The following is a 144,179-nucleotide window of genomic DNA, read 5'->3' as shown; positions in this document are numbered from 1 at the left end:
ATTTCCAGGAACAAAGCATGTAAAGCTCAGTTATGTCCTTGGACTTGTACAGTATCATCTATCATTTGCCATGGTGGTTTCACAGTCATGACAGGGATGTCTGGAAATGGTTCAAGCAAAGTATTTAACCTCAGACTTCTACTAGCAAAACTGCTGGGCTTAAGGTATTTGCCCATTTGATTACATAGTCTTGAGTTGCTTATGCCCAGAAAATTATGAATCATTATGGGTCACTTTGCACTCTGCACATTAACTTTTAGAATAGACTATTAATTTTTTAAGACTAGAGGTGTAGAGCAACATCCTCCTGATGGGTTCTATGGGAAGAGAACCACACCAACAGATGTATTCCTCAAGCAGTAAGAAAATTCGCCTGTCTGAACAACATTTTCCTATACAAAGTTCCCACTGCTGCTGTAATTTCCAAATAATCATCAGCATTTGGAGGACTATGAAAAAATCTTCAGGGTTAAGGGAGTCATTACTTTGCATGTGAAACTGAAACTGAAAACTGCAGAATTCTACTTGAAAATCAGAGAGTTACAGTGTCTTGAATCCACATCTTTCCCACATATATGGGAAAAGCAATGCAGGTATCCCAAGATATTCCCTGGTTTATTCTGACACGTTCTGCTGATGTTGGTTCTGAAAAGCTTAAATCTGATGTCTGCCATATAGATAGATATGTTTTAAATGAAATTATTACGAAAATACATTATGGAGAAATGTGTTGGTATTCCCTTGAAGGAAAATGGAGGAATTGCAAGGACAGTTTAGAACAACCCTATGCCCATGCAACACTGATGTTTGAAGATGAGAACAGAGAGGTAATGAAAGCAGGACATGGTGCAAAGGACAGATGTGGGATGTGGTGGGAGCTACTGGATCAAAGCTGCAGTGTTGTCATGCTTAAAGTGAAGGCCTTGACATCTGGATCTGCCTGCTTAGTCCATAGCATTTACCATTGGCTTTTCTGTCTGCAATCACACATTCCAGGTAAATCCTGGATTGACAATCCTCTGAAAACATTACACTGGGAGCTTTAACTATGAGATAAAAGTGATCCTCATACAAAAAATATGCCATTATACTAATAGAGTTGCCTAGAAGAGAAAGAGTTAAATATGGTGGCTGGTAGCACTAACACTGACACTATCAGTGTGCAGAAATCCAGATCTGGTACTAGGAGGAGGAGATCTATGTCTCAGCACAAATGGCTTTGGGGATATGTGTTATCCGGGGTATTTTCATTTACAGTGAGTGAGAGTTTACTTAAGAGACTAACAGTCTCTTACTGCAAGCTCCATGTCCACCTTCTTCCACTGTGGCACTCACGGTCATTGCTCAGCAAATCAGAAGATCTTCCTTCCTGTTTTCAGTCCAACTTTTTATAGTTCTGGGCAATTTCTAAATTCTCAGTTACGGCACTGTAATTTTCTTGACATTCACTATAAATATGTGTGCATGACAGAGAAATGGGAAGAGAACAGGGAATATTTCTCTTCTGGCAGCACTGCTAAATGCCACTCTCCTTAAAAAAAAAGTGGAAAATACATGATGTTTATAAGTCATGGCTGTTGCAAATATCCTATTTTATGTACCATGTAAAAAAAAATCTTTATTTATGTTATTTAAATAATAACATTCCTACTAAATTCAAAGGTGCAGACTCATGTCCTAAGCAGGAAAATGTCTTGCAGGTTTTGCGGATAAATGAAAAGAAAAACTGTTCAGGATAGCACATTAACTTGTATTGGAAAAATATTAGTCTTTAGAGAATTGCTTCAATAATTTCAGGATGAGCGTTTGGACAAGCTGCTGATGTTCAGAAAATCTCTCTTTAGAACAAGACTGTGTGTTGGTGGGGAACATGCTCCACTCCTACAGGGACAAGGCAAACATATGTTCATCCAGAGCAATGACTGTACCCATTTCAGAGATGTTTGCTTCAAGTGACTCTCATGACTCTCAGTGAATTGTGCTTTTCAAATCCTACCAGACTCTTCTACCAGCTTTAATTTCAGATACAGCTTCTGTAAGGATTTCATAAAATATTTGAAGATACAGCAAACTTCAGCAGACAGCTGTTTTCAGGAGATCTGTACAGTAGCAACACTGTTGGACTCTGGAAAGTCTCCTGGAAGGATGGCTACAGTGAGGAGTATCACCATCTCTGTATGTGACCCTCAAGGTCAAGAGAGCATTACCTGAATCCCAAGGAAGAGATAAATGCTTGTCCATGAAAGCTGATTATCTTGAACACAAACCAGACACTTACTGCATTAAGAGATGCCTGTAGCTGCAACTAAAGAGCGTATCTCTGGTTCAAATAGTCCATGCAAGTAGGTAGAGGATCTGAGTTCAGTTCTTACAACACAGATGAAACACTGGTAGATGCAAAAGGCTATGGAGCTCAGTGGTGTGTTATGATGCCATCCAAAAAAGCCATTTTAGGCTCTTATAATTCAGGCAATACTTTAAAATAAGGTATTTGGGACTAGGAACCATGAGTTAGATCTAGCCTGCTTACAGGCTTGAGATTGTGTGGGAGGATTAGGTGCTCAGAAAACCCTGTCTGCTTCTGAGGGAGCTACCTTGAGCAAGGTAAGAGAAAAAAGCAGAGGTTCCACTGATCTCTAGGAGCTAGAGCTGGCTCAGAGCTTCATGTCACTAGTCTCTGCCCAGCCATTGTCCAGAGGTGGGAGCCTTCTCCTGAGGCTCAGCACCCATCTGGGCAGGGCTTGAGAAACAGGTGGCCATGGTGCCCCATGACATCTGGTTTTATCTGGTGTTTTAGTGGTGGGAGGACCTTCCAGGAAGGAGAAATCTGGTTTCAGATGCTGTCATTGCCTGAAGGGGTTCTGGCCATCATCTCCTGCTTTGAAGTGTACCCAGTTGACTAACTTGGGGTGGCAGGTGGCAGGGAGTATCTGGGATGCTGTGGAGTAGAAGTGGGGTGCAGAGCATCGTGGTGGTCATACTCTGCTGTGGATTTACCCCTCAATCAGAAGGGATCAGAGCCTTGGTTTGGGGAAGGTTATTGAAAATATTTTTCTCTCAAACCTGTCAGAAATTAGCAGAATTATTCCTCTAGCTGTACAGGTTTGAACAACGTGGGACTCTGACCTTGTGGCAGTGAGAGATTGTTCCCTGCAGGATACACTTTGTAACTAATGCAATTTTCCTGCATGTTTGAATGGAACACTATTAATATGTATTGACTGTTCACTTAACAATAATTGGACCTACTTCATTACAATGACAGTAATATTTCCATTTAGAAATTTTATTGAAAATTTGCAGCTTAGAAGGGATCCCAGTTTAAATATTGGATTCCCATTTAACAGAACTTAGATCAGAGACAATATCTTCAATGGTCCTTGAATGAAATGGAGAAAGTTGTATGCTCACAAATCATTAACATTCAAAAATCTCATCCAAGATGTTTTAATGATTGATTCATGGAGCAATTAGAAGAGCTAGAGTAAAGGTGAAACTCTTTGTGCAATCCTGTGCATTGGCTTTGCTGCTCCACAGAGCTCCATCTAAATTACAGGATCAAGGGCACTTCCTACCTCTCACATCTAGCTACACAGCCTGTTGAAATCCTAAAACCATATGGGGGCAAGACATAGATGCACTCTTTGCCTGCTGTGGTTTCTAAAGAAAGGCAAAGGTAAAAGAAAACTGGATCTCAGTGCTCTGGATGATAGTTTATGAGTGCACCAAGGAGCACACCTATCTAGTCTAGATGTAGTTGGCCAAGCCTCCAGCTGCTGAGCTCTTCAGGTGTGGCTCCGACCTTCTAAGTGAGAGATCAAACTGTTAGTCTGCTAGTCCTCATACTTCTCCAGAGCTACATGGTCAAGTGTGTCTTGCAGGTGTGACCACAAGAAGTAAAACACCTCAAACCCTCTCAGAATATTCTTTGGAAATTAAGATATCTTCTCTTATCTGGTTCTTTTGTTGATGAGTTTTGCTACAGAGGTCATTGGCCAAAGCAACAGAAAGGTGCTGTCCACTGTCTGCATGGCCCTTCTCACAAACGGTGGCCAGTCTCACCTTAATCTTTGTGGTCTCCACCCTTCAAATAGCATCTATCCTACTGCTAATAATAGATTTCCTCTAACTGACAGAGCCTCACAATGTGCTCTGAAATTTTAACTAACATCTCACATGCCTATTAATCTCTTGACAAATCAAATAAATTAATGGTGAAATGAAATCTTGTATCATAAGTGGATGGGCATTGTAAGGTTTAACTCAGCAAAAATACATTGAGATGTCACTCAGGCAGGCATTGCCAGGATAATAGGGGACTTTCTAAAAGGATTTCTCTCCCTCTTCAGAGTTTTCTCCAACACTGGAGTAAGCATTTTATTGGTCCTGCTGACTCACACCTTTAATTAGGAAAGAGCAATGTTTTCTGTTGTCTGAATAATATGCTTAAATAAAATGTTACAAGTACTCAAACATATTAAAATATTTAACAAAATATTCTATAATTTAATGTCATATATATTTCTTGGCAGCAGTGAACTCCAAGAGCCTGAAGCTGTAATTGAACAATAAATTTAAACCATGATTTTAGCTCATGTATTATAGATGTGTTTGGGGTCTTTACCAAGCTCCTTGCTGATACCATGTCATCAGAATTCATATTCTTCAGACAAATTCTTTCTGTGCATTTTTTATAGACAAGTCCTGGTATTTCAGCAGCAATTCCTGCAAAGTCATATTTGACTATAATTTTGAGGTCCTATCACGTGGAAATTGGATAAAGCTATGACACTCTTTCCTTCAAAGTGAAAACTGGCCACTAAATTTATTTTTCTGATCTGAGAGATTTTGGATAGGTTATTTTCTGGATTTTTACAAATACCTTAATAGTTTATTCACATACAGAACTGGCCCTCTGAACAGCTTGCTAGAACTTGATATTTAGAATATTTGCCTTTTCAATCCTTCAGAGATCTTTATCCACTGCTTATAAAATTAGATTTAATCGTTACAGATGCTATGTAAAGATGATTGAAAACTCTATTCAGTAGCTATTCAGCAAGCTAAAAGAAGTCTCCTTTTCCTCTAGCCTACTGTGTGTGAAGACCCACATTCTGGGTCTATGCTGGATTTATGGCCACGTTAATCCAAACTGCATCTACTCAGTTTATGCAAAGTACCTCTAGCTCTGGGAAATGCATTTGTTATTTTGCAAACAGATATGCTTAGATCTGGATTCAACGGCTTGCCTCTGTAGTGCCAGAGCGATATGACAATGGAACAAATTCAGTCTGCTTCTGCTTGTGCTTTGGCTAGTGCTTCTCCTTGAGGCATTGCAGGGCCTCAAGAGAAACTGCTCTGCAAAAAGTCATCTGTTCCCATGCCCTCCAAGGCACATGAAAACTGACAAAAATGAAGTGGCAAGCAATGAAGGTTGCCATGTCCACGTTAGGGGAAAACAACAGCTACTGCTATTTCTTACTGAGGGATTTGGGAGTCCTCTTCTTCAAAACCTGTCTCTTGAGGTTGACCATCTGTTGTTACTGAACCTGCTCCAAACCCCCCGTTCCTGAGTATGACTGTCGAGAAACTTGTGGTAAGACAGTCCTTGCAGTTGAGATACCCTCAAGTCGCCCATGACCCCACGCTGCCTGGCACCCAGCCGGTGAGTGGTGACAGGCTGTCCTATTTGGACAGTCAGTAACCAGTAGCAGGATACCTGCCAGCACAGGGAGCTCCAGTGGCCATACCAGTCCTGTGTTTGAGGCTGTGAGTCACAGGAAATTTTTTATGAAGGTGCTGCTGATGGGGCACTCATTCACCCTAGAGCAGAGTGTCAAATGTTACCTCTTCTTGCTTTGCCCATGCACTGTGAATTTTGCCCAGGAAAAGGACTGATAATTGATATCTGTGTGCTTTATGCTCCATAATTTAGGTGTGTTTTGGATACTTCTTCCCACTCCAGTCGATGAGAATTAGATAACTCTTGTGTTAGGCTGCATGACTGAGCAAATTCCTTAGTTTGAAGCTAGCACCAGGTCTGTATGAAGACCTTTTGTTCCCAAGTGCATGAGCTCATTTTTGGTACTATAGGATTTCATCTCTTTCCTCTTCTCTAGCCCGAGGGTCATTTACTTCTTTTTTTTTGTGTAGTATTCTGCTATTCCTCTGTACTCATAATGTTCCTTAACATTAGATCACCAGCTAATTTATCAGCACAGTTCTAATGGTTTTGACAAGGTCATTATCAAAATATTAAGACTTTGGAGTCTCGCCTAGTAACCTCACTTCAGCCACATACTACTTGCAGGATTACTCATTGCCTCCTTTTCCTTTCACACTCCTATCTCCAATCTGGCTTCTTACTCACCTTTCACTTTCCCAGTTGACTCCAGCTTTTCCAGTTTAAAGAAAGGATTTCCATGTGACCTATAGCAAAATATCCTACTAAAGTCCAAAGACTTTGACTGGAACATTTTCTTTATTAGATAGATTTAACATCTTTATCAAAGTCAATCTGGCAGAAGCTATCTTAAAATCACTCCTGTTGTGCTTTATCACATTTTCCTTTCACATTCATGTCTTTAATTACGATTTTATTCAGAATCTGTTTTAGACCCTGAATACTGCTGAGACAGACTAATGAGTCTAGACTTGATCTGAGCACTTTGTTTTCCTTCTGAAGCACCCGTCTTGCCACTTTTTGTGCCAGTTTTTTTCAGAACGCAGGGATGAGATCATCCAGTTTCTCTGAACCAAGTGCATTGAACTCCTTGAGTTTTGTTTCCACCATGATTTCTAGCTCTTGTTCCCATCGTCTGTCTTTTCCTCTCATGATTGAGCTCATCAACCTTGCAGGAAACTGAGGCAAAGTCTGGATCCATAGTATCTCACATATTTTCCTTGTGTTTTTTGCTGCTGAAGAACTTTCGCTCTTTTGCCTCAAGCTTTGTGAGATCAATCTCAGTTTTCCTTTGGCAGCAACTAAGATTAGCTCTGTTCCTTTCTTTTTGCGCATCTGTCCTCTTTCCAATCTTACAGATTTATTCTCTTTCTCATGACTCTCCCTCCAGTCTGGAGTGGAAATCTGTCTTCTCGCATTTTACCCTGTTTGGGATATAGATTTCTGATCCAATTTGTGACATGCTTGTCCTGAAAGTATTTCCTTCACCTGCATGTTCAGGACTCAAACTTAAAACCCAGCCCACCAGACTGCTGGAGGATGTGGGATGCAGCTGGAGCAGACAGTGGTGTGTGTTTCAGTTCTGCTGAGTACAGAGACTTCTCTGTTGGGATTGCAAGCTGCAGGCTGGAGGATCATGGGCAGTAGCTGGAGGACAAGGCAATTGTTGCACGTGCCTACTGGAGGGCTCAGCCCTTGCTGTGATCCTGCCACGCTCCCAGGTGCATACACACTATCCCAGTCAGTCCTTTGCTTTGAAATGAAGGCATAAGCCCTGGCAGAATATTTTCTCAGTCATTGGTGCTCTGTGTTTGAACAAAATAGAAAATGAGAACTTGGGAGAGAACCCAAGGTTCATCTATCTGTGAGGTAGAGACGAGACACAGAATAGTCATGAACCTGGCTTTTAACCCACAGTGTCCGCAAGGATTATCACACATGATCACCTCAAGCTTCCTGACAGGGAACACAGCAGGAGTTCATGCCAAACCAGCACTCCATAGGCTGTAGACCAAAGCTCAGAAATGGCCAATGTGCATCCAGTGTCACTCAGGATGAGGAGGAAAATAATGGACTGGTGCTATCCTTGATGTATGTAAAAAGTAATCCTGAGACTGTCTTACTGCTGCTTTGAGTGTCCCAAAACCTGTGGCAGGGGCAGGACATTAGAGCGATTATAAATACATTCTCAAGACCTTTTTTCCTTAATCATCATCCCTGTTTTGGGACTGAGAATGGGCATGGTAAAAAGCAGCTTTTACTACTAAGTAACTCCCCTACTGAAAGGAGTCCTGGGGAGACTGAAGAAAGGTTTCCCCCAGTAAATTAGCACAAAGTAGCCCATCAGTGTGATGTATCTGATCATTTCCTGGATTTTTGTTCCAGCATTTGAGTCATTTATGCCACAGCTGAGGGCTGGGATGACTTTAATTCTGGGGTTTTGGTCGGTCTGGATGTCTAGCACTGTAAGGTAAACGAACGGAGGCAGGAGGCAGGCTGTGCTGTGGTGGTGGCAGGCACCCGGCACTGTGCTGGGCTCAGACGCTCTACACTCAGCACCTGCCATTCCCTCAATGCAGTCCTTGTTAGTTTAAAAATGAAAAATAGTTTCCCGTTGAAGGAGTGACACTTGAGCACTCAGGAGCTTCTGCAGAATCACTGGTTGTGTCACTTGGTGTAAGCACGGCTTTAGTAGGTCTTACATGTGTTGTCAGGTCATTCTTGTGCTATGGATAGGGTTGCTGTAGATGTTGGCCAGTGTGTCCTGGTCCTGCACGCTCACAGAAGAGCTACACCTGAAAATGCATATGCAGGGAGCAAGGCAGGCAGTGCCCAAGCCTCAAGTATGAGGCTTAAATACTCTCAATAAGCAAGTCTTGAGAAAGCAAAACTACTCTGTCCATGCAGCCCTGCGGTGGTCAGTCAGTGGTCACTGCAGTGGCCAAACAGCGGGAAATGTGTCTGTAGGCAACACACTTGTGTTTCAACGCCAGGCACTTTGGAAACATTCATGTACTCAGTAAACTAAAAGTATTTCTAATCTGTAACCTACGGTACAATACAGAGACTTCATTAAAGTCCTGAAAGCTGAAGTCCCAACTGATATGAACTGGCACTGAAGTCAGTGGGGCTATGCTGACCTATACCAGGTAAGGGTCTGACCCTAAATTCTTTAAAACATGTGATAGTGTCTATATCTGGGAGCCTTGCAGCACTGAGCACTTCTTTATTTGTATCTATTTTTTTGCAAAAAGGCATCTTCCTACAAAGCCACTATTGCCAAAAGAAATAAAGAAGTACAGCATGCCATTCTTCACCAGGAAAATCTTACACTGAGCCCTTAAAATGTTTCCATATCTTCTGTGATCTTTGAATGCATATTTACTGATAGAGTAATTCCCAGACCATTGCTGCTCTGATGGAAAGTGGATTTTTTTTATTAAAGCATCTGTGTTTCTATTTCAGCAAATGAAACTTCCTGTGTGTCATTGGTATGTTTTGATCACAGGATCATTTTTGTAACACGGTGGAAAGTCTGAGATTTTTTAACAAGTAAAAAATATCAAAGAAGAATGAATGATAAAATGATAAAAAGAAGTCCTTTATATACCAGAGAAAACACACAGCAGTGTCTTATATAAAGTAGCAGCAGGAAATTCCATGACAGTTTCTCTGTGAGGTAGAATTGAAAAAAATCCAGTTGCATAAAACTGTTTTGCTGTTTATTAGGTTATTATTTCTTTGTCTAATGCAATACCAGGTCCGGTTTGATAACTAACACAGACTGAGAGCTGTGAAGATGACAGAGTTTAAATTCTCTGAAATAAAAACCAAATAAAATTCTTTAGTCATTCAGAGCCATTGAACTAGAACATCATAGTACAGAATATTACATTCTATCACAATTTATCTACCTTTTAAGCAAATTTATTGTTCTGTTTATAAAAAACCCCAAGTCCTCTATTTGTCATATTTGATCATGCACTGTATTCTTTAATGACAAGTGCATCGCTGTGAGTGCCTGTAATTTGCCATCATCCCTGAAGATGTTCTTGAAAATGAGATGTTTCATATCAGTGGTCATACCCTGCTGACATTTAAAAAATAAATAAATTATCAGTTCTGTAGTATTGTTGTCAAGGTTTAAGAGGAATTTACATAGAATACTGTGCTTCTGTGGGAATTCTCAAATCTTAATCTTCCAGTAAGCTACAAAACTATTATTAACATAACTCTAGGTAATGTTGTTTAGTGTTAATACTCAGTGGAATATACTTTTCATTAAATATGAAAGCAGTCCAAATGTGTTTTACCCTCAGGCATAATATTACCTGTGCTGTTTCTTGGAATGACTGCAATATAGAAATTAATCTGGTCTTACTTCAAATTACTTTTGTGTCACTGTACAAACTCTGAATTCTTTTCTGCGTGGCAAGATGAGTTGAGTTGGGAGAAAAAAAAAAAGCCTGGTAAGTGAAGCCAATAAAAATGTATATTAAAGCCAGAAGTTTCAAAGCAATGAGGTCTTTCCAGTGATGTGCAACGCAGCTCCTCTGCTCTCTGTGGCACGTTTCATCTGATCTAGAGCTGCTCTCTAACACATCCCGTTTGGTGAATGTTTATCTGAGCCTCATCTCATGAATGAGCTATGAGAGTGTAAATATGAAGCTCAAGTTGGCCCCGGGACACGCCAGGGTGATTCCCACTGCGAGAAGAGCAGGCACTGTATTTGGCAGCTTATGAGCACACAGTCCAGGGCTGGATCCCTGCAGCTCCCTCTGCCAGATGGCTAAGCAGAAAGACTGAACAGGTTGTTGGAGCCATCCATGTATCCTTTACAAAATCGAAACCCCTCCTTCATGTGTCCACAAGAAGAAATATAAACAGTCTCATATTAAAAAATACAATAAATATGATATGATTGTAGGGTGTGTTTGCAGCAAAAGTAGCCCTATAAATAATAATAATTTAAAACCAAACCAAAACAAAACAAAACAACAACATCGAAAAAATAAGTCTTTTTTTTCAATGTGTTGTCAACAGGCTGCCTTCAAGGGATTCAGTAAATTCATTGGGAAGTGAACAGGATAGCTTATTACCATGTGGATAGGGAAGGAATAAATTACAGTATAATGCCACTTGAAGTTAGGATAAGTTTCTTCCTAGCTGACAGTTTTATCAGTGCAAAACTGGTGTGCGTGAATTCAGCTTAATAAAAAATAAGAAATGGGAGTAAATGGTTAATTTTCACCTAGGTAAAAAATTAACTGTGAGTTAAACCAAAATACTGTTCTAGAAAAAGGAATGATTAAAACATGCATGAATGACATGATCAGAGAAATGGCAAAAGGTAAAAGGCAGGCAGGGTGCAAATGAGATTGCAAGGATCTTGAAATATCTCAGGATAGTTCATGGGCAGTCATACAGAGGAGGAAAGTTGTTCCAATAAATCCAAGGCTGAGCAGTGTTAACAGTGGACTCATTGCTGCACTCTAAACGCACCATAACCAGTCAGAATATAGAACCTGAAGCAAGGGAGAAACTGATGAAATCTTTGTTGTGAAAGTAAATTTACACAGAAATGTGGTTTTGAATGTCCTGAAACAATTTGTGCGTTCAGCTTGAGGCATTCAAATAGTTTCACTTTGTTTCTTCTTTTTTTTTTTTTGGCAAGAAAGTAGGGAGAAGGAAGGAAGGAAGAAGTCAGAAGGGGAGGTGTCATTTAATTCTCCTTTGTCTTCTACCTCACCTTGTCCTTTGTCTGGGACATGAGAGACCCAGCTCTAAATCCTTTCTCCTTCTGAAAGGGCCAGGCCTCACAGAAATTCCCAAAGAGATGGCCATAAAGTACTCAAGGGGACTATCACCTTCTTGCATTGAAAGATCAATGGGACTGAGGTCTCAGGAAGGTCTCTGACCAGAGGGCTGGTGGATCCTCCTCACACTGTCTCCATGATGATTTAGAACTTTTGCACAAAGCAGAACTGTTTCATCAGCAGAGAAGCCCTGGAGAAAGTTACAGGCCACAAGGCCACAAGGTAGGAGACCTCCTTCATGTTCCTCCTGTAGATCAGGCTGTGACATGAGGTGATGCAGGTCTTCCTCTTCTCCTGTGACCCCTCTGCTCCCAGGCAAATGCTGAGGTAGTGTGCTCTTGCCCCCCTGGGCTAGTACTCTCACTGCACAAAACACACAAACAACCATGTCACCTGGTGGGAGGACACACCAGTGTCCATCACCTTCCAGAAAAACCTTATTTATGCATGCTGGAAAACTACATTGCCCCTCTTTTGTAAACTGCACAGGGAGGAGTTCATGGGACTAAATAATAAATACAGCCTTTGAGCAGCTCCACAAAGAGAACTAGGATGGCCAGGGTGATCACTCTGAGGAAAGTGCAACCAGAAGTGACGGGACATGGCCTGGAGGGACTACCTGAGGCTTGGGGTCAGGATAACTCTGGGTCCTCTGTACCATTTGCTCTGCCCAGACCACTGTGGTGCTGCTGGGCACCCTTCTAGGCAGTGGGAACCCAGAGCCCAGCTGGGGATCAGGACTGCCAGCAATTGCTTTGGTACTGCCCAATGACTGTGGCATTCCTGTAGGTTTGATAAGAGAATGCTTTGTGTTGTTTTGCATGAAAGTGAGGGAGGAGGAAGAAGGTCCATTTCTACAGGAAATAAAAAGTTTTGTGTCTGAGGGCTAATTTATATTCCAGCCTCTCAAAGGTGTAGTTTCTCACGCGAACTGGTTTTCATCATACCCTTTGGGACGAAGATCATGATCCTCGGATGTTGATCAATATCTCCCTGAAACTAACCTAAAAAGACAAATTAAATATTTGACAAAAGAAAACGCCAGACTTCCTTTCTCCTTATTTTTCCTCCACTGCTCTGAGTGAACACTTTCAGCTTTTCTTTTTAAATCTCACAGCCTAGAGCATGCCGTAATAGCTCATTCATTATTCAAGTAACTGTTTCTGTAACTGGGTTAATAATAGTCCTCATAGCTATGTACAGTAGTCTAGCTGGTAGAGTTAAAGTTCCCACAGAGCTTTTGTTTTCCTCAGTTTGCAATAATATTCCCAATAAAGCCATTCACAAAAAAAGACTGTGCCACAGCAGCTTGTGCATAACACCCAGTGAATTATTATAACAAGATTTGTTAAAACTGTGGAGGACATTTGTTGTAAGATAGTTATCTGTAAATTATCTTTAAAAAAAAAAAATATTGAAAGCTCTCATTTCAAGCTATGTTGATTTCTCTGCAGCAGTCAATTCCAAGAGCTGACCAGGTTACAGTCATATCTGAAAGTAGGTTGTGATTAAAAAGCTTAGAGAATTTTCCTTCACAAAGCAGAAGCTGAGGCACAAATACAAGTAGAAGTGCTCAATATGGAGCCCACATTTAAAAGAGGAACTAAGGATAATTTTTGAATCAAATACTTCAGTGCATAGAAAATTGAGAAAATCATTAGAGTAATAAAGCACAAGAATCTTTATAATTTGATAAGGACACATCAATGCGACATACATAGAAGTAAATTATGCTTCTCCTAAACTCCTAGAATTCTCTGAGTTAAAAAAAATAGTACATTAAGGCAAGATGATGGATATAATTTATTTAGAGTCTTGAAAAGCTTTCAATAGAATTCTGCCCATGAGACTATGAAAGAAGTCCAGTAACAAGAAGGTGAGGTAAAATCTTGTCCTGGATTAACAACTGCTGAAGAGACAAACTGGCAGTGGGAATGTCTGAAGCCTGAGTTTGAAAAATATTAATAGTGAAGTGCCCTAAGGATGTCTATAAGGACTATTTTTTATCTATCCATGTGCAGGTGACTATGTTTTACATATATTACACTGATTTTCTTCAGTTCCTATAAGGATCTGTTCACAACAGACAGGAGACAAATACAGACTTTCAGATAAAGAATGGACCTATTAGGTTTTTTAGAGATGTTTAGAAGTATTTCCTTTCTTAAGACTGTGATTATAGTTTGAGTGCATTTTCTAAGTACTACATTGCCTAATAACACTAAGAATTAGATGAAAAATGAAATGTCAAAATATCCTGCTGATAAAAGCTTGATCAGAAAGGAAAAGCTGCAAAGGATTGTTTGAAACAGCAGACAACTCTAATACCACCAGTGGTTGCCCTAACATGATGGCAGATGAACTTGAACTAAAAGGTAATGCATTCGAAAGAAATAATTTAAAGTATTCTGACACACTGATGGCTTCTGAATTAACTGTAATCTCCAGGGAAAAGAACTGAGCATTACTGCGAACAGCTCAGTGAAACTACTAAGCAGCAGAAGCAAAAAAAATGTGCCTGAGATGCTCAAGTGGGGGGATGCATTAAGAAGAGAATAAGAACATACCTACCCTGGTGAGCAGGTGTGGCTGCACATGTAGCCACATGTGCACACAGAGGGTGTCTCATCAGCATCATTACTGCATGCGACTTTAGATGCCACATGTAAAATGTGAATATGATAAAAGAATATTTGAATAATTTGCATTTCTCAAGTGAGTAGTTGGGCTGAGGATGATGAAGATGGTCACTTGCATCTATGAGCTGGTCAGTCCCTCTGGCAATGCACTGAAATATGGGAGCCTGGAAAGATTTGGGTTGGCACTCAAACTCCTCATTACCATTGGCCCTGCTGCTCCTTTTTGGATTTCCAAGTGCTTCTGCCAAAGTTTCCCCCTCTGTTATTTTCCAACTAGGATCATAGCCTATCTTACCTCTCATTTTTATTAATTATTGTCTTAATTATGGTCTGGGTTCATAAACACATGAAGAAACCATGCAAGGAAGGGCTGATGGATGAAGCTGGAGGAGAGTGATGCTAGTGAGCAATAAGGAGTGAAGAGGAGGCAGGAGATGGAAGAATCACACGGGAATCCCCATCCAGGCTGGACCAGGATCTCAGATGGCCTCTCTTCAACAAAGTTTTCTGTCTCTCCAGGTCTATGTTGCACCAACACCCCTGATGCATCGTCTTACAGTTATCTCCCTTTTAAGACAAATAGCAGAAGCTCATAACTCCATGATTTAGTTGCAGTTTCTCTGGCTTTGACTCAACAAGATAACCTCTGCAAAATGCAAACTGAAGCATGGTTATCTTTACAACCAGAAGGGCTACACACTTCATTAGCTTTTTAAATGAAAGCTTAGGTTTTGGAGAACGCAGTCAAATGTGCAAGAAGGACCTAATTCCTCCCACATTTTCATGAGTGCACAGGATCAACATCTCAGATGCTCTTCTTCTGCCTGTCCCAGAAAACAAGGAGAAGGGGATGCTTGCATTTACAAGGTGACATGTTTAAAGCAGATAAAGAGAACCATAAATAAGTAGGGTAAAACAAACCTGTAGAATTCACCAAGGAAAGTTTTTACTGGATTCTGCAGGATTAAAAACCACAAGACTTTTATACAACTAATGTTTGCAGCTGTACTAGTTACAGTGGCTACAAATGATGTTAAGAGCAAAAATTATTTCCCTTTGAGGCAGCACAGGCCTGGCCTGGAATAGTGGGTTGTGTTCAGTTCAAGTCAGGGGGACACTAAGAGATATACTTTGCTGTGTGACCCCCTCATTTATTATGAACCTCATCCCAGTGTTGTTTGTTGTGACCTTTCCCAGTGGTGGTAATACTGTGGGAAAAACAAAGTTTTCATTAAAAGAAGTAAATTGTTTGCTTTCATACCTGTAGAAACAAACTTGAAAATCTAACTCCTGAAGTTTTGGTTTAATAGGTCATGATATATGAGTAATTGGTGTCAGCAATACTGAGAATAACTCCTGGAGCTGACAGGAGTTGTGAGGAGTGTTTCAACAGGCATGAGGAGGTACAAATAGCCACTCATGCCAAGGAGAGACTGAGAAAATTGAGGGAAGTGCTAGGAAAGAGAAAGTATCTCTATATCTCCCTATTCTAAAATTCTCTGAAGAAGGCAGTGAAAAGGCTCTGGAAGAAGCTCAAATAGCCCAGCAAACAAAGGGGGATGAATTTCAAAGTGTTGCTGAGAATGAAGATCAATAGTCCTAAGAAGGAGGGCTCAGTCCTGCAGAAGGCTTCACCACGCTTCATGTTTTGGTTGTGTGTTGACTTGGATGACATGGAGTTTCTGATTTAGTGGGACAACTAAATTATCCAAACTGTGGGAAGAAAGTAGTTATTGTCCAAGTTATCATGATAAGAACATTCTTGTGTAAATGTTATGAGCTCTTCTCTTCCAGAATTGCCACATAGGAACCAGTAATATATGTTTTTTCATTACTGGTGTAAGTGACAGGAGAATGCTGGAGACAATGTATTAGATTAGGGGCACCCATGTCCCCATGGATCATAACAAGGATACCTGAGGCATCTGAAATCTGAAACATTATAACTCAGGAGCTGGATATGTCCTTTCCTATTAAAGCAAGTGAAGACCAAGGGGAAAATGCTTGCTTTCTCCTTTAAGTTCTTCAGCAAAAAGCTAATGAGGAATTGACATAGGACCCCATTTATCTGAGCATAACTCAGATAAAACCCTGTAATTGAAGCTGACTCAATGGGAAACGTCATGCTGGCTTTCCTAATGCAAACCATGCACCTGTCTCTATAATGCCATACCCCATCAGAAGATACAGTGGTGGGGTCTGATAATGAGCCAACATCACACAGCCACACTGCTGCTGGATGTACTGCACAAGGTGTCAGCATCCTGCCAGACTTATTTTCTCAATAGGCATGGCTGATGTTTCCAGAAGCTGTAAGACATCTAGGAGAATCGCCAACAGGGAACAAAACCAATGCTGCCAGTAGCAGGATGGGATAGTGCCAAATTAGTCAGAAGTTCCTGTATGTGCCAAATAGCTTTCTAATTACATTGCGATCAGCAAGACAAAACTGTGTCTCTTTAAAAACATATGTCTGTATTCACAGCAGGTCTTCAATGCAAAAGGGGAACTTAGACTCAAAATGGAAGATAAGAAAGGCTTGCTTGTTTTCAGATGTGTCCAGTCTTCCAGGATCCCAGTACATAGGACTGAACCCCTCCACTCCAGTGAGAGGAAACAAGAGGAGGTGAATCTAAGAGATTAGAAAGTGAAGGCACTAAGTCAGTGTATGGGCACACCTTGAAACACACATGACTCCGGCAGGTACCTTCTCACTTAACATCAAACAAAAACATTTAGGGTTCTGTTTGGCTGGTTTTAGGCTGAATAACACCATATTCCAAACACAGCACTGGATCACTGGGCTCAGTTCTTTTTGTGTTTTTGATTTCAGTGTCATATTCTTCCCAAATGAATGTAGAACATATTTCTAAGAGTTGGTTGCAGCAGCCTGAACTTGAATAAGCTGGTCCAAATTACAAAGATGCATCTGATACTCATTAGAAAGAGGATACAACAGCTTTTGGAACAGTGGACTCCTAGGAGTACATCATGGAGGAATTTATGAAGAATGAAAAGTGAATCATGTTGCTGTAGAAATAATTACTCAGATATGTGGTAAGTAAAATTTCATCTGGATCCTTTGTACTCTCTCAGACCTTTCTTGAGCTCCTTTAACTAGTAATGTAGCCACCATGCAACAGAGTGATGATGGGGTTGACGTGCACATGGGCTTAAGCATCTGCCTCTTCTCCAGGACATTACTCTTGGGGGCCAAGTACATTTTGTATCTAGCACAAAAAAGATTAAAAGAGGAGAACATGTGACAACATTGACTGCTCTGTTGCTTTGATGGGTGGCTGTATAGCTTTCAACTCGGGGAGGTTAAGGCACAGCGAATTGTGGCGTAGATCTATGCTACAGTAGCTACACTAGCTCCCTTTCCAGACTCCCAGAAGTTACACTAAGGCAGAACAGCTTTCTCCACTTTCAGTGCCCCACAAATTCATATCGAACAGGCCTAACTAGAGCTGTGATATGGTCAGGGATGCACAGCTGGGTAGCTGCCTCTGCCCCACACACTTCTGTGGGGTTTTGGGCAGTACTCGCCAGATGGGTTGCAGCACTGGGGCACCTCCTGAGAAGGTCATGCAGGTTCCCTCTGTGAATATGAGTCTTTTGAGAATCAGCGGTACCTCACCATCCCAGAGCTTCAGCCCTTTCCCACTTCTCCCCACACCCTTGGTTGAAGTGGTCTGTCCCACTCTGTCATGTGAAATGACTACACTACTGCCTCCCCATAACCTCATTCAGAGCAGGGCTGTGTTTGCCCTGAAATGCAGAGACATAGTCCTTATGGGCAGAGGTATCAAACACCCAACTGTGGAATGCACAACAGTGGGTTTTGTTAAGATAAAAAAATAACTGCATTTAGAAATAACATTAATAAATATATTCAGTATAGTTATTGCTATCTCTGGGCACATAGGGTTTATGCAGGACTGCTGGTATGTAGGTATCTTTACCACACCCAAAGCAACAGCTCTCCGGTTCCCAGTGCACCCTTTATTTCTGCAAGACATCTGTGCAGATCCAGCACTTTACAGCAGAGCCATGCATACAAAATTGCAGACAGTTTATTTAATTTTATTTAATTTTTGTGGGTTTTGTCAAATTTATCACTAACACTATGAACCTGCAGCACAAAGTTCTGGGTCCTCCATAATTAGGGAGGGCTAATTCAGCAGGCCACCACTCCCCAGATCCAAGGCGTAGTGCTCTGACAATCTGTTTTTTTTCGAGATTTCAGGCATCCCAATACTTCAGGCCATTTATTGTAAAAGTCTCCTGGCTTCTGTTTGAGAAAAAAAACAATTTACTTCAATAGGAGGTAGTCCCGTATGAGATACATCCAGCTGGCCACAGCGGGGGCCAGTCTTGTCGTCTTTACAAGCTGGATATGTTCACATGCCAAAGTCAGCAGAAACAGAATAGATGACACATCCACAGTCTGAAGGTTTGTATTCCCAGCAAACCCAAGCAGAAATAAGACAGGATGAGGAGCCAGGTCCAAATCAAGCTTTTAGTTCAAACATTTACATGCCTGAGATCAAATTCTTGGATTATGGATTAAATCCACAAAATGTGTATGAAGTAGGGAGCTGCCTGTGAATTGCCTCTTAGACATGTCTGGGGACATTTTGTGACATCTGTTGTGCAAGCTTAGGTTTGTAAAACCCACATGCAAAACAGTGGGTTTAGACCAAACTGCTGATGTCTGAAATTTGCACTCTGCTTGATATAAGACACTGCCAAATCCCCAGCAGTATCTGTGTCTGAGGCTCTTTTTCCTCTCATCCCATACACCTTGATCTGATTGTTACTTGTGCAACCTCTTGCTCTCAATATGTTGGGAGCCATATATCAAGGAGTGATCTGTTTGGGAGGAGAGAATAAGAATTCTGACTGTTCTCTGATCCTTAATGCAGTTTTAAGTTGAGGTGATTTAAGTCTTTCTGTTCAAAAAATCTGCCATCAGTCATGCACTCTCAGCCATGTGAAATTACTCAAGATTTACAGCTTTCTGTTGTGTGACCATTCAATTAGGAGTAGTTGTGTTGTGATTTGGGGACATTTTTGGATCACCCTTGTTCTTAGGATTTGGTGTCCCTGTACTCCCGCACAGAAAGAAGAGCAATGTAGATCAACAGCACTTTGCAGAACATGCTCCCAGGACCTGTTGGTGAAATTGCTACAGAGCCCCAAGCCACCTTCTGTCTTCTCTTGGATATTTTTATTTAGGAGTGCGCTCCTCAAGGATAGTTTCAGAATTTCTACTGAAGTTTCTTGCAACTTTGTGGAGTGAAGCCTGGAGCACTGACCAGAGAAAGCCCTCATGATGATCACGCCTATGGATAGGTGCCTGACTGTAGGGCATGTCCCAGTTCTTCCTCTGACCCCCCCCCACAGCTCCAGAGTGACAGCCCTGAGGGTACAAAACTGCATAGTGCTGGAAGGAGAGAGCTGCTTTCAGTAGCACCTGGAGGAGCCAAAGGAGTCTACAGATCACTCCTAAGGGCACTTTCCTCTTTCTATTTTGAACTAACCGGAGCAGACTTTCTCTTTAACTACAGAGTTCAGTTTGAGAAGGAGCCAGTGTCAGCAGCAGTCCTTCACCGAGGGACAGAAAGTGCCAGATCAGGCCCTAAAATGGACCTCTGTGCAGACCTGGCATGTCAGCTCTTAATTTAGTAGGGAACAATTCAGGGCTTCTGTATGCTCAGTGAAACACAGCATGAGAGAAGGTGTCCTAGCCTAGGCAACTTCATGTGTCTGTCTCATTTGAAAACTGGCTAGCAGGGGTTTGATATCTTTTAGAGCAGTTACTCACCTTTGGGAAATCTTGTGTAATATAAAAGTCCAGAAGGAGGAAAATACTGTATTGTTACTGTTGAGGGACTGGGGTAAGGCTGCTTGTGACAGTCATGAAAGATAAGTCTATGCTGTGCTGCTACAAAGAGCTCCCTTACCACACAAACTCTCTGAAAACAAGGGGACTTGAAGCTAGGAGGTGCAGAAGTCCACAAACATCACTTTCATTATTTGTAAATAAAAAGATAGTTGATTAAAGCGACCTATTTTATATATTTTTGGCAGGTTGAGCTCTTTTTCCATGCTTGCTATTTTTTTAATCTTCACTACATACACTCCAAGTATTTGTTAACACCCTTTCCTTTGGATTAGTTAACAACAAAACCTCTTCTTTGCATTTCCCCCAAAATCTATGTAGTTGCATTCTTCACTGACTTGATACAGCTCCAATACACCATCTCACAGACTTGCTGTGCAACATGTGGCTGTGTGTATATAAATATACATACGTAGTGTATGTGGAATCCTCTATAAAGGCAGGACTGTATATATTAGAACAGTTTAGCACCAGCATGAACTTGGGCAACATGTTTTTTGCATTTCATTTTCTCGCTCCCCTCTTCACCAGAAAGAGACTAAGTAGAAATTGTTCTCTTGATCACAGTTCATCCCTGTTGTATCAGTTCTTTACTCTGAGGGTGCCTGAACTGCAAGTGATAGCTCAGACCTGAGATTACTGTGTTTGTATAAATTAAGCAACATGTGCAAGACAGCCAAAATCCCAGGCCAGCAGCTCTGGGTGGTGAGCTCTGGTAGAAGTAGAGAAAGTTGGCTGAGGGTGTACATGGAGCTGTACTGGCACTATCAGCGGCTGAACACTGCCTGGAAGAGTGAGCTGCAGGCAAGGGCCACGAAGGAGTGGAATCTGTGGCTGCACCCTGCCAGCACCCAGCAATGGGTGGAGGAGTGGTGCAATGTCTGCCTACGGGCACGAGGTCAGGCAGCATCCTCCCCCCGGTGAGATGAGGCTGGCTGGTTCCCACAGTGAGCTACAGCTCTGCAACACCTCCCCTGTGCCTTGGGGCTCACAAGCACCAAGAACTATTTGTACCTGAGTTCTTTTTGTTCCAGTTATAAAATGCAGCCAATAGTGAATTGAGTGAAGAGTGAATTCTCAACATACTCATCTCATATCTGTTTTTCAAAGGTTTATAACTATTTGTTACCAGCCCTGTTACTTCTTTCTGTCACCTTCCCTTCCTCCTTGACAACCCTCTGAAAATTTCTCCCGACTTCACAGCAGAGTGAAGCAGCCAGCTCCAGCATCTGCTCTGTGGTTACCCAGAGGTGTGTGGGCCAGGGCTGAAGTAAGGGCCCTGGCTCATCTTAGCTGCACAGAGCTGGCTCAGCTGGCTCGGGCCCAGGATGCAGCTTATCTGCTAAGGGAGAAGCCACCCATGGATAATGGAAAGTGACTGTAGAAATGGAATGTGTTACAAAACTCCTATTGACTTCATGGGAGCTGCCCGGCAGAAATCACTGCGTACTTAGACTAGGGAAGTAATTTGGGACAGTAAATTAATCTCAGCAGTCCTAGCTTCAGGGGTTCTTGAAGCTATTTTGTGCAGTTTTGGTTTGCATGGATTTGTTCCCTATTAAATTGCCAAAATGGTGAAGAGGGCTTTAAACTAAAGTTGCTGCGGGAGGGGAACCTCAATCCCACTCCTACCAGCTTGGTGCCAGTACCAGCAATAGATGCCCAGAGCCTGGAGAGGAATCACAGGTCAGCAGGAGAGCACCTGAAGAGCAGCACAAAGGAATTCCAGCCAGTAAGTCATCTTCACTGGGGGACCAACTTAAATGCCTCTATGTCAACACATGCAGCATGGGGAAAAAAACAAGAGGAGCTAGAGATGTGAACACTCTTGCAGGGCTAAGACCTTACAGCCATCATGGAGGCACAGTGGGATGGTTCCTGAAACTGGAATGTTGAAATGGAAGGATACGGGCTCTTTAGGACGGACAGTCAGGGGAGATGAGGAGGGGGTGTCACCCCCCATGTCAACGACCAGCTGCAGTGCATGGAACTCTGCCTGGGGATGGATGAGGAGTCAGCCGAGAGTTTATGAGTCAGGATTAAAGGGAGGGCGGGGACAGGTGATGTTATAGCAGGGATCTGCTACAGGGAACCAGACCAGGAAGACTGAGTAGATGAGGCCCTCTATAGACAGATAGGAGCAGCCTCATGTTCACAAGCCCTGGTCCTCATGGGGGGACATCAACCACCCCAATATCTGTTGGAGGGACAACACAGCAGAGCATAAGCAATCCAGGAGGTTCCTGGAATGCGTTGATGATAACTTCCTTCTCCAAGTGATAGAGAAGCCAGCAAGAAGAGGTGCTGTGCTGGACCTTGTTCTCACCAACAAGGAGGGGCTGGTGGGGACTGTGAAGCTCAAGGACAGCTGTGGCTGCAGTGACAATGAAATGGTGGAGTTCAAGATCCTTAGAGCAGTGAGGAGGGTGCACAGCAAGCTTGCTACTGTAGACTTCAGGAGAGCAGACTTTGGCCTGTTCAGGGATCTGCTTGGCAGAGTAGCATGGGATAAAGCCCTGGAGGAAAGAGGGGCCCAAGAAAGCTCGTTAATAGTCAAGGATTGCCTCCTCCAACCTCAGGACCCCTGCATCCCAACAAAGAAGTAGTCAGGCAAAAATGCCAGGAGTCCGGAATAGATGAACAAGAAGCTCCTGGAAAAACTCAAACAGGAAAAGGAAGCCTACAGAGGTTGGCAGCCAGGACAGGTAGCCTAGGAGGAATACAGAAAAATTGTCTGAGCAGCCAAGGATCAGGTTAGGAAACCTAAAGGCCTAATAGAATTAATTTTGGCCAGGTACATCACAGGCAACAAGAAAAGCTTCTACAGGACATCAGTGATAAAAGGACGATTAGGGAAAAGGTGGGTCCTCTCTGGAAGGAAACAGGAGACCTGGTTACCTGGGACATGGAGAAGGCTGAGCTACTCAATGACTTTTTTGCCTCAGTCTTCACCAGCCAGTGCTTCAGCCACACCACCCAAGTCACAGAAGGCAGAGGTGGGGACTGGGAGAATAAAGAACTACTTACTGTAGAATAAGATCAGTTTCAAGACCATCTAAGGAACCTGAAGGTGCACAAGTCCATGAGACCTGATGAGATGCATCTGCGGGTCCTAAGGGACTTGGCGGATGAAGTGGCTAAGCCACTATCCATCGTATTTGAGAAGCCATGGCAGTCCAGTGAAGTTTCCACTGGAATCATAACCTCCATTTATAAAAAGGGAAAAAAGGAAGATCTGGGGAACTACAGGCCAGTCAGTATCACCTCTGTGACCAGCAAGACCATGAAGCAGGTCCTCTTGGAAACTATGCTAGGGTACATGGACAGTAAGGAGGTGATTGGTGATAGCCAACATGGCTTCACTAAAGGCAAGTTGTGCCTTACAAATTTAGTGGCCTGCTACAATGGGGTTACGGCACTGGCGGATAGGGGATGAACAACTAATGTCATTTACCTGGACTTGTGCAAAGCATTTGACACTGTCCTGCACAACATCCTTGTCTCTGAATTGGAGAGACATGGATCTGATGGATGGACCACTTGGTGGATAAGGAATTGGCTCGATGGTTGCACTCAGAGTTGAGGCCAGTGACTCGATGTCCAAGTGGACACCAGTGATGAGTGGCATTCCTCAGGTGTCGGTATTGAGACTGGCGCTGTTCAACAACCTTTTCGAGATATGGACAGTGGGATTGAGTGCACCCTCAGCAAGTCTGATGATGACAGCAAGCTGTGTGGTGCAGCCGACACTCTGGAGGAAAGGGATGCCATCCAGAGGGACCCTGACAGGCTTGAGAGATGGGCCCGTGAGAACCTCATGGTGTTCAACAAGGCCAGGTGCAAGGTCCTGCACATGGGTTGAGGCAATCCCAAGCACAAATACAGGCTGGGAGATGAGTGGATTGAGAGCAGCCCTCTGGAGAAGGACTTGAGGGTGTTGGATGACAAGAAGTTCAACATGATCTGGCCATGTGCATTTGCAGCCCAGAAAGCCAACTGTATCCTGGGCTGCATCAAGAGAAGCATGACCAGGGATGTGGTTCTCCCCCTCTACTCCACTCTTGTGAGACCTCACCTGGAGTACTGTGTCCAGCTCTTGGGCCCCCAGTATAAGAAGGACATTGACCTGTTGGAGCAGGTCCAGAGGAGGCGACGAAGATGATCAGGGGGCTGGAGCACCTCTGTTCCTCTGTTATGAGAACAGGCTGAGAGAGTTGGTGTTGTTCATTTTAGCATAGAGGAGACCTTAAAGCAGCCTTCCAGTACTTAAAGAGGGCCTACAGGAGAGATGTGGAGGGGCTCTTTATCAGGGAGTGTAGTGATAGAATGAGGGGTAATGGCCTTAAACTGTCAGAGGGGGTATTTAGATTAGATGTAAGGAAGAAGTTCTTCACTGTGAGGGTGGTGAGACACTGGCACAGGGTGCCCAGAGAGGTTGTGGCTGCCACCTCCCTGGCAGTGTTCAAGGCCACGTTGGACAGGGCTTTGAGCAACCTGGTCTAGTGGAAGGTGTCCCTCATGGCAGGGGGTTTGGAGCTAGATGTTCTCTAAGATCCCTTCTAACCCAAACCATTCTATGATTCTATGATGAAATTCATAAAGATGGAGCCAAACTCCTCTCAAACTGCTGAGCTGTGCTTTGCTTTGGGATTTTCAGGAAAACAAAGACAGAGTTTTGTCTGACTCCCACCTGGAAGGAGAAATTGGTCTATGTCTGCTGAAAAGTTTCTGACTCTCTAAACTTGAGTCAAACTTGGCCTGGGATCTATATCTGTGTCCACCTGGCTTCACGTCTTGTAATAGAGGATCCACCCAGCTGTAGCTCAGAGGTAGAACAAGTCAAGCTTTGTGTATGAGCTGGACCACCCATGATATTGGTTGAGACAAAACGCAAAATTAATAGCCTTAGCACAGCAAATAATGGAACTTCTGTTTTCCTCTTTAATAAGAGATTCGTGAAATTCAGGGGGATAAAAGTAGTGTGTCAACATGATGTAGAGAACACATATTTACTCATTTTACTTTTGCAGTTAAAAATGGGCCCAGCCGAAGCATCTCCAGGGAAGATCAGATTTATGTCCAGACCCATGTTGGTATTCCATTTTTGAATGTCAGTGGAACAGAAAACAATGTTTTTCTTTTAAAGTTGAATTTCCAGCTGTGGTGCTGTGAGGAGCAACTCTGTGGTGAGCAAGAGAAGAGAGAGGAAATCTCTTGAGTTGCTGTGGATTATCATGCAACGCGGGGAGGAAGCAGATGAATGCTCTCTTTATAAAGGTGCCTGGGCACAGGGGAAATGGCTTCCCCCTCTGTGGGTGCAGGGGCTGTCTCGACTGCAGAATTAGCTGGGCTGCTTCTTAAGAGTTGCCCCTCACCTCCTTCCCGCCTACCCACACAAACATCTCACCTGGGGTGACCTCTAGGCTGACAGGGAATGTGGACTAAAGAAAAGATGCTGCTCTCCCTCTACCCTTCCTGCTGCACGGAGCAGCACAGCCCTTTGCATCGCAGTGACTGGTAGGAGATGCTCCTAGAAATGTGGGTGGCACAGGTGGGGAGCATGGCCATGGTAGGGGCACTGTTACCTAGGCGGGACACTGCTGGGGCTGTATCAGGTCACCTGAGATAATTCTGTTCTGGAGCCACAGCTTGGTAGACACAGCCCTACCTGGAAGAGCCACCAAACGCAACAGCACCACCACCACAGGCAACAGAATCCCCACCATTACCACTTGTGTGAGCACTTGAAAAGCAAGCCCATGCAGTCTTTCTTCTTCTACCCCAACTCACCCCTCTGCTCTTCCAGCCTGGGGACCACCCAGCTCCCTCGGGATGGCCAAGAGCCCTCCAGCTTTCAGGAGGGCAGCTGTTGAGTGACCTGACGAAGAAACAAAAGATTTGTTATGCCTGTTTTATACTTTTATTGGCACTAGAACTTCTGTGACAGGAGAAAGGGAAGGTCATACTTTCTAAGAGACTGAGAAGTGAAGGACATACTCATATGTTGTCACTGGTAATGGTGAAAGACAGCCACAAGAAAGGTCCTCACTTGCAATGTAGCACCCCTGTAACTTGTAGAGGAAACAAAATGCACTCTGCTGGAAACTCCTGTTTGCTTTCACTTGAGAACTAGCAGCAAGGCAAAGACCCCACTCTGACCGGTCTGCTTTTTCTTCAGCACAGACAAAAGTTTTATTGCCTGTAGAATTAAACAGGTTTCAGCTTTCTTTCCTTAAAGTAGTTTTTTCCCTTCATACTTTTTCAGCTGCTCTTAGAATGGTGCTGTTGGTCAGATGTGCACATTGCAATATGCATCAACCTTCTGTGAGCTGAGACACTTTCTTTTCCCTTCGAAGGTTCCCACAGATGATGCTCACTGGCTTTGCCTCTGTATTCCTGCACTAGTGAGTCATTTCCCCATCTACCTTCTGCCTACACAGAGTGCAGGTGCTGACGGATTCTCTGGGATGCTGAGCACGAAACCAAAGTGATTTGCTGAATCAAGACTACATTAAAGTACTTCCTTTTTGTTGAATTCTTCTCATTTCCTTTTTTTTTTTTTTTCATCTCTCTCTTATTATAATGCTTCATCACATTTACAAATTAGCTTGGTCTGCAGACTACGTTCATTTTCCATTGACGGCCAGGCCAAAGAGAGATGTTTCAAAATAGATTTTTTTCCGCCTCTCTGCAGTGAGAGGGAGTGGTGTCAGCTGGGGACCAAGAGGAGTAAACTTCTGCATGGAAGACAGGGAAGGAGCTCATTTAATCAGGGCTATGAAGAGGTTATCAAAAGATAAGATTTGGAAACATGCTGTTGTGAAGTCTGTGCACGTAAATGGAGGATCCAAAGGAACTGTGACAGCAAGGTCCAAACTTGAACACTGGTGCATCTACATCAGCAGCTCAGTTTGGACCAGAAGCCAACTTCCAAAGCCAGTCTCCCAGCTGTCCCCACTTCCTGCGCTTCCTTTTGACTTGTGGAGCAGAACTGGAAGAGATAAACCCAATGCCTTTCAGATGAAACACACGCTAGAAAACGTGCTCCAGGAGCCCACCTCGTGCACTCCATGTACAAACACATATTCAGTCCACGCCACGCTTCAGGTAGCATGTAATTCCCATGGGGCAGCAGCTGAGGGGACTGAATTTTAGCCTGAGCATAATTAAAAAATCAAACCTTCAACATGAACAAAGGAACAGTGGCCAGTGCTCTACTTTGCATCATACACAGAAAATCTAATGGTATTTGGGAATAAGACCATCCATGTTCAAAAACTGCGTTTAAAAAAGAGTTTGTGAAGTGACATATCACTCATGAGAGAGTTATCAGTACAAACAGAGCCATCTAAAAGATGCTACATATATTGCATATGAAACTCTTTTAGACATTTTAGAACCCTTTTAGTCTCCCTGAAAAAATATATATTAATAACTATGTAATATATAGATAATATGTATTTAGGTATATGTTGACATGAAATTGTCTCCCTGTGTATGTTGTGATTTTTAACACAATGGATCTATTCTTCACTCATGTTAATCTGTCTAAGGGTATACATAAGTTCTTTAATGTGCTGTTTTGTCCCAGTCCTACCTTTGTATACAAAACCTCTGTAAAATTACCGATGTATAATCTGAAAGCAAATAAAATTTGCTGCTGCTGCTGTTGCTGTATCTTGCTCTACAGGATACAAGAATCATGAAAAGCAGTTATAGTAGCAAAAGTTTAACTATTCTTTACTAATACTGGCTGAAATAAATTAAATGTCAAGGGCGTCTATAGTAAAAAATGACATCATGTATGATATAATTAAATACACAAAACTATGTTTAAATAGCTGTAAGTGTCTGGCTAAACCAAATCAACCAAAAAATTCAAATACAATATTGACAAAGGCTCTTACATCACACTGTTGTGAATAAAAGCTTGTCACATAAATCATTTCAGTTTTAATTATGAATTTTCTGGTAGGTTAAGGTTTATTTTATATTTTTATGATTATTCATTTTTATTTCTATGGTAATAAAATCCAATGAGAATGTTATAGTGAACAGTTGGCCTATTTGAGGAGAGGATAAAAAGTAGTTGATCAATGTATAATATCACTTTGTTATATAGATATAGATATTGATATAGATGTAGATATGTTACCTAAAGGCTCTGGGAAATACTATCTAAATCTGTAGTGTGGCTGCTACCAAATTTTCTGACTTCAGCAATTTTGACCTCATGTAATCACAACAAAATATCTTAAATTTTATGTTCTTGATGTCAGCATGGCTTGAAATTGTTCATGCAGTCTGACCAAGGTGTATGAAAACCCACGGCAGAGAAGAAATTCGCAGTGGCTCCAGGGACAAGTCTGATGATCAGCTGGAACTTCTCCCTTCCTGCAGCTCCAGAGAATCTCAGCATTGCTCTTGCCGAGAACTTTTATCCTAGGTTTCAGGATGAAGCAGACATTATCAACATTAAAAGAGGAACTTACATGGTGTAAATGCTGACAGAGACCAAACAGGAGCAGCATGAGCAGCTACTGTATGTAATGAAAACCCTTAAAAGAAGTGCTATAACTCCACATTATTTAATAACACAAACCTTGATTAACATATACTACCCATTGACACATTTAATATCAGGTGCTTTCATCTGATTTAAGATGAGGAAGCTCAGCCACCCCAGCTCTTTGGCCGAGGTTGCTGTGGCAGAAAGGCGGCGGTGCCGGCGTGCCCGGCGGTACTGGGCAGCAGGCTGGCTGCCGGCAATCTTTGTTCCTTTGTTCCCCCCGGCCCTGCTTCCCCATCCAGACCAACCTCCGCGCAGCCTGGTTGTGGCTTTGCTTCCCCCTCCCCCCTCCCTTGCTCACCTGCAGTCTCTGTTCATATTGTTTTATGGTACTTTAGACAACGGGTTTTAACAGCTAAACATAAAAGCCACGGAGAGCATAAACAGGAAACTTGTGTTTAGGTGGGAGTGCCTAGGAATTTTATACTGCTGACCACAGAGGCCATGGGAGAAAGGAAATAGGAAAAACACTGTAAATACCTGGGTGACTAATGACTTGTGCTGCTCATCTGGCTTTTCAGAACATGAAAAGTTCAGCCTCTTCCAGGCAAAACGGTGCAGGGCAGGCACAATTTCTTAGGTCGATACTCTACATGTCCATCCACTACCTGTTTCCCCACTCCACTCCCACCATGGAAAGCGCCTCATTCCTATAAAGTCAAATAAACCTGCAACAAATTGTCACCTGGCCCTCGAGGCTGTGTGCACTGATGGCAGAGGGAGGGAGTGCAACACGCGAGGGTGTGTGACCGCTCTCCACATTCGTGCCGCCTAAGAGGATTTAGATGAAAGAAACCAAATTTGCACCCCCCTGTTTTGTGCTGAGGCAGCAGCTGGAGTTTGGGGGCAGCGTGTGCCTTTGTCTGGCCTTCCATCGCTGGCTCCCAAAAGGATTGCCATTGTTCCTGAGGGGCCTCCACAGGGCCGCTCCCGCGCCCGCTCCCTTTTATCGCCAGCCGCACGGCTTGGGAGAGGTTTTGTCTGTCTCTGACGGCAGCAGATTTGGCCGATTGGCATCTCCCACGCGACAGCGCTGGGGTGGGATTTCCAAGTTGGCCATCTGCACGGGGGGGGGGGGTTGGGGGGGACGGACGACGACACTGACAGAGTGGGGTGTTTCAGTGGCCTGATGATTCCCCTCCCGGGGCCGGCGCTGCTGGTGAAACTGTGACATCTGGTCACCTTCAGCCGGAGCGCGGGGTCCGATTTCACTTGAAAGCTGGGGCAGTTTCTCACATTGAGATTGTGGCCCGGCAGACATGGGGTGAAAGCAGATAAGGACGCCCCCCGAGTGTCACGTTTCAGGGTGGGGGGAGCAGCAGCCCCGTGAGAAGGCACCGAGGGCAGGCCCTTCAGCTGAGGTGCAGGCCCCCGGGGACCGCAGGGGCCAACCTGTAGCTGTGGCCGATGCAGCCCCGGCTGCCGAGGGAGCACGGCCCGAAGGGCTGGTGCTGCAGGCAGGGCAGGGCAGGGCAGAGCACTGAGGGCTCCAGTGAAAGGATGGAGGGGAGCCCCTTTTGGGGTCCTTTATTCTGTCTTTGCTGCTTCTATCTCCCACAGCACAAAATCTGACACAGAATAACTAGTCCTCTTTTCATCAAGCTCCCATTAAAAAAAAAAAAAAACAAACCCACAATGACCTGAAAATAATACTGATGTGCCCAGGCTGCTTCAGAGAAGGACCAGCATGTCCAGGGATGCGAGTCCTGGTTCAGCAGCTGGGACTTGCCAGAAACAAGCATGTTACTAAATAGGGATGCAATTTCACTCATGGAAAGTTAAGCACATATATAAGCATTTCTCTGAATCCAGGCTGGGGTTTCATCCCTAATGAACTTGCTGTTTGATTGCTGAAGTTATACAATAAGCTATGGCAATGTTTGGCAGGGAGCTGGGGAGGACAGCTTTGTTAATATACAGGCATGATCATGTCCTCACTGTGCAAACAACAAAGTTCTTTTGGTACAGAGGTATGTATACACTTACATGTATATGCTACTTGTATGTATAACTGTATCTATAGGTTATATAAAGGTGTAGATACAAATTGACCCAGTCTGTAACAACACAGTTACCTTTTCCTATGCAGTTATAAAAAATACATATGGAAGATTGCTGTGATCACAAAATAGGAGGCCAAACATCTACAATTAAACTCCTCAATTTTTCCATGAACACTGTAGTAATGAAAGATGCTGAGCTCTCCAAAGTCTCCTCTTTTCCTAAGGACAAGCAGAGACCAAGAATACAGCAGCACAAGCTGACCAACACTATGTTTCCATCCCGATCTGAGACGACCCACTCAGACTCTGTCTTCTCAGCAGGCAGTGCCTCACGTGCAGCAAGCACTCAACCTCACCACTGTTGAAGGAAATAGCTAAATGATTGTCAGGCACGTGAAAAATGGCAGCGCAAAGTGATGGCCCCAATGCAGAAGACACAGAGAGACTTTAGAGCAGTAGCAGTATTGCAGCGGTGAAGTTCTCGCTCCCCGCTGCAGGCTGTGCAATGCGGGTGCCTTGCGATCCTTGCAGGTCGCCCGGGGGGGGCCGCCGTGCTCAGAGCCCAGCAAAGCAGCCATGGCACTGCCCTGCGGCAGACGGCTAATTCGGGGTGGGAAGGACATCGCTCCTTCCACTGAGCCGAGTACCTCAGCCAGCTCTCGCACACTGACCCTGAAGCTGTGTCCAGAAGACCGTAGTGGTCAAAGCACTTCTCAGGGTTTTACTTCTAAATCTCTTCTCCTGCATAATACTGAAAAGGGGCTCCGACCCAAGACTCTCCTCAGTTAAATACCCGAGCTGCCAAGCTATAGATTTCAGGGATTCCTTTTGAAACTCTTCTACTTGGTACAAAGCGATTAAATATTCATTGGCACAGGGACTAGGAGCCGGCCTCCTGGATGAGCACCCCCACCCCAAGCCGCAGAGCCCTTTTCACTCTCATCCTCTGAATATTTAATCAGCTCATACAAAGCAGAGCGGCTTCAGCAGTGGAGCCTGGGAGAGACCCGGGCAGTGAGACCCACTGAGCACGGTACGTAGCAGAGGGACCCGATCTCAGGCCCCTGCTCCAAAACAGGCAGATGAAGGATTTAAGCATTCAGCTCAGCATGGCTGCGAGCGTGTTAGCTATTCACAACGGAGGATGTGACACTTCCTTTCTCTTCTCTCCCCCACCCCGTCTTTTATGCCAGTTAGATGTGGTTTAACCACCTCAGAGTCCAGCAGGAAGACAGGATGAGGAATGTTCCGTTTGTGTCCTGAAAACTGTACAAAATGAATGGATGAAAATTTGATGAGGAGTTTTTCAGCCATTCAAGCACCTCTCTTAATAATTCAGATGTTTGATTTTCTTCTTCAGTATGCAGTAAGAATTAATACACTTTGGCGATGATATAGAAACTTTAGTTTTCAGAAAAGCAAAAAAGCCTCAGCTTTAAAAAGAAAATCCCATATAGGAGTATGACAGTATTGTGTGAGCTTCTACCCTCCTGATTCTCTTAACTGGTGACTGGCACAGGCTTTGTGCTGAAATTTCAGCATAGAGAGATCTTTTGCAGCCAGCCTCTAATAAACAAAGTTCACAGCGGAAATGGTGACAGGCTGTGATCAAAGCAGCACCCTCAGGTGTTGCTGTGATATACTGCTTGCTTGCTAAAACACAGCAGTTCAAACAGCCTGGCTGTATTTAATTGGGATATACAGTATTTCCAACTTGGAGAGCTCAACACCAAAGAAGGTTTCTCTTAGATTTTTCACTCTGGCATTGTTCTGCTATTTGCTCAGAAGAAAGACATTTAAGACACCAAGTTTTGGTGTTTCCACTGGAACAAGGACTATCCATGGCATCACTTTGAACTTTATAAGAGGCTGTCCGGTGAGCACTCATCTGCTGTGCTCTCCTCTTCACAGCTGTGTGGAGCAGCTCTTCCCCAGTGGTGGCTGAGCATCTTTACTTCAGTCACGTCCATTGTGTATGTAAAAAAGTGATACTAACAGTACACCATAATGCAGTTTTGGTGTCTTTAACATATTACAACAGAGAAGGAGAAAACCAGCCAGACAATGAATTCTTGGAATTACCAACACAGGCTCTACCAGTCACCATTCAGGACTTGCTGGAGTCTGGAGCAGTGCTTGGCTCCAGACTCAAGGTCCACAACTCATTCTCTGAAACTCAGATGCATGTCTAAAGCTTTGGTCTTGCCTGACAGTTGGAGATACAAGCTATGTCTCAAGGATGCCAGCTGGATCTGAAGTGCTTTAACCCTCAACCTGGGATTAGAGCTAAGAGTTTTCTTTAGGGACACTTCTTTAAGGAGACCTCTGCAGCAGCTAGAGAGAATGGAGGGGAAGTTTTTCAGGCAGTAGGCTCTGTTCCCATTTCAGGGAGAGCAGGAGAAACCTTGCCTCTGAAGTGCTACATAATAAATGTGGTGCATCCAGGTTTGGAGTGAAGCCAACTCATTTGAGGTAAGGTCTTCTCCACTCCCAACACCATGTCCTTGGATGTTGCATGTGGAGCAAAGTTCATAAGATGGGTAGGGCACAAGCCAAATGCAGGACCATGCATCAGCATGGTTCTCTACACACTTTCACCTTTTGAGTCAGGGCAGGGGACAGGCTTTGACATCTGAAAGAAAAGTCTTGGGGAAGATGACAGTGATGTTGCACGAGGGAAATGTCAGAGAGAACAAAGGACTTCTCAAGAAAGAATATTTGTTTCTTGCCCAGTTCTCTCACAACATCCACCATAGTCCTGGATCCTGGATCTCAGCCTCAGTCTTCTTAATCGAGCAATCCAGTCCCCACCACTGTCACCTCCATCCACCTTTGGTCATTGAATTCCAATTCCTAATCAGTTTCTACTTCTTGATCCCACCATCTGTGTTTTCCCTTTAGTCAAGTTTTTGCCTCCTTTCCAGCTGCTCTGAAGAATTTCTCATTTCCACTGACTTGATGCCAGCAAGGACATTTCTGAGAGCTCCCATCCCTGACTGTTACCTGGAGCACACAACCATTACTGGAGAAATCCCCTTTCTTTGACGTTGGATGGAGTCCATTCAGCCCAGGGTGAAGATGGTGCACACATTAGCTTGGTCCCAGGCAGGAGATGTGAGGGGACAGAACATGTGCAGTCACTCTGTGTGGACGAACAGCATCTTCTCTGCTCCACTCCAGCAGCCCTGAGAAACCTGCACGTGCACCTTAAAGATAGGAGTTATGCAGATATTAGTTTCTAAGATAGAAATGCCTCTACTTAGCATGGGCAAAGTAGGTTACTTTAAAAGTTTCTAACGGGACCTAAGTGAGAGACTTCTATAAAAACAGCAACAGGCATTTCACAACTGAAAAGACCACTTTGCCTCCATTCCTGCATTTTGACTCACTGCTACAAACACCCAAGAAATTAGGCCTTTTTGAAAAGCAGTTTGTTGGCATTTTTTGTAATACGAACAAAACAAAATGTTTTCTCAGTTCCTCTTCCCAGAATCAGTTAAACTGTTTTGACAAAAATCTTTCCAAAAATTCAGCCTTAGGCATACACCTGGAATATAAAATATCAGCCCAAATGGTTAAAGTTTGACATAGTCTTAAAATGTGGTTTTATAATAGGAAATATTGGGCAAACTTCATATTATGCACTATTAGCCCCGCCTATTAAAAATATTTCCTTACATGTCGCAAAGAGCTTTACACAAACTAGCATTTGCAGATGTAGTCACAATTTCCTAGTGTGCAATAGCTCAGTAATTTTGACTTTTTCAAAATTACCAAGTGCAACAAGACAACATTAATGGAATAATCCCTTGCTAAATTTATTCTTTCAAATAAAAGCTTGATTTGAATGATGATGAATAAAAATGCACCTTTAAATCAACTAATTTCCACTTAACTACATGGATACTATTTAAAAACAGCTGAATGGACTTTTTATTTTTTAATTGTGAAAATTCTCTCCCAGGCTGAACTATTCTATGCCAAGTTTCTGTGCTCTGCACACTTTTACGGTCTAGTTATAAACCCTAGAAAAACAACGTTTATAGGAAATGTTGACACAACCTTAACTAAAGTGGTGCTAGCTGACACCTCTATATTTTCAATTTGGGGATTTCTACTGGGAAAATATAAACGCTAATGCAGTAAAGGAAGCCAACTATAATAAAACCCTCATAGTCTTCCTGTTCACCCCATGAAGACCTACTTCAAAAAGCACCAACTCAGACTGGAGATGAGTTGAAGTTAACTGCATTCCTCTGAGAGTACTAAAAATTACCTGCAGGTAGTTCAGCCTTACAGTTACTTGCAAGACCAGTTTGGTCAAAGCCACATGAATATCCATTAAAAAATGCTGAAAAGAAAATGAGAACGTGCATAAGCTTAAAAAAGGGTGCTAGTCCATTTATATCCTTCCTAGCACAACATAAAAAGAGGAAAATAGACTCTATAGATTCTAGTGAAACAAATGTAAGTACACACAGGGGAAAAATACAAAGATGGAAAGTAAAAAGTGAAGTTAGCTTTCCTACCTGTATCTTTTAAGTCTGGCTTGCCTAAAATAAATTAATAAAGGAAAGGCTGGGGCCACTGCTTAGTCTTCTTTTTAAAGGTGTTTGCACGGATTCATGATCCAAGTAAGATCAGGATGATTGTCAGGACAGCTTCTGAGTCTTGGTGAAAGAGATCTGAAAGTTCTGGGTAGGTGATTTGGCCTCAAGAATAAAACCCGATCACGTTAATGATATACTGGAAGTGATATACAGTGAGATAGTGTTGGAGGGAGGATGTTGCAAAAGGTGGTAGAGTAAGCCCAGAACTTAAATATGAAATTCAGAATGAAAAAGAAATTATACTGTTTAAAGGCAAATTGTGCTGAACCAGACTGACTGCCTTCTGTGATGAGACGACTGGCTCTGTACATGAGGAGAGTACAATGGATGGCATTTACCTTGATTTTAGCAAGACTTTGAAGATTATCTCACACAGCATCCTTGTAGCCAAACTGGGGAGATATGGACTGGACAGCCAGTGGTTCAGTATAACTGGTAACCAGTTGAGTGGTTTTCTGGATTTAACAATGAGGCTGATACTGTTTAATGTCCTCCTTACTTACCTGAACAATAATCTATACTGGACTCCAAGCAAATCTGTATATGATATCAAACTGGGGAGAGTGGTCAGTATGCTGGAGGACAGAGATGCCATTCAGGAGGACCTTGACAAGCTGGAGAAATGGGGACCTTGACAAGCCAGGGCCATAAGGAAACCCTTGAAGCTCAACAAAGAGAAACATAAGTCCTGAACCTGGGCTGAATTAAGTCCATGCAGCAGAACAGGCTGGAGTCAGCTGGCTTGTGGGTGGCTCGCAAGGAAAAGAGCTGGCAGTCCTGGTGAACATGTTGAACGTCAGTAGTGTGCCCTGTGGTCCATCTGCATACCGGACTGTATTAGGAAGAGTAAAGCCAGCAGGTCAAAGGAAATTACTATTCTCCCCGCCTTGACACTCATGAGACCTTGTATGAAATAATGTGTCTGGTTTTGGGTTCCCTGGTACAAGAAAGACATTGATAAATGGTAGAGAGTCCAGAAGAAGGCCAGGAAGATGCTCAAGAGGATGAAGCACAATGCACATAAGGTGAGGGTGAGAGAACTGGCTTTGCTGAGCCTGGGGAAGAGAAGGATAAGGAGAAATCTTTCTGTTGTCTTCTATTACCTACAAAGTGGTTGGAAAGAAGATGGGACTGACTCTTCCTGAAGCTGCACAGCAGAAAGATAAGAGGTAAGACAAACATCAGAATGGGAAATTCAAATTGGAGATAGGGTAGAAAAAATCACGGTGAGAGTAGCTGAACAATGGCTAGGCTGCCCAGAGAGGTTGTGATAACCCTGTCCTTAGAGATACTCAAAACTCAGCTGGCCAAGTTAGCTCTGCTTTGCAGAGCAGTTGGGCAATGTGATCTCCAAAAGACCTTTTCAATCTGGATGGTTCTGTTTCTATTTGCTATTTAAAAACCATGCTGCAAGATCTGGGTGGGGAAACCAAAACTTTCCAATGTCATTTCTGGCACTTACTTGCTCAGCAGAAAAGGAGCAATTGGGACAGTGGCACTGAGCAGCAGCCTGCTGGGTTTCAGATGCCATTCAGATTCCTCCTTTAGACAAACTGGCTGATGAAGGAGCTGGATACTTGCCTGTTTCTGAGAGCTCAGCCTTCTCTGTTTTTAAAGAAAGGCATGTTGAACTCTCTAGCGACATTAGAAAGTATTGGCCTGGTTTTTCTTCAGTTGATATCATACCCAACCTTCACCTCTTCAGAGGCAAACACTAAAAAGTTATGTAAAAAAACATACTGAATCATCCGGATAAACAAATGCAAAACATATTGACCTTGTCTTAGACCTGCAATGACCTACCCTTATATAGCTGTAACCCACTCCATTTCATGCAGTTAACAAACTGTAGTTCTTTGATTCAGTGAGACACTTGCTGCTTTTACCATTACTTTTGTGTTAAGTCTAATTGTCTATTAAGAAGGTAATTTGGGTTACACCCCAATTAAAGTCAGACATATCTAACCTTCTGCAGCTCCCAAGAGACCTTTCACTAAGGTATGTCTATGAGCAGAAGAGCTTTGGATGATGTTTTTTTTAACCTTGCTAACATTTCAGCCGTGCTGGCAGCAATTTATACAGTTTCTGCCCGCTGCCTCCTTCTTCTTCTGTTTTCCCCAAAAGGTTTCACAAGATATCACAGTAACCTTGGCAAAAATGTGAAATCTACTTTAAGATTAATGCTAAACTTCTGTAGTACATTATTTTAAGGTTTAAAAGAAAGATAGTAAGTTCCAGTATGTACCTGTCACTACTAAATGATTGTTCATTTCCTGTGAATTGGGAATAAAGTAATAACATACATCTGGCAAGCTAAGACATGTTGCTTATTTCTTTTTCTTCTCTGAGCCATATCCTCTACCAGCTGTGAGACATCACCATGCAGAATCTCCAAATACCTTTGAGGAAAATTAAAACAAAGGAACAGAGGGCTGGAAGGGATCCCCTGTGTCTCTGAGCCCAGACCCCTGCTAGCCCCAGGCCACATCACACAATGCCTTTCATCAGCTGCTTGAGCTCCATCTCACAAACCCTCTTGTGCCCCCATACTTGCATTGGAACTCTGCTCTCTCCAGCGTTGATTGCTCAACTGGCTGGATAATGTTTTTCAGTTTCCAGTTAAAATGCATTCATGGGCAGTTTATGCCCATTTGTTCTTGTGCCAACACTGTACTTTATCTTCAAAAGATCTTTTCCTTCCTTGATGTTTAACCTCCTGGCGTATTTATAGAGAGCAATGACATTCCATATCAGCTTTTGTTTTGCTGCACTAAATAAGTCAAGCTCTTCTGGCCTCCTTATGCAAAGTAGGCTTTCCATTCCCTATCATCACAGTACCTCTTTCCTGCCCTTGTTCCCAAGTTATCTTTGGCCTAGGGGGCTATTGCAGGACACAGTGTTCCAGATGAGGTCTCACCAACTTATTAGTTGCTAGCCATTTTCTCATGCGAATCATGCCAGAGGATGACATGCTAAAAGGATATACATCACCAAGTGTACTAAATACATTGAGAAAAATCCAATTATAAACCTCCTTCCCTTCTTTAATGTAATATTTCTAAATGTTAGGTGCTTGTGGGCTTTGCAAGACAGTGGAGTTCTGATGATGGATCCTGAGGCACACATTAGAGCCTAGAAAAGGAGGTTGAGGTATGAAAACAACAGCCATGGAAATGCAGTGACCAGAATGAAAAGAGTCCAAGGGAGAGGTGAAGTAGGATTTATAACTGCACTGCAATGGATGATAAAGGAGGTGATTAGAAATTAACTGTCAAATTCAATTCTTTATACTCTCCTGGCATGAAAAACACTTGAAACATAACAATACATACTTACATGAATAAAAATCTCAGCCTGTGGCATTTTCAAAACATCTTCCATTCGAAAGCATAAAGGATGGCAAGTGAAATTTACTTTATGCTATAAATACTGTTTGCTTCCTGAATATCTCCAATATGAAAAATAGAAAAATGTAATCAGCATGATTAAGTGGAGAAAAGAAGATCCTTTCCATTTTTCTCCACAAGCCCTCAGTCTACTCAGCTCTTGAGTGACTTACTGTAAAAGTTTAATTTTTATGTTCTCATTGTTCATTTCTGAGGTGTGACCTGAATGAAATCATTGGGAAAAAAAACAAAGCAAAACAAAACAAAAGATCTTATTGATTGAATTTTAGTATACAGTCTTTTATGGAATAAAATTTAAAAGTATATATCATTTATTATGATACTAAGATAACAAATTTCTCCAGTCTTTCACAGCAGTTTCAGAAATTAAGAGTCTCTTTCATGATTTCTGCCAGCACTGAGCTATGCCTCAGTAGAGTAATTTACTTTACTGTCATACACCACATAAATATCATAGTTTTATCTGATGGTAATGAATTTTGGAGGCAAATAGTTCTTTTTCCAGCCCTTTCATATTATATTCATAAAGGTATGAGGGCAGCTTGAATCATTAAACATTAAGCTGGAGGCAGCATTCGGAAGAGATCTGAATGGGGACCTCCCTGATGGATTAAATGTAATGTTCTCCTTGCAGAAAATGGCTAACTCAGCTGCACGCAGGAGGTTAGCTCAACTGCTCTGTTACTTCCCAGAGAGAAGAAATTGTGGTTTGTGCAATTTTGCTTTATGTAAGAAGCAGATTCCCAGTCATTGTTCAGATGCAGTTGCATTAGGCTAAGTCTTCGTACTTCTTCTGCCCTTTGTGGTTCTCTAGACACATGAGCATTGTCTTTCTGCATGTAAATCTCTGTGTGTTTTGAAGATATTTTTCCTCCGTGAAAAAAGGCTCAGATTACAGTGGTTTTCAATGGACATTAAGCACATGCTGGTACTTTTTCAGGCAGGAATGACCTCTTGAATTTGGAGCTGTAAAATGCAGCTACTGTGTTTACTCAGTTGAGAGACAAATCATGCTCTACGGGTCTCATATTCTCAGGTTAGTTGTAAACCTTTTTGTTTTGCTTATACTGTGTTCTACGACTCAAATTTCTCACCCTCCTGGGGTTGCTGCCTGTACAAGACTCTCTTGAAAAATATGACTGATTCACTCCTAGTTCTGTGTCAGTCACACATCCAAATCCCTATGCCTGCCTAAGCATAATGCCTGATAATGGAGAAAACTCAGATCCACTGAAGGTTGCTATACAAGATTGTCTTTTTTATTCTAATATCTTCAAATGAGGCTATCTCAGGAATTGAGAATAATTCTCTTGGAGCAACAAAGTTTATATAGCCAACATAAACAAACCAACACCTGATTCATGACAGGGGAGGAGAGATGGGCTGATACTCCTTTTGCTACCAACATAGGCTCTTTTGCTTGAATAGTATTTTTGGCAGATGCTACCATATTTAACTTCTCACAATGGCACTGTTTATTTAAGCCAACATAAAACATCCCTGGCCCGTCTCTTAGATTTTTCAGTCCCTCAGTTGACTTTCACGTATCCTTTTAAGCACATTTTTTGTGGTGTCTTTGGAATCACGACTTGGTGCCTTTAAACAGAATACTTTCAAACAATGAGAACTCCATCTTAGCAGGGCAAGGAAATAAGATGTGCCAGATACACCATTGCTCATGGATTTCACTACTTTCTGCACGCCCTGTTCTCACGAGTAGTTCAGAGGAACAAAACAACTGCCAGACCAGAGGTCTACCTAGTCTAGTACCTTGTCACCAACAAAGATCAGTTGTGATTACTTAGAGAAGGGTGTAAAAAAGTATAGGGATGCTCTGCCTAATATGTACTTGAGCTTCTGGTGATCATTTTGTGCAAGGCTGCACTGTTTTGTTTTATCAGACTGACATAGGAGTAATTCACTTCTGGTTTTTGCTCTCTGCATTTTTGTGTTATTTTGCAGCTATAAATCTTTCCCAGCTTTGCATTTGATTTTAAATCAGATTATCTGTAGCTATAAAAATAAGTTTCAAATCTCTACAGGAAGTTTACTAGGTTCTTACAGATAAGGGCTTATGGTCAGCCAATACAGCCTCATCTTTCTCCAGAACATATTTATTTTTCACCCATGATTTCAGGCAGAAGCCTCCTTCTCTGAGTGCAGTGACACCATTTCTATTCATACCTGGCACATTTAAGTTGATGGTCTCTGGCTTTGCGTATACCGGAGTAGAACCGAGCTCCCACCAAAGCCACTGCCTAATACTGTCCAGCTGCTCTGCAAGCTGCCACAGCTCCTGATAAGCCACCACAGGCTGCCCCCCATGAGTCACTGTGGCCACAGTCGTAGGATGCCTCTGTCCGGGAGCACGGTCTAGGTTTGGGGTTGGACGGCTCAAGCAGCCAGCGCTTCCCCTGCCTGCCAGGGACAGCTGGGGAGCGCAGTCTCTGCCTTTCTTCCTACTGAAGTAAATGTGTTGGGGATGGACTTACAGTGGCCTACCTGCATCTTGCCTAATGTTTCTCCCAGATGTGTTATTTCTGCTAAACAGTAATTTACTGTTGGTATTTAGGTAAAGCTCTGGCTCTGGGTGCTCAGAGCTTCTGGTCATACTCTTCTACTCTTTTCCCCAGGTAAAAATATCACCTATTTCTTTAGTACCCTTACCACCACCATTTATTTTTTTCTGAGTTTTTCTGTGAAATACTGTGGGTGCCAAGCACAACCCAAACAGCCGTCTGCAGAAACAGTGTCTCCCAGAGGAGGTGCAGAATGTGCACAAACATGTGCTCTGTTTTCCTAAGGACACCTGCCAGAATCCTGCCGATACATCAAGCATAGGAAAATATTTGGCACAAGCCATGTCTCCAAAGATTTCTCTTCTTGTAGGTAGTGGAAAATATTCCTTTTTTAACATATTTATTTATTTATTTTTTGTTCTCTCTATATAAGTGAATGCTTCTGTCTTTCCCTGCAGTAGTGTCCAATAAGCACAGCCACTCATAGTTTCTCAGATCTCTCAGAGCACTTATCCAGTCCCATTTTAGCTCCTGCCTCAAGGTGAGTGGTGTGAACTGTTGTCATGATGCACTCTCTCTGCTCCATCCTGTGCTTCTGAGAGTTTCCTTTCTCCTCAGAAGACTACCCCTAATTCTTTTTCATTTTTTTAAGTCCTTGGACTTTCCAACAAATGCATCTTCTTAATGGCACTAAGATTTTTTTAACCCATTACTGGGTACTGCTTTCACCAGTATACTCACAAATTGTGCTGAGATGGTGGCATGACTAGAATATTAATAAACAAAGCATTAGCTTGCTCAGAAAGGACAGGCAAGATTAGACGGAATAAGATATACTGCTCTGCATTCAAGGGTACACATGTGTGCTGTGGGATCCAGAACGTGGATGAAGTTAAAATCTCTCAGAATGTAAAAGGAGAAAAGGAGGGCTTTAATTGTGGGGATTGCAAAATATCAAACAAGGAATACCTGAGGCTTTTTGTGTTCAAAAAGCAGAATCAGCCAAAGGACAAGATTTTATATTAATGAGGGATTTTAACAATCCAGGTATTCATTGGTGAAGGAATGCAACAGAATGCTGATGTCCAGCGAGTTCCTGGAATTACTGGCAATGTTGTTTAAAAAAGTAGAGGAAGGAGTCAGAAAGTGGACTTTTCCAGATTAGAAGCTAAGCAGTAAAAAATTATGTGAGAGTGTGAAGGTGAGAGCTAACATGTGTAAGAGTAACCTTGGAGTCACAGGGTATGTGATCCTTAGAAAGAAAATGAAGAAGAGCAAAAAAAGGTGATGCACTAGAAGTGTGGAGGCTTCAATAAACTATTACATAGCTGGTAGCTAAGTGAACATAAGCACTAAAGACAGCTGTAAATTCTTCAAATAAATTTTTCTAAGGACAGTAGTATACATTATTCCACATCAGAGAAACTATAGATAGTGTAAAAATAGACCAAACTGGTTAAGCTATGATCATTCATAATATATGCCCAAATGAATGAAAATGAAACCAAGTTAAATTGCTCAGGGCATTGAAAAAAAGGTGGTCTGATCATGTAGGATCAAAATCTGTGTTTTGCCTTTTCTGATTCTGTATTTTCTGGTCCAAAATTAGATGCAAAGAGCAAGAGACATAAGGCCAACAAGTTCAGCAGTAATGAGGATGAATTCAAGGAAAGTGATTGTTTCTACTTAAAAATGAAGGAAAACTATAATGCCAAGAAGGCTGAAGGAGATCATTTTGCATCAGTTTTCACTCAAATGATCAGCTCTAACCAGCTGTCTAGCACAATTAAGACTAATGATTGCAGGGCTTAGAACAGAGAATAGGTTAAGGAATTCTTAGACAAGGTTATGTGCTTTCACATCAGTTGCACCTACTTGATAAACTCCATCTGTGGATGGCACAAAACCTTGGTTAGAAAACTCTATCCAGAAAAAATCTATCTGCAGTTCTCTGTTACAGTACAGGTATATTTCTGAGGGCTTCCACAAGAATCGGTTCTGGAACATTTTCTGCTTGATGTCTCTCCTGAGGACCTGAATAATGCAATACATTTAATAAGTTTGCAGATGACATGGAGCTGGAGGGACGGCAGGAGGACTGCACAAGGGAATTAGAATTCAGAATTATCTTGAAGGAATTTATTGAAGAAATGACCCGTAAAAAACAGAATGAAAATGAGTAGGGTCAAGTTTAAAGAGTTACACTTGTGCAAGAATCATCACCTGAACAAATATGGGTTGTGGAGGTACCTTGCCACCTGTCAGCTCTTCAAAAAGAAGTCTGGAGTTGTAGTGGGTCATAAGCTGAGCAGGATTCAACAGTCATGCTGTTTCAAAAAGGCAGACTCAATACTGGACTGTGTTAACAGAAGCATAAGTTAGAAAGCACAGAAAGGTTTTCACCCGCTCTAATGAACATTGTTAGGGCATCACGAGGAGCATCACACCCAGTTTTAACCAATGTTCTTCAAAAAGCACTAGTTCAGAACAATCCAATGGAGACCAACATGAATGATTAGCGGTTGGGAACACGACCTGGGAGGAAAGCCTGAGAGAAACATGATTGCACAGCCAAAACAATGCAGATTGAAGATGAAGGAAAAAAGGAGCTATACATAATTCTCAAATAGAGAAAAGGTCCCATAAAAAAAATTAGTAATTCTCTTTTGCAAAACCACAAGCTTAGATGATAGCAAAATTTCTAATTTCAGCATCAGGTAAAACTTTCAAGTGGCAAACTAATAGAGAGCTAGATTAGATTGTTTGTGAGTAGGGAAATCACAGAATTTCCATCACTAGAGTTTTTTAGGAACTGGTGAGACAGACAGCTGTCAGAATTCACATATAAATAGTTTTTCTTATTAGTGGGTAAAACGGTGGACTGCATCATCTTCTGACTATCTTTCTAGTCATAAAATAAATTTTATGGACCTGTGCTCCATTTAACATTCAATTTTGCAACTTGTTCACGTGGTCCCTTTGAGAGGAGTTCATTACATAGAGGCCTAAATCTTACTTGTTTATCTCTTCTTTTCTGCGTATTTTTAGTGTTAAAATTCATGATGGTCCTGCTTTGGCTAATATACCTCTGTCTTCCTTAGAATTTGGAACTGTCCCACTTGCTTTCAGGTTTATAGTCACATTTTTGACGACAACATTTTCCAGTGATCCTGAAAAAAATCCTCTGAACTGGATGTTCTCTCATTGCCCTTTTCATTCCTGCTGGGCACGCTTTCCTGCCACTTGGAAACTCTTACATGGTGATGCTGTCCTTTAGGTCTTGCATCTTATTCCATGGGTCAGCATTATTTTTCCTATGTTGTCTGCACAGAATACAGCTCCATAGACTTTTTTGAGGGACATTAATTCTTAGCATCAGTTGAGACTATGTAACTCCTTTTACATGGTCAGACCTATTCTAACTGTGGTAAATAAAATTAAGAAGGATTAACTGTATCACTGTTTCTATCCCTATCTATGCTCTTGCTCCTAGATATATTATACTGAACAGGTACTTGAAAAAAAAGAATATTTCAAGACTAGATTAAAGGCAAACACATTCAAAATTTTAAGATGATGGGTGTTTGCCCTTCAAAATATAAAGAGGAGAATTATTAGAAGAATGAAGGGTGGTAGCAGGAGCACATGGCTTGAATGTAAATTCATGGTACAGAGCAGATTTTGCTCACCTTTAAGATTTCCACTGGAGTAAGTTTCAAGGTAAGAAAGAGAATGAGGAGAACCTGATGACCGAGGCCAGCTCCTCCTCTTTTTCCTTAACCCCACTCTTCTTAGCAATTCATTCTTAGAGATTTTGACTTGTGCTCAATTTCCCTAGCAGCAGAGTTCATATGTACTTGATTACTTACACAGGAGACAATTTAACCATGAAAACCTCATATGTGAGGGATTAGCTGAGGGCAAAGTAGGGCTTTTAAACTCTTAATATAAGTATGGTCATGACAGCACAGTTTGATTAAATTGAAACATTTCACTTAGCAAAGTAAAGATTTAATTCTAATAGTTTTAAAAGTGTCAAAGAGGAAGGGGTACTCATTTCACCCAGGGCATACTGTCTGCACATCTGTCTCCCTGAGCAGAACAATAAACAAATCCTGCATGGAAAAAAATAAACAATTACCTTTTCTGTACATCATTCATCTTCTGGTACTTGGAATTATTATGGACATATCTGCATGATTTCTACAAATCCTATTACACCTCATATAGAGAAATGAGATTAGTGATACAAAGTTTTATCTGAGAGGCAAGACATACTGTTTGTCTGCATTAAGATAAAATATATGTATAAGTGTTACAAGTTCTCTTTTATTTCCTGCAGATATATAAAATAACTTATTTGTAATATCATGCAAATGCTCTTCCAGATACTACCGCCATCCTTTTCATACTGTAACAGTTTCTCCACTGACCATGTTTTCTTATGTTTACCATCAGTCATGCAATTCCAATTGACCTATGATTTGATTTTTCTGCTACATAAACCAATTTTACATCAGTGTGGTTCCAGTAACTGAGGTTTCTCATACCATAAGAAAAGTACCAAGCTCTTTTTTATTTCCTTTAGTTTTTCCTTCCTAAAGTTTTTGGACCACATTCTTAGCTGATTTATTTTTTCTCTGTTGTCTTCAGTCCAGCTCTGTTGACTTACTGTACTGGGAAAATTTGTCCTTCATTGTAATAAGCTAACTTTGAAATGAGTCAGTTAAAATTTCTGCTGTTCTGTTTTACTAAAATCTTTCCTCAGGTTTGAACATTTTGAGCTCTCTTCCTGTCCTTATAGGCACCCATGTGATTTGCTAAAATAATTTGTGTGAAATTGCAGGTCCAACTTGCAAGATAGCTCCCTAAAAACAATCGCCTTGAAATCAATGTCTGGTCTTAAGAAACCTGGTTTATACATTTTATGTGATGTGATAAATTACTGCAGCACTGTATTAAGAGTTTATACCGAGAGTGACTCAGGTGGATGGTATGAACTGCTTTATCCACTGGCTAAAAATCTGTTCACTTCTGCCTCGTAGAGAGAGGAAAAAAGCAAATTAGATTCCTGACTGGTTCTGACTTCAGTAACACAGTGAACAGCCCCCCAGGTGTGTGCAGAGGCTGAGAAAGTGTGGAACCGTCACCCTTTTACAATTGCTCACAATTTAAAAGCCAGTCAGCAGCAGGAACAGGAAGAGAAAAGGTCACAAGAGGACAGTGTCCATGGCCAGCATCAGGTTTCAGAGTAGGGACCATAAGGGAGAAAATGAAAAACATTTGGACTTAATTAAGGCACTAATCTGGAAAAATGAGGAACAGTTGAAAACTGCAGTTGAGGCATTGTACAAACTTCTTTTCCTGATTCCAAAGTAACCTTGCAATTGCTTCTGCTACTGAGAATAAGGAACGAAGAGGTTGGTAGAAACTGTGGCTCCAAGGTCTACCCTACAGCACTGTTTTTTTACAGTGCAGTAGCGTCAATAAAGGCAGAGGAGGCAGTACAACAGGAAAGGGGTCTGGGAGAAAATGACATACATTGCTTAGAGCTTTGCTCCTCAGCAGATAGCACTTTCACATCTTTGAAAATATGTATTTCTTCTAGAAGTAGCTTTTCAGATGTCATCTTAAATTTTCTGCTAGAAAATTCTCCTTGTGCTTATACATAGTATATAAATAGCAGGTGAATCCTGAGTTATATAAAATAACATTGAGGATAATATGCACATATATTTGCTTGTATTTATCTCAAAAATAATAATTAAAAAAAGGTGGCGAGGACAGCTGCACAAAATGAGATGAAAGAAGACAAGATATTGGAGTCACTTCTACCCTTTGCAAGGCCTATCTGCACTACAGCTTTAATTAGCTAAAGGCAGGTGTATCTGACTTCGTTTCAGTCCTGTTTTGTCACTAGTTTGGATACAACAGCACTGAAGAACAAAATTAGGGGACTTTCTAACACTCAGTAGCCTGTCCATACTTCAGTATGAAAAGCACATTAGAAAAACTACAGTTCTGGACATCCCAGACAGGCAGACACTGGAAATGCCTGACCTCAAAGGCTATCCTTTCATCTGCTGTAAATTGGCATAACTATTCATCCGAGTAATGCAGTGCTGCTCAATACGGCAGTGGTATAAATTTACCCATTAAAAACTGTATGCACATGTATGAGGTTATTGAATAAGCAGGGATTCCAGTTAGATGAGGGTCAAAATGGATGTTGTGTGTCTAGATGCATAATTTATTTTTTTCTTTATGGCCAAAACAAAGACTAAGAAGTGCGTTTTGTCCATGTGCAGAGACTACAGCAGATTTAATACAAGACGGGGTAAGCATGTTTTACACAAAACTTTCTATGGAAAGAGAGATTTCTAGCCCAAGATTCAGGACAGAGGGATGCTCATGAGTAGGAAAAAAAGGGACACAGCAATTATTATTTCACACCAGCTATCTTCTACCTTTTAGAATCATATGTAATGGAGACAAATAAGTTTCAGTATAATCAAATGAAAACTTGAACATTAAACTCTTTCCCATTCTAGTTTCCATCTGCAATTTCTCAGCTTTACCAGTTTGAGGACCCCTATGTCCACATCCTTATCTACAGAAAATTGGCTCCATTAAGTATAGAATGATGTTGACTTATATAGGAGTATAGCCCTCAGCCCAGGGATGTCTTCAGTTGAGTGTGGGGCCCTCATTCTTCCACGCATTACTTCGCATGCGGCTGTCTGGGCAAAACAGTAGCAAATAGTGCATAGAAAGCTGCTCAAGTACCTGACAGTAGTTTTCATCTATTTTGCATGATAAGTATAATACATAAGGAAAAGGTAGTGCAGAATCAAAACAACCTCTTATTCCCTCCCATAACATATAGGAAAAGGATGGAGCACCGATGTCTACTGAAGTAAAGAATTCCGTGTTAACAATATTATTGAGAAAAATTAAATGTGGCTCATTTTTTGATAAAAAATATGTACTATTCAGTAAGGAGACTTAGAAGTTTGTGGGTCTCACAGGAAACGTCTTTTAAAATCACATTTTGTAGCAATTCTTTCTAAAAATGGCTCTGGCATGCAGTAAATAGTACAGTCATTGCTTTGAAAAGGTCTGTGTCTGCAGCGGTATGAAAATAAAATCCCACATCAAAGAGTACAGTACAAGTTAGCCCTGACCCACAGACAAAGGATATTTATGCAAGGATGTGTGGGGTTTTTTTCTAAGAAATACTTTTTCATTTTGTTCTTTTTGAATGGCAAATATTTTTCTCTTCTCGTTTCCCCATTACTGGTAAAATGTGCTCCCTTTCAACCTTAGCAGAGAACGGGACAGGTGTACTGAAAACCCCAAACTTGCAATTGAACGGATGCTTACATGGTTCACTACAAGCTGGTAGAGGTTATTATGGTATCATTTAAACCAGATTTATGCTGATGGAACACCTCTGGGTGAAATCCAGGTCTTTTTGAACTCAGGGCAAAGACTGACTCCAAGGACAGACAAATGAAATCACCTTACAGAGGAAGCATTGGAAATACCTTTGTTATTTATACATTTGAGTGAAACCAAGTGATCTAACTGTTGATGAATTTCAGTAACGTAAATCTCAATTTATACCATTAAAGTCAGATGAGTTTATCTTGTTTACATATGTGTGACTGGGATCAGGATTTGTCCCAAAGATTTTTTTATTTAAGTGGAAGAAATTAAACTAAAGGTTCTTATTTACAGCTGAGTAAGGATGCAAAACCAAGAGTATATATGGGGAGAAAGGAGCATTACAGTGAAGTTCTCTAAAGTGTCCAGTCTACTAGTGAGCAGCTTCTGTTGCCACTGCCTCCACCAACCTGTATAATTAATGTTATCCTTATGTTTCTTTTCCAAAAACATCATCAAGGAAGTTTCTGCCTTTTCTTATGTTACCTTGATCACCTAGAATATCATCAAGTAGGTTTTCCACTCCTTTTTTAGCTCTTGAAAGGGTTAACAGCATTTTAATGTTTGTAAGTGACATCTGTGTAAGACAACTAGATGGGAGCTCCTTTCATTTTTTTAACCTCTACTGCTGTCTGAGGCAAATTTAGCCACAGGTGCCAGGCAGTAACCATTAATGCCCTGCCATGCATGTGTGTGGACTGCTGCAGAGGTCCTGGGCTCAGCCTGGTCCTTCAGAAGTGGTACATTTAGTTCCATCTAGGAGTCACTGAATATGAACATCTAGAAGGCACTGTCAGAGCAAATGAAGCAGAAAAGGTGCTCCCAAAAATCAGTGGACACAAATATCTCCCCTCTGCTTTCTGAAGAGATGCCAGTTCCTCCTGCGTATACACCTGGCAGAGCAGTACTGCTCAAAGAAACATCTCAATCTTCAATGGCAACAAGCCCAGAAGCTGATCTGCCAGCCCCAACCTGGTTAGCTACTAGCAGGCAGTAAGTGGGGGCAGCCTGCTTCCCAAAGAGTAAGAGCAACCTATTTCTTCTGCATTTTGGACAACTTTCACACTGCTGCTCTGCTGTTGCAACTCTTACGTGACTTTTAGGATACAGATTTCTAAGAAATGTCCTGTCTTTCTGACAATCTGCTATGACCCCCAGTCATCTGAGTTTCACTTCACCACCTATCCCAGGGGCCCTGCTAGCTGGCTGAGTGCACAAGCATGTCTCATACCATGTGCAGTGTTTCCAGCAAAATAGCTCCTGAGTCTTATCCCTCCTGCTCCTTTTCCATTAAGCATATTCCCATGTCCTCAGAAGCCCTATGAAACTTCAGGGCCAAACGTGTCTGCCTGCACACCTGCCAATGCATGTATACCCTGATAGATGTGCTTGTGGCACTCAGCAGCATCCCCTATGCTGCCTGTCAGCAGGTCAAAAGTGGCACTGGCAAAACCACTAGATGCTACTGGAAGAATCACGGGAGTTGTTAGTTTTAAGTCCAGTCTCCAAATTCCTGTAGTTCCTGGTAGGCATCTTAGAATTCACCATTAGAAAAATCACCTTGGAATAGTTTTATGGAATACTGAAGGCTTTACTCATGTAGATGTAGAGCTGTGGAGAATGTATGATTAACACGAAAAGCACCTTGACTGTGGAAAAAAAAGGTGGTATGGGTGCACTTCTGTTTAATATAGTTTAATTACTACACTTTTAATGAATGAATAAACTAATCCAATGGAACAACCCCAAGTAGACATATCCAGGAATTTGCCACTGATGTCGCCCATCGTGTACCCACTCTGTATCTTTCCTGTCCATCGTTTAGTAAAAACGATTTCTAATTTTGTGCACTTCATTCTTCAGCCTGTTCCAATTAGGAGTACCCCCACAATAACTTTGTTTCATTCTCTTTTCTGTAGAGAGAAAATATTATTTTATGTTAAAAGTCAAAACAACACTTCTCCTATATTCTGGTTTTGTATTGTGTATATTCTGGCATCTTGAATTCTACCAATGCGAATTCAGACACATGATCTCTCTGCATGGGAGAAAGATGTAGTTATTTATACATAACATAGAACATGATTTGGTATGTGTTCTTAACTAATTACATTAAAAAAAAAGACAATTACCATCTCAACAACTCCTGAAAAATTAACATTCTCAAGTCAGTGACATTTTCCATTGGGTGTCTTCATTTGGCTTAGTACACTATGCATGAAAGCAGCAGATCTAGAATCATTAGTGACAGTAACTAAACTTCAGCTTTTACCTTCTGTTCCTAGTCTTACATGTTTTTTTTTTTTTTATTATTATTATTTCAACATAATTCTGACTACATCTTCAAATCTAAAGCATATAATTCATAAAAATACTAAGCCATTCACATATATTAGAACCTTTGTTTTCTTCTCAGATTCACCCATTTAATCTATCTAGGACTACACTGATGTCTTGAAAGCTTGAAAATTTTGTAATGCGTGTCAATATCAATTAATTAGTGATGCTTTAAATAACTTTTTTGTGTGACATTTGGGAAAAACCTGGGGATAGCAAAACTCATATTTTCTCCTTCTTCCTTCCAGGTGTAAATCAAACTTTGACTCTCTCATACTCAGCCTCTCTTTCAGATGTGTAATTTATATCCACCACATTTCATCTCTAGATATGATGCTTGGACTCTCAGTTTCGTGTAACTTAAATTATGGAATATGCATGCTCATGAATTAGAAGATAGTTGTTGCTTTTTTTTTTAAAAGAAATAAACAGCAGGGTCTATGTTATCATTGTTATCAAAGAGAACTTTACTGAATTATTCCTTTGACTACAGCATGAAACATCCAAATTTAAATCTCAGTAACTCAAGTATGAACAAATGCACTAATAAAATGCTTTTCTGACCAAAGTTTCATCTATTCTAGTGTCCCATCTCCTAGCAGATACGTAGGGAAGAGCATTACAAGAAAAGCATATTTAGTATTTCTTTGGAATACTCTCCCACCTTCCATAATTTGCAGGTTGGGGCTACCTAACCCAAGCTCATTTTCTTGCATGTACTATCCCGCTGTGGATTTTTGTACCAAGAATTTTTCCACTTGATCTTTGAAGCCAGGTAAACATCTGAATGCATCTGAAAGCATAATCAATAGAAGACATACAGTGAGCCAAATGAACTGGCAGCCCACTGAATGCTGTCAGTAGGACTGCTTTACACATTTGTAATTCCTTTATGCAATTGTAGTTCTTAACTGAAGCTGCTTTTCTGCGCTCCTTCCTTGCATGCTAACAGAAATACATCAGCTTTTGGATCTGCTCAGTACTCCATTCTTGTCCATTTATCGTACTCCTTATGATTCTACAGAGAAATTTAGCAACCGTTAATATATTTGTATATATAATAATATTATTATTATTGTATACATTAATATTATATTATTACTAGAATATAATAATATAATACGTGTTATACCTATTATTATATGCATTTTATATAGTATACTTGTCAATATTAGGCTAGCATCTTTCTTTAGCTTTACTCCACAAGCTGGAAATTCTGGCTAGATTGTTTGTGCCAAACAAACCCACCATCCTCACTTATTTCCTGACTGGCCCTGCTGCTCTGGAACCCAGAGTGGGGGAAGCAGCTGTTCACATCCCAACAAGACCTCAGCATGGAAACAATCCCAGTACCTTTCAACCTGAATGGATCCTTCTTACACCTTGGGTGCACCTACTGCGTAATGACCAGCATCTGTTTTACTTCTTTGCTGTTCTCAGTACCAGAGATATCACGAGATTCCTGAGACCAGGCATCTCCCTTCTCCTCTCTTACATCTGCTAAGTAATTCAATGATTTTATTAAACCTCCCTTCATTTGTGTTCTCGTTACTATGTGGACTATAATTGGTAGGAATTCCCTAGGATATCCTGCATCCTTCTTGTGACATATTTTGCCCTTAACCCAGGAGACATATTACCAAAATGGTTCCATTTCTTTCTATTCAGGACACAGATGTCTTGGCACAGGATCTGCACTGAAGAATCACTGCTCAGTATTACTGGTCTTTTCCTTCCTCTCGCTGCTAGACTGCTCATGGCCAAGAGCTGGACTGTCACAGGCCTTATAAGCTTTTCTTAACCTGGATGTTTAAGGAAATGAGACATTTGCAGTACTGCTTTCGTCTGTTGTTTTTTTTTTTTTTTTTCCTCTGCCTGTCAGTGCCCTGCTAGTAACATAGGAATCCACTGAGAAACTTCATCTACATCTGAAAGAGGTAGTCTTGAAGAAAATTACGTTCTGACCGCATTTGCTGCAGTAAGCAGGTAGGGGAGAACAGCAAGATAAAATAGTGCCATTGCGGGGGATTATTGGACATAACTTGTGACATATTTTAGGTGGCAGTGGCTGGCTGGTGAGCCAAGAAGATCAGGGAGTGCTAGACATAGTACTGGTGTCCCTTGCAAAACTGGGAGCTTCAGGATGGTCCTGAATGAGACTGAAGTGGACAAATGTATAGGGAATCAAGGTTCAGGAATTTTAAGACTGTTGGAACAACTTTTATTGCTTTATGCTATCCTTCTAGGAACATACTGCTTGTGATTTTAAAGCTAAAATCAGGTTTTGTGTTTGTATAACTTTTCTATTTGAGGATCACAATGTACCATTAGATTATTTTCACATACACACCTTCTGAAATTAGGCACTCTGTATTAATAAGTAAAACATGTAAACTGGCTTTGCTCATTTAAAGTACAGCTCATGCTTTTTCTTGGTAGACCTTATTCAATTATTTTTTTAATATACCTATGTACAAATAATACATATGAAGAATAAAATAACAGCAAATATGTCAACTATGTAAAACAGATAATAAACTATGAAAATTATTAGGCTTTTTCACCACTGATTTAAAAATATACTAGTTGGATTCATATATATTAGTCTTGAAAAGAGCAAGTATAAAGAATAATAATAAATTTGGAATGCTTTTAAACATACTGATTTTCTGGGGGTTTCAGAGAACAGACTTCTGTTTAATTGTATTTCTGGGCTGCTGCCAGGCTGTCACTATTCCCTAGAGCTGAATCTCTGGACATCAGAGGTTTTCCCCTGGAGCTGCATCTATAGACGTTAAAGATTCAGAGTTGTTATGTACCTTACACCAGGAGAGACAGTGAATTTGGGCCTAATTACAGCTTATGCCCATTGAAGGTTCTTTAAGCTTAATGCAGAACCCTTGATCCAAATGAAAATCAGCTCCTCAGTCACTTCAAATGTACTCACAAAAAAGGTTAAATTTCTGTTTAACTTCCTCTTCTTATCAAAGTCTTGGAAAAAGAGAGCCTTTTCAGAACCACTGAGGCACTGCATGTTTTATCTAAAGTCTGCTGCTAGAAAAGGGTGATTGATTTTTCCACATTAAGGTCAAAATAGTAGGAGCTCTGTGCCTCACAAACTTAAATACACACCTGCTAGCAACAGAGAAGCTCACTATTCAAATCAAAATGGGATTTCTGGGTTTTAACTGTAGGACTTGCAAGGCTCAATTCCTTTGTCCTTGTCTTAAATTAAGAGACAGAAACTATTTCCCCATGAGACTTCAAGTTACATCTTTGCCAAGGCTATGGGTCACTGGATTGCATCTCAACTTAACTGGTGATGTGTCGATGTGATGAGGTTTCAGCACATGATACTTCATAGTGACCGAAGCAGGTTCCCATGATTTTTTAATTCAGCTGGGGAATAGGAGTATAGAAAATCTGAGCATAACTTTCAGGTTTTTATTCTATGTTACATTTTTCCAGAAATGCAAGCATTTATAAGGATCTTTAATTTCTCACTTCTATCTGTAGGCCATAGAGTTATTCATGGAGATGAAAAATAAAACTGCCATGTAGATGCACTGCTGTGAAAAAAATATTGCTAATTAAATGTGGAGTAAGTGACTATGATAAAACCTCTTGGTAATATGCCTGGCCACTGTGGGACAAGAGGTCACGTTTCATGTGCCAAGAATGACAGTGTGATGCTACAGGGGTTTGAGAACCAGTTGGAGAGTCAGTTCTCCAGTTCAGTGACCTCACTTCAGTGGGAACTGTATAAACACAGAAGTTGACCAAATAAATTTAGGTGTATTTATAACTCTCTTCTGTAGTAAAGTACACTGAAGACAAGGGATGTAGAAATTACAGATTGCCAGTAATGGTAAAAGAAAACAACAACAAACACAACTTTAAATATATATTATATAGAGTAGACAAGAAAAATAAAAAAAAAACCCACAAAACTTTCCGAAGAAGACTGCCAATAGCTCAGTGACACTCAGCTTTTCCATACCAGGATCCTTTTCCTATCTGGTTTGCCCGTAAGAGGATCCTCCATCTTATTTAATAGTTTGGGCAGAACAGATTGGCTGGGGTTCTCTGAGAAACCTTGAAGTAACATCAAGGCTTCCTTGCCTCAGTGCCTAACTAGAAAAGGAGAATATAGTTTTCTTGCCCGCTGCATACCAGACAAAGTATTCAAATTATTTCTTTAAAATGAAAAAAAGGAAATACTAAGTAAAAACTGCCTTATGAGATATTAAAGAACTATTTCAAATTTCTTGAGGTTAAAATGAAGAAAATTCTTCACAGTCCAGTCTCCCACACATCCCATCTCCATACATTTTGCAGAGACCTATAGGCTAATGTAAAACAAGTCCAGAAGCAACACAGAGGATTGCAGTTTTCATTAAAGCCATTGGTCTATCTCGTGATTCAAGAGCAATTCTCTCACCTTCAACTCGGCAGCTCTGTTAAGACAGTCCTGCACGTATGCCACCTCTGTGCTCCCAGCACGTACTGTGCAAACTGTGTCCTGGGACAATCATCTTCAAGAAGTGAAAAGCCTACGAGCAAGTCTTCTGCGCTATGAGACTGAAACACAGAGAGGAATTTCCTTGTATTACAGCACAGACATATTGTAAAAACACACACAAATGAAGATTTTTATGAGAACATGTAATAAACCACCTAGAAAGCTGGTAGTGTATCATTGCCACAGATCATCAGGGGTTAAAAGAAGGGCTATCTGTGCAGGGTTCCTGCTCTAGTCACTGCCTTGAAAGGTCTCTCTGTGAGCTGTAATCTTCATTCAAGGGTTTGTTTTCATGAAGCATGTTGTCAGCATAATGGCTTCATGACCTAACTTAAAATTCTAAGCAAAAATTATTTAATCCTTCAGTTTCTGAAGCACAGCATCCTCCATTGCTATACAGAATTTCTAGAATATGATATATTGCGGTAAAGTATTATTTCCTGGATTGGAGTTACAAAGGGCATTCTATGCTTTCTTTGGAAAAAGAGGCCATATTTGAATTTTTTCAGTCTTCCAGTATTTGTCCCTCTTTCCAGGCTTCATTGACAATGATACAGGAAGTTTTGTAGCAAATATCTTTTATCCCCTAGGATGCATATCAGCTGGGCTGGCTGATGAACTTATAACTCTGCACATTTTTCAAATGTTTCCTTAACTGCTTTTTAGGAACAGCTATTTTTATAAACCTTTTGTCACTTCTAAGTTGTCCAACCTTCATGGAAATTTCTTTCCAAATGAATATAAAACAGTCTCTTCTGAATCATTCATTTCTGTCCTTCCCATTTAATCTTGTGTTTATTTTCAGTTTCCCTTCCCCTTCTTTATTCTGTTCACAAAAGCTTATTTTTCCCACATTTTAAAGTATCTTTTCATTTTTTTCTATCTTCCTATTTTTAAAATATTTTTATCTACTTATATCTCTTATCTCTCCATTTCCAAAAAGTTTTTTTTTTCTTCTCATTGCTATAGTTCTTTGTAGAGGCTTTTTAGTCCACAGCAATAGTAAAATATACTTCGTGATGCTGAGGCAAGTGAGTTTGCTTCTTCCTGCTTGCAAGCCTGCAGGTTTCCTCTCAGTCATGTGGGTTTCCTTGGCTTTTCATTTAGAAAAACAAAAAGAGAGACAAGAACTATGTGTTCTTGGCTTGTCACAGTATTTTATTACCTTGAAGGACAGAGATCAACTTGTTAGGCATAAAATGAAAACTGTAGAACAAGCAGCTTGGTTTTTTGTTTTTTGTTTTTTTTTAATAATTTTTATTTGGCATCACCAGTCAAGACTTTCATGTTGCTGCAATCTATTGCTGTCTTTGAAAAATCAGTCATCCTAAGCTGGTACAAAACCAGTTCAAAGAGAGATTTTTCTTACTTTATAATTCCTTAGAAGCTTTTGAAAGAGTCACCTCAAAATAAGGATAATAAATACCTAAAATATGTTCCTACTCTCTTCTATGAAGCAATAATAATAGATATAAATTCTGGCCTTCCACATATCGCAACACAAAAGCTATGCTGAAAGATTAGGACGTTGAGAAATCACATCCTGAGAAGTTAGGAACTGCCAGCCAACATTATTTTGGCTTTCATGCACTTATGCATGATGATACAGTTCTTAGTTGTGTGTTCACATTTTTTTAAAAAACAGAACAAAAGGTTCACCAAGTGAGCAATTACCGTGTATTTTCCCTTAATGTCTAGGTAGGTGATCCACCATACAAACCTCTGTTGTTTTGGCTGCTGGGTTGGCCACTAGCAGTGATGGAGTCTCATCTGTGCAAATGAAGTTGTATGTTTTTGACCGTTAGTCTGTAAATATGTTTCTGTAAGGGGAAATACGAAAATTAAGCATCTTGGATCCATTCCAGGATTTGGAATAGGATGTGTTCTTGTGTGCAAGACTATTCTGCCCAGTGTTGCTAAGTTTGATCCTTCCTCCTTCTACCTACTCCTGCAAGTCTATTTTCTCCCACTTCAGCAGACTGAAGTCTATCATCTACTTCACTTAGGGTCCTCTGACCAATCTCAGTCTTCTTGTCCAGCTAGTTTTAAGCCAAGATCAAAACTGTTATCTGAAAACCTTCATTCTGCCATCCCCTAACACTGGAGGTACTTGAACTCTGAAGAGCTGGGATTCATCTATTTGAGGCAGTTGACGTAGGCTCCTCTTAGAGTCAGAGGAGAAACAGGAAGCTACAGGACACCATTGTTCCATTTGAGACTTTAGGAGATAAATTGCTGCACGGACTTCTCTGACACATTGTCTTAACACCCATTCACTCTGCATTTTGTGCAGAGGTGTTTCTTGATAACATGCTAATTGCCCTTCCAATTGTTTGCAGCATTTGTTTCTGATTCTCTTCTCATTTTTCTGAGCTGTATCTTTTTAGATCTACTCTGTTACTTGGATTTTTTTCCTGTATTTATTTTACTTGTTTGTTCTGCTTAGTTGATCTGGATCTTGGCTTCTTTATTATCTTAATTGGCATTTCTCCTTTTTTTTTTTTTTTTTTTTTTTTCCCAAGAGCAGTGTTTCAGCATTTAAAGGTTTGACAGGTTAATGATGACAAAAAGGAATATACTTAAGCCTCACTATAATTTTCAACTTCAAAGAGTTTTCTTCATATTTATTAATGTATCTTCACAATATTTAAGTCAGAATTATCACCGCCATTTCAAAGCTATGGGAACTGAGGTGCAGACATTAAAACCTAACCGTCTTATATATTTAACAGGTTCAAATAGCCAGCAGGAGGCCTAATCTGTGGGAAGCAGAAGTCTGGTACTTAGAGGTTTTTCAAAGCTTGTGTTTGGTGTTGTACAAGTTCCCCAAACCCTGTGAGTCTGTGCTCTAGCACAGTGAATTTAAATACCTTAATCATCTTTAAAAAAAACATTGTATTCTCAAAGGCTGCTGTAGTACTCCAAACTTAACTACCTCAACCAAAACTAACCTAAACCATTCTCTACTTGGTCTAAACCAAACCAGTACTATGCAGTAATACCTTACTGCATGTATGTGGATTTTCTCTAAATGGGATATAAAATTCATCCATGTACACTAAAGTGAAAGAGAAAACAGCAGACTGACAATTAATGTTCTAAAACTTCATGGATTATGAAGGGAGGGAAGTGTTACAGTTGTCTCTTCAAGCTGCTCTTCCCATAAAGGCAGTACAGGAGACACTCCTTTATTACAATGTATTGGCATTTCCACTTGCACTATGTGGTAAAAGTATTACTATGCAAACATGTCTATTGATTTCATTCTGAAAGTACACTACATGGCTAAATATGAAAAAATTAACGTGGACTTTAATACTATGAAAATTTTTAAGCCAGTTTATTACCCTAAACTACTAAGTAGTTGTCCTGAGTTTGAGTGAGTGGTAGAGTTTTTTTGGTGGCAGAGGAGGGGGCTACAGGGGTGGCCCCCTGTGAGAAGCTTCTCGAAGCTCCCCCAGCTCCACCTCTGCACTGAACCTGAGCCAATCGGCTGTGCCTCTGGGATAACGTATTTAAGAAGGGATGTGGTAAGGAAGAGTCGCGGCAGCTGCGTGAAGACCAAGGTCAGTGGAGGAACGGAGGAAGAAAGGAGGGGGGAGGTGTGCCGGAGCAGAGACCCCCCCTGTATCCTGTGGTGAGATGGCAAGACTGCCCCCCCCTGCCACCCATGAAGATCTACGGTGGTACAGACATTGATTTATGGCCTGTGTTTCATGTGGATGATCAAGGTGCTGTGCCCGAAGAAGTCCAGGGTCATGTGGGAAAAGGTAGCCCCACTGCTGTAATTCAGCGCTGGGAGGATTGCAGCATGCGGGGGTGTCCCATGCTGGAGCAGCTCGGGAAGGGCTGCAGCCGTGGGAGGGACTCCAGCTGGAGAGAAAGTTGGTGTCCCACGCTGGAGCAGTGTAAGGAAATGCTGCGGCCCGTGGGAGGGACTCACGTCAGAGGAAGTTTGTGGAGGACTGTCTCCTGTGAGAGGGGAACGACAATGGAGCAGGGGAAGAAGTTCCAGAAACTTCCCCCACCAAAGATGAAAGAAGTGGCAGCACTGACTGCACCCCCCATTCCCTGCCCCTGCGCTGCTGACAGGAAGAGGTAGAGATATCAGGAGCAGATCTGAGCCCGGGAAGAAGAGAGGGGTGGGGGGAAGGTGTTCTCGAGATGTGGCAATGCTTCTCACTGTCCTACTCTGTTAAGTGTTGTTGCTAGTGTCTGTAATAAATGTATGTTCTTTTCTTCTTCCCCCAACGAGTCTGCCTTTTGCTCGTGACCATAAGAGGTGATCTGCCCCTCCTGCTCCTATCTCAAATTCCAAGCCGGGCTCATTTGTCCCTTCTCATTGCTGGAACAGAAGGGAGGAATGAGCGGCTGCGTGGTGTTGGTGTTATTAACACACTCTCTCTTAGAAATAACTGATCTTTACTGTGAATACTGAAAACAGTCTATAATGGAAGTTTATACTGTAATCAGATCTCTTTTTCACCAGAACAGATAAATCCATCATAGTATTTTATTATAATTTAAAATGAAAACTAATACCTGGTAAAGGCACAAACACATTTGCACATCAGAATGAATATTCTGTGTCTCTCCAAGTGGCATGTAATATATCAAGAACCATCGTATGCTAATTATGTCTCATTTGTGGTTCAGAAAGGCAATACATATACTGAATATAGTAATGGTTTTGTTTAAGCAACTGTTAAGAGTTGTATGACTTCAAAAGGAATTATAATTATTTAAGACCACTTGGAGGATTTACCTTCATATTCATTGTATTTTATAGGTTCTGTGACTGCAGAACACTTTAGATTTAGTAGATACAAAAAGGTGAAGAATAAGTACGTTTATCTTTAAACTTCAGTTCCTGCTGAAATTGTAAATGACTTTTAAATGAGGTATTCTGAGCACAGGAACAGTTATTTCAGATACAGAGCCTCCAACTGGAACACACGACTGAAGGACAATATTGTATCATAAACGCACCTTGGTTCTGAAATTACTTTGAGGCAGCCTGCCTGTTTTATCACCTCACATTTCATTTGCCAAGATGAAGTTACTGTATTCATAAAACTGTGTTTATGTTCAAAGTAACTAATTCTAATTCACATATATTTTCATGAAATCTGAGTTCAAAATAAGGCTAAACTTTTAATTTCTTATTATTTTTTGGCTACACTGGAAAGAGTTTTCAGGGCCAAAGACTCAGGATACCTGCTTCCTTAGCTGTTGTTTTCCGGTGAGCTGCAGAAACAGACTTTCAGAAGACTTTACATATATTTTAAATGTATTTGCAACTGTTAGCATACTGTGTAAACTACACAGTTCAAATTTCAGCCTTAGGTACACGTAGAGAAATGTGGGTATCTGGAAGGCATTCCATATTCCTCCTATCTTCTCCTACCTTGACCCCTATTTTTGTAATTTTTGGTGCTTTTAGGCTTAATACCACAGCAGCCTTGTGATTCTAAGCATGATAGCAAAAGACATCACAATTAAATGCTTAGACTAATCCCATTTTCCCCCTTTCCCTTGTGCCAATGCTACTTCACAGATTCTTTGTTCCAGCAGTGGCTGGGGGGTCCCTGTAATACCCTTTTTCCAGCAAAGGGCTATGGCACAATAGAACAGATGTGCTGAGTGTGGGCTTATAGGAGATGGGGGTGTCCTGGCAGGGCACATGTGAGAGAGGAGGTTGTGAAGATGGAGAGTTCTACATCACAGGATGATACTGGAAAAGGAGGTGGCTCCAATGCCAAATAATCTTTGAAATTGTGCCGACAGAAGTTCTTTTCTTCCCCACAGGCTCACCTTTGTTGAAGAACAGATGGTTAGAAAGATTGAAAAAAAAAAAAAAATGGGGGGGGGGGCTTTCTTTTTTGTTTCTGAATGTCTCCCTTCCCTTTTCTCACCTACGTATTCTACACTTCTTTCTTCCACACCTTCTCACCTCCTTCCCCCCAACTTGCTTCTCCCTTCAGCCTTCCCTTAAATCCTGTACTATCCTACTTCTGTCACACTTTAATTTTTCCTCTTTCAAAGAATCACTTAGATTGGAAAAGACCCTTAAGATCATTGCATCCAACCATTAATGTAACACTGCCAAGTCTACCACCAAACCATGTCTACGCATCTTCTAAATACCTCCAGGGATGATGACTCAACCACTACCCTGGCCAGTGTGTTCCAAGGCTTGACAGCCCTGTCGGCGAAGAAATTTCTCCTAATATCTAATCTAAACCTCCTGTGGATCAAGTTGAGGCCATTATAGCTTGTTACTTGAGAGAAAGAGACCAACACCCACCTGGGCACACTGCCGGCTCATATTCAGCCCGCTGTAGACCAACATTCCCAGGTCCTTTGCTGCCGGGCAGCTTTCCAGCCACTCTTCCCCAAGCCTGTAGCATTGCTTGGGGTTGTTGTGACCCAAGTGCAGGACCCGGCACTTGGCTTTGTTGAACTTCATACAAATGGCTGTTGTGGTTTAGGCCTGATTGGCAGCCAACCACAATGCAGCACCTCTCTCTCCCTTCCCCTCCGGCAATGAGAAGGGACAGAGAGCCAGGCTTGGGGTTCAAGATAGGACTGGGATGGGGAAAAATCCCCCTTTTCTGATCACGAGCAAAAGGCAGACTCGTTAGGGGAAGAAAAAAAAAGAACATACATTTATTACAGACACTAACAACACATAACAGAGTAGGACAGTGAGAAGCATTGCCACGTCTTGAGAACACCTTCCCCCCACCCCTCCCTTCTTCCCAGGCTCAGTTCTGCTCCCGATATCTCTACGTCCTCCCCCAGTGGCGCAGGGGCAGGGAATGGGGGGTGCAGTCAGCGCTGCCACTTCCTTCATCTTCGGTGAGGGAGAGTGTCCGGAACTTGTTCCTCCTGCTCCATCGTGGTCCCCCTCTCACAGGAGACAGTCCTCCACAAACTTTTTCTGACTTAAATTCCTCCCATGGGCCGCAGCGTTCCCCACACTGCTCCATCATGGGTCACTAACTTCTTCCGACTGGATTCTCTCCCACGGCTGCAGCCCTTCCCAAGCTGCTCTGGCGTGGGACTCCCCCGCAAGCTGCAATCCTCCCAGCGCTGAATTACAGCAGCGGGGCTACCTTTTCCCATGAGACCCCGGCCTTCTTCGGGCACAGAGCCTTGATCAGCCGAGCAGGAACACAAATCAATGTCTGCTCCACCGTAGATCTTCATGGGTGGCGGTGGGGGGGCCGCCCTGCCGTCTCACCACAGGATACAGGGGGGTCTCTGCTCCGGCACACCTCCCCCCTCCTTTCTTCCTCCGTTCCTCCACTGACCTTGGTGTTCATGCAGCTGCAGCAACTCCTCCTCACAAGTCCCCCTGCACGTCACCACGTCCCTTCTTAAATACGTTATCGCAGAGGCGCAGCCGATTGGCTCAATTTCCCAAACAGAAGTGGAGCTGACGTGGAGCTGGGGGAGCTTCGAGAAGCTTCTCACAGGGGGCCGCCCCGATAGCCCCCTCCCCTACCACCAAAAAACTCCACCACTCACTCAACCCAGGACATGGCCTCAGCCCATTGATCCAGTCTGCCCAGATCCCTCTGTAGAGCCTTTCTACCCTCAAGGAGATCAACACTCCCACCCAACTTGGTGCTGTCTGCAAACTTATGGAGGGTGCACTTGATCCCCTTGTCCAGACCACTGATGAAGATACTAAACAGTGCTGACCCCAATACTTAGACCTGGGGAACACCACTTGTGACCAGCTGCCAACTGGATTAAACTCCGCTCACCACTCTTTCAACCTGGCCATCCCGACAGTTTTCTACCCAGCAAAGAGTATGCCCGTCCAAGCCACAGGCAATTGGTTTCCCCAGGAGAATGCTGTGGTAAATGGTGTCAAAGGCTTTACTAAAGTCCAGGTAAAGAACATCCACAGCCTTTCCCTCATCCACTATGTAAGTTGCCTTGTCATAGAAGATCAAGTTAGCCAAGCAGAACCTGTCTTTCATAAACCTGTAAAACCAGTCTTTCAGACTGGGCCTGATCACCTGGCTGTCCTGTTTGATGGCATTCCAAATGATCTGCTCCTATCTCACGAAACTTGAGGCAGTTTCCTCTTGTCTCATACTCATTACTTGGGAGACCAACACCCACCTCACTACAATCTCCTTCCAGGTAGTTGTAGAGCAGTAAGGTCTCCCCTGAGCCTCCTTTTCTCCAGACTAAACAAACACACCTCTCAGCTACTTCTCATAGGACTTGTTCTCTAGACCTGTTGCCAACTTTGTTGCTCTTCTTTGGAGACATTCCAGCACCTTGATGTCTTTGTTGTAGTGAGGGGCCCAAAATTGAACACAGTATTCAAGGTGCAGCCTCAACAGTGCTGAGTACTGGGGGACAATCACTTCCCTAGTCCTGCTGGCCACACTATTTCTGATAGAAGCCAGGATGCTTTTGGCCTTCTTGGCCACCTGGGCACACTGCTGGCTCATATTCAGCCAGCTGTGCTCCCCTCTGACCTGGTGCTTGCAGGTTCCTCACGCCCATTCCCCAGAACAACTCCTGTACTTTCCAGAGACTCTTTTTTCCAACCTGCCTCCCTAAGACACCCCACCCCACCGCCCCCAACCCACAGCATGACGGCAGGCAGCCTGTTTTGGGGCTGGCAGGGAGCATGGCTCCCCCACACCATAGGGCGGTTGGGAAGGGAAGGCCTCCCTTCGAGCGCAGCGGTGCCTGTGGAGCCAGCCATGCAGCCCTGCGCCCCAGGGGCAGCGGAGCTGCGGCTCGGCCGCCGGAACAAGGGCAGACCCCGGGAGCTGCCCCCGCCGCACCGGCCGCTACTTTCCCGCCAACACCCCTGGCCCGGCGGCCGCACTGCGCCTGCGCCATGGGCTAGCGGCGGCGGGGGAGGGGGGGGGGGAGAACAGGCCGCCCACACGCACACAGCCTTCCCGCGGGGTGTGACGCCACACCGCGCCGTCGCCGTGACGTCGCGGGGGCGTGACGCAGACACGCAGAGGGGCGCGTTTGTAAGTTCCCTTCCCCCCGTGGCGGTGGGGGCCGCGACTCGGGCGGGCGGGCGGGCAACGGCGGGGATGGCCTTGGGGCGCGGCTGCGCCCGCGCCCGCTCCCTCCCCTACGGGCCAAGGCGCTGGCGACCGGGAAGTAGGAGGCAGCGGCTCCCGGCGGCAGCGCCGTGCGGAGGTGGGCGCCTGCTCCGGCCCGGCGCTCGGCGAGCCCGGGGCGTGCTTCGCTGGGCCCTTGGCTCGCCCGGTCGCGGGGAGGGGTTGCCGAGCCCGGCGGTTCAGCCGTGCCTCCGGCCGGCGGAGGGGAGGGCCCGCCCGCCTGCCTCCCCCCGCCGCAGCCCGGACGCGGCGGTGCGCGGCCTGCGGGGCGGGCGCGGCGCGGGGGCAGCCGGCGGACCTCCTGCCTCGGGTGGTGCCTGCCCGCTGCCAGCACGGGAGACGCCAACGGGTGTGACTGCAACGATCGGGTGTGATGTTACAATAAAGATCTGCAGAAAGGTTTCTGCAAAGTCGGAGAAGTTACTAAAGCGGTTCACTTACAGTTTTTTTTTTTTTTTTTTTTTTTTAAGTACACGTGGCCATAAAATGCTGTGTAGGCGAGGGATGGCTGTAGATGCCCTCAGGTTTTGTGACGTTGAGACGTGGAAACGTTTGGCTCCTGTGAAATCCCCTTGCCAGCGTGAGTCAGAGCTCTACGCGGAGCTCTGGACGCTTAGACCTGAGCGTTGTTTCGTAAACCTTGCTGCTGCTTCCATAAAAGTACAAATACTACATGCAGTCCTCTCGGGTGCCTTGTTTTGGAAGGAACCTGAGGCCCCAAGGGTTTTCGTTTGTTTGGTGATTGCAGCAATGGATGCAATTAATGGGTGTGGTGGTGGTACTTAACTGGTGCTGAGGCCTGCGTGCTTATGAATCCATCAGAACTTTTTATATTGGTCATACAGAAATGGTATATCCCAAGTTCTTAGTCATCTGATATGGCTCGTATGGATAAAATAAGGAGGGAAGTGTTTGAAAGCAGCAGAAGAGTCTTTGAAAGTCTGCAGTAATGTCTGCAATGTGGTGGATTTGAAACTGAGAGATTGGCTTGTTTACATTTCTTACGTCCGAAAGCCATGCATTGTTAAAAGACATAACTAGTTAGATACCTGAAGTAAAATTGGTGTGATACATCTTACTTTTTATTGGCAGTCTTTTGCTCCTCAATTCATACTGCCTTGTGCTCAGTTCCTTTCTTTTTCTCCATGTTAACTATATCTTGTTGAAGCTTTTCAATGTGTGTTGAAGTTTCAGTCAACAGTCAAGCCCTTAAATGCTGTGTAGTTTAGCTGGCTTAGTTTAGAAATTAGTCTTGAATTTGCTTGTACTGATTTAATTGAACCTATAATATGCAATTAAAAATGATCTTTCATATTATTCCATAATAAGGAAAGAGGAGGATAGCATAAGGTAAATGCATAGCTCCTTTGGATCACGGTAGTTTTTGCATTTTTTTGTATTTTCACAGGGCCATTCAGCAACCAAAATACTGATCTGCTCTTTTTTTTTTTTTTCCATCCTTTTTTCTTGTTTCTAACCTTATTGTAGCTAATTATTTTCAGTACTAGTTTAAGTTGTTTTTTTTTTTTTTTTAAGTTATTTTTATGCAAAGCAAAATACACATTTCAGGGATGCGTGTGTATTTTTTTCTGCTTCAGTAGTTAGAAGAATTTGATTTTTTCAGACTTAAAGTTTGTCAAAAATCAGAAAGGAAAAGGAAGGAAAAAAGCTTATGACAGTTACGGTATATGCTTAAAATATTTTTTGTGATCATCTGATATAATGTTCTTAGTGTTTAGAAAAGTATTCTTGGGAATGGTAATGAATATCAAAAGAAAACTAGCACTATGGAATGGTTCAAATATTTTTTAACTTCTGTTAAAATAGTAAGGCAGGCTGTTAAAGTAATAGCTTTTAAGATAACTAGAATTTTATAATTGTTTTTCAAAGCATTCATGAAGGAAATACAAGTTTCCTATATATCTACATCTCATTTGTCAGAATATCAGAACTAGCAAGGACAGTGACAGCATATGATGAGGGTTTTTGTGTCTTTCCCACATAAAGCTTTAGATATATGTAGTGATTGTCATACATACATGTTTTTGATGTACAGGTTCAATGATTATGCCGCATTAGATGGAAGGAGTGTTCTTCATCTGTGACTTGGGGTGTTCCAAGGATTTTTATGTGCAGAGGTAATATCTTATTTATGGAAGTGGTTTAAATGTCTATATGAAACTGATGGTGGTTTCGTGTATGTTTTTGCACCTACTGAGGTAGATATTGTCAGGTTAAAGTGAAATGGTCAAATGGTGAAAGTACAGCTTTGATCTGAAGTTGGCTGAAAATATTACTGCGGTTAAAATTATAGAAACTTACAAAGTTTTAGAAGTATGTGGTCAAATCAGGGATGTGTGAACTTTATCAGTTATTTTAGCAATGTCTATTCAAATATTTATTATTGCAGTTTCTAATATGAAGCACTGTTAATGTATGGTAAGCCTCAGAGGTGATGCCATTGTGTTGAGAGTAAACAAATTTTAATAGAATTCTTGTTTATCTGCGATTTTCAAAAATGTGTGCCTGTTTTTTATTTAATGTGATTTTCTATCGTTTGCTAAATACATTTCCTGAAATATTGGGACTTTGTTTTTTGTTTTCCTTGAAATAGGAATTGAGATGGATGAAATATTTTACTGGCCATAGCAGCAGCAGGATGTATAAGGTAGGTATGTTGAAAGAATATGGTTAATATCCTTGCAGAATATTCTAATATTCTGTGTCTCTGAACACAGAGAAATGACATATAGTAAGCTGCAGTTCTTTCCACCGGTAGATGTAGGTAGCTTTTGATTGTGGTAAGCTGCTACATGTTTAGCACAGGTTACATGAGTAGATGCAGACAGCCTTAGGTACCTGATACATTTTATTTTTGCATCCTTTAATGGAAATTTTTCAATGTGTCCTTTCCCTAAGGTTTGTATGTTTTTCCTTTTGTACAACTGGACTGAGAAAATACCACAAAGTGTTTTGAAATCTTGTTTTCACTGTTCTGGTTAAATGTGATCAAGGAAGAAAAAGTTTTGGTCACTATTTATGTACCTCCCTTCTTACATAGACAATTTTTGTCTCTGTTGTTGAGTTGCTGTTTGTTGGTTGGTTTGTTTTTTTAATTCTTTAATGTCATTGAGGGTGTACTCCCAGTGAAACAAATTGTTTTCAGAATTTCCATAAAAGTTATTAGTGGTTCAGCAGCAGTAAGATGCTTTGATGCTCATCTTCATCTGCTGTCAAGTTAAGATTTTGTTGTTATTTGTTTAGACTTAATGCTTCAAGTTTATAATTATAATTCAGCTACAGAAATCCAGAACATGTTTTTACTTAAAAAGATTTTCTTAAACAAAATTCAAAACATGAACATATATTTTTAAGACTAACACTGGCAAATAAGAGAACACTGATGCTTGAATCATAGTTGAGCACTTTCTCATGAAGTATATTTGTATGTTGTTATCAAAGTTGAATGAAATGCAAACTTCACAGTGTAACAATTAAAAATAAAATATATGATATAGTTCTTTAATGATTTTTTTTTTAAATTAACTTTGAAAATAAAAAGTTGTGATAATTTTTTTATTCCATTCTTTCTCTTGCTGGTATAACAAAGAAGAAATGGCATTGGGAGAATGTTGTGTTCTTTGTATTGTATTTGTTCTGTATTACTACTGGTCTTGTCACCCTTCATGAAAACACACAGAGCAGCTGGGTAGAAATCATCCTATTCTTCATATGATATTTGCTAGTTAAATGTGTCTTTGACTTTTTATAGTACTGTATTTGCAGGTATTAGTTTTAAGGTATTTTGATTACATTTTTGATATTAATAAGGAAGAATTACCAGATTAAGATGTATTGCCCTACAAACCATAATAATGTTTCCTACAACTTTTAATTATACTATAAATACCCATGAAATCAGCCCTTTAAAAAAAATAATACTTGAATACTACTTACACTAGGTTTAATCAGCTTATTAAGGACAAACTAACCGTGGTAGAACTGTACTGTGTATTGAGCATATGAAAGTGCATAACTTAGAGAGACTATGTTTGGTTTGTCACTTCAGTCTTTTACCATTTTAGGAAAGAGCTATTTCCTCACCTAAACTGTGAACTATTCTTTGCATCATTGGTTCTTGCTTGCATCTTTTTTTCAGTACTGAAAGCCTTGCCTGAAGGGAGACTAGCTGATATCCTTATGCCAGAACAGGCTACTTTCAGTATACTTTCAACTGTTGCGCAAATGGAAAGGAAAGAATGTAATATGTAGCTTGATGCATCTTCCAGAGTTGTAATGCATTGCGATCAATTAATTTGTGGGTAAGGTTAAAAAAAAAACAAAAACAAAACCCCCTTTTTTTTTGTAGGATGATGAGGGTTTTTTTCATGGGATCATATAAAGCATAAAATTAAAAGATACATATGTTCATTACACAATACTACATAAAGTGCATTTAGAGGCTGCTGTAGGATATTAATTTATGTGTATGTGTCCTGTAGTTTCATTCTATGGCTTAGCCCTTTATTGTTTTTCAGAAAGTCTAAGCCCAAGGTTGGTGGTTTAGAAAAAGCATTATGGTTAACGCCAAGAAGGGGTCATGTGCTGAGATGAGCTTAAGAGCTGGATTATCCCAGCCCTGCTGAAATGCCTCTGTCCCAGCAAGCCACTGGGGAGGCAGGGAGGTAGGAGTATTGTGGCTTGCTTGGGTATTTTCCAGGAGAAGCAGGTACAAAAGAGATGGAAAAGCAGCTTGTAAAACTTCTTTGATTCAAGTAGGTATAGGAGTTGTAGGGGAAAAAAAAACACTCCTGGGAGACTTACTAGGACCTATCTGTGAAATTGGTTTGGGATATTAGGTGGCTTCTGAGTTCTAGTTTCATGGAGAATTTTTGCTGTTTGAGTTTGGCTGACAGATCAGTCAGAGCAACTTTTCCATACTCAGTCTTCCATATGAAGCCTTATGTTATGACTAACTGAAGGTTGAAATTGTAGGAAGTATTTAATGGTTATACCTGACCCAAAAGCAGAGACCAAACCAAACAAACTCTTAAAGGTGTGTTGTTTTAATTTTTGCTGCTTAGACTGATGCAATTTCTGTTGTACCCGTGCTTCTTCACCACTTTACTTACATATATGTTTGTGGTTCTTTTGGGTGAACCATAGAAAATAGGGATGTTCTGTTAATGATTTGTGTGGTTTTGAACACAACTCAGTCTTCTGCGTCTCACTGATTTTAAAACAGTAACGATACAAAACTTCTGGTGGGTTTTTTGGCCATCCTTGACTGGTTAGCCTCCCTAAGTGAGCTTACAGTCTGCTAGTTTTCTTTGAGTACCTGAAACCTGATTCATATCAGGCTGCTGTTTCAATGAGGTAGTGCTCCATACACCAGGACATGAGCTTCTGACAGTTCTTGGTCTTGTTTAGCTCAGTCAAGCCAGAACAGGTGGTGAAGAAATAAGGTAGATCCATGTTTCAGGAAGCAAGGCAGTAAAGTTTAAATATTGTCATTCAGTCACTGCTAATTATATGCATTGTACTGAAGGTAAAAGCATAAGAACCCCCAAAATATGTTAGGAAATCCAAAAGGATCAGTCTATGAAAATGTGCATAGTTCTGTTGTGTATATGTGTGCTCTGTGTATGATGAATCAAGCACTTTGAACTTATCAGTCTACTAGTAAAATGTCCTAAATTAATAATACGAGGTTTATTGCTTTTGTCATCAGAACATATTGAGGTTTTACTGAAGAAGGAAAACAGATTGGTATTGGATTTAGAAAGAAGGGACTGTTCTGTATTACAGGACTGAAACTGAGACCACCCAAATGCCTTCAGCTGGGTTTTGTTATTTTCACAAATAGTTTGTTTTTTTAGCAGAGTGTTTAAGAACAGAGAGTTTGGTCACTCACTGTATGTTTTTCCCTGAATGGCAATATTAAACAAACTTTACAATACTGTTTGTGATTGAGGAAAAAAAAAATCTTAGACTTTGGATTCTCTTGGGTTTTTTTAGCTTCCAGAGAAAAATAATGATAGGCAGTTGTGATTTCAGACCTTCAAATGTACCTTTTATTTGGAAACTTGTCTAGTTTTGTCTGGGCATGTACTCCTTAAGGGTCAACATATCTGTCATATTTTATGATCTTTTAGTAAGCTAATTTAGGGATGTTGTATGTTTTCCATAGGTCTTGTAGGCTGAGATGTAGAATGTTGTTGTCTTCCATATACATGTGTGTTGTATTTTCTATTGAAGTCTTAATTTTTTCAAAGGCCAGGTCTGATGTATTACATTACAGACTTGTTCTTGCACTGGAGCATAGCTGGTGCCTCATTGAAGGTCTAAAGGTGAAAAGCCCACATATCTGCAGATTAGGGCAGCTACCTTTGCTTAGTCTGTGTTTATGTTCTCTTGTAAACCAGTGATTTTTCCTTCTGGGAAGATATCCTGATGAGCATATGACAAAGATTTGCAGACTGTAACAGATGAGATATGAGGAAGAAATTATGCTGAAGGACAAAAAAGCAAAAACTACCTGGCCCAAAATGGTAAGTCTTTACATGTTCATAGTGTCACATACTCAGAGTAGGGGACTGTGTGTTCAGAATCTTGTTTCTGAGAGCTCTGTTAACTTCTGATATCTGTGTTTATATTTGCAATCAGACTAAACAAAGTGTGATGGAGAATAGCATGGGGAATAAAATGCTGCGGTAAAAATCATTATCTTACTGTCATATGGCATGGCATGCCATCACAGTGTATGTGGTGCTGGATGCCACCTCTAAAAAGGAAGGTTCAGAGGAGAGAAGATTCAGATAAAAGTCTAAAAGAGTGATCTACAGGAATAGAAATTTGCTTGTATAAAGAGAAATTTTAAAAGTTAGATTGTTTAGCCTTTGAAAGGCAATGAATATGATTAAGTATAACACAAGTACACAGAATGATGAATGATTTGAGACAAGTAATTCAAGAGCTTTTATTGTATTGCTTTATGCTAGAGGAGTAAGGGGACATTCTGTGGAATTAGGGTGGCAAATTGAGAAAGGAAACTTGAGAAAGGATATATTTCCTAATAAATTGATAAGACAGTGAGCTTTGCAGTCTAGGGATAATTTTAATTTAGGAAAATTCTAATATACATTAGATAATTAAGAGTGCAAGAATATTTACACAGGCTCAGGTTACCTTTTTTCCTGAAAACATAATCCCTCAGTTTTTTGTCATTTAGAAGGTAATTTTTTCTATCATGATTATTAATAAAGCTTATCTAGAAACTGTGTATTGATAGTGAGAGTAAATAATTAAGTTTGTCCCTAGTTTGTTTACAAAGGTTGTAGCATCTCACTAATTTGTTTACTTTCTATCCCAGTGTTAGTTTGTATCTAGGTGTGAAATACCCACTAGGTACTATGTCTAGTTCTCTTGTTAGTATCCACTGATTTACTTTGTTTTTCTTGCAAGTGGGGACATTGAGGAAGAAGTTTTGGGGAATAACATCAGAGTCCTCGTCAACTTGAAGAGAAATTATGTAGGGCAGTTGTTTTTGTGACTTGCCACTAGTGAGACACTGTTCTGTTCAGCTTCGATTTTTCTGTTGCCTGGGCTCATGCGTTAAGTTGGTGTTCCTGAAGTAATTTAATCCAAGTCAGTACACAAGTTTGTTCTGTACCTAGAGTGAGGGAATATTTAGGGAGGGTGAGATGAGCTAATGCTGGCCCTTTATGTCATCCAGCCAACTTCAAGCAAGTATGTAAAAAGTCATAAAAAATAGCAGTGGGGGTATCGTAATTAAATGAGCATGCTTGTCGCTCTGCCAGTCTTCTCTTTTGGCATGGTTCAAGTCCTAGAAACCGTGTTTGCTTTCAGTCTCTATCAAACTCAAATACAAAACTCTGTGATAAAAGCATCAAAAGCAGTGTTCAGCAGGAAAAGACTACAGAATCAGCTTTTGCTTATTCCCACTGAAATGTCCTTTTCACTCCATTTAATGGAGTCTGCAGTTCTTACTTTTGGTGTGTTTAGCAACAGATTGACTTAAATTTGTTGTATTTGGCTCTAGAGCAGCAAAGAGCAGATGTCAGGGAGGTGCCGTGACAGGAATAAAAAGATTCAGAAGGCTTGTGGGAATGTGGGGGGTGAGGGGGAAATCTTCCTCCTATTTTTTCCCTGCTAGAATCCATAATATAACATTTAGAGTTGGCATTCAGTTCAAAACTTGCTGTGCTGCAAGGGTTGGTACATTGACACAGGCATTCTTTCCCACAGCTCAAATTGTGGAAACAGCGTTTATTTATAAAATAAGATATGTGTGTGAAATTATAATTGATACCTTAATTATGGGGAACTTGCCTGAAAGATGGTAGCTTAGTGACCTGCAGGACGTTTTCCTGGCTTAGAATAGCCACAATTTATACTGAAATACTTTCTCTATATGAATCCTAAAAATGGAATTCCCTTGTCAAGGCAGAAAAACTTCAGTAACTGAAAGGTTCTCTGACAGGGATGATAAGCCTAAAATAACAGTCAACTTTTAAACATTATTTAGGATTGGAACATCTAAAAAATAACCTTTGTTATTTGGGGATTGTTGCTATTTGAAAAATATGCATTTAAAACCCACCACTACACGTTGCCAGTCTTTGCATAATCAGGTGGGTGCCAGATGTATATGGGGTCCTGGAGAAGTTTGTTGCTTTGCTTTATTTCTTTTCATTTTTGTAATGAGCAGAATGCTTCAAAAGTTAGTGGCTGCCTTTTTTTTTTTTTTTTAAGACTGGAAGTATTTTATCTTTGCCTTGATTAAGGGTCCGTTTCTGAAAAAACCTTCTGTAACTTTTTAGTTAGCAAAACAAGTAATCATTCTACTTTCTCACATAATTTTTTTTACTCATCTACCTGCGATTCAAGAATATATATTGCCACAGTATGGTTTATAGATTATTAAAACATAAATGTGATGTAATTTGCAGTAATTTTGGTTGCAGGTTGCTGTATTTGAAAGTTGTGCCAGTTCTCTGTTGTCTCACATGTATAATGATGTACTTAATACTTTGTGGAGCCTTTGGAATTTTTATTTTTTTTTCTGTAATAAAAAAGTGCTACTTATAATCTGGAGGTGAGGATAATAATAAATCTACTTGTCCTTGAGATGATGCTTCTTAATCTTGTATTAGTGTTTTAGAAAACCATGTTCCCTTCTGCTTTGGGTTATCATATTCCAGTGATGATTGTAGTAGCTTTTACCATTTTCAGAAGAGATGGGATTTGAAATAGAGGGAAAGTATCTTACTGTGCACTTAATCAGAATATAATGAAAAAGTCTGAATTTTTTTTTTTTAAAGCAATTAATATAGCAAGCTGAATTGTCAAAAGCATCGTGTGTATAAGATATGTAATGTACATGTTTGTTCTACTCAGGGCTTACAAAGTCATGGTTGGAGTATGCTATTCAGATCTGAGACCAAATCTTCCCATATTTTTTGCTGATGATCAATACAAATGCATTGCTAAAAGAAAACAGGGAAAACTAGCTTGCCTGTTAGCCATAGTATGTTGAGTTTCTTGGTTGGATAGCTCATTTCAGCAGCTTGCAAGTGACAAGCCTGGAAATAATTGTGGTCAGAGCTTCTTCAAGAGGATTGAGTGAAGTCTTTTTTATTTCCTAAGTGTAAAGAAAGCCAGGTTTGATCAACAGCTGCTGTGAGGGTTATCAAGACAGTGAGTAAGTGCAGTACAGTGCAGAATTTTGCACTTCTGACCAGTTTAGGGTATGTTCTTTTGCTTAAGGTTGGATGCTGAAACTGTAACAGAGTTTGGAGTGTTTGATTAGCATCATTTAAGTCTCCCCTGTACTTAATTTCTTCCATGTATTTTTCACCTGACTGTCAGATTCCTGTTTACTGCAGTGTCTAAAAGACTTTGTGACCTCATAAAGAAATGTTACGAAAACTGATAAATTATGAGTTCTGTATTTGAAGACTTCATTCTAGATCATTTAATCTTAAGTATTTGTGAAGTTTCTTTTACATGGTAAGATTTCACTTTAAAAGAAGCGTGAAACTGTAGGTTCCATTTAGGCTAGATCAAGATCTGCAACCTTCATACCCGTTTTATTATTTCATGATTTCATGCATGTATTAAACCTACATATATCTACTAGCATCCTGTGAAGATAACAGTATATTGCAAGGAGAGCTGGTTTTGAAATATTATTAAGGTATAATTGATCTGATTCACTGTAAAAGTTTTGAAACCTGTTTGATTGTGGTTTTGCATCAAAATCTTCAAAAACTTGGTATATAGTACTGATGTTCATTGGAAAGTGTTTGTTTTTTTTTTTTTTTTTTTTTTCAATTTTGAGACACAAAAGCTGATTTTCATGTTCAAGATTAAAGTAGAGCAAAATCTTTTATTTTTCTTTTTTGATTTAAAAGTCAAACTGCATTTAGAGAAATGCAGGTACCTTTGAAAGAATTAGTTAATCAACTTGTGAGAAGCAAAAAAATTCCTTAAACTAAGAATACTGCTAAGTTGATGGAAACTCCTGACTATAGAATTGGTTTGTTCTGCATATGTCTTCCTTTTTCAGGAAGCTGTTCATTTTGGAAGAAAGCAAACAAATAAAGAACTATAAAACGTTTATAAGAGAAGTTGTGGTGTAATGGGCTTTAACTGGACCATCAGAAATGCAAGCCAAGGAAGCAGAGTAATCTCTTGATTATGATATCTAATAATTTGCAAAGCATCTACCCTGTAGAAAACAAAAGGTAAAAAAAAAAATTATCATTTGGATAGTGGACTGTACCTATATACTATTGCAACTGCCCTGTCTTATCAGGGAAATAGGACAGGCTAAGTATCGCAGGTTTTATTTAACCCTGGGAGTTTTTGATGATGGAAGAAATACTAATTTGGGCAGTGTAAGCCTTTTTTTGTCTAAGTAGAATTATGTTTTAAAGTATGTGCTGTTCAATAATGAAAATAGTTTACTTATATTGTCACTTTATAATATTTCATACATGAAATACTAGAAAGACCATTTCCAAAACTGTTATTAATAACTGAAAGCTAATAGGTAAACTCTGAAAATTCGTATAGGTTAGTACTGCTTGGCACAGAATAGCCATGCATGCTTTCTTGAAGGATATTTACAGAGAAGAGTTGTTATTGAAGCCCCTTGCTTCAGTACTCATCTGTGAATGGTATAGTTACCTGATAATATAATCTTTGGCAATTATATTTAGAAAGCTGCTTTATATTGGGAAGGAGAAAATGTTTAGCATATATACTTGCAGTTAGGAAGAGACTGGGTGGGAATATCAACACACATACTAATTTGACTAATTGTGGATACCTCCAAAAGAGGAAATCTAAAGTTTCTGTTGAAATCTAGTTGTATTACAAATGATTGTATTAGGAAGCTTAATAATATTCAGAGGTAGTATTTTTGGAATTTACTTTTTGCATTATAAAGTGGGTTCACAGGCCCAAAATAGGACATTCTTTACTTTCAGGTTTCAAGTTAATTATATTTCTTTCTGAACGTAAGATGAATGCTAGTAATGTCTCCATTAAAAAACATTACTAGTACTGTTACATGACTAGTTTTCAGATATAAATTCTAAAGAGGTTCTGTAAAGAGCAGATATGATCCAGTGGAAAATGTTACTAATTTGCAAAGGAATCGTATATTACTGGTGTACACTGTTGTGAGCCACACTGCTTCTTTAGGGTCCAGCAGATGAATCTGTTACGAATTTATGTATTGAAAGGAATGTTCAGCTTCTCATGTGTTGCCTACGCTTGGAGGTGGAGGTATGGGAAACACTTCCCAGTGCTGTGGCCGTCAATTCATTTGCATGATAGGAGTCCTTGTAGTTAGCTCGCGGCTTTTATCGGACCGCTCAATTCACCTTGCTGAAAGAAAGGCTTTGGTTCTGTGTGCATTGGAAGTGTCTTGACTCACTAAAAAAGCAATAGCAGTATCACTGGAAGTATTTTTGCTTTACATGTACAAGTCCTTTGAAGACAGAATGTCTTCTGACGATAGGGAAGTATTTTTCTGACTCTTCAACAAACATTGTTACGTGCTGTGGATAGATTTGTGTTGAGTTTATAGCCATTGAAAATTTAGTGGCTCGTACTATTGCAATTTTTTTGACTAACATCTTGTATGGATATTGTACTGCTGAATATTTAATCTGCTGTGGAGACAGACAAATTTAGAAGTGACTTTAATCTCAGAAGAACGTGTATTGACTGGGAGAGTTAGTTCAGTTTGTTTTTGCAAATCACCAACCCTTAGAAGTGGGATTAAGTTTAGTGCAGGAGAAAATGGAACTTTCCCTTTGTATCCAGAATGAGGTCACCATGCTTGTCTCTTTTCAGACTCCATCTCAGTAAAATAGAAAATGTAATTGTTTCATATTTCAGTTTTTATCTCCTGAAGAATGGGTGTTACAGTTACTTGTGTAGGCCATAATGTCAGCAGTGACATTTTGGCCTTCTTTTTTGTTACTTCTGTACTACACCGTATCTGCCCTGTTTGTGTGCCCATGCTTGAAATTCTCATGTGCTGCTTTTGTATTTTCTTTTTTTTTTTTTTCCTTGATTTTTATTAGCGATTCCCCTGAGCAAGTAACTAAGTAGACTTCAGTCATGCAGGAGTTGGTTGCTCATGCAGCATTAGTGATTTCAAAGGCCTGCCTTTGATGTGAAGGCAAGGAAAAGGAAACAAAATAGAATCCAACAGAACAGATGAGAAAAGGAAGAATTTGGTTGTAAAGGAAGGTAGAGGGCAACACCCAAGTGACAGGGTGGAAGGAAAGCTAAAGTGCTGTTATGGAGATGCCCTGCAAATGTAACATGTGATGATGCTGTTCTGATTTTTAATTTTAAGAACAACTAAAGCAGCATGTTGTTTAAATAAATAATGTATTGATTTTTTTAATCATAAAAGCGTCTACCTCATTTTTGGGTAGATCGGATATACAGTAATACTCATTTAAGGGGAACCTATTATTTTTGTTTAATGAGAATATATTCGTCATAGTTTTAATCAACAAATTCATAAAAACACTAGTGTTTGATTGCTTTATTCCTCATTTCTTGTCTGATCAGGGTTACGTGCTAGTACTTTGCAGCATTATCTCTTGGTAGATATGAAGGAATACAGTTTTCCTTAGTGGGGAGCTTAAAAAAAGTCTTTTGCTTCATTAAAATGGTTCCCGGGTCTGTGTGAAGAGCATGCATGCATGGTCACTGTTCACTTTCCAAAATGGCACTTGAAGGCTTTAACTAGATTGAACTACAGTCAGATTACTCAAATTCTCTTGTGTCCCCAGAGCATAGAAATTGCTTCCCCAACAAACACATACAGTAGCTTGAGCCCATTCTGTTGAGCTATGGGGTTTATTTCAGAATTTGGGAGATTCATTTTTATGGAATAGATAACTGAGAGAGCTAGCATTCTTGCTTGGATAGTGTACTATTTGTTTTGGAAGGAGGTTTCCCGTGACTAAATAAGAACAAGATGTTTGACCACCTTCTAGGGAGGATACTGTTTGGTCAGCATAAAATCAAAAGGAAAAATTCAGAAGAGACAACTGACCATTCTTACGTGGTGTTTGAAATGTTTTCATGTTTCTTCTGGGCTTTAATTATACTGCATATACATAGCAAGAAGAAAGACCAGAGGTTTTGTTCTTTTCTTGGAAGTATAGCTTTATCACATCGTTGGGAATTTATAGCCTAGTAATATATAGTGTTTTTTCCATTCCTGCATTTTGCAGTTGGTTTGTACAGCCTCATAGTTTGGCAGCCGAGAGCTCACTTTTTCATGATTTTTTTTGGCATGAAAGGGTTACTGTTCACATTTCCTGTGTAATTCCTTCTGATCTTGCTGGGCTGTAATTACTTTCTTGATGTTAAACATTCCCAGGCTCCTATAACCTCCTAGCCTGCTTGCACTGGCCAAGTTTGTCCCAGGTGATCATGTGGGCGAACCTCCTGTTTTTAAGGATAAAAATCTCTCCTTCCTGTGTAAGATAAGTTACAAGCTCATTCCTTTGCTGTGCAATCCCAAGAGAAATCTTTTTAAAAATAATAATAAAGTAACACATCACTTTTTCAGAGTCAGATTTAGCAGCCAAATAGATGACAAATCAAGTGTGTGGGTTTAGAATTTGCTGAATCTTGGTTGAATGACTGCAAGTTCACATTAAAGATTATTTTTTCTTAATACATTTGGAAAATAGGTTATGATATAAAAAAAAGACAGATTTTGACTGTAGCTTCTTACTTTTGACCATATAATTGGCAAATCATTTTAAGCTTGCTTGAATGTAGAACTACTTAGTTGAGCCTTCAGGATTTTTTTTTTCTTTTGAATTCTTTGCAGTAGCTGCATATCTTACACAAAATGAGAGGATATTACTCAATACTGTCTTTCCCACGTAGTTCAATTATCTTGTATTTCTTCTGATTTTCAGTTTGTGGTATATAAGTAGTAAGCATAAGGTGGTATTGTGTTTTTAAATAGAAGTGACTGCATACTGCTGGAAAATGTTGGCTTCAGAGGTGTGGGAACTGAAGTGTTCTGTTCTGCAAAGGCACTGAAAGGTCCTACGTGCCACTGCTCAGCTGCTCCTCAGCTTTAATCAGGAGGAGCCACCTGTAAGAATGCAAGTGAAGTTTGCTTTCCATGACCTTTATGCTGTTTTCTCCCAGTGCCAAGAAAGATGCAAGGTGGTGATGGCAGGGTTTTTTTTAGGGTGTGAGGAGTTGTAATGTGCTGATGTATTGACATGGGTGGGTGTTGTGTTTTTTTTTGTTTTTTTTTTTTTTTTGTTACTGAAAATATCAGAGAAAGTAGCTGGAGGTTCTGTGCACCGTTGATTCAAGAAGTAGCCCAAATTTTGATACTTCATTCAAGGGCCATCTCATGAGTTTATTATCCTTTTAGAGATAATTTTTTTTTGGTTATAATCCTAGTCTTATTACCTTGTGCATTTGATTGGCTGCTTTATGGAATTCTCAGTCTGCAAGTAATTCTATTTTGTTTAGCTGTGGTATTGTGCTTGCAACTGATACTCAGAAGTCTTCCCAGTAACTGACTAACTGAAGTCTTGTGAATGCATAGCTGTATTTGAGTTCAGTGAGATTATACTTGGAAGAAAACCTTATGTAGGTAATAAATTGTAGCAGTTTGAGTCTTTTTCATAGTTTAATTCTCATGCATACCAATGCCTGTGTTTTACTATATAAATAGAAGTTAGCACAGTTGGTGTGCATGTTGTTAACGGTGCTGCTATGTTAGTAAAGGATAGGAAGAATATATTTTAATGAAAATGTATTTTTAATTTTTATCAGGAAGTATTCTTGAATTTGATGGCTTAGTTATATTTGGAATGCAGTCAGTATGCTGCCCAGTTCTTAATTGCATACTCTATCATATAATGGGGAACATAGCTGTCAGATATGCCTATTGTTGCTGAACCCAGAGGTTCTTACTCAGAAATTACTCAACACACAGAAATCTAGGCATAAAGTATTCCTACAGTAGTGATTGGGGAGGGTGGGGAGAAACAAACAAACAAAAAAAAACCAAAACAAACAAACCAAAACAAAACATGAAGCACCAAGTGAGTGTAACTGGACAGACAGGAGATACTGCTGGTATCCCGAAATTAGACTGTTCCTTTGTCATTTTGCCATGGCCTGCATGTGGTCTCAAGGTACTTGAGATTTTTACAGGAAACTTCATATGAAGAGGGCTTACCTAAACACATCCCCTTGGGTACGCGTTAAACACACTGCAAGTATTCTAGGCTTCCTGTGCCATGAAGTTCAGCAGGGTAGTGCTTTGGTTAAAGCTTTTTTCAAAACGTCTTACTTTTGACTTTATATTACGAAAATACTGATGAATTTGGCGTTAGTTGAAAGTGAGTGCAACTGTACTGAAGCCTGCTTTCCATCTAATAGGATGTATAGATGGTCTTTCTCTTTTCCTGTTTAATTTTGCTCCTGCTTATGTGAAGACGGTAAGGAATTACATGTTATATTGTAATTAAAGGTAATCTGTTTTGAATTTACGTTAAGTGCTTAGAATGTAACTGACCTGACTCTCCATTATAAATTTCACCTTTGCAGTGGAAAATACCCTGAGTGGTTCTGAATTTTCTTATATGAAAAATATGTGGTTTCAGAGGCCTATGCAAATTACCTTCTGCTTTTTGTGTAGAAGGCATGTTACAGGATGTAAACTGGTGCTGTTGACCTTGTGTGTGTGAGTGTTGATCTTCTAGTGGTTTAACTTAAAACTCTTTTGGATTTAGGTGTCTCTGATGTACTGGAGGCAAGGTGGGGTGTGTAGCTGCAATGCAGGGAAGAACAGGACCTAATTTTAAATGTATTTAGTACAGACGAAGAAGCTGTTTAGTTTTAACAAGCTACTATAAAATGAAGGAATAATTTGAATTAGGTAAGCTTTTAAGCTTTAAGACAATGTAGTCAACTCAGAGTACTACAGGTTCTCTCTTTGAGAAGACATGTAAATTACTGTTATGACAAAATGCATAAATATGTCTAGGATTTGATAGTAATTAATTCATTTCACTTATCTAAGGAAAGATTAAGTGCCTCAGTTTGAAACTGGCTATAAAAAGTAATGTGTAAACAAATTTAACACACATCAGGTGTAATAGCACATTTCATAGAGCTGCAGACACTTTGTTTTTAAATGCAGTGGTTTCTCACTTTCAATGTTAACAAACTGAAATTTGGTCACAGAGCACCTCTGGACTAGATTTTTAAGGGCAATTTTTATGTCCCTGACTTTGAGTGACTTGAACTATATATAACAAAGTACAGCTAAGATGTTGATTAGCACTCTGATAAAATTAGGTTATTTACCGCTGGTGCACAAAAAGATTGTTTGATTCTTCAAGTTTTCTTGGATTTCTCGTGGTTCAAAAGATGTTGTGTATCCACTGATGGAAGAATCTCAGAACACTTATTCATTGTGACACTGTCTTTCAGGATCTCTTTTTCTAGATACTAGATTTGGTGGGCTACTTACACAAGAGTTCCACAACATTGACTTCAAAATAGATGTGTGTTGCACATCAGCTTTTTTGTAGTCTACATTTCATCTTTGTATTTATACACACATTACATAAATTTGTATGTAAATACATTAACACTGGTGTTTTTATAGGAATTGGCTATAGTCTTTGCTATAGCATGTGTAAGATCTTTAAGTTATGGCAGTCCTTTTTACACTGACTGTGTATGTATTGCATTTTAATTCCATCTGTCTGCTTCCTCTATATTTAGTAATGCTTACTGACTTGATGCACATACTTCTGCTATTATTTATTCGTTGTTTACATATTTTCATTCCTAGAGTTCCGTATTGATGGTTTAGGAGGAAGATAGGTGAAACGTGGTGCAGAGATCCCAGTAATGAAGAGGGAGAGGATGTGAGGATAATGTGGTAGGCACAATAAGAGGTTTTAGAAATCAGTAATATCAAAGTTAATTTGAATCAGTATTTGTTTTGAAAGGTTCATTATTTAACAGACACATATGTTGGATAGCAAAATTAATAAGTTGAAAAAGGATATGCCAAAAGTAATGTGCTCTTGTGTGTACACATTATGGAATTACAGAAAAATTTATTTTGGAAAGGACCACTGCAGATCATCCTCTGAAATGCCCAGCTCAGAACAGGGCTACCTTCATAGTTAGGTGATTCTGTCCAAGATCTTACTTGAGTCTTGATGATCTCTGGATGAATACTACACAGACTCTGGACACGCTTCTCCAGTGTTTGACCACTTTTAATGTGAATTTTTTTTTCTAATATCTTGATTTCCCACATGGCAACTTCTCTGTCCTCCTCTTGTGCAGCCTGAAGGGCAGTCTGCCCTCATCTTTCATACACCCTCCTATTTTAGGTAGATAGCAGTAAGATTCCCTCCTTAGCTTTCTCTTCCTACAGTTGAACTCAGGTATGTCTGTGGGGAACCCAGACATGAGCACAGCCCTATAAGTGCAGAATAGAGGGGAGCATTCAATTCCCTCAGCTTGCTCGTGTATCAATGGAAGCCTTTCTTGGCCTTTCATGTGCCTTGCTAGTTGCAATTCCAAATGATCTTTGGTTTGCTAATTCTATGTATGTGCCCCCAGGCAATGTTTCTGTATTCTTCCTGTTAGCTTCTTCCTCTTCTACCTTGCCTATGCTTCTTTTGTCTTGGAGCTCAGTTAAGAGTACTCTCTTCATCTGTGTTGGCTTCTTCCACACCTCCTGCATGTCAAAATGCTGGACCATTTGTGTACTTTGAAGAGTTCTCCAGGGCTCCCTTATGTTTCAGGATGGCCCTTTCAAAGGAGTCACACCAACTAGCTTTCTGAACAAACAGAAATGTTTTCTCAAGTCCAGAACTGCAATTTTGCTATTAGTCTTGATTGCTTTTCTCAGGATCTTAGGATTCACCATCTCCTACAGTTAAGGATGCTATTGAGTTCCACGTTCCTGGCCAATTCTTTGTTTAGCTTCCCCCTGTTCACTTTGGAAGACTGTGTTAAATCATCACCGTATTTTCCCTCTGAAAACATTTAAGCCTTATTATGAAATATTGGCAACATATAGTAGCATAGAATGTTGAAAAATGAGGCAATACAGCTACAGTTTTCTATTCTTGGTAGGAAATAAGGCTTTTATGACCCAAATGCTAGAAGAATTAAATAATCTCCTGCCTGCTGTTGCCTGAAAATTAAAATGTTTTGCATAAAAGCTTGAAAATATTCTTGAAATGTTAATGGAAACAAATTTCTTAGTTTGTCAAAAATGCATGTGAGGAAGAAAAGAGGAATAGAACAGGATGTCAGACTATGTAGTTGCTACTTGAGATAAAAATCTCTCTTGTTACACTGCCCACTCAGAATTTCTTCAGTTTAGCACTGCTTGTAAGGAGAGAAAACAGGTATCCTGGGTAAAACTGCCATCTTTTGTTTAAAAACTGAAATGGTCATAATTTCTCTAGTTTAAAAGTAGATAATACTCAGCTGACAAAAGCAGCTGTGCGTTAAAGACTTGGCACCGAAAATAGTAATTTCAGATTAGATGAGAATCTCTACCAGTGTAGTGAGTTAGTTGGTGAGCTGTTGTCTTGGACCTGATGATCTGCACAAAGTCGTTTGGTTTCTGAAACACACCCACTGAGAAAAAAGTAATTTGTTGTTTGTCTGAAATAATTGAAACCAGTGCATGTGTTCATATTTGCTAATGAATTTCGGGTGACATTGTTTTGTTCTGGAATGGGAAACAAAAATATTGGAGTATTAGGGTGATAATTTTCCCACTTACACCTAATAATTAACAGTTCCATTTTTTGTTTCTGGACAATCCATATGTTTTTGCAGGTGTATCTTCAAATTTTACAAAGCATGCATCCGAGCTTATACTTATTCACTGAATTGATTTGCGCTAAATAAAATAGTGTTTTTTAAAAGGAAGAAAACCTGTAAAACACCCTTGCTCTCTGCAGTTTATTGATGTTTGTAATAGCATGACAAGCAAGATCCCAGGTGTCTGTTAATTTCTGACCATTTACAAAAAGCATGCAGATTCAGTCATGAAAATAGCTTATTTGCAGCTCTTGCTGGCTAGTTAAAACATTTTCTGTGTCATACAGACAAATACAGGAACAAAAGATGCTTGATAGGCTTAGCTAATGTTAAGTTTTACTGCCTAGTTTACCACATACAGAGACTACTATTTAGCAAATAAAGTGGATTAAGTATAGTGATAGACATGCTGGCATTTTTTTCTGTGACAGGAGAAAATGAAACATCATAGCGTTTTTAACATTTGAGATGAACTACCCCCAGAATTTTTGTAAGTTCTATCTATATCTTTAAGGCTTTTTAATTGTATGATTTTAGATGAACAGTCATGAAATTGTAAAATATCTTTTAAAGTTCTCCAACTTGAAAGAGGTTAGGCAACAGGAGTACACTGCATTTTTATGATACATGTGTTTCTCCTGTATAGAAAGAGTTCTCTCCTTGCCATCTGGTCTGATGCCCAAAGTAATTCTATGCTTTCAATGTATATATATTGTCTAAATTTCTTAAAAGAATACTTCAGTAAGTAACAATGCTATCAAAAACTTTCCATTTCAGAAACTTAAAATTAATTCTTCTGTATAAAATGAATTTGGTTTCCAGTCCGTGGATTTTCATCATCTTTAAATGCAGTAGGTGTTATACTTATTGCAGTGGACAGTTTTATAAATACTTACAAATGAGGTATGTATTTAGCCTAAAATACTAAAACAATGAATTACGTATTTATCGTTAAAGGTAACTGTCATCAATGGAAATACCTATTTTTTTAGATTAATCAGAAGACTGTGGGTATGAACGGAACTCTTTGTCATTGCCGTCACACGTTTGTTTTTTTAAGGTTAATTCAGTTCAGACTTGTAGCATGATCATTGACATTTACATGCTATGGATCATGAGGCCTGCATGCAGTAAGTGAATTCACACAGATCAGAAATATCTTTAGAAGAAAAGTGGGAAATGTCCTTCACAGTTATCACCGTTACTTTTTCTCTTCCTCGCTTCCAGTGCTCTAAAAAAAAGTAATTGGGATGGATGAATGAATGTTTGATGCAGAAAAATATGAAAGTTGTTGGCATGCACCCAGTGCACATGTAAAAATACAAAGTTTACAACACAGATCTTAAGTTATTTCACTGCTAGTGAAAGGTAAATGGCCTTTAAAGAGAGAAAGTAAATGTGATAGAAATAATATACAGGGCTTTCTGCTTTGCTGCAAGGGAAGCGTTGATTTTTATTTTCACAGAAATGTATTTGCTAATGTTCTTTCCATATTAAAACTGTAACCTGAATCTTACGGGATATCATGTTCTTTGTCCAGACTTGTATATTTCTGCTATTTAGTGCAAGTTTTTTGAGATAAAGCAAAATGATAAATTAAAAAACCCAATCACAGCTATCTAATGAAAATGACAGTGAACCCAAATAACTTGTATGTTAAAACATTTTTAATGAGCATTTACTGGAGAACCTCTTTGAAAATTTAAATGTCACAGCAAAACCTTATAGTCTTTTCTGTGGTCTTGTATATTAAACATTCTGTTGCCTTCTTTAACAGTTCTCACAATTCAGAAGAGTAGTGTTACTGTGCCAGTGTTTTAACTGACAAAATATATTGGATGCTTTTTACAAAAGTAATTCAGATCCTAGAACCATGAGTAGTTTCTTAAAACTCCTTCTGTATCGAATAAAGGAAAATTAGGAGAATTCAGCCTGTTGCATGTATGGGAAATTTGTGCTGATAAATCAAGTATCCACTGATCAATTTCTGAAGCTTCTACAATACTTGCTCATACATATATATTATATATGAGATGGTTTTCTCTACAAATAAAAGCCACTTTATTTTGGTTAATTCTGTACAGATTTTTTCTGATGCATGTAGAATAAATAATGCAGGTGTATTAGGAACTGTGACCTAACTTGGCATGTTAGGAGCCAAGAACAAGTTATGCATGCATACATCTCCTACTTTAATCTTTAAAAGAAGAGCAAACTTTAAAAACAAGGAATACTTGAGCATAAGAATTTGACTAACTTGACAATTGCTTGCTCATTTAGATAATCCCAGACCAATTCTTCTCTTAGGAAATATGATTTGTTTGGTTAAAACAAGGTAAGAAGGGGAGTGAGGTTAGCAATACAGTTTAAAGAATGGGGAGCTGCTGATGGCAAGCACTACGTGACTTGGAGATGGTTAAGGAGGTAAAGATATTAATAAAAATCTGTGGGCAGTAGAGTACAATAGAGTTCTTTAAATATAGAGGGTGTTCATGAAGGATACAAAAACTTAGTAATGATAGAAGTCCAATAACGGGCAAGGATGATGAATATCTGCTGTGGAGAAAAAGGCATAAATATTCAATAAATATTATGTTCTGTGTTCAGAAAGAGGCTGGATTAAGCTTTTACATCTCACCTCCTCCATCATTAGTGATGGAAAGAACATATTATCACTGTACCAGCAACTATTAACATTAAATGTTTTTAAATCTGCTGCACTGACACCTACAGATACTAAAAAAAAAAAGCTTAGAAGCTGTATGAATTATTAATTCTGAGTTTTAACAAATCATGCAATAGTGGAGAAATTCTAGAAGGCTGGAGGTGAAGGGGAACTAATGTGCCCAGATTTAGAAAGTATAATATGATCACTTTGAAAAAGTAGATAGTAGTACGCCATCAGTGAAGATTTAAAGAAGAATTGCATAATTGATACTGATTAGAATGGGTAAGTCAGACCCTGCCTAGCACTGCTGCATGGGTTTACTCCTTGGGAAGGCGCTTGCATTTGCCTTTGCCCTTGTTGAGTTTCACAGATTTCTGATAGCTCTTTCTTCCAGCCTGTCTGGGTCCTTCTGAATAGAGGCCCTGCCCCCTTCAGCTCCCCATTCCATATCAGTTGCACACATGCTAGGAGCACACTCTATTGCATTATCCAGGTCATTAATAAAGATGCTAAACAATGTTGGTCGCGGGATTGCTCCCAGAGGCATACCACTCATAACTGGTTGCCAGTTGAACTTTATAGCACTGGTCACCACCACACTTTAGCCAGACAGTCCAGCTGGTTTTCCATGCACCTTATCATCCACTTTCCATTACGTATCTCACCAATTTGGCTGTGATGATACTGTGGGAGGCCATGTCATAGACCTTCATAAAGCCAAGATGAGCAACACTCGCTGCCCTCACTCTATCCCCAGGACCGGTCATCTCCTCAAAGAAAATAGTTAGCGTAGTTGGGTATGATTTACTCTCGATAAACCTGTGCTGGCTGTTCCCAGCCTCCTCCCTTCTCTCATATGGCTGAAAATGGCTTCAAAGAGGCTTTGCTCCGTAACCTTTCTGTGGACTGAAATTAGGCTGACTGGCCTGTAGTTCCCTAGATCCTCCTTCTTGCCTGTCTTGAAGATGGGTGTGCTGTGTGCCATTTTCAAGTCTTTGATAATCTCTGGCGATGCCATGACCTTTAAAAGATGATAGAGTGCATCCTTGCAGGGTCACTGATCAGCTCTTCGAGTACTCTCGGATACATTCTTCATATCCTATGGATTTGTACATGTCCAGCTGTATTTTCTTACTGCACCACATCTTCATCTACTGTTGGTAATGTTATGTTAGTACCTCAGCCTTTTCTGTGCTTTCTGTCACCTGGTCCCCTTGTCCATTAAGCCCACATTTTCCTTAGCCTTTCTTTTGTTGCCATTGTACTTGCAGAAGTCGTCACCTTTCTAATCCCTTGATAGGTGCAACTCCATGTGAACATTGCCTTTCTTAACTCAGTGTGCATGCTTGAACAGTGTCTCAAATAGCTAAAACTCTGCTGAAGTTTAGAAACCCTTAATATGACTGCCAAAGTTGGAATTTGGCCATAATATAGGAAATAGTGCCATTATTAAAAAAACAAAACAAAACAAAAACAGCAACAACAAAAAAATAAAAACAAAAAAAACTTCAAACACAGATGTTTGGTTGTTTTCTTATCCTAAGTGAGCAGAACTTCAGTGGTAGAATTTGAAGACTTGACATGACAAGCAGTATAGGTGTCACACAGCATGGTTTTTATGGGAAATTAATGAAAAGGTACTGTGTGTCAAAGCATGACAACCTAGCTGCTTTAATAGCTTGGTCCTTGTGCTTAGTTGTTTTTCTCTTGAAGTACTAATTCGGTTTGGTCTTGCTTAGTTTGAGATGTAACTGAATGAATTGGGAATACAAATATCCTTAGGAACAGAAGGCAAAGCTGGAGGCCCATAGAGAAAGAAGAATGTTCCCAGGGTTAGCATAGTCTGTGCACCACAGCTGGTTGCTGGACAGTGGCCAGGAATAATTTTGACATGTTTATTTCACATTTTTTCTCCATGAACATGTTTTGAGGACACTTCATTAAGTACGTCTGACAGTCTTTGAAGCTCTGTGCCTTTAACATTTTTCAAACAACAAACAGGGTGGTGCATACAAAAATGAAAATTATATTGGCGAAGGCTATTTGCACAATGAAAGCAACACGAGTGAAGGCAGTGAACTGGGACAGGTTATACTTTGATTTATTCTTTTTTATACGTTTATCTATGTGAAGGTTTCTGTAATAAGGTATGTTTCATCAGTAACATTGTGCTGACAGACAGTAATAAATCCTGCAAAAAAGGTATCATCTAAGTAAATTGTAGAATATGGATATACACTTTGTCTTGCAAATGTTGTCCTGTATACTGCACATTGAATGGTTTGAACAGCTGCTGCTATTTTATGTTGTTTCTGGATGCTAAACAATCAATCAATGTCACCAAGTCTAGACAAGCCTGTGGAATACTTCTATCTAGATTTTATGATTGGTATTAAGAAATGTGTTTATACCAAATTGTCTAGAAAATATACTTGGTTATGTTCTGATTGTTCTTAAAATAAATGATATATCAGTCACTTTGGCCCAGCCATTGCTTTGTGAGTTCGGTCAGACCTCTGGGAGCTCTCAACCAGGGAATTAGGGCATTCCATGCAGGCAAATCCATGGAAGCAGTGACAGTTCTTTCCCAGAAAATGAGAGGGATATGACTGAGCAAAGAATGTGAATGAACAGCTGAACTTCTCTGCTGGGGTCTGCGTGAAATAGTTTGGGCACAGCAGCAGCAGGGAGGGAGGATACTGCATCCTCTGCCTGTGCTCAGCACACAGCTGGGCGACTACTGCAGTTTTCACAAGGGATCCACAGCTGTAGTCTACTTCTTTGTCTGTAGAAGTTGAACTGCCCTTAATTTTGCAAGATAATTTTGACTGCATTGGTTGTGTGTTGAGAGTTCTTTTTATCTACAAGTATGAAATTTATGCAATATTCTTTAACACTTTAGGTTCTTACTGTCACAGAACTTACATAAAATGTGACCTTTGAATTTTTGCAATAAACGTGGCACTGAGTTTTATGAGTGTGTTTCAGTGAGATTATGTTCTAATTCGTAAACTTAATATTTGATGATCCTTCCAATGTAGAAGAGTTTATTATGCTTAGGAGGCAGTAAAGGTGGAAGTTATGTAGGATTTAAGTTCCTTATGCCTGTCATTAGATTTTTATGGGTTTAAGTGTGATCTGTTAAGTACATATTCCTTTCTGGTGAGTATGATCATGTTTGGGAAACATAGGAAATAATTCATAGTTGGGCAATGTTTTTAATGTTCAGCATCACCAAGAAAATCCAGCTATCATATTTATATTGCTGGTTTTAAAAGTATATGTATTCTTAAAGTGTAGTGGGCACTCAGCTATCCAGAAGAATGGTCCTTAGCCCTGAAACACAATCTAGGTTAGCAATGTTAAAGCCAAAGTTTGGGTGTAGAATCAACATAGCACAAAACAAGTCAAAACAATTCTTCATACACCATCTGATTAGTTATCTGGTATATTTTTCAGTACAGGGCAATCTGCAAGAACCAGCTGTGCCTCACAAAAGTTATACATTCTCAAGTGAATTCTTCTTCCGTAGAATTTGGAGGTTATTTCTGAGTTCAGCTGAAGAAAATAGGCCTTTTCCTTCAACATAAGAAACTAAATATTTCAGTGGGTAATTCTTACTGAGAGCTTTTTTGGTTGAGAGAAATTAGGCCTTAGAATCTAGTATGCTTTGATTGGTCCTAGGCATTGGGCAGTGTTACTTTTTATTATTTTTGGCACTGATACCCTGTTTCTCAAACTTCTGCCTTAGAAATGTGTGTTACAGGTGAGCTCTCTTAGGAGGGACATGCTCTTAAAAGTCATTAGTTGATAGGCAATTTGAATTTTAACATCCTGGAAATCCATACCATCTTGGTGTAGTTCATTTATTGCTTGACCAGGCACAGGCATAGGTTTGCCTTCTCACTTTGTCCTCTATGCCATGTAATAGTAAGCTCTTTTTATTTTTATTTTATTTTTATTTTTTTTTTCAGTTCTTGAATGCTTGTTTTGCTTGAGTCTGCAAATAAGACACAGTGAAGTTACTTTTTAAAATACAGTATATTTTTTGAATGAGGGATACTGATGCACAAACTGGTGCACAAACATAAATGTCAGACTTTCTGACTGAAAGCTATCTGGCTGACTTCTTAAGAACATCTGTAATGGAAGGTCTTATAGAAAACTATAGATGATACTTTACTTATTTAGTACCATGGCAAAATTCAGTACTGTGCTCAAGTTTGCAGCTGTAAATTCAGAAATAATTGCATTATTTGAGTCAGAATTGCAAAGGCAATTCTTTGCAAAGTTTGGAATGTTTTTTGCTTCTTGTCAGCTGTTGGTTATCTATCTTGGTTGGGGATTTTCAAGACCCATCTGGACAAAGCCCTAATCCCAGTGTTGACACTGCTTTAAGCAGGGAAGTTGGATGGGATGACTTAGCATGGTCCCTGCCAACCTGAGTGGTATATGTGTGTACTTGCGTACACACTTGCAGTTGTTTGTCTAAAGCTACGTAAGTTTTATTATAACTGCAGCAAGATTGCTGTTTAGTGTTTGGGATATTGTTTCTCTAAAAAGAAAGCTAATGTACTGCAGCAGATATTATAGTGAAAGATAAATTATGTATTCGGTTCTTATTAGATCAAAATAGTTATTAATTATGAACAACAGCAAAGTCAAAAAGTCTCACAATTGGGCATGGCAAACTGAAAACTGTAATGGTGTACTGCAGTTCCACTGAATGACATTACATATTGCCAACAGAATTGTAAGATATATAGATTCTGTCTTATGAAACTGCATTATTGAGATTCCTGGCAAAACTTCATAGCAGTTTAGACCCAAACAATAAATCAATGCTTAGTTTAGTACTAGAATAATATTGGGGGGGGGGAGGACAATGACTGGGAGTAGAAGGAATTGCACAGTTTGAATTTTAAAGTAAATTCTAGAGTAGTCATTGCCAAGTAAGAGTGCTAGATGTTTCTGGGTTTGATTTTTTTTTTTTAGATACTAATTTGAATTTAAATTGTAAGAACTATTGACAGCATCGATTTCATGTAGTATCTTATAAAAATGAAATGAGTATTTTCCAGAACTATTGTTTCCAGCTGCCCTCAGAATCCAGAACAAAATGTAGCAATTTGTACTGATGCACCATTTCACAGTTACTTTCACAACAGTAAGATCCAAGGCTATTTTAAAATCAGAAGATTTGACCTTTTAATACAGAATAATGGCAAAAGTATCTAATACAAATGGGGAACTTACGCAGGAGTCCAATTCACAGCATTCGGAGCAGTACTACTGATAATGTATTTACTAATCTGTCATTTTTAATTGGAAATGTGAAAAAAAGGTGTTATTTTTTGACATTCTATGAATTGTCTAATAATAGTCATACTAGTAACCGTACTGTTCCTTGCTGTTCTTTAGTTTTTCAGAATGGAATTATTTTCACAAATGGAAAATAGTTGGGGTTATTTTCAGTCATAAAAACTGTTCAACTACAATTTATTTAATACACATACATTTCATAAAATGAAGAATCAGTATTACTATTCCTTTAGCCTTCTTTTCTCTCAGGCATCCTTTTGAGAAACAACTTTTATAATTTTTTTTGCAGGTCATTGAATTTACTTTCTTAGAGATAGTTGTAAGAATTATAGAGACTGTTTGATGTGCTGTCTGCAATAGTAGAAAATGGGTTGAACACCCTCATTTCTTCCAGTGCATGTGCTAGTCTTTATTCATACAACTGAAAAACCTTAGAAGTTCATTTTGAAAGATTTATCTCCTAAAGAAAAGCAATCATTTTTAGCCAAACATTCAAGTTCCCTATGTTGTTTCATAAATAAGCTTTTATTATCAGCAACATGTTATTGAAAGTAGCATAGAACCTGTCATGTAGGCACAGTTCCACTCTGACAGATGGGCATAGTGTAGGCATGCCAGCCAACCATTCTATATATCACCTAACAGAGTATGAAGGGAAGAATTTTTGTCCAGGATTGCCACTGTGGCATTCAGTGCATGTAAGGCTTGAAGTTAAGGAAATGTGCTAGGACTGGTCCATCTCATAGGATGACCAAAAATTTAAAAATAGCCTGGGTTTTAGGTTCTGCTGGGTTTGTACTGGCAAAAGTGACCAGTTGCAATGAGGCTTCTGTTTCTTTTTGGCTGTCTGCTGAAGTCACCTAATGGGCTCAGCCAAAAAGAATTCTGCCACAGACACACATTTCTCCCTTATTAATTACCTAAGTATGGAAGCATAAGCAGCGTGTAATTACTCTTTTAAGAAAGCTGTTGTTTGTGACTACATACATATCTCTTTGGATATAGAATAGGAGTATGAGGATCTACTGATGTAGGATGAAATCCTAGTGTGAAAGTATGATTTAAAATAGAAAATTCTAAATAAGAATAAATCAGACTTCTGTAACTGAAGATTTGGATATTGAAATGCAGAATACTTTTGCAGGTTTTTAAAAATGCAAATCAGCTATTGCTTGGTTATTGGGGTTTGGGGGTTTGGAGTTTTTTTCTTTTTTTAAAGAAATTGGCTTAATGCCTTGTGCTTTATAAAGTAGCCAAGCACTGCAGGATTTTGGCAAATATACTTGTTTGAACAAATGCTTTTGTGTGTTACACTAGTCAATCTTTGTCATTTTTACCTTCCTCAGTATTTTTGCATAGCTTCATTTTTTTAATAATTTATTTTAGTCTGACTTGACCTTTAAATACCAACAGATTTTGTTAACTTTCCTGGAAGTTACGCTGATACGATTCATTTGTGCTTTTGGGGGAACTTGGTTTCTGTTGAAAAGTTTCTAAATTTGGGGAAATAATGGTTGCATGGTGCTGTCATTTACAAGATGGCACAGTATGTGAAAGAACAGGTGTGAAAAATGAAGTGAATAAAATTGCTTTTGAAATATAAATTGACATTTCATGGGCTTCTGTTAGGAGAATGTCTTTTCTAAACTGTACTGAGTATTTTCTTTTTAGCTTAATGTTTTCTTTCTGAAATGAAATTACATAATAATATTTAAGTAACACTTCTTTACATGCCTAGATTTAAATTAAAATTCATAATTAAGCTTAATATGAAATTATAAGATTTGATTAATGCTTTCCTCCAGTATCTGAACTTACGTTCACTGTATTGGAAGGTGCAGTCATCATTGAGAAGCTTTGTTCTTTTAACAGTAGGTACCAAAAATAAATTCAGTTAGGGTCATAGTGGTTTAGTTTAATACTGTTATGATAATGAGTACTATAATTACTTTCAGATAGTTCCTCCTTCCCAGAGGATGAGATTTTTAGTTTTGATGCCTGCTTAAAGCATAAGTATGACAGTAAAATTAATGTCATAACCTTTACAGCCTATTTATCGTTTTCTGTGTAGTATCCTAAAGGATTTTGTGTAACATCTGAAATAAATGTCTTAGTATGGACAAGCATCAAATTAGGTTAATTGGGTTCACCTGATATTCAAATTCAGTCTGTCTATCAGGACACCAGTTTCATATAAAAGACCTGTGGGTATCTTTCTGTGAAAATTGCTTTTAAATTATTACATGTATATGCTCTGCTTCCTTTGATTCTTAAAGACCAATTTACAGTGTATTTTTTTTTCCAGTTTATTTGATATTTTTGCTGCTTCTGGTTGAAAATTCATTTATCCTTTCATTCTGTGGTAACATAAGAAGTAGCATAGCCATGATAGAGCTTATTTTGTGGCATTAAGATAAATTTTACTCTTCAACTTAAACTCCACTTCACTTGAAATTCTTGTAATAGATTTCTTTTCATCTCTGACCACTCAGCAGCAGATTTCAAGAGAACTATTTTGAGTTCTGGAGTACTGCAGCTTGAATGGTTTTATTTATTGTCCTATAGTAGAGTTACAAACTGAACAAAACAAATTTTAAGATTATATAAAATTTTTAAAGTTTTATCATTGGGATAGGCTTTCAGGTGGATAAAAACTGATGTTAAAGCCAGATAGAAACAATCAATATCATTTGTATTTGGAAAGAACCAGTATTGGATTCAAATATAATCAAGCAAGACTGTAAGAGTGTTTGCCTCCCCATTAGTCAATAAAAATGACAGGATGTCCTGAATTATTAATGGTGTCCAACCTAAAATTTGTTCTGGACACAGAGTGCAAAACAGATACAAAATTTAGTTAATAATTTTATTTCTACAGTTGACTCTTTTTTGAACATCAACATGTTTCTGTGGAAAGTAGTCATGCCAAGCCAGATTTATAGTCAAATGGAAAAAAAAAAAATCCTGCTGAGAGAAGGTGTAAGTAGCTGTATAGATGTTATATCCTTCAACTTCTATGCTGTGAATTGAATCAGAATTTCAGAACTTTTTGATAAGACTGCAGTTTGGTGCATGTCCTAAACATAAATATATGCAGATATTCGTTATCTGTTAAACATGTTACAAGTTGGATCAAAGTTGTTAGAAATTGTCAATGAGAAAGGAACATGAATCATTATACCTGTAGTAACGTTGTGGTGGGACTGGTTCCAAGACTAGCACCAGGTGGTGATCAAAAAGACAGTCTTACTGTTGATAAATTTGAAAATACTGTGAAATGCAGACAGGGCAGTCACACAAAGTTACATGGTTTGCTTTTTAAACTGTCTTTGTATTCGAAGAAAACATGCTTTAATACAGCCATACACACAATGATGGATAGAAAAATTTGAAAGAATGATGATAAGCTTGCCATGACTTCAAAATCTTGAGCTGTTCAGTTTTTCCAAAAAGGAAGATTACTTGATTAAGTATTTGCAAAAATAAAGGACAGTGAAAGGTTCTTTGTTGTAATAACAATAAAAAAAAATATATATGAATGGGTAGAAGATGAAAATTTAATTTGAGAAATTAGACTTTTTTTTTCATTAACAGTAGCTGATCAATGTAATAGTCTGTCAGATAAGCACAGGATTTTCTAGATCAAGACCATTACTTTACTGCAGTTAGGGTTGAATCCAAATCAGAGATGCCTGTACAAAATACTTGGATTTGTATGGTCCAATTTTCTGTCTTAGCATTAGGGTTTGTGAATGCTTGGAAAATGATGTGGAGCTTGTGTTTGCACATAGTATTCTAAGAATTATTGACCTGTATCCTGATGTATGGTTTGTTTGGTATAATTCGAAGAGGAAATAGTAATTGTAAGTGAGGCACCCTTTAAAATGATTTAATGCTCCCTACAACTGGGAGGGACCATGAAAACCTATAAAAATGTGAATTCAGAATAATAATTTTGAGAACTTTCATTTGAACATCATTTCTTACACTGTTTTTTACAGGAGTGTGTGTTGCTGCAACTATTTCAGTACGCTTTAAAGTGTTGGAAATCCTAAAATGGAAGAAAAACTTCTGATTTTTTTTTTTTTTTCTGTGAAAAGATCTTGTTGAGCAATGCGGCCTTAAAGAAGGATGTCTTACACGGTGGGTAACAAATTCAAAATCCATGCTGGTTCCTAGAGGAGTTTTGCCATTTCAAAATTATATCGATGTTGTATGTTCTGTTCTTGCAGGTTAAGAGGGAGTTGTTTGTATGTTGCCACTACATGAAACTATGCATAGATAAGCCAACATATGTTTGTACACTGGGTCTGGCAGATCGGGGGTTGACTGCTTAAGTACCACGGACAGAGGCTCTGTGAGGCAGCCTGGGCTCTGCTGAGCCCCATCTGCAAGCCTAAGCCAGGAGGTGCTGATGGCATGCAAGAACTTATTACATATGGCTCAGTGCAGGAGATGCAGGGACCAAAGAGCCTCACCTGTTTGTTGTGTGAGAGGTCTCTTCACAAAGGCCACACCCAATTTCCCTTAATGCTTTGGTATTGAACTTCCTGGAAATGGAATTGGTTTTGCCTCTTATACTGCTGCCCACAGAACCATCTCCTTCCTGGAACCTCTCCATTGCTGTTTGAGAGTCAATTGTATGATAGTAAGGAAACATATTCAGGGCTCATTTTTGTGTTTGGTAATTGCATCAGGATTTGTCCAAACTACTTTTATATTTATTCAAAAACAATCTCTTGGTACTTCATGTGGTTAGAGGGGGGGGCTCCTGAGTGCATGTTTGGAATGTTCTTTATATAAAATTCTACTGGCTGTTAAATTGGCCAGGAAAGTAAGCAAACTCCACATCTGCACAGCTGGCTCTACTCATTGGAAATGTTATCGATATGCACTGGTATGAAAGCCTAGATCCAAGAAGACCCCCAAGTAGTTGGAGTTTCATCTGATGGTCAGTAGACTTGTCTGTTACCTTCCCAAAGTCTCCAACTGCATCAGGAGAACAAGAGTTTTATATCCTGTGTGACTTCTAACATGTTAGTGGTGTTCAGCTGAACCAAGCTATTATGCAGCCATTCAGAAAGCTAGACCATTATATGATAAAGAGAATCTAAGTGGATAATAACACAATTTTATATTGTTGTTATGTTATACTTTGTCTTTCTTACTTGACTGCTGAATCACACTTGGCCCAAAGGTTAAGCACCACACCACACTGGAAAGAAGTAGCCAACTCTTAAGTTACTGAGTGGCCACTTGATGTAATGCTATTTTATGTCAAACGTTATGTACCAAATTTTGCAGTAAGTGCCAACGTCAAATTCAGGAGAGGTGGTGATGTAATGTTTGTTTCACAAATGTGAGCTAATATCTTAATTGTAGCATTAATGGAAGATCTACTCATCAGTCAGTTATATAGGATCCATGAAGTCAGATGTTTGAAGGAAAATGATTGCTTAAACCTACATTGTGATTCTTCAGAATGCATTGTCACATTGGAATTCATGGCATGTCCTCTTTTCTGGCTTTAATCGGGGTTTTCAATTACAAGAAGCCTAAGTTAGTTGTACCCAGTGTTGAAGTATGAAGAGTGCATATAAGGGTATGTGTGATCCAGAAAAACACTTGGTTTAAAACTCCAGTAGTGTTTTGCATGAGGTATGGGCATACTGGGATCCATTCTGAAATAAAATTTTGAAAAACTATCGTCATTTTTCTATTTTTTTTTCTTTTTTTACTTTATGAAAAATTGTAAAATTGTCAGAATTTCTAAGTATCTGTATTTCTTCTTTCCAGGAACATTGTAACTATTAAAGGACATAATGCAGAATCCTTTAAATTTTTCTGCAGGTATAGTATACTTTCTGTACTTTTTTTGAGAAATTAGATGCCTGTGATTCAAAATGTGTAAAAAAATCATAATTAATAAATCACTCTATAACTTGTGTCTACTATTCTACATTAGTATAGTCTTAAAAAAAAAAAAAAAAGCCGTTGTATTGTAGCATTTATCACTTTAAACAATTGCAATAGCTAAGATTGTTTTCTTCTTTAGGACATTGGGAATTACTGTTACCACCTATAGTTGAAACTTTATAAATCTGCTTCTTGTTTGATTCAGTAGAATTAAGTGTTCAGAGTTAATTACAATTTTTTATCTTCATATATTTGAAAATCATTGCAAGTTCATGGAAAATCTGTTTGCAAGTTATGCTGCAAGACTAGCACAAACATGAAGACAATTTTTTTCTAAATATAAACTACGATTTTTAGACTCTAAGTGCCTTTTTTCCAGCATTCCTAGCCTTACTAACATCTTTTGTGTTTAACTGTATTTCTTCTATATTTTGTCTCTTCAGAAGTCATCTTCTGTTGATTTAGTTTTCAGTAGGGTTAACATCTTGAATTTTTTCCTCTGTTATTAGTAAGGGTATTTGTGCTGCAACTTGTATTCCCAAGCCTCTAAATGTGCCATAACTTTCATTTCCTTTGCCTTTCGATCTGTGTCACAATGCTAATGTTTAAATATGATTTTTAACTTGAATGTCATTTTTAATGAAACTTCTTAAATGTGAGTGAATGATGGATATGACATAAGCTCTAATGGACTTTTCAGAACCATTGCAGGTTGTCAGTTAAGTTTTCATTGTTAGTATGTATGTTAATTAAGAAATGCGCTATATATTACTTAACTTGAAGCCTTGAGCTTTTACTGTCATGTAAGTTTATACTTTACATGTTTTGTGAAGACTGAGTATTTTTATGGTACTGTAATAATTCTGAGGAAGCTATTCCAGAAGGATGTCATGAAAATTGATCTTAGTTGATGAGTTCTGTGTCTAATGGGACTATTCTTTCAAGGGAGTACTTACTGTTGTATAAAGCTGTCCACTCTGCAGTGTGCTCTACGTCTATGTGCTTATGACTGAAATGCTTAATTCTAATACTTAAAAGCCTTAATTCGATTTTTCCTTTAAGTAACAGGAATTTGACCACTGTTATAGTCAAATTGAATGTGTTACCTTTATGTTAATATCATTTTGGAATAACAGGAGGACAGTATAGACTGTGAAGCTATTTGCAGACTTGAAACTGATGAATCATTTGCTTTGAGATTTTTTTTGGAAGGCTTTTTTTTTTTTTTTTCTAAACAAAAATCCATATCAGTCAGAATCCTGTTACCAGCTTGCACCCAGAGTGAATTTTAGCAGCCATGTTTTGAGCTTTGGAAGTGAGGGTTCACATTTGAAATCATGACCAGATCCTGACCAAGAACTGTATCAATGTGAAATCATGATCTAGAAATAGACTAGTCTCAGTATATTTTTTTGTATTCTTTTACTATCACTCTTTTTTGTCCTCGTATCTAGCATCGCTTTTGTTTATTAAATGTGTTCAGGCACTTTGAAAATGTTGAGGCTATTAGCAATTTAAAATGATTTATGTACAACTATAACATTGGTACATTTCTTGCAGATTAAAGGTTTGAAAATAAATAGTATTTGAAGTAGAACCTATCCATCAGTTAGATTCAGTTTAGCATTTTTGTCAATCTTTCCCTACTTTGAAAGTGCTCGTTATTTTTCAGTTGAGTATGGAAGTAATAGTTAGTGCAAGTTCTTTGAGTGACAACATAAACCCTTCACTGCTACTATTTGTCATGTAATAGTAGGAGTTCTGTAATTTGATACATATTCCTTCAGGGCATCTGTATTTTTCTCAATCTAAAATATAAATTATAATCACCTTTCTTATAAAATATAACAGGCAGTTGTATCTCCATATTCAGACAGATGCATTTTTCTGAATAATGATAAATATTTAACTTCTAAGATTTAATTTTTTTCCTAGAAATTATGAAATTATCATTGAAGCATCATATTCTGTCATTCACACTCACGTTCTATTTGCTGTTGAGCAAGTCCTGGGGTTTTTTTATACTGCTTCATAAAGATATAAAATACCAGTGTGCCTTAGAGAAACGAAATACCTTTGGAATTGTCAGACTTATAAAACATTTTTATTAAATTGCTCTAACATGAAATAATTGTATATCTTAGAGAGTAGTTGTGCAAAATATTAGGCTGTCCTGGTTTATCTAGGAATTCATTTAATGCTTGTTTGTCTTTTTAAAATACACACTGGAAAAGTATATTACAGGCTGAGATCATAGTTTTGCTCCTTGACAATGTTTATTTTAATTTTTTTTTTAAATCATACAATTTTTTTAAAAGCCATTGCGTAGTTTAGTACATTTTATATCCATGTTAGTATGGTCATTTGGTGCTGGGGGATCTCAAACTTCAATTAGCCATGTAAATGTGTTTCTTAGCATCAGATCTCACGTTGCTGGAACCCCTGCTGCTTTTATATCATTAACATAAATGCAGGTGCAAATAGCATTTATGTACTTTGATAGAAAGCAGTTGGAGACATACCACTGTGGGACACGACACTTTCAGATTGTGTACATCTGTTCAGATAATGTATCCAAGCCAGTGACATGAATGCAAGGATAAAAACATCTGCCCCTGAGACCATTTGCCATACAGCAGATGCTTACATCTTTATTTATGCAGATGGTTTGTGTGATGAGCTGAGCAATGATGAAAGCAAGGAAGTTTGACAAAGATTTCAGGGTATTGCTTGGGATGGGAAAATATGTTGGTAACAGGGCTTCATTTTCAGATGTCGACCAAAAGAAGAACATCTGTTATAAATCCTGATGTTTTTAGTAACATGGATGTGTTATTTGGGACATTAACTAGATTAACGCAAAATCAGTAAAGGATTTTTTGGAAAGAAAAAAACAAAAGAAGAAAAAAACCCACAAAAACAAAACCAAACAAACACAAAAAACAAAAACAAAACCAACCAACCAAACAAACAAAAAAAAACAAACCACAAAAAAACCCCTCTCACAAAAATTGTACTGCAGTTACGGATACCAAGTAGCTTAATAGAAGTAATTACTTTTAATAGGAAGACTCAACTGCTTTGCTTCAGGGTGTTCTCAAGTTATTCAAAACATTTAATTGACTGAAATTTGCAAAAGGTAGAATATTTTGAAATGATAACCTGTCACAAAGTTGTTCAGAGGTTGTGTGCGGTGCTGTAGAAGATTTCATGACTTTGGGGATTTTTCCACAGAAGTTGTACTTAGTGCTACAAAACTATTAGATGAGTAGTTTAGCCGTTCTGTTTGAAAATGACTGTAGGGTGGTCGACGTGAGTCGCAGATCTAAGCTGAGCTGGCACATCAAAGGAGGAACAGAAAGTGCCCCGGTGTGGCCTTGCCGGGCCCGAGGCCGCGGTGACGGGCGCCCGACTCCCCCTGCTGGACTCTGCGCCAAGGGGCTCCTTTGTCTGCCGGCACACGCCAGAGACACGTGAATTTAATTAGAAATGTGCTGATAGTTCGGCACACGGCAAGTTAAGGATATTATCTTTGGCCTACATTCCTGTTGACTGCATTCCTGGTTTAATTCCCTCGTATGTTAGCACCCATTACAAGCGTTGGCTGATACATTATCACTTATCAGCAGTGTACTCAACCAATTCTTTTACACCACATCCAGTACCTTCTTTTGAGAACCGGTGCTGCCTTTAAACAATACAGTGGCTAACATGGGCAAGCTTAGCAATGCTAATAAGCATTGCAAATAATTGTAATTATGCACAGGGGGAGGAAAAACATTCAGATACCATAATTTAAATTTTCTGCTACATCCTACTGCCAGAAAGACATAGCTATGCTAAGGTTCAGCAGCAAGTGGTAATTTTATGTGTTCTGAAAAGTAATGTCTTCCTAGCCAGGACCATAGTCTTTCTGATGATGTTTTAGCTTTGCTTTGCTATACAGGGTTGTGTCTGTCCTGGAAAAAATACACATACCTATTTGAGGTACTGTGGAGATCCTCTAATCTTTATTTTTGTTTTAATCCTTAGTGGAATTGACTAAAGGTGGCAATGTTTTGCATATCTCAGCCAGAACTGTAGCGTCCTGTTCTGAAGAAAATTGGGTCATGAAGAAAGAAAAGGGGGGACAGCTAGAGCAAGCAAAAACCCTGGATAGAGATTCCCCAAGTTAGATCACTTAAGTAATTTTGAAATTAAATGAACTATTTACAAAATCCCTCAGAAAATACTCTATGATCAAAGTTTAACAATGTGTTCTGTCCCTTTCTTTGGGGAATGATAAACCCTGTGTATAGTTTGTACTGGAAGACTCAAAGTAGGGCAAGGCAAGGCTGACAGTCTTCTGATCCTCTGTTCATCTTTAATGAGGGAGCACATTCTGAGATTGTACTACAGAAGTCACCACACAGGTGTTTTTCATGCCTTATGTAAAATATATTTGCTCTGTTGAGCCAAAGTGGTGAATTAATTTTTTTCTCTTGCATACAGGCTCTCTTCAGAAAGCAGTGCTCTGATTTTCACAAAAAAAGTGTTACTTCATAAAAGGAATAACAATTTTGATCTTCTGTTGTGCTCTCTATTTGCACATCGGTATTTGCAAAAATAAATTTTGGGAGTAAGAAGCATAATTCCCATAGTGCAATTAGATGTACATGTTTTCTGTCCCATGGAAGGAAGGGAGGAAGGCTGAACTCTCAGTGTGACAAAGATAGATTCTGTTCTCAGCTTGTTTGAATGGGGAGCAAGAGTCTAGTCAGAAGATATTTCATGATTTATTAATAAAATGTTTCTATCTGACCTTTTTGTGCTGCAGAGTTTCTGAAGAATTCTGCCTTTGTTTTTGTAGGAGACCTGGTCATTATTCATAGAATGATTTGGGTTTGAAGGGACCTTAAAGACATCTAGTTCCAACCTCCCCTGCCATGGGCAGTGGACACCTTCCACTAGATCATGTTGCTTAAAGCCCTGTCCAACCTGACCTTGAACCCTTCCAGGGAGGGGGCAGCCACAGCTTCTCTGGGCAACCTGTGCCAGTGTTTCGCTACCCTTATAATGAAGAACTTCCTTACATCTAATCTAAACCTACCATCTTTCGGTATAAAGCCATTACACTGAAATGTAAATGGCTGGAGCACTTGCTGGTTTAGACTGAGGCAAAAGAGTTATTAAGTACCTCAGCCTTCTCTGTGTCCCAGGCAACCAGGTCTTCTCTTCCTTCTGGAGAGGACCCACCTTTTCCCTACTCTTCCTTTTATCACCAACATATCTATAGAAGCTTTTCTTGTTGCCATTTAAATCCTTGGCCAGATTTTAATTCTGTCAAGGCTTTAGGTTTCCTAATGCGATCCCTGGCTGCTCAGACAATTTCTATGTATTCCTCCCAGGCTACTTATCCTGGCTGCCACCCTCTGTAGGCTTCCTTTTTGTGTTTGAGTTTGTCCAGGAACTCATTGTTCATCCATGCTGGACTCCTGGCATTTTTGCCTGACTACTTCTTTGTTGGGATGCAGGGATCCTGAGGTTGGAGGAGGCAATCCTTGACTATTAACAAGCTTTCTTGGACCCCTCTTCCCTCCAGGGCTTTATCCCATGCTACTCTGCCAAGCAGATCCCTGAAAAGGCCAAAGCCTTCTTTCCTGAATTCCAGGATAGTGAGCTTGCTGTGTGCCCTGCAGTTAAGAAAGTTGTCTATTAATTGCCACTTACATAAGGTGTATCAAGATTTTGTCCAGGTTGATGTGATCTTGATAGACCTTTTAAAAAGGACTTTACATTGACATTGACTTTACAGTAAATGAATTACTGTTAAGGTGCATATCTTTCTTGAAGCTTGCTAAAAGAAATTTCAACTGGCAGTTATCCCAGAAAATGATTTTTTAAAATCCAATTACAACCATTTCTTTTGAATCTTCTGTTTATCCCCACCTTCTAAAGTACCTAATTGGTATTTGCAATGACATTGAAGGTTTATGAATTACGAGTTTATGACCAGTACTTTCATCACCTTCCTTCAGCTATTTTCTGAACAATTAGTTCCCCCAAATGGCTGCGTCACTGAAGCCTTCCTTCGCAAATCTCCAGGGATGGTATCCTCTATGAAGCAGAATGACTGGGCAAGATCAATGAAGATAAACCACTGGATTTGCAGTGATACCGAAATAATTTCCATTCTCCTCAACTGCGTCCTGTCAGAGCAGCATGATTTCTAGATAATGCCCACTTGAAGTTTGACATGGTTGGTTGCTGAAACTGATAGAGGCATATAAAAGCTGAAATACAGTCTTTGATGATGCATCTAGCAGTCTCTCTCAGACAGATGTTCCATGCTTCAAGAGAAAAGAACCAGTGTTCTCATCTTCAGTAGTGATTTGTGTGGTTGCAGGGTTCAGGCACCATCTTGAGTCCGTAGGTTTATCTGCATAAACCTTATTCCTAAGTTCTCTTATTTCCATAGTGAGAAAAATCTATTTGTGATTTCTTCATCTGTAAAGGTTGAAAAATGTATTAATAATTACAGATGCTCTATGTCTAGCTCTCTTTATGTCAGTTTTCATTTGTTGATATGAAAATATTTTGATCTGCTTAAACCCCATTATTTATATTAACCTTAATATGAAACGAGTACCTTGTAACTTGAAAGACTGTGCCTTCAAAAAAATTGAAAGCCTTTAAAGTTCACAAACACTGCATGAGAGGTGTTAAGAGAACATGTGGATCTGCTAATAAATGTATTTTCAATTAATTGCAAAAGTGTTTAAAAATCCCTTGTATATAAGTATCTTCTGACTTTTAGGAAAGACTTCCAAGACTTTCTTCCTTTATACAGTAGCACAGAAATGGCTTTTTTCATAGGAGCTTGTCTTAAGTCTTGCATTACCCACATTGTATATAAGATGTTGCTTTTGAATATTGATTTGCCCACATTTGGCTAATATATTTGATATTACAACTCAAAGAGATTACCTCGAAGCTGTTGACCAGTTGTTATTCCTTATAGAAATATAACTTCATATGTATTTTAAAAGTTACTTGTGTTGGGACAATACAGAGATATGTGAAATCTACATCTATGAGAAACCCAAAATGATGTCTTAAGGTTATTATTGTTGCTTATGCTAATAATACAGTATCTAGATGCATTGATTTCTTCATATGTTAACTTTTGTTTAACAGATCTGCTTTTGTGTGAGTGCTGCTTTATGTTACACTTTTCTCTGAGGACAGAGATACTGGAGCCAAGATGCTGGCAAGATTGTACTAGCAGAAAGAAGCCTTAATTGCAGAAAGAAACCTTAAATAGAATCATAGAATAGTTTGGGTTGGAAGGGACCTTTACAGGTCATCTAGTCCAACCACCCCTGCAATGAGCAGGGACGTGTTTGACAAGGTAGGTTGCTCAGAGCCCTGTCCAATGTCACCTTGAATGTTTACAGGGGTGTGGCATCTACCACCTGTCTGGGTAACATGTTCCCTTGTTTCACCACCCTCATCATAAAAAATTTATTCCTTATATCTAGTTTGAATCTACCGTCTTTTAGTTTAAAACCATTACACCTTGTCAAATTTCTACAGGCTCTATTAAAAAGTCTGTCCCCGTCTTTCTTATAAGCTTCCTTTAAGTGCTGAAAGACCACAATAAGGTCTCCCCAGAGCCTTCTCTTCCCCAGGCTGAACAACTCCAACTCTCTCACCCTTTTCTCACAGGAGAGGTGCTCCAGCCCTCTGATAATTTTTGTGGCCCTCCTCTGGACCTGCTCCAGCAGGTTCATGTCTTTCCTGTGCTGAGGGCTCCAGAGCTGGACACAGCACTGCACATGGGGTCTCACCAGAGCAGAGTAGAGAGGCAGAATTGCCTTCCTCAGCCTGCTGGACACGCTTCTTTTCATGCAGCCCAGGATATGGTTGGCTTTCTGGGCTGCAAGTGCACACTGCCAGCTCATGTCCATCGTTTCATCCACCATTACCCCCAAGTCCTTCTTCACAGGGCTGCTCTCAATCCCTTCATCCTCCAGCATGTGTTGATACCAGGGGTTTCCCTGACCCATGCACAGGACCTTGCACTTTGCTTGTTGAACCTCATGAGGTTCACATGGCTCCACTTTTGGAGCTTGACCAGATCACTCTGAATGGCATCCCATCCCTCAGGCATGTCAAACACACCACTCAACTTGTTGGGTGCAAAATTGCTGAGGGTACATTTGATCCCACTATGTCATTGATGAAGATATTAAATAGTACTGGTCCCAGTACAGACCCCTGAGGGACATCACTCGTCACTAACTTCCATCTGGACATTGAGCCGTACTCGTTGGATGCCACTACCCAGCCAATTCTTTATCCGTCAAATATTCCATCTATCAAATCTATATGTTTCTGATTTAGAGAGAAGGATGTTGTGAGGAACCATGTCAAAAGTTTTACAGAAGTCCAGATAGATGATGATGCAACTCCTATGTATACTGTCAAATAACACAAAGGCAAATTTAGAAACTGAGGAAGTGGAGTTACCTGACAGTAGAGAAATTTTTTTTTGCATAAGTTGTTAGATACTGATTTTCTGAAAAGTAGATCTGTATAGACTTTGGCATACATCAATATATGGTTGATAGTACAATAAGGATGTTTTTGGGAAAAAGACTGAGTTACACAGGAAACTGAAGAACTTCCCTAAATATGAACTATTTACACATGATCTTGGATTACGGTGTGTGTTATTTTTCCAAAATGACTGGTTATGCCAAAAATAGTTTTAGCTTATTCCCACAATAAAAAATGTTGCTAGAAATTTTAAGGTTGAAAGTCTGCTTTCATGGAGTCCAATGTCAAAAAAATATTTTTATTGTATAACTTTGTTGTTGTAGTACTTTCTTCTGCTAAGAAGAGTCTTTCAGAGACAAGGAATTGAGGAAGCATCCCACTGCTCACAGAATTTCTTGAAATGCACTATAGTCCTAATCCCTTAAAATAAGAAATTTGCACAGACTTTAAAGCAGAGTCAACCTTTCTAAATGATAAAATGCTTAGTGCTCAGCTAGCAAATCACATTGATGCTCAGATCAGAATTAATTATATATAGCTTTAAAGATGTCTAATGTTCCCTTTTAGAATTTTAACAGATATTTTGATCTTGTTCCTCTGGTAGTATACCAGAACACGTTTTCTAAGTGTATTTGTACATTCTGTATCTTAGTGTTTGCATGAATGATGTACTGCGATTTTCCAATCTTGCATCAGAATACTTTGTTGTATTGATTATTTTTCTAATCTATTTTAAATTGCACAAAAGGACTCCTATGGAGACATAATCATATTACTTTTTAAAAAATCGAGTTCTAAAAAAGTAAGAAATGCAAGATATGAAGTTATCCCTGTGGCTTAAATACTTCCCCTTTTCAAATCACATGCAATAGTAATGTTTGTTACCCATCTTTAAGTCTGCTTTTGATTCCTGTATCCCACCCTGACTCTTTGGCCCTCTTGTTCTTTTCCTGCTTGTCCTGTATATATCCAAGTTTCTTTTCCACACTGTCAGCTCCACAGTTAAGAGATAAGGAAAGACCGTTTCCTTGTTCTCTCTTGGGAGTTTGTACCTGAAGCTATAGTTTTAGGAAAAATCCAGCCCAGCCTGAAGCAGGAGCTTGTTCAATAGAATGTAATCATTGGAAAAATTAGCTGCTTGAAGTGTCTGTTGAACACCTGCCAAGAGTTTACAACTTTGCCAAATTTGGGCAGGTTTTCAGACAAAGCAGACATTGCTGTGTCAAATATTAAGGTCTTTGTCTAATGCATGGATGTGTTACTAGATATTTTTTTTTTTTTTTTTTTTTTAATACAGAGATACCTGGGGATGGCTGGCATTTCCTGTTGAAATTACTTTTAGAAAATTATCTGAGGCAAATACCTAGAGCAGAACATTGCACCCAAATAGTTATTATTCAGCAAAGATAGAAACAACTGCAAATTAATTGTTATAATCTGCAGTTTTAGCACTCCTGATTTGTAGGCCTTATTACCAGCCTTACTTCATGTAGGTGTGTGGCAAAACTAGTTTTTAACATAGAAGGCCAAATTCTATATTCTAGAATATCTGCAATTCCACTGATTTACGTGGGACTACAGAAAGTGTAAATCAGCATAGAATTTTGTCCTCATATTTAAAAGCCTCGCTAAAGCTACTGAACCTTCATTTTCCTGAGGTTTTTGTTTTGGTGCTGTTGGTTGTCTGCCATGACACTGAAGCTAAAGCATCTGTTTACCACATTAACCAGCTTTACTTAGCTATTAATCTATCACCTTGTATTTGGTGTGCAATATATTAAATTTTAAAATATTTTTTGAGGAGAGGAAAATGGCAAAGAGCAAGAAGTGGTAGCTTTCTTAATGCATTAACTGGAAGTCAGTGTTTTATATTGTCTTTTTTGGAGTTTTGTTGGTTGGGGGGGGTTGTCTGTTTGGTTTTGTTTTGTTTTGTTTTGTTTTTTGTCCTGGGATCTATTTATAACTGACTGAAGCACTTTTGCAGGTGGTGTTTTTTTGCATGCTAATCCTGCAGAGAAACATTGTGTCCAACAAAGTATGCTGGGTCAGCAAAACCAAGAAACTTGTACTGGAAAGACAGTATCCACAGGTATTTAGTGTGTATGGAGATTTGGCAAAATGAATGATTAACTGTCATTGACAGAAATAAATCTAGTATTGTCTGTTATAAAGTTGTGCATTTTTTTTTTCTTTCCCGTAGAACAGATATTCTAACTTTCAAAGTCAGCAAAAGACTCTGCAACGTAAACATGCATTTAATAAAAAATTTCATTAACATTTTTATCTGTATTCTACCTTTCCCTTCAAAAAAGATTATCCTTTTCCCGTGTTATTTTCTGTCACTTATCCAGTCATACACAAATTAAATACCTACCTACACAAGTGAGATGGTCCTACAAAAGATTATTTTAGAAATTAACACTATTACAAGGTGGTTTTTGGCATTTTGGTGGTTTATTTTAATGTTCAAAATAGACCCGATTAGTGGGGAAATTTAAATTTCTTCTGTTGCTTTCTGCACTGCCTGAGTTCAGCTCTGTTACGTGCTTTACATAGAGAACAAACTGAAGGAGGTACAAAAAGAAGGCAGAACAGACTGGACTAGACCAGACTTGAATGACTTAGGAAGGGATGGGAACAGTGAATGAGCAGCAGCCCTGTGGAAGACTATTTCCTCTGGAGGACTCTTCCCAGTGTGGCTGTATTGGAAACTTTGATGCATCATTGAATTTTTTTTGTATTGGTGTATCGCTGTCCAGTCTTATTAAGGTTATTTAGAAGGGGTGAAAGCTTATGACATCCTGCAAGTTTCTGAACGATACTTACAGGTGCTAGCATGGTAACCATCTAAAGTAAACGGATTGAATTGCATTTGATTTAACCTTGTGCTTAATTATTTAAAAGTGTCTACCTGTTGCCTCAACTCCATGCCTGTGTGAAAGATTGAGAACACAGCAGTTAAAAATGCGCTTCACATCATTCAGATATTAAATCTATTTTTTTATTAATTTCCTTATTTTTAATTAAGATTTTAGAGAAAGTATAAAAATTGGTGCCTTCCAGTGAAGGACCTGTAGACAGACATGTAGAAAGAATGCTGGCTAAAACAAGGGCCATCCTTAAAAATGCCATTGCAGAGCCTCCCTTAACTGAAAATTCCCCTTCTTAGATGCAAGACTTCATGGGTCTGCATAGTCATGAAGGCTTTTCCTCAGGTCACAACTGACAAGTCAAAATGAGTCCTTTGAATCAGAGACAGAAATAATTTGGAAGGAGGTGTGGAATAGAAGTGGAATGTCCCTGAAAGATGCATATTAAGCTTCCAAGTGGCCTTCTGGTAGCCAGACAGCCAGAGTGTATTCCAGTCCTTTAGTGTCAGGATGGCGAAGACATGAATTACTGTAGCACTCTCTGTGTGCAGAGGAAATTGTTGAAAGTTTGCTGAGTGTAAGTGGGAAAAATAGTTTTGTTCACGGATGATACTTGCACTCTCTGGGTGGGGTCGGTAGGACCTCCGGACTGTGAATTAGCTGGTGGCTTTTTCCTGACCCAAGATGGTAAATAGTCTTTCACCAGTTCTTCCAATTAACTTTCCCAGTCCACATGCAAAGTCTTAATCAAGTCTGCATCTAGCCCATCTCTATATTTAGACACTGACTAAGCTGCTTAACTACAGCAGCTGTGTTGGATGAGAGGGAAATACAGAGGTAAGTATCCTTTGCTTACCAAAGGCACTGCAGTGAATATTTCTGCACTAAACTGTCTAATGTAAACTTGGGGAAAAAGAAAAAAAAAATTGTACTGAAGGCTGGTACCAGATACAGCTTGCCTGGAAGATGTATTCATGATAAAATTACACTAGTTGGAAAAAGAACATTTGTATAGAAATCCCTTCTCAAACAGTTATATCAGTGCTTAATATTGTGTTAACTGCATAAGACAACAATCTAAATGGACCTTGTTTCAAAGAGCATTTTGTGGTTAATATTCATGAAGGTCTTGGCTTCTAGAATGGTACTTTCTTGTGGAATGCTGAGAAAATATGTGGAGATATCATCTTTAAAGAAAAAGTGATTTTACTGTCTAATTTTGCAATAGGCAAGTCAGCGTATTTGAGAAGCATATGCTTATTTTTAAAACTAGTGTAACGCATTATTTCTACTAATATTTCCTTCTAACCTCAAATTATCCTTTATTTTGTGGTGCTTTGAGTGCCATTTCTGCACTTCTGTAGAGGTGGCATGTCCACAGCAAAAATTCCATCTTTTCCTGAACTCACATCATTTGCTACTGTTGGCTGGAGAGTGAGTGCCTTATAACTTGGAGCGTAAAGTAACACAGGGAGCAGTCTGCTGAGGTTCAGGCTTGCCTAAAATGTTTATACAAATCAATGAATGAGATTTTGAAATAAAAAGGGAGAGGTACAAGCCAAACATGAGAGAGAATGGAAACTGCTTCATGTTGAATATTGTGGCAAGCTGAGTAACTGGTGATTTGGAAAAAGTCTTGAATGTCAGTATATGGCAAGCATAGTCTGGAAAAATAAGAGCAGACTGTGTCCCCTAAAAGAAAAATACATTTTTTCTGTCATCTGCTGTATTTAAGCTGTACAGTTTGGCCTCTTAACTAGCATTAAAGTTCAGGGCTAGTTTGGTTAATGATTACAGCACTTTACATCATTTTATTGTACTTCTCAAAGGCTCTTAAAAGTGTTTCCTCAAAAGCAACAAAAAGAAGATACCCTGCAGGAAACAAAAAATGACCTGAATATTATTAGCAATAACAGTTGAAAAGACAAAGGATGCTATATATTTAGTGATTGTAGATTGTCATAAATGGAAGTTCTTAGTGAGAAATAATACATGCTCCTACCTTTTGGAGAATGAAAAGAGTTGTAGGGAAACAGAATTTTAAACTTATCAAGTTTCTGTTTTTTTCAGATTGCACAAACTCAATAGGCTCGGACTTATCCTTGTGCACAGGTATCTCTTATTTTGTGCAGGATTTCCATATGTACAGTAGTCCAGGCTGCACAGAGTATCTAGAAATTCTACACATCTGTACAGACATTGAGCGGAAAGAAAGTTATTGTGGTGCCCAGTAGCTTCACTTAATTGGAGGATCAAGAAGATTTGACGCTGTAGATGGCAATAAAAGGATCAAAGGTTAATGCCCTGCATAGTTATTACTCTGTGAAGCTGCTGTAGGTTGGAGAGTTTTGAGAAGCATCAGACCTACTATGTATGAGCTGTACAGTTTATATGTGATTGCTCAGTGAATCTAGCATGTCCTGAAGGCATTGAATTTACTGCACATGTGCATACCATGAGTATGCACATATATCTGTCCAGGAGTTCTGGTCATGAAATAGGAGAGCTCTGTAACTTCCAGTGCATGTTGCAAAGTGTGTGACATCTGAGATGAACATCCAGGATTAAGATAAAATTACTGGTGTTTCCAGTGTTGGTACTAATTCACAGTTACCTCTTTAAGTACATAACCATGTATAAATGCATTTGTAATACAAGGCTTTAAAATGGTAAGGAACAGAAACTTCCCAATGGAATTACCTTACTGCAGTATTTCAGGGTCCCAGCATTTACTTTTGCATATTCTATTCAAATGTGATTACTCTCTCAAAATTTTTTTTTTTTACATTGTTGCCTTCCCAAATTGCCTTTCTTCTTGGGATCTTTGTAGTTCAATTTTCAGTGGTTGAGATTGTTGAGAATTTTTTTTTCTTTTTTGAAGGGAAACCTATCACAATTTTTGAGAACTGGAAGCGTCAGTAGTTGAATTTGGGAGTGGGTAATGTGCCTCTTACATGAAGTGCTAGTGGTGCAATTAACTGTATACCACATCCTTTTTATGGAGTGTCTGAAAGGTCAGCGTATATCTGCTGCTCAATGAAGATTATATATTACACTTTTTACCTTTTTCCTTTTATTTGTTTTAGTTATTCTCGTATTCTTCTTTACTAAAACCGTTTGTGACATTTACCAACACAAGTAGAAGCAGGAATAAACCGTGATAAAACCTTGATAAATTGCATCTTTCGGGAAAATAGTGGAATAACTTGCTACAGTAGTTATGTTGTGTTTTACAGGCGCATAAGCAACATCTGTATTTAACAATGATACATCTCTCAAGTCCTCTTCGATTTTATTACATGTTATTTGCATGTTTTATAGCAGTAATTTTTTAAAGACTCCATCAGGTAAACTTTGGTTTGTATCTGATAAAACCCACAAATCCTAAATGTTACATAAACTCTGAAAGACACCATGACTCTGGTTGAGAGAGACAATCAGAACAGGTGCTCAGAAAAGTTCTGCATTATGGAGTTTAAATCCTGTCCGTTAGTTCTTCAAGCTGAATGTTGCCAGCTTGCCAGTGCAGCTTTTCCAGGACAGAGGAGGCTTATAAGTGTATATGTTCAGAAATGCCATGTAGTTTCTTACTAGAATGAAACATCCATGTAAGGTTAGAATAAGAGGGGTTTTTTTGCACATCTGTATTCAAGCACATTGCTTCAGGAGTATTTTTGTTTTGTCCATGAAACTTTTGCAATTATAAACTTAATTTAGTAGGCATTTAAATACCTAAATACTTACAAGTTTGTGTGTAATAGTATCCTATGTAAGCAGTTTTATTTTCAATACAGTAATTTTTAAAAAAGAAATACTATCCATTATGTTACATCTTCATTTATGTTATTATTCCAGATAAACACAAATCCCCTTCGGATATAATACGAAGTTTTCAGAAGAAAAGTCAGTTTAGGACCATTGCTCCAAAAATGGTACCAAAAATTTTAACATCTGGAGTTGTTTCTTGTCTTCAGTCATCTTTGCCTGAGCAAAATACACCGATTTCAGCAGCAGTTTCTAAACCGCTGGTAGTACCAACTCAAAACTACGCTGTCATGCAGGTGGCTGGTCATGAGGGGACTTTTTCTCTGTTGGCCTTGCCATATGTTGCCCCTGCGCTAACCCAAGTCCAGCAGTCAAATGTGACTCCTTCTGAAAACCTAAAGCTGCCTATCCCTAGGTACCAATCTGTAAGAAATAAATTGCTAAGTGACAAAAAATCAGCACAAATCTCTGTTTTGGGTGCACATAACAAGTTTCCAACCAAAGCATCCTTCTCATCACAGCCTTCCCCCGTGACTACTTTAACTGAACACTGTCCTAAAACTCATTCTAGTTCAGATTCAACTGAGCAAGCAATGCTAACAGACCGTGACTCAGCTGAAATTACAATTGCCACATTAGTAAATAAAAGCAATTGTGTGGAATCTGGATCTCCTTTAGTGAACAAAACTGAAATTGCTAGTGGTAATGTTTCTGGACCATCTGTAGTTAAAGACTCTTTTTGCAAGCTGGCAAGTACAATTAATCCCATGAAACTAAGTCTACACTCTGTGAAGACAGCATCTGAAACCACAAGAGAGTCATTCATAATGTCTGAGAAACTAAAGGAAAAACCCACAAATTCTGCAAATTCTGTTGCTGTCCTGTCACCGGCAGTTTTTGGCAGTACAATACAAATGACTCCATCAGCACCAAAAGGAAAACTTCCTATTTTGCCTTACTCAAGGATGAAAAATTCAGTGTTCTGTAAATCTAAGCAGAATAGTAATGTTGTGGATGTATCTGGTCCTTCACTGAGATCTGAATGTGAAAAGATACCAGCTTTGGCAAAAACCTTTCATGTTCCTACCAAAACATACGATAAGCGATTAGCTGTATCATTTACACAAGTCCCCAGACAAACCATTCGAGAAAATACCTTCTCTCCATCCAATAAAGCGGATGTTGACAGTCTTAAAAAATTGAATGGTGCAGCGTCTAAAAGAAGAAGCAGAAAAAGAAGAGCCCCAGATGATTTATTGGCTTTTCAGACCAAGCGAAGGAAATGCATCATTAATAAGTTTAGAGAAGGAAGAGAGAGGATGAAAGTTGATCTTCAGCCACCTGAAGACAAAAAAGCAGAGGCAGTGAAGAAGTACCGTAGTATTAGACCAAAACCAGTGGTAGTTGTGCAGGCTTTTGCACCTCTGACTTCTGCAGCAGTAGTAGAGACACCATCTCCTGACTGCTTAGACCAAGATATTTTCTTAAGTAGTTCACTTCCCAGTAAATATTTAAGTTACAAGCACAGTGATGCTACATCAGCTAAATCAAGTGATTTAAGTAGAAACGTATGTTCAGCGGTACCTAAGCCATCGCATAAATGTCATGTTTGTAACCATATCTTCCAGTTTAAACACCACCTTCAGGACCATATGAACACACATACAAACAAGCGGCCTTACAGTTGTCGAATTTGCCGGAAAGCATATATTCATTCTGGAAGCCTGAGCACACATATGAAACTTCATCACAATGAAGGCAAACCCAAAAAGCTTGTGTGCTGTGAATTCTGTGCTAAAGTTTTTGGCCATGCAAAAGTGTATTTTGGCCACCTCAGAGAAGTGCACAGGGTTGTTATCAGCACCGAGCCCTCTACTAGTGAGCAACAGCTGCAAGATGCCTTAAAGAAGAGAGACGTGAATGTAAAAGAGGCAGAAGAAGCAACAGAGAGGTGAGTGTTTTCATTAATGAAATATTAATGAAAAGGGGATTAAGGTTGTTAGTGAAAATTCATAAACATCACCATTATTAAAATTGTTGCTTTTTTCCCCCCAAGAGAGATTCCTAATGGTTTAAATATTTTGTTAAGGAATCTAGTAAATCCATTAGACCATCCAGTATATTTTAGCTGATTTATTGAATATGAATTATTAGTGACATTTGAATATCCAAAGTAATTTTGCATACGTTCTAGTAATACCTAGTATACTGCCACTATTGATCAGCTGATTTCTCACTATGCTTTCTCTCTTAATCTGTGCTGTCTTCTCTGTCCTACCCATTTTGAGATTTTCCCCAGAAGATAAGTGAACCAATGGCAATAAGTGAAAAGCAATTCATATTTCAGTATTAGCTTGTAGTTTGTTTACCCTATTAAATATCCTTATCCTGTTTCCTTCTCTGGAGTGCTGTGGTCTAATCCATATTGTGTGTTGGTTACTGCTGCTTTTGCAATCACTTATCCAAGTAGAAAAGCTAACGGTTACCCTGTTAAGATGGATAGAATGTTCTTTCATCTCTGCATTATGATTTTGAGGTGAAATTTCTTGACACAGCATAAATGTTGACTTTTTTGTTTGTTCTACTGTGCATTTACTTTCACTGAAGTATGCTTTATTAAGCTCAGGGCTTTAACCTGATGCCTCACTATGACACTACAGTTCAACTTCACACGTTTTGCTTTGCACAGCTCCGCTCTCTGGGACATCAGTTAGAAAGTTTCAAGGTACTGAACCTGAGAAATACCAGTGCTTTTCTTTCAGCCTTACTAGACGTCATGCAGGGAATCATTCAGTTTATTTATTTTGTTGGGTAGTCTGTCTGATGTGTATAAAATACACAGTATTATGTGGTTCTTTTTGTAGATGTTGTGAGAAAGTTTCTGTGGAGATCGTTTGATTGGCTTAACTTAAACCAGGGTCTTGTTTGGTCTGTGTGTATCTGTTTCCTTTATACTGCAGAGCTGTGCTAGATCAATGAGAGGGGCTGTCCAACTGTAAATTAGGCATTTAAACTTAGTTTTAAAACCGTTACAAACTTTTAGGGAAAAAAAAGAAACTTTGAAGTTTCATTGTTTCCGTCTTGGAATGGGAGGTGGGACATGTGGTTTTGCCTTAAATTGACCTTAGATGACTCAGTGTAAACAAGTTAGTTTCTCTTAGTAGTAGGCTACAGATAATCCTCATTTTCAATTTTCTAGCACAGAGCTAGAAGTATTTGGATTGACCTCACTAAATCAGGAACTTAAAAAAAACATTATTAACCTTTTATTGGAAGGCTAGTGTTGTCAAACGATTGTTTCTACCAGGGCTAATTTTGAAGGCAATTCTTACACTCAGCAGTGTTGAATAACACTTGGTTTCAGTTGTTTCCTAATCAGCCTTATTATTTTATTTTTCTTTTTTTTCTGTTCCAAATAAATTAGCTACTGTAGCAACAGTGCCTGTTTTTAATTAAAAGAATGTTTAATGAATGTCATCTCTTGGAATTTATAAGGACAGAAATTGCCATCTGTATTCTGTGCATGGCTAATATTGAAATAGTTCGTATTTCCTTTTTTTAACAGGGGAAGTAAGTGCAATTTTGAGGACCTGTTCCATAACCCAGGAGAAGTGAAATTACAGATCAGATGTGGTCGATGCCAGTTTATTGCACAGTCTTTTGGTGAAATGAAGTTTCACTTATTGTGCTCTCATGGAGAAGAAATCCAGGGAAGAGTAAAGGAAGGGGTTTTGCAAGGAAATAGAGGAGCTAAGGGGGAACTGATCAAACATGCAGCCCACTTCTGGAAACAGCGCAATGAGAGAAGACATTCAGCAAAATGCAGTGCCCATGAGGAGGAGCTTTATACTTTTCCAAAACTGAAAAGACAGATATACTTTCACCATCAAAATAATGTTGATATGTTATCTAAAAGTGAACTGACTCAGTCAGGAAGCGGTGAAGCAGCCAGGGAGATACAGAATGTAGGTTTTGGTGCACCAAGCAAAAAAATAGAAATTTGGTCTAAAGTAGGCTATAACTGCATTTTATGCAAACAGTTATTTGGAAGAAAAGAGGATCTTTGTAATCATTGGCAAAGTCATCATAACTGTGAAGATCCTTCCACTTTATGGACGATTTTTAGTTTGTTATCAAAACAAGGAATTATTGAACTTTCTAATAATGGTGACTATTGAAGCTCAATTATACAATGCTATGAAAAACATCAACTACCTTACCAAATAGTTTATGTTTTTTTGCTGTGTTGCTAAACTAACTCAAGAGATGTATTGCTTTGGAGGTTTGCTTAGTGGATTTGTTGTTTGTTTTTTGTTTTTTTTTTTTTTTCTAAGTTATGCTAACCATTATTTTGTTAAAAAGAAAATTTATTTATCTAGTATCATTCCAGATGGGTACATGCAAGCTGATTATGAAACACTGGACTTAAAAATAATGCTTAAAGAATGTAGCAGCAGCAAATACTCAGTACTAATGGTTAACATCAAGGAAAAAGATTTTCAGGCTAAATTATACTATACACACAGAAATAAATCAATTTCTATGAAGTAATCTCAATCTTGAATGAAATGACAAATCAGACTGGAAGTGTAATTTGAGTCTCAACTATATTTCCAGATTTTGTGGTAAATAAATATTTCTATGCAGTTCTTTGGATCATTTTAATGTGCAAACATGCAGCCAGCATTCAGGCAGTTTATAATCTATAATTTAAGAGCTTTTAATTCTTGTTTTCTTGGTTTCAGTGTTTTCAATCATGTTCATTGCTTTACAGGTTTGTTATTGTCAGGTCTTTCAGGTGTTATGCTCTGTCCTGGTAACAGCAAGGATCTTTGGGTTTTTGAAGTGAAAAATCTACATGTATTTTTTTGCCTGTAGCTCTGGGTTGAAGACAAGTTAGTTGCCACCCCTGACAATGGAACTCTCAAAGCTTGACTGTTTTATGAAAAAAAATATGAGTTTGTTTTAAAAATAATAATCTGAGTTGGTTAGTCCTAAGAAGTTTGACATTCTGCAGGAGACTGCATGTTTCACAGTGAACTTTTAGCATGTTCCTTGCACCTCCTGTGACATCAGCACTACCGCTGCCAGCACCATTAGCACTCTGCCTTTAGCACTTCTGATATGTAGCTTTTGTATCTCTGCAGTTGACCCAGTCTGTGTTTTTAATGGGAGATTGTTCCTTCACTTCTAAGTCTTTGGTACAGGTAATGAGGTTTTTTCACTTGTGTTGGCAGATTTACTGTACTAAAGGAATTGCGTGCAGCACCTTAACCTTCCAGTATCAGGAGCCAGTGACAGTTACCTTACCGGGATGCAAAGCTGTGGCAGCCTGAAGTGCAGGAATGGTGCCTTCTGTGTCCTCCGGCTGCGGAGCGGGCACGGGAAGTGACCATTTCAGCACCTCTCCAAGGGGGCAACTCAGTTCAGGATATAAGGAGATGGAGTTCTGGAGCTCAGTTTTGATGAAAAGGTCATTGAAGCCATTGAACCTAGTTTGAAATCGGTGTTTAAACCACTGTTACTTAAAGCCTTATGTACCTCTGAACTATTTTGGGAGCAATAATGGAGACAGTGTAAGAAATCACTATATCTCTGTGCAACAGAAGCCAGAGCATGTCAGAGGGCAAACTGAAAAATACACCACTACTGTCTCTACAGTACTACTCTATTCATTTCTTCTTGTGGTCAAGCTGTATTTGAGGGATTGCAGTGATGAAGGAGTCGTTCCTAAAATGTCCTGCTTTGCCTCACTGTTTTGCAAGAGTTGTGATGAGAACATGAGGAGAGATCTAAAAATGCTGGGTCTTCTGAGTGGGATTCCAGAAACTGTTGCAATATTTTGTGTATGTGTTTTGGTTTTAAACAGTAGAGGCAATTTTGATGAGCTAATACTTTTGAATGTAATTTCTTGTTGTATGATGCTTTGCCCTGGAGTTGAACTATAAGACTGGAGCCAAGAAAAATATAAGACAAAAGGAAAATGTTCATAGAACTGTACAGGTGCTTGGTAAGGTGGAAGAATCCCTGTGGATTTTCAGAACTTCCTTCCTACTATCTGTTGGTCTAAATGCATATTTGTGGTTGTTTCTTTGCCTTTGTATATTACTTTTGTATGCTGAACTACTTTAAATACACTACTAGTTCTTATTCTTGACACACCCATCTTTTAATGCCTACAGTATATTCATATTTATTTTCACTGGGTAGATGGAGGGAAATGTATGGCGTATTTGGAAAGGAATAGCTAATTTTAAAGTCAGTGTTTCATATCAAACTGAGACTATATTTAACTTAGTAGAGTGTGTTTGCATTTAGAAGTGTTTTTCCCCCCAACTCAATCCTTTAACTTTCAAAATCAAACAGCTTGATGTTTTCCCTGAAACAGAAATGTGAGAACAATCCCTCCTTCACATAGTTACAGTACATCAAAGGGAAGTTAATTCCAAGCATAAAGTGTGCATTTTAAGTGTTGGGCAAAAAAAACATAAAAAAGGTTTGATCACATTCATTATTTAGAGCAGACATTAAATCACCTTTCTTGTAAAATCACCCTTCTTGCAAAACCACATATGCCTATACTGTACTATATTTTAAGCTATACCAGTTTAAAAGGAGCTGAAATGAATGCAGCTCTGAGATTAAGTCCCTCCTGTTCAGGAACAGCACCAATGATGGCAGAGCTGTGCTTCCAAAAATATTTTCAAACAGTGTTTGTTAAAAATGGTGGTGCATCAGCCCCAGTGATACAGGTGAGTTGTTTGGTTGTGGTTAGCAGGCAAGCAGACTCACTCGCTTTCATTTGGTGTAAAAGAAGAGGGAGCTGCAATGATGATGGGAGGAAGGAAGTTTGGGATACAAGAGAGTTGAATTTTTTTTAATTGAAATTTTCATATACAGTCTTTTCATCATATTTTTTTACTTCTCTCCCTTTCTCTAGTCCAGGCCAAATGGGCAAAGGGGTTTCAGCTTTCAGCAATTTAAAGCCTGAAAACATGTTTTTAAAGCATGGTTCTAAGGCACTTCTCAGTGTCCTCATAAATGTTTAAAATTAGAAGCCTTTTTTTCTGAGCCTGAAAGCATTCTTATGTTTCAGGCAGTTTGATTATGGTAGATTATGAAAGGTTGGGATTTTTGAAAGTAGCTTTGCATTAAATACAGATGTGTCCTTTGTTTAAAATGTGTTTGTTTTGCATTTATGTTCATTTTGATAACATTTGGAAGTATGAAGTGAGACCTATTTACAGCAACATTAAATATTGTGTGTTTGCTGTTCAGCGGAAGGGTTGTTAGGAACACAGTTTGCTGTTTACCTTCAAGCTGGACAAGTTAACATCTGGTTTTGCACATAAATTATATTTTTAAGTTGTTAAAATGAATGTTATTGGTTTTGTAGCTGTAGTTTTGTTCCCCTCTGATTTTTCATTAAATCTCTGTTTCAGCTTCACTGTTCAACTTTAAAGTTGTTCCTCACATGGAAAGTTGTTCCTTCATCATCACACCATAAATAATCAAAGCTGGAGGAGTTCCATTGCTTCTCTGGCTTACAGAGTATTGCCCTTCTCCAGCTGCAGAGCTACAGTTTCCTATGGCTAACTTGACATAGTTGCTGGCAGTAAATGTTTGACTTAATTTATTTATTAAAATTTAGATCTCTGCTGTTTAGATCCATCAGAGTTTCTGTCGTGCCTCATTAGATACTTATCTATTATTCACTGAGCTCTTTAGAGGAAGTGTCATAAGAAGGATGAACAGGTATTTAAGAGAGCAGATTTCAGCCCTCACTTTGTGCAGATGATGCTGACATTTGAGAATCACCAGCTTATCTAGGCTCAGCCGTGTAGTATATTATATTTCTACAACACATCCACCTCCATGCACATCTATTTTGGGATTAAAAGTATACTTCAAATTCAGCTGTCAGTTACTATTATCAAACCTGTACAATGTAGGTTTGTGATTATTATGCATAGAGATTAAAATGCTATTAACTGTAGTAGGTTTATTTGTCAAATTCCTTATAGCTCTGAAAAATTAAAATCTCTGCGGGCTGAGTATGACACAGACGAAATCTGGTCACATGAAGAAAATTCTGATGGCTTAAATGTTGTCCTCATTTCAGTGTGTGCTTTTATAGCTGATCTGTCACACTGTAGGATTTTCTCCACGTTTTATTAAATTGACATAATTTTTCTTGGTTAGGAATACTGAAAAAGACCTGAGTCTGCAAGTAAGCTTCATGAAAAAATGTGTTTACTTCCTTTTTCTGTACAAGCAGACACATCCATGGAATCAGAATAGTCTTGGTGGCCTTACATATACATGCACAATATGGGGCAACATGCAAGATTTGGGCTTCAGCGTATGACTGTGTGGCTGACTGTTCTGCAGTTCCAAAGTAGAAGCTGCAAATTTGAGTGTAAGAATAGTTTGGTTTTCAGACTTGAGTAAATTTCTAATAAGTTATTGACAAACCTTCAAGAAATCCTAAAAAATTACAATAGCATACTTCTCTACTTGTGCTTTGCTTGACAATTTTATTGACATACTAGTACCAGTAATGTTCTAAAATATGATAGGTTTGGTGCTGTCAAGTAGAAATGAAACTTTCTCCCTTTCCATTTTTTTCTCATTTTATTGACTTTTTTGTGTAAGCATTCAAAATTATGGGATGAATTATGATTTCTGCTGCTGACAAATCCAGAAACATTATTCTGCAGTTATTTTGCAGAAACTTCCGATTTTAATTTAGAATAATAGATGAAATCAGTGAAAAGAAAATTCTTTTGGAAAGAGATACATAAGCAGACTGTCCCATATGAGGATATCTCTGCACAACTACACTGCTGTAGATGAAATTTAATGGCAATAGATATTCTACTGGTAGGTACAAACATTTTGTTCTTATCCAGAGTTACTTAGAGTGGCCAAGGGAATTAAGAATTTTAAAATGTCCATACTTTCTCTTTGATTTAAATTTTGTTAAGTATTTCTGCTCTTGTGCCAGTGCAGATCATGCTCCAAGGCATGTAGATGCTCAGGCACTTTCTAGAGGACTTACAGCATAATTCAGTGAAGGAAATGGGAAGAAATATGTGAAGAAAGTAGTGATGATGAAGGTTGGCACAATGTATTGAATATAAGCTTCAGTATGACTAGCCTGTGATGGTACGCATATGTGGAAATGTCCTGTAGCCTTAGCCTGAACTTCTCCCTTCCACCCGCTGTAGTTACATGGTTCCACGGTTATGTGCTGTTGTAAAAGACTAGAATGTCCCATCGCCTAGTTAGAATCATAGAACAGCATCACAGAAGTTCCATAAAAGCATCTCACAGAGATGTGATGGTAGAAAACAGCAATTCAGAGATACTGGGACTGAGATTCTTTCTTTCCTCTTTCCTTCCTCTCTTTTCTTTCTTTCCTATTTTTCTTTCTTTCCTCTTTCTTCTCTCTTTCAGTGTTTCACTTTTTGGAAACCATTTATGTTGCTGTTCCCACTGGTCCATTAGCAGTGGTGGAGTCACAAGTGTAAACAAGGCTTCAGTATAGTAGCTGATATTTTAAGCACTGTTATAAGCAATTTTATGACATTTGTAAAGAAAGCACAAAACTTGGGACAAAAAAATCTCTTCAAACCCAAATAGAGTTATGGGTTTAGTAATGAGAACTTCTGGCACAAATCCCTGTTGTTTTTTTGGTTGTAGACCATGGCCAAGCTTCTTGCCTGCCTGTGTGAAGCAGATTTACACTCCTTTGACTACTCTGCTTTTTCTGGGACTTCAGGCTCAGCACCTTTCATGTGCAATGAATATACTGCTTTTTTCTACAATTGATATAGGACAAAAATAAAGCATTTTATTTCTTGTATGCTAAGTAATTTTGTGGAACTTCAGGTTTAATTTGACTTTTGAACGTACACCTGAAAAAGGAGATCAAGATACCTTCCTACAGCTAGAAGCAATAAATGACGTAGTGAGAGAGGAAAGCAGTAAATATCCCTGTGACGATATCTTTGAAGCAATGCAGTTGCTTTCCACTGGAAGTTTAATTCATGTTTTTAGTTGAAAGTTTTATTAATTTTAACTGAAGTAAATACACTGCAATGCTTCAATATTTAAATAAATCCTTTTTCAGCTCCGAGTCCTTGGAGTTTGAATCCTGTCCAGCCATTTTCTGCTATCTGCCAATTCCTTGCTAAGTGCAAACCTGACACTCTTGCCAGTAAATCCACCTTTGTGCCATTTAAAGTCATCTGCTGTCTTTTCTCTGGAGCTAATCAAAGTTTGAAAGATGTTTTTTAAAAGGAACCAGCTCTAGAATTCAGGCCATTTAAATTGTGCAAGTTAATTAAGAGAAATTGCAGCAAGCTATAAAATAGAGACCTGGTACAAATTGTTTGAAAGATCACTTATTTTTATTCTCTTTTACGAATAATTGGACAGGAAGTTTTCCAGGGAAGAATTTGGGGGTTTATGATGTTTTGTGTGCTGCTCTCCTAATGCAGTGTTTAGACTCTCCTGAGTACAGCACAGCAGAGCCCAGCCATGCTTTGTAAGTCGATTGCAGTCTGTTAAAGCACCATTTTATTTTTGCCATGTGAGACAGCTGGGCTTTTAAGTGGATGGGATACCAGCACTCTGGGAGACAACCGTGATGTCTGCACAGGTTAATAATCTCATGTCCTTCAAGAGCAGCATTTCTATTGTCTTTATACATACATACACAGACAATCACACACAGAATTATAAAAGGATTAAGTCTGTGGAACATTTTTAAATTGTGTGACAGTGTCACACTGTATTATGTGTTCCAGCTATTTTTCTTTTATTAAAATGCAATAACATTGCATTTTTATTGTCATTATTATGTTGGTAATATATCTGTGGTAGATCTGAACCCTGAAATGCACAGTGGCCACCTGAGTTCTTCCAGGGAATTGGATTAATTGTTGAATTGTTGGAATTTCTTTTAAAAAATGTGCTACTCCTGCTGGTTAACACCACATGTAGGGTTTAAACGATATTTCTGAGAGTGATTTATTGGTCCAGCAGAAAATTCTGGTACTAAACCTTTCCGCTGGGATTTGCTTACATTAGGAAGCAATGCAGGTGGCAGTCTATTTCAACGCAGAATGGATTTTTTCCCCTTTCTTTCTGATAAATGAAGTGCTTATGTAAGGTGAGAGATTGGGGAAAAAAAAAAAAATGAGAAGCCTGAAGCCCTTAGAGGATCCGTCTGAAAGCTCCACACGTGGGCAGAGGGATACAGGGTAGGTCTGATGCAGTTTCCCTGCTCACTTCTGGCGTGATGGGAGCCCCTGGCTGCGCCACGGCCAGCCAGCCCCGGGACGCTGCTCAACAAAAGCTCCTCATCACAGCCAGGAGTTCGCATTTAGAAACTTTCAGCATCATCTGCAGCACAAGAGGGTATTTTGACACCAAAATCATTTTGTCTGCCACTTGATAATATATTGTTCCCATTTCTTCATGGTAGGCATCCTTTATTCTTCAAGTCTTTGTCTTGTGTTTTCATTTTGTGCATAATGGGTAAGATCTCAGTTTGACTTAGTACTGAGCAGATTGTCTATTCTGAAGCTTTATTGTATGCGAGACCACGCCCTTTGGTTACCACTAATACATATCATCTTTCTCCCAAATTATTTATTTGGTGTCATTTAATGACAAACATTTGATAGTTTTTACTGTCAAGTATTATATGTAAATCTCCTAACAGTGTCATACTCTTAAATTACTGTAGTGCTTGATTAAATTAGCCCTTTTAAAAGGGATCCAGGTTCACTAATAGCGTTTCCTGCAATGCACATCTCTAGAGAAAACTGAGATCTGACTTTTATAGTCAGAACCAATTAGGCTTAGCCTTTTCCCCCCCCTTTCTCTCTGCAGCCTTCAGATGAATTGCATTTTTCAGGCACAGTTCAAGCAGACTGTCAGGTCTCTGGGGCGCTCTGCCTCCTGGGCTCTGCATTCCTACTGTCAGCTGTGAAAAATAATTCCCCTTTTGCAGTTGTGTCCAAGGAAAGTAAGATGATAAATCCACAAGTTAGATTTAAGAGGGGGGGAAGTGCATTATTGTTTACTCAGCATTGAATAAGGTTTTGTTCTAGGAGATACGGCTGCTGCAAGGCATCGGAAAGCATTCTTGGATTTAAAGTTTTCTAGTTATGAAGTTGTTAGGATTCATTCTCATTTAAAATTTAGGGAATGGTTCTTAGTCAAAATATTTTGGGAGTACCTAAAATGTGGCAGTGGTATTGAAAAACACTTGGCTGAAAAAAAATAGGAAAAAATAAGTGAACTGTAAATACAATGTAATGAAGCCTGGAGAATCAACAAAAAATTCCCAGTATGTGCAAGCTATCTGTAACTTGCTTCTTTCATATAAAATTAACAGTAGAATAGACTTGCTGTTCAACTGCTCTGATGAAACAGCAATATAATTAAACAGAACTTTTGAAGCAGAAGAAAATGTTAGATTTTTTTAGCCTTGGAGGACTGAGAAGTTCTCCCTGAGATAGGGGAGAGGTGCAGGTACAAAGTTAGTCATTTGGAATCATTGCTCAGTTCTCTGTGCAGCATTTGTTTGCAGTATTATATTATTTCCCCTAATGCCAAAGTAGTACTTTGCTGTGTGGAACAGATGCTAGAACTTTAATCACTGCTAAGTCTGCAAAATGACTGAATCTTTTTTTTTACAGTTTACAGTGGCAGAAATCTCCAGGTTTTGGTTTTGGTTTGGTTCGTTTTTTTAAAAAAGAGATCCATTATATTGAAGCCTTAAGTCTCTTACTATTCACCTTTCAAGTTTTCTGCCCCTCATTTTATCACAGTTGGGTTTAATACACATCAGTATCAGTTCAGCACAGCCATTGAGCATCCTTGTTCTCTATGGGCAAACCCTGTCACTGTTCTAATAAACCTTTTAAATGTATCCAAATCCTTCTCAAGGCTTGCAGACAACACAGCAAATGCTGCTTTGCTTGCTGTCAAGTGGAGGTGATTAGTTTATTTCTAAATGCCAAGCTTCTGAGAAATAAAGCAGCATAGTAAATGCAGCCCCCTTCCTTCTTTAACTTGGTTTTAATAGCTTGCTGTATTAATGGCCAGAATTGTAATTGGGTGGGAAAACTTTGAGCTGCTCCATATTTCAACCAGTGGGATATTAATATTCTATATTGGAAACATTTTCATAGACCGCAAAAGGCTAATGTGCCTCAGGAGCGAGATTCATTCAGGAGGGGCCAAGGTCGCCATGCATCTCAGCTTGCCTGCTCCCAGGTGAGCCAGGCGTGTTGACTCCTGCACCTTGCGGTCCCCCGTCCCAGCCCCTGCGTTCCCCCGGTACCGGAGCACTGACGCTGCTCGGGGATCGGTTTGCTCCGCTGTCCAGCCGGTGCGGCGGGGGCAGAGGCCGCGGTGCTGCCTCCAGGCCGCGGTGCTGCTGCCTCCAGGCCGCGGTGCTGCCTCCAGGCCGCGGTGCTGCTGCCTCCAGGCCGCGGGGCCTCCGGGAGGAGCGGCCTGCGCTGGGGTGCACTGCAGCAGGTGCCCGGCCGGCGATTAGGGCGGATCCTGCAAAGACTGTATTTTTAGGCGCTTCGGGTATTTCTGTGGCAGCTAATGGTATTCTCATCGCAAGCCTCTGCAGGGCTGACGCCTGTGATGTGACGTCTGTGACACCCCTCCTGGCATGGCGTGGCTGCCTGTCAGCCAACAGCCGTGGTAATGGGTGAGTGTGCGCAAGCATAGGATGAAAAGGGAGAATTAATTTGAATTATGGAGCACCATATCTTATCTCTTCTAATTAATTCCTGAGAAAATTCTGTGTGCAACAAGAAAAATCCTGTTTCTTGTGCTGATTACAGCAATCTGAAGAGCAAGTCGAGAAATCCCAGTACAAGAATCTTACTTGGACTTCAGTGAATGTCCTCACTGCTAGGTGATTATCCTGTGAGTGCTAGTAATTACAGGATGAGGAGTGAAGTTCTGTCAAGAAGCCTAAACTGAGACAGAGGAAAACCAAGGACTAGTTTTACTGACTTAGTTGCAGAGAAAGAGGTTAATTGCTGTGTGCAATTACAATATAAGTTGGAATAAATTGGTCTGGCCTCACCCACCAATCTGCGGTTTGCAGCAGATACCAAACCAGGGAAGTAAAAGCTGGCGAAGAGTTGAAGAAATCAAAAAGTATTTCCAGAGCTGGATATTTGGTAAGAACGAAGGCAAATAAAGATGGCTGAAAAGGTATATAATTTTTTTTTATATCTGCCAAAGCCACTGCGAGAGATTAAAAGGAAAGAGTATTTGGTTCCTCATCTCGGGTTAAATTCACTGGGAAGCTTTTCCTCTCCTCCCGTTTGCTCTTTCACACATGGTTGCATCCCCCCATGCAAAGACCCTGCACAGATACGCAATGCACAGGCTCACTGCGCCCACGCCGACTGCAGCGGGGGCAGGGGGTTCTGCAAAAAAGCAGAAAAACCCTTTATTGTCATTTTCTTTACAGTAACCTGTTAAAATTCCCCCTGCAAAGAATAGCAGTACGTAATGCTAAGTAGAAATTACTGATTGACTGGCTATGGATGGCCATGGAGTGATTTCTTTCTTGTAGGCTTAAAAAGTACCTTGCCTGCTTTAGAGTTTTCTCCCTCACACAGAGTTTTCCTACCTGTAGCATTGGTTATTGATTGATGCTTTATAGATGGTCTGGGAAAAGTAATTAAGGCAAACAGGCATGGAAGTATTTTCAGGGATTTCAAATGGAGAAAGATTGAAATATACTTGGAGAAATAGCCTTGAAAATATCATAGCAGTTTGGTTGTCATTGTGCTGTGACAAACAGTACTTTTTGTTGTCCTAGCTGTATCTCCCTCCTATCTGCATGCAGCAGTCCTTTCCAGCAAAATCCCTTGTAGTCATTGAATATATAAGAAATTTTAAAATAATATTAGAAATGAACAAACAAAACCCCATGTGTTTTTGTACCAGGCGGTAAAGCTGAGCACCAGAGTTGACTGAAGTGCACCCATGGACATGTAGTGGAATTGCTTTTCCTTTGGGCAGATGTTTGTCCAGGGAAGGGGAGAGGTACAAGCACACCAAGCCCACCACTATTATTTCATCAGTGTCTGAGTTAGAAAAATGTGACTCATTGCTGGGAACAGAATACTTTTTATCCTATATGAAATGCTCTGCTAGTGAAATCTGATACAGGTTTCATGGTAAAATAATCAATGTAAAGTTCAGTTTGCTGCACTTTGATACTTCCACACCCGAAGCGCTTTGGTTAATGAGTGAGTGCAGGGAGCATGCAGCCCTCTGCTTCACCCGTGAGCCCTGGGGCGCTGGTGGCAACAGAGGGAAAGATTTTGGAGACTGTGGCACATTGGGAAGAGCAGCCCATCGCTCCACTTCCCAGCTGCAAGGGTGGCTTACAGGTGTGGCCAAGCTTCAGAGGCAGTACAAGGGTTCACGTGGTTTTATTTTGTTGTCTCTCGTTCTCCGTGTTAAGTGCCAGTGCCCTGAGCGGGTGCTTGAGGAGAGACTGGCTGCCGCTGCAAACAGCCCTGGGAGCTCTGCTGCTGCTGGGTGGGAGGGTTGTGGCAGCTCCCACGGGGGCTGCAGGCAGTGGGGGAAAATGGGGCTGTTTCAGCACCTCATAGAAGAAAGCCTGAGTGACAATGGGTGAGGCTTGGAGCAATAGGAATAAACTTCTCAGTTCATAAAGTCTGATCTTCCTTACTGCTTCATTGCTCTGCTAGCTCATAATTAACTTATGAGCTGACAGCTCTCTTCATTCGCTGTCAAAGCCACATAACAAGTACCCACATGAAAGCTGTAGTTCCACTTAGATGTCTCCAGGTGCATGATGTGGAGATGGTGCAATCAAATTTAATCCATTTCTAATATTCCAACCCACAAAGTTATCTAAGTCTCATACTAACTCTGCCAGATCCACAGATTTCATTAGGATTCTTCTACCTGGTTAATAAAAAATATTAAATAAAATAACTTGAAATGCTGATCCTTCAAAAATGGTGGTATGCGTCTTTACTTGATGGCTCTCAGCACAGCCCTCGGTTGTCTTCTTTGTTGTCTTGGCCACCTTCTGCCCACAACACAAGCACTTGATTAAATAACTGATTTCTGTATGTCACCTCTTAACTGAGGTGCAGGTAGCTTACACCCAACGCACCCGCTGCGCTAAGGTCACTTGTCTTACTGAAGTATGGTATGAGATTAGGTTGAGGGTAGACAACGTTGGGGATTATATACAGACCTTCATGTCTTTCATTATCTTTTGACTTCATAAATGTTTCTGAATCAAAGTTCAATATTGAAGACAGACTAAAATGGCCACAATTGTTGAGATTGCTTGGGTTCCCCTCTTTATGATGTATTTTTGGCTCACACTTTGATGCTCTTCGTTTGATAGGTGTTTTTCAGTGGAGACAGGCTGGTCATTCCCAGTTTCTGTGCAACAAAATCTTTTTCAGGTGGGGTATAAGCACTTCCAGTTTTACATTCACAGTCCCATTTAATTTCCTTTGCAGGGTCTAACTGGGTTTGTCCACATCCCTAAACCTTCTTACCTATAAGAGTTAACTTTGCTTTTCAGGTCAGTTTTGCTTTCAGTAAATCATTCAGTGATTACTCCTGCTACCCTCTCTGAGGTGACAGGATAAGCTATCTTCGTTACAAGATTTTTCTCCTTGTTTGGAATGATGTTTTTTAAATAGCATTTTTATGTTTATGGAGAGAAATATCATGCTTGTTCCACACTCGAGTTCTTCAGTTCAGCTGATGCCATTAACCTATTTCACTGATTTCTTAAAGCTTGACATAAGAAACTGAAAATCTGATTCAAATACTTACCTTAATTGCTCTTTATTTTTTCCCTTTTAAGTTAAAATAAATCAAGTCATATGGAAATGGCATCAGTGTCTTACCTAGACAGACATCAACTAAGACAATTTAGCTCAATTCCATAGTGTTTTTTGGCATATGGAACAATACTCGGCCAGGCTCAGTATCAGGTGGGTGCAGAGATCCCCACGGTGGGCAGGGAAACCGCAGAGCAGAAGGAAAACATTAAGTGTTTTGAAACAGTTGTGAGAGGCTCTGCAGAATTTATGGCCTTTGGGGGCCCATGAAAGGTTTATGAGGCCGGAAGGTTTCTGGGGAGCACCTTTGTGTGGGCTTCTGCAGGTGGCTCCCTGAGATCATACATCTCCGTTTGCTGGAATTGCCTTTTTGCTGGAACTGATGCTGTTTCGGCTTTCTGAACAGCTAGTCACGTCTTTCTGGGGAAATAGGCAATTTTGCTGCAGAGCTGCAATCGCGTTCTTGGATCCTCTGCATCACCAGGATGGGCAGGCTCCTGGCATGTAACATCAGCATCAGTAATCGGTGACGATCGATATACTGTTTTGGAAAACAATTGTTTGTAAGATGTCTGTGCAAGGCCAGAAGGAAAAAAAAAAAAAGCTTTGTATTAAGGTCAGCCTTAACCAAATAGATGTATTTCTCCAGGTGGTTTTATTTTTCAATGAAACTTCTTGGAACAATACAGGAGATAGTGAGCGATGTGCTGCAAAAATCTAGTGTTACGTATATTCTCTTTGACTTTTCATCAGAGGCCTATTAAATGTTTTCTGATGGTCAGTTGGTACAATCCCTTTAAATAGCAACAACATGATTTTAAGTGGTTTATTTAGTGTGCCACACCAAAATTGTAATGAGCCAGAAGCACCTCCAGGAACAGTGGCCATGTCAGTGCCTCCTTTCTTGAGATCATCTTTCTAGTCATTAGGACCTGCTAAAGCTATTGAGCACAGCTGGAGACGGGTGCCCTTGCCGATATTTCAGGTGTTTTCTTCATCCATTGACCACAAAGGCTTAATTTTCCCATCCACTCCGACTCACTCTGTGACTCTGGTGGGAAGTAGGTACACGAGTTTGCAGCTCCACACTTGTCCACAGGTGACCACAGGGTTTCTTTCTGTGGGTAACCTGTGAAATGTAGGGGGAAATGCAGCCACACAGGTACCTGGCTGGTGTTACAAAAATTCATAACAAATTAATTCTCACAGCCTGCTGGGTCTCCCTCTCACAGGCTTTGAGGTGACGCTTCCAGTGAGAGTGAAGTCCGTGGCTTCCCCACCCAGCCCAGCTCAGCAGTGACAGGTCCCAGTGCTGTGTCCCAGACCATGCTGGAGAAATTGGGAAACTCCCACTCCGGTCCCAGAGGATGGAGCTTATTCTGATTTTCCCAGGCTTGCTTCAGTGGCCACCCCTGCCTCCCAGACACGTTGGTGTTCTGTTGCCTTTCTTGTCTGTATTTAACATCTTTTGGCTTAAATCCCATTTCTTACAGCTTTGGCTGGAAAGGAAAATGATGGAGAGGGAGGCCAGAGCATGCCCTGTTGCATGTCCCACCTGCAAACTTCATGCTGATGAGGCAAGCCCAAGCATTTACTCAGCTTCCAAAAAAATCCCTGGTGGGGTTGAGTCATGAGTATTGATATTATTTTACTGAATATTATTTACACAACAATTATTTGCACCTTTATTTACACAACTGGTGCAAGTATCACAGAAAGATTATTGGAGAGGGATGAGGGTTTTTTAAAGTGGATATCAGAAAGAACACAGGAATTGATGATTCAGTTTTATGAATCACAAAACTGGACAGCTAAAACTTGAACAAGGAACTATTTAGTAACTTGTAGCATAACCTACCCACCACATAAAGGTATTATCCATCCTTGAAAAGATTCCTCTAGCTGTGTTAAGGGATATGCCTGAATGTAGGTATTTCTCTTGGAATTTGCTCTCCTATAGGGCTAGCAGCTGGACACCATGTTTTCTGATCATATTTTGGTCTTATTTTTAATTCATTTCCCCCACCTTAAAGTATTCATCAGCTGCTGTAACCTGTTGTTTCAGACAGCTGCTAGATCCTAGCTGATGGAGTTTATTGATTTCTGACTCTGAGCTGCAAATCTTATTTCAAATTCATCACCTGCCAGGGCTGTACTGGAAGCCTGAGCTCAACTGCAGTGTATTGCGGATGAGAGAGCTCTCTCGTGGGCTTTCTAGTGCCACCAGCTACAAAGCCCCTCTGCGTCCCCTGCTCTGGAGCAGCCCACCCTGATGCTCTGAGAGGTCTCGGAGCAAATCCTGACACTTTTCCCTCCCACAGCCCCATGCACGGCTGTGCCCGACACCTCGGCGTGCCAGCACCGGCTGTGCCGTGCCACATCACACCGTGGAAGAGGGGAGACGAGGAGCTGTGCACAGCAGATGTCAGACAGTGGCTTGGTGGCCCCAGCTTGGCGGGTGGCAAGTCCCCCTGTCCCAGCCCACCTCCAGCCCCCCTCTTCTCACACGTGAATTATAGTCCTGTCTTCTTCACTGCAATGGAAAGCCTGAAAACCTGAACCAGATGCAAGGTTTCACCTGAGTTTACAGACCGCCTAGCAGTAATAACTCTGGGAGATATAAACTGTTCCTTTCATCATAATAAGATGTTAACAGGGGGAAAGCCCCGCTGCTCCAGGCAGTCCTCTATTAACGCTGCTGCAGCAGCTGGGAAAGGGGGATCTGCTGGATCAGTTTCCGCAGTGCCCACCCCCATGCATCCCCCCATGCCCATGGCTCTGGATCTCCAATTCACACACTTGACCCCTGACGTAGTCCTGCTCCCAGAGGCAGAGGGTGCCTTTCTGTCTCCCTCACACAGCCCAGGGCCCCCTGGGTCCTGAGGTCTTTGGTGAGGGCTGTGGGCAGCGCCGTGCAGTGCTCCTTGGAGGGCTGAGCGAAACATCTGTTTGCCATTGCTTTGGGTTGTTTATAGCAGTTTGATGCTCTCTTCTGCAACATTTTATTTTAAGGAGCCTGGTGATATTCCCATGCAGAGTGCAACAGAAGTGCAGCTTGCTTCTGGTTTATGTATTTCAGCTAAGGTTGCCTAATAATTTGTGAAGTTCACAGACTGCACTCCCCTCTGATGCAAGGCCAGACACAAGAGCATCATTCCCAGCTCTCGCATTGCTGGTCACAAGCCGAGCTGCTCTGCTCTCCCCATTGCTTTCTATGGAAAGGGATGCTTGGGCAAAACCAAACTGACCCTTCTTTGACTTGAAGTAAAAAACGTCATCATAACTTTGGAAGCCAGGGTGCCATTTCTTAAGATGCAGCATGGGATCAGAGGAGCAAATCCGGCCAGTGCCCTCCTCTGCAATGCTTTGTACCTGTTTGCTTTTCTATCATGTAAAGTCCATACACGCGGTACGTGACTTGGGCAGCGTTAAGGTAAGGAGGAACAGAGAGGTAATGTGCTTTCTGCTGGGCAACTTTATCTGCTCTGATTGTGCTGGATTTTCAGCTAAGTGTGACTGTGAAGGATAATTACCATCATGTGTTACCTGAGATTACAGGGTTGCTTTCCAACTAATGACACTAGGAGAACCAAGCAGTTGTTAATATTTAATCAGACTCTTGGCTTAACAATTGGATAAATGAGGTGTGTAATTACACAATTATAGAAGACATTTCAGATAGGAACTGTGCTGTTATTAATACTGAAGGTGAAAGCTGGTGAACATACAGCGTTCAGTCCCATCAAGCACGTCATTAAAAAAGATCTTCAGCACGAGAGTCTAACAGCATGTCCTATGAGATGGTATACAAAGGTTTCAGCTGCTTTTGAGATAAAAATTCCTGCTTGGCCAAGAGGTTTCACTGTAAGGAAAATACCAGACCAGATGTTTTGTTGATGTGGCAAGCTATAATCAGGGGTAACTAGGGAACATTTAAATATGTACACAGAGTACACCATGCATTTATGGCCATGCTTTATGTATCATTTCTCAGCAGTCAGGCAATTATTTTCTCTAGGTTATTAATTTTAAATTTTATAGGAAACAGAGAGGTACCTTTTAATTCAGTGTAGTACTTACCTGCCCAGTGGAACTTTTATTTGAAATAAATGTTTGTTGTAGAGCCCATGTAAGGTGTAGTGTTTGATTGCTAAGTACTTTTCAGAATGAAAATGGAGATGCTGTCTATAATAATTTCATTATTCTGTTATTTTAGTCCTGTGCTTTATTTCAGCTCCTTAAATACATTTTATTTTTTCAAGTGATTTGAAAAGATTGCAGTCTTTGCAGTTTTTCAGTGCTCCACTACAGTGAGCACTAACTGTAATTCTCTCGAGAGTCAATTAGTGGGATACTGGAAAGTTAACATCAAAATCAAAGAACTTATTGACCAGCATGATTGCAGGTTAGTGATATGAATCTGAATAATGCATGGAATTAAATCTTAGAAATGCTTTTCACAATGCAATGATGCAGCATTCAGGTGTTAATGTGGTTTCTCAAATGAGAGGTTGTGAAAACAAGAAGCATAGTTGTTGGCAGATGCTGTGGGCAACAGTATTTTGATCCCCTTCTCTTCCCAACTAGCATTCCTGAAAAGTTTGCAGTGATCTGGATCTGGATGCACAGACATCGTTGAATTTCTCAGTGTCCAGTTCTAACTATGACTAGATACCATCACCTCTGGAGTGTGCTTTGAGATCAGGGGAAGAAATGTCCTGTTGAAGCCATATCAATGTTTTTCTTCTAGAGATATTTATATTAAAAAATCATGTCATCAGAAAAATGGCTTGCATGATCACTGCTCAGCTGAGTGCTGGTTTTGTGTTAGTGTCTGAGCTGCACCATGAGCTGTCAGGTCCTCCTTGCATGTGCTTGCAAATCAGTTCCTCTTTAACAATTTGTACTTGGTATTGAGCTCATGCTGTGAAAAGAGCAGAACCCTTCAATTATAGTGATATAGAGCCAACAGAGTTAATTAGGAAAATAAGCTCTCAGCCCCAGCAAGGTTAAGATTTACCCATATGACATGATGTCATGGAATTGTAAGGGAGATATAAAGAAATGCACAACCAGAATCATTTCTTGTGGCATGTTACCTTGTGATCCAGTTTAGTGCAATCTGTTTCTTCACCCTCCTTCTTCTCTGCCTCATCTTGAGTCTGCCAATCCTGTCTTACCCAAACTAGTCCCACTGAAATAATTTTACTCTATTCTGACTTTGTTGTGCACCTTCCTAAGTCTGTATCTCTGCAACTCCCAGCCTCGCTTTTGAGTTCTGTATAGCCACAGACTGCACCTTCCAGCCTCCTTGGCAGACCTCTCCTGCTCCTATGTGATACCCACCTCCTCATGCTCCCCGTTCCTTCTAGTATTTTTGTTACATTGCTCCAAGAACATCTTTGATAAATGGACTTGCAGCTCTCTTTCCTTTTCAAGACGTGATTCCTCTGTTTTGCTGTCCCCATGGGCTACCTCCAAATTTCTGGATGAAATATAGTTTAGAAATCTGAGAACCTCGGAGCTGTAATATTTGAACGTTGCCCATACAGCCCAAATTATATCAAACCTGTTTGGTTAAAACACATCTTTCTCTTTCTGCTGAGAACCCACCCTCATGGCAACTCCATCCATGAATTGTCCAGGCTGTACATTCCCAGAGGAAGGACCACCTATGGCACTTGGCTGTGAGACACTTCATGTCTTTATATCCCTCTATAAACAGACTGGGAATAATGAAATAAGCAGCACACAGGGCTTTCTGCTCCCATTCCACAGACCCACACTAGCCTGCCCTCTGAGGGGCCAGTGCCCACGTGGTGAAATCTCTTTTGGCCCATTCAACACGGTTTTTCAGTGGGCAGTAGGGAAACTGCTGCTGGCTGGTGGGTTTGTGGTGGGGTGAGGAGAGAGCTGCCTACAAGGTCCTGCCTGCTGGGAGCACGGGGACAGTGATGCATAATTTCCTGTAACAAAGTCCAGCCTCCTCTCAGTGCAATACTTTTAAGAGATGGTTTCATTATCTCTAAAGCTTTTTATTGCATCACATCCCGTTAGTGAAGACACGATCCATGCCCAATGCTACTCCAGCAGTTATGATAAAGGCCCTTGCTGTTGGCTTTTGGGGGAAAGTCCAAGACTGGCAGAGGGACTTTTCTAGCTAAGGCAAGCAAGATTTATTTATTAATTAACCTTTATGGCACATTGAAACAGAAAATGCTGTGTATGTACTTACATATTTTTCTAATGCCAAAGTGGCTTGCATTTAAAATTTTTGAAGCCCTTATGACTTAATCTGTGAATTCCTGATCTACACTATAAAAATAAAGATAAAACAGAAGGATATTGAGTCCTGGCATCTGAAGAAGATTCCTCTTTTCTCATGTGTGGGGTATTCCCTTTTGTACTTCCTGGAGGTTTTAAGTCCAGAAGACTGCAGAGTCATTGACCATAAAGTACTTATGGCATGAATGCATAAAACATATATTTAGTTAAAATGTTAAAATATGTAGAATGTTTCAAGGATGCTGCTTTGTAGATTTCTGAAAATTGGGTACATCACTAATTTATGCACTGTCTGGCTTTGGGTGTTGTACTGGGTTATTTACTCTTGTCCTCAACTGAAACACGGACCATGGCAGTCTTTCCACTCTGTGCACTACCCCAGCGAGACAGGAAGCTTTTTAACGAGAACACACAGTGACAAATGCCGTCTCATGAACATTTGAAGCAGTGCACACACAGATACACATGGACAAGCAATTCTCAAAGAAAGATGAGCCACTGCTGTCGTGGAGTTTGGGAGTAAATTTAGCTTTCTGCCAAACTGATACCTCCATTTCATTAGTCATGATTTGCAAAAGAAGCTTTCATGTGCTTCATAAAATCAGTTTGTTTCTGTCTTTCCTTTGAAGAAAGTCGGTGTCACCCAGACCTCACAGAGCTCTCAGCTGGATGCAGGTTGGCTGCCCTGTTTGATCCCCACTGAGCTAAATGTGTGTGTTTGCATTTAACCTCCTTTGAAGGGAGAGAGAGTCCAGCAATGTATCATCTCTCTGTGCCAAGCCAGGGGATCCTTCCATGGGTTTATCCCACAGCCCCCAGAGGTGGCGTCCAGGGCACTTTATAGTAACTTAGACATGAGCTATTTCTCTGTGTAATAACTCCCAAAAGATAGAAATAAAAAGAGATTGCACATAGTGTGAATAAACTTCAGAGTACATCTTACCTTTTAATTAAATTCTAAATATCAAAAGTAAATCTGCTACTGTGAGTGATGCTAATCAATGGAGAGTAATCAAAAGGCTTACTCAACTTGCTTTGAATGTTTGAATAAATAAAGGGGTTTTTTGGTGCTTCAAATTCTGGTCAATGGGCATCTTAAGTCAAACACAGTCAGTGAAGTGCAGAGAAGCAGAATGGCTGAGGAAGCCCGGGGAGAGGGAAGATGAGCTTGTATTTCAGCAGGGAGGTTGACTGCAAGCCTGAACTCACTTCAAAGAGAGAAGTGAAATAAGGCAATATTGGGTTCTGCAGGACCCACTTATCTTTTATATGTAGATTTTAGTTTCTACTTGTAAAAGAATTGATGGATGTTATGCAAGACTTTTCTAATGCTCCAGCTGTGGAAAACAAACCACATCTGGCACATAGAATAACAACGAAAATATCTGAAAGCTGTAGTGTTCTTAAAAGCAGCTACATGTAGTGTTCAAATAACTTGCTGGAAGAGAATAGATCTAATTTGTCAGATGATAATACATAAGCTTAGAAGGAAGAAGAAATTAAGCCAAGAGAAATATTGCATTTCAGAGAGTTTAAATAAAGAGGTTCCTTTCCACCAAACTTCTGTGGTCTTGCAAGGCATACATTACACAAACAGCATTTAAAAACAGGAATGCAAAAATCAAAGGGCAAAATTAAAAGCTCTGTTCATGTTCCAGCTGTGCAACAAGTGTGAAGCAGATGTCAGAGGCCTATGGTTAAGAAATCCCCTGGTCAGGATGCACAATTTTCAGTGTGTCCTGCTGGCACGCATCTGAAGGTGGGTTGTAACAAACATACTGTCAGCTACATAAAGTACACAGTCTGTGAGAAGAGGAAATACTGTGAATCTGGCAATGGCGCTTTCCTTTGTGTTTCTCTAACAAAGCTGTTATTTCATAGTGTTTCTGAATGAGGAGCTACCGGTGTCCTCAGAGCTGCCACACTCCATCTTGGTGAAGACCCACCTCCTTTCCCAGTTCCTCTCTCATGTTGGTGCTGAGGTTTCCAGTGAAGCACAAGGTAACTCTCTGTGTCTTAAAATGGAGCAGCTAACTGCAGCTGGTGTTTGTGTTCGAAGGATGTATCCCACTGTCATGGTCTGTTATACCCTATTTGGGTGAAAAGACCTGTGCTGCCAAGGGCAGAAAGGAGAAATAAAAGTAAAAATAGAATATTGAAACAGTTTAACTGAGGGAAATTGTCAATAGACTATTGATTTGTTTCTTCGTTTTTATGTTTAAGGTGTTTTCTAAAGCTACAGTTCGATAACATTCTTAAAATATGTCAGACTTTACACATTAAGTGGTAGAAAAATACCATGCCTCCTACACTCACAGCAGCGGGAGAAGCATGTTTTGATGACTATATAAAGCCCTTCCTGCAACTGAGTTGTTCTTAATTTAAATATTTTTATCTGCCAAGCAATAATAAAACATCAGTCAATACCACACACGGATCCCAGACGAATGCAAGAAGGGATGCAAATTCAAGGCTTTGCTGACAGCCTAAACAAGAGGGTTTTTCATGCAGGTCTGCAGGCTTGACATTAAGGATTATGTTCTCATTTAAACAAACTCCCCTTTACCTCACTTCTGCAATTGCAATGGACCTTACTGTGGGAGTAAATTACACGCCTGCTTAATCTGAGAGGGTTTAGATTAAGTGCAAGGTGTCATCCCAGGGGCGGAGGGGATGGGCTGGCTGGAGAGAGGAAGGTGGCAGGGGGAGATGCTGCGTAGGAGCCTGATGTGAAATCAAATTAACTAATTCTGCTCTGCATACATTTTATTCCTCAGAATAGCTGTAAATCTGAGCTGAATCCTGCAGTGGGAAATGCTGAGTGTCTGTACCTTCTCCCTCCTATTACTTAAAAAAATTAAGAAAAAATATGTTCACATCCACATTTCCAATATGTTTATTTATATGAAAACTATAAAGTTTTTAGAGTTCAACACTGTGAGAGCAAAGTTTGGGAAGGCAGGCGTAAAATGCACTGTTTCATGTCAATGGCAGCTGCTGTTTCATCTCTGTAGCAGTGTGATAAATGACAGGAATCCACAATTTTCTCCCAACTCCCTTAGAAGATGTATTCTATAGAATGAAAATAGAAGCACTGAATTATTAAGAATCATCCCCTTTACATATGAAAATGGTACAATGTCATGTTAAATACACTATATTAAGAGGTCAATTAGAGACCTATTTTGAGTTAATGGAATTATTTCTTTTTTTATTTTACATTTTAAATGCAATCTTTCAAGGTGTACTGGAAATTGAAGGAACAGAAAAATAGAGTAATCCAGTTAAAGGTAGTTAATGCTTGCAGAATGCCTGAGAGCAATGCCAATGTGTGAGAGGGTACGATGGGGCCTGGCAGAGAGCATCCTTTTCTTCCCATCTACATTGACTCTTCTGTGCACGTGAGTGAGAAATGCTGGGGTTTTTTTAGTACATTCCCTATATCTGAATAGGCCATAAAGCAAGGGGATATATGCTTGGGCGCTAGCTCCCAAACCCAGCCCTTGTTTCACTAAATCTTACAGCACTTTCTTTAAATCCTGTTTGGTTAAGTGGAAATTGAGTATATACAAAAGTGGTGAGTGCAATATTGCAACTGGTCAAGGTACGATTGTTGCATTAGTCACTGGACAGTTGTTCAGCTGCAGATTTGCGTTGGAATTGGCTCCAAAGGGAAATAGCTAGAAAGAGCTTCTCTACTCTTCAAAGGATTTGCTGCTCCTGTGGTGGCCCTGGAATATTAATACACATGGAAATTGGCCCCCTGCTATGTTACAAGAGAGGAGATGGCTGCAAAAGGGGAAACCTCTGCACCAAAGGACAAGTCAACAAATGAGGCACGAGGAGTATTTTGGCAACTAAGGACAGTCCTGCCCACACATCCCCCAGGACCCTTGTTAACCCTTTCCTTCCACCCTGGCCAAGCACACGGCTGTTTTGGCAGTTGCATTGAGGACCTGGATTCAGCTGAGAAAAAAACCAATCGACTGCTTTTCTTCAAGCTGACTTATTCTTGCACATGTGGCATAAATCACTGCCAAAATAGATATGTATCTATCCTCTCCTTTCACCTGGTTTCTAGATAAAGTGCACACAGCACTTTCATATTAGGAACACTGTTTGCGGTGTAGACATACAGGACGGCAACTCTTACAACCAGAGTAACTGCTTAGCTAAAGAGATGATACAGACAGTGCATGAAAGGGGATGCATTTATGTTGCACGGAAGAGCCTGGCAACAGCTGAGCTCAGATTCATCCCAGTGCACGCACACTGCAGTGGCTGCACTGAAGAGACTAGGCCCCTCTCCAAACAGTACCACTGTACCACTGCGGTTGCCATGGCTCAATTTCTGTAGGCTTAAATTCCTATTGATTCATATTGTCTGGTCACAGTTCAGATTTCCAAAATGTTTTGGGCCAAGGATTTCTTTTACTTTGGTGATTTGCTCCCTGCAGAGCCAGTTATGGGTACCTAACAACAAAACCCACCAGATCCTAAGCAACTCCAATGCTTATATAATGGTAATTTGAAAACAATATTGTAAGATTAAGAATGTTGCATTTCCAATTGGTTGAACCATGTAACTGGGTAGGGCTCCCCTCTCTGTAGCTGCTGGGACTGAAGGGTGGATGTTGAGGTTAACACTAGGAGATTTGTTATCCAGGGCTTTGCTGCAGAGCCTGCATTGCTGCCTTCTGCTGCTGCGGCCACCAGATCCTGCACTGGAGAGATGCTGGCGACCAAGCCAGCCCTCCCAGCGAGGGAATACGAGCCACTCACTTTCCTGTAGGCCAGGTCACAAGATCGCTCATTTCCTGGCACTTTCTGACTCTTCATCTTATTCCACTGATTTTTCCTTTACAAACAACCAGGGAAGAGCTGGGAAAGCTGTGGAAAACAGAAAGGAGAAATAGGTCACACTAGAAATTCTGAAACCTCAGCAAAGCTCTTGTTTAAAGTGATTAATTCAATGACCTCTGACCACAAGGCAGACCTTCAGTTTGCCAGCAGAGGATAAAAGAGTCAAGATCTGAATGAGTAAAGAAAGGATGAGGGGTGAGTTAATCCAGTAACTGTGAAGGAACATTGGAAATTAAAATACTCAACATATATTATTATTCTCTTTAGTCCTTCTATTGCATGCAGTTTATTTCTGGATATGCTGGAATATCAGGTACGTTTATGTTCTTTTTGATCTCCACTGTTTGATCCAGATCCAGCCAGCAGAGCAGACTGATGCTCTTAATGCTATTAAGTAGCACAGCCTGCATTTATTTTTTTAGAAAAGAAACTAAAAAAGTACTTACAAAATGGTACAGGGTTAAAAGAAACTGAGGTACTCCAGCAGCTTGTAACATTTCCATCTTTATTTGCTGAGGTTTCTCATCCTAAATTACACATTTTTTTGTGATGGAAAGAGACAAACTGGTTATTGACATTGAACACTTTTGCCTGAGTTGCCTGCAAAACTCTGATGCAGAATATAATCTTTCATCTATAGTTATAAGTCTATAAGCTGCTTACACTATTTTTACTCTAAATTAACCTTTCATTTGGTTAATCTCCAGCAATTCAGACAAAATTTACACCATTAAAAAGTGAGAGTCTTTAAATAAATTTTCTCAGTAATGCATGTATTTTTGCTGGACAGTAAGCAGATACCTCATTTGTAGTGTCTGATATGCTTTGTATGATAGCTTTGATCAGACCATTTTCTCCCAAGTAGAAAAGAATACTTGTGGGAAACTCATTTTGAAAATGTTACTATCCAACAATGTTAATGATGTGAAGACTTCTCCATACTTGTTTATGACAGTAGCACTTTAAAATGAAAGAAAAAGACCTTGGAGTAACATAAAATGCCTGATCGGTACCTGCTGTAGTCCATTACTTAGTTAAGGTTCAATCACTAAAGGCTCACACGTTACCTGAACAATTTTCCAGTTTCATGTGTGGTTTAGGTTCTATTTTACAGCAGCAAAATATCAGGCTATTACTGATTATTTGATTTTACTTTAAGGAATAAATGAAGAAGTGAAGATAAAAATGTATAATAAAAACCTTATCTTCACAACATCATAAATGTTTTAAGATTCAACCAATGATGTATTAGACTTCAGTCCTTTCCTCAAATAGAAAAACACTTCTTAAAAGTGTGTATTAACTCTTACTTCTTAAGTGCAGGGTTTTTTTATGGCTCTCAAAAAGGAGTCCTGGGCGAACTAATAACTCTGTTTATGTCTGCGCAGCAAAACTACAATTTGAGTTGTCTTTGATTAAATCATTACTTTCTTTCTTCTGCTTTATTCCCTCTGGAGACATAGATGACATTAGTATCAGAGATAAAGCTGTTGAGAGCCCAAGAAACAAAAATGGGAGATTATTCATATTCAGCTGTCTGGTAAAAGATTAGAAAACTGAGTAATTATTTTATAATATTATAGTAAAGGATGAGGTAAAGTTTTGGCTTTTGACAGCTATGGTGTGATAAAACTAGAACTGCCTATAATTAATATTTACTGTTATTATTTGCTGATCATGCTAAAGTGAGTACTGATTTACAGGGAAATATACAGATAAAATCCCCCTGACAGGAACTTTATGTAAAAAAGTAAATCGTAACAAAACCGATGATGACAAGGAGGGTCCATATGACTTCCTCCCTTCTCAAGCAAGAGCCCTGTAACTCCTTGAAGGGCAAAAGTGCTAATTAAGCCCATTGCTGATTTGGTGTTTTCTCTGCTAGATATGGATCACCACCTAAATGTTAACAATACTGCATTAGAGTTGCAAGGAATATTCCACTTAAATCCAGAAAAAGATGCCAGTATTTGGTGTAATATTAACATCCTCCAAACACAGTAGCAGGAATTACACTGATGATAGCTGCAAGTGTGAGTAACACAGAAATGTTGACAGTATCAATCACAACAGAGACTCAGCAGCAGTTAAGATGTATGATGTCAGCCCTATAATACAGAGCTATTATTGAAAATAGAAGATTGAAACAATATTGATTTATTGGGCCAGGCACATGAAGGTTTTAATGAGAGCATCTTCCTGTTGAATGGCTACTTGGGGTTGTCCCAGTATTGCAGGATCCTTGATAGTTACAGCCCTTACACATTGCCACTCCCAGAATTTTAAATGGTGTTTTAAAAAGTTTAGGTTTTCCTCAAAAAAGAACTGTGGATATGAGGCTGCTGATCTTCAAATATTAGCTTTGCGGGCTTAAAATTAATAGTAAAAATTACAGACAAGAGGCAGACAAGGTCCATTAATGACTAAAATGTGTGGTGTTCAGGAACAAAATTAGCACAGAAAAAAAATGGGGGGAAAAAAATCATCTAACTGCGCAGAAGCCTGGCAGGTTATAGGGGCTTATATTTTCAGAAGTAATGATACTCAGGCCTCTGAAGTCCCCTACTGCACAGCCAGAGACCTGTCCCATCTCAGCTGAGCCTAATTCAGGAAAGGTTTGAGTTGATATTTAGATCTCATCTGCACTCACTGCCAACATTAAACTCAGTAGAGCAGTAATGGTCCCTGACTTTAAAAATGACAAAAAAAAACCAGAAAGGTCACCCAGAAGCAGACGCCTCTTCCCTGCTGCTTTTGCTGCTCATATGCCCTTGCTGGAAGGCCAAGGCAGAGCAAGCAGCTGTGATTGCTTTCAAATAACTTTTTGGGAAAAAAAAAATAATTAAAAGTTCCTTAACAAATTTCTCACCATAACCTGATACTCTGAGAAGCTGGTTTTTAATTTAAAATACCATATTCCTAGTGTCAAAGTCTTGTAAGTAGGGAAGACACATCCCAGATTTGAGTGTCTAATCATTAGTAGTGGTAAATAAATACACCTGTCTATCTATTCCCCCATAATCCATTACATATATTAAGGAGAGTATGTGTGCACATGTGCAAACA

The 144,179-nt window shown here is 39.8% G+C and overlaps 1 protein-coding gene across 5 annotated transcripts; it reads left to right on the top strand.

The window, feature by feature from the left end:
• Window positions 1–64,390: 64,390 nt before the first annotated feature.
• Window positions 64,391–120,732, top strand: ZNF438 (zinc finger protein 438). 5 transcript variants are annotated; one of them, XM_042802032.1, is made up of 10 exons: window positions 64,391–64,651; window positions 66,629–66,710; window positions 67,187–67,240; window positions 70,998–71,123; window positions 95,977–96,118; window positions 97,772–97,825; window positions 108,417–108,521; window positions 111,373–111,414; window positions 113,158–115,018; window positions 116,633–120,732. In XM_042802032.1, the coding sequence occupies exons 6-10, from the start codon at window positions 97,798–97,800 to the stop codon at window positions 117,243–117,245; spliced, it is 2,649 nt and encodes an 882-aa protein (XP_042657966.1). In that variant the 5' UTR covers window positions 64,391–64,651; window positions 66,629–66,710; window positions 67,187–67,240; window positions 70,998–71,123; window positions 95,977–96,118; window positions 97,772–97,797; the 3' UTR covers window positions 117,246–120,732. The 5 variants fall into 5 exon arrangements, with proteins under 5 accessions (XP_042657966.1, XP_042657967.1, XP_042657969.1 ...); XM_042802033.1 differs by lacking the exon at window positions 111,373–111,414 and having other exon boundaries at window positions 116,630–120,732; XM_042802034.1 differs by lacking the exon at window positions 111,373–111,414 and having other exon boundaries at window positions 64,392–64,651.
• Window positions 120,733–144,179: the final 23,447 nt, after the last annotated feature.

The sequence above is a fragment of the Tyto alba genome, unplaced genomic scaffold (assembly GCF_018691265.1).
Source record: "Tyto alba isolate M040663 unplaced genomic scaffold, T.alba_DEE_v4.0 Super-Scaffold_38, whole genome shotgun sequence".
NCBI classification, from domain to species: Eukaryota; Metazoa; Chordata; class Aves; order Strigiformes; family Tytonidae; genus Tyto; species Tyto alba.
The sequence above is the reverse complement of the archived record's forward strand: the minus strand, read 5'-3'. Positions and strand labels throughout refer to the sequence as shown.

Coding starts and splice junctions, on each gene's coding strand:
- ZNF438 (XM_042802032.1), top strand. CDS start 97,798: ATGCAGAATCCTTTAAATTTTTCTGCAG. Junction 108,522..111,372: donor TGGAAAGACAGTATCCACAG/GTATTTAGTGTG, acceptor TGTTTTTTTCAG/ATTGCACAAACTCAATAGGC. Junction 111,415..113,157: donor GGACTTATCCTTGTGCACAG/GTATCTCTTATT, acceptor TTATTATTCCAG/ATAAACACAAATCCCCTTCG.